Here is a 120,127-nt window from a genome sequence, read left to right as displayed (position 1 = left end):
GAAGACACCAAGACACTACCAGCTTGAGACAGCCACCTGCAGTGAAGACACCAAGAAACTACCAGCTAGATACAACCACCTGCAGTGAAGACACCAAGACACTACCAGCTAGAGACAGATAGGGACAGCCACCTGCAGTGAAGACATAAGACACTACCAGCTAGAGACAGATAGGGACAGCCACCTGCAGTGAAGACACCAAGACACTACCAGCTAGAGACAGATAGGGACAACCACCTGCAGTGAAGACACCAAGACACTACCAGCTAGAGACAGATAGGGACAGCCACCTGCAGTGAAGACACCAAGACACTACCAACTAGAGACAGCCACCTGCAGTGAAGACACCAAGACACTACCAACTAGAGACAGCCACCTGCAGTGAAGACACCAAGACACTATCAGCTAGAGACAGATAGGGACAGCCACCTGCAGTGAAGACACCAAGACACTACCAGCTAGAGACAGATAGGGACAGCCACCTGCAGTGAAGACACCAAGACACTACCAGCTAGAGACAGATCGGGACAACCACCTGCAGTGAAGACACCAAGGCACTTGTATACACATATGAAAATGCATAAAACTGGTCAATTTATTTTAAGTTTGCCGTAGTGTCACTGGTAATTAATAAAAAAATAAAAACTAAAAACAAAGCAATGCAACACAAATGTCTTATCTAGTGTATTTTCAAAAAGATGGAAATTCACATTTACATGCCAAGTGATTCAATATCAAATAACCTGAAAAAGAGAAACATTTTGAATATTTATTTTAAAAAATTCCACCCAAAATCATTTTTTGAAAATCTGCATGAATGTCATGGTACAAAATGACCAGGGTTTGAACAGTGAGCCAACAGACTTGAGCAATGCGATGAAGAGAACATCTCAAAACATCTATAATTTGCGTAAAGAATGTTTTCTTCCACTACAGGGAAACACCAACAAAACTTGGGGCATCACAGACTTTAAAGTTTAAAGGTTTAATATTGCTGAAAAATTGCATACAACAGGAGTCATCATCTCTCCTTGTTAAACAATGATAAAAAAATCCTTTCGGAGCTTTTATTGTTACAATGACATAGGAAGGTCTGTGAAACTTCAACAAGATGAAAAATGGATTTACAAAATGATATTGAGTTAGTTTGTGGAATGTCGGGAAAGTTTTAAAAACTTTGCTTCAGAGTAATGGTACCAGGGTTAAAACAAATTTTTTAGCCTTATATCCAGATGAAAAAGAATTCACAGACTTTGAAGATCTTGAATTCTATATAATTTCAAGTTCAGTTACTGTGATAGCAAAGATACTGGTAATAATGTATAAAAAGATTACAGTTCAAAAGTTCACAACAAAGCAACAGGACCTGTTAAGCACTGAGAAATGTTGCATGTGAACCAGAAAAAAATACAGTGTCTTTATTCATATTTAAGAAGACAAAAAAAAAAAAAAAAAAAACATGATATGTACTTTGATGTAATTCTCAACCATACATTTGAACATTAAAAAATCAACTGTCCATAATCCCCATATAGTCTTTATCACAACAGTATAGCTTTCAATAACAACCAGGAAGTGATTTGACAAATACAACAGATTTCACTCCTAACAGATTTATGTGTAGTTGTTACCCTGGACTGGGTTGTAAATACACTATTATATAAAAATCAGGTGATACACAATACTCTGTTGATTATAAAAAAAGTTCAATATTGGAAAATTATTTATACTATCAATAAACAAGAGGCCTATATGAAGGTTTATATCTATTTCCTCTATCCTCCCCTGGGTAAGACTTACCATTATATGTACATAACTAAATCCCATTCACCTATAGATGCTTCTGACTAAATTTGATAAAAATTCTTTCACCCAATGCTGTCTAATTGACCCAACTCTTGAGGTCAAAGTACAGTTGGACAAAATTGAGTTCCATTCCACATAAGATGTGTCTTAACCAAATTTGGTAAAAATACTTTTGTGCTCATACAACAGCGTGATAAAAAAATTATCTGTTTATCCTCTTAGGCCCTGTATCCTGAAAGTATCCCATGAAATATTGATTTTCTCTTGAATTGCATTGGTCTAAATATGGACAAAACCTTATCATTCCCATGGAAGGAATTTGCTATATTTTCCTTTTTTGGCCCCACCCACTAGACATACCATTTATACAAAATTAGTTTCCGTCACCCAAGGATGCTTCAGACAAAATTTTGACATTATCCTGCTATTCTTTCAGCAGAAAGCTTTTAAAGAATTCACTTCAGATTTTGAATCTGCACTACCTAAGACTGCTACTAGTCTAGTCTGAGTGATATTCATGGCTAATTCTAAAGAAGTTGCTTTAACCATATGTATCCAAATGACCCTGTTTGCCAACCTCCTTTCAAGCCCAAACTCTGCCTTTTGGGTCTGTCCCTCGGCCCATCGGTGATCAGTCACACCATTTGTACAATTTTGAAATCCACCATTCAGGGATGCTTCAAGTAAAATCAAGCTAAATTCTAATCTGCAGTGAAAAAGTTCCTTCACGAAATGGTTGACATAAAGACAACAGATGACACGCCACGTTACAGCATGGTCCTTGGTCCTTTGGATCAGATGAGGTATTACACATATACATCTAAGATAACTCATTGATAGTGATCACAAATATCTGTTAATTAAAGATATAATTCACTTTGTAGAATAATCGAATATTGCATACAAAACTGAAAACCAGCAAAAAGTGTGCCATTTTTTGAAAAAAAATTATATATATGATTGAGTAAGACCTAGTAACAATGAATAAAGGAATTTTATGATAAATTACCAATGCAACAATGACATTTTAATAATGATAGCTAAAAAATAACACACCAATGAAATTCTAATGATGAAAAAACAACCATTAATGAAACAATGGGATTTTAATGGCAATACCAGGTAACCACCCATTAAATCAATGTAGCAATGAAATTTCAATGGTGAAAAAACAACAATGTTTTCATTAAATTTTACGTGTGATAACCATCCATTGATAAACCAATGAGATTTTAATGGTGATAACCAACCATTATCAATATATTAGTGAGATTTTTAATTGATCAACAAGCATTAACGAAACAATGAAATTTTAATGGTGATACCAGGAAACCACCAATCAAATCAATGTCGCAATGAAATTTTAATGGTGAAAAAACAACAAATCAATGTTTCCATTAAATTTTACTTGTGATAACCAACCATTATCAATGTATTAATGAGATTTTTAAATGATCAACTAGCATTAATGAACAACGGGATTTTTCCCAGTCTAAAATCATGTATTGATCAGCTAGACCTCTGTTTTATCAATGATGTGATTTTTTTGCATCATTTGATCAAAGCAATTTCAAATCTTAATTTGTTGGAGAAAAAAATGCTTAAGATTGTGTAAAAAAGCAGGCTTAGTAACTTACAAATAAACAAAAAAATTGATAATGCTGTTGATGACTGGTTGATGGGTCACAGCGTATCGCTGGAGATATAAAAATGATGTACCAATAATGAGTGAGCCACTAGCTTCGTATAAAAATCATGTAAAATGTGAAAAAGTTTTTCCAACCTCTTGCATCATCCATATACAAAAATGTACAAAAATATAAACCATTTGAATGTGAAAACATGATCCTTCATTTCGTCTCTTGTAAATCTCAGCCCTAATACATTCACTGAGAAATGTTATATGTATAATGTATAAAAGTTCTGATCATACCAGGATATTTTAACTGTTGAAAACTTATATCAATGGCTTATCAGGGGACATATTCATAGACAGGGTGAGACTGAAATTCCCTGTCCCCTCCTATCAGGATGAGACAGATTCCCTGCCCCCCTCCTATCAGGGTGTGACTGAGATTCCCTGCTCCCTCCCATCACGAATGAGACTGAGATTCCTTGCCCCCTCCTATCAGGGTGAGACTGAGATTCCCTGTCCCCTCCTATCAGGGTGAGACTGAGATTCCTTGTCCCCTCCTATCAGGGTGAGACTGAGATTCCTTGTCCCCTCCCATCACGAATGAGACTGAGATTCCTTGCCCCCTCCTATCAGGGTGAGACTGAGATTCCCAGTCCCCTCCTATCTGAGTGAGACTGAGATTCCCTGTCCTCTCCTATCAGGGTGAGACTGAGATTCCCTGCCCCCCTCCTATCAGGGTAAGACTGAGATTCCCTGTCCCCTCCTATCAGGGTGTGACTGAGATTCCCTGCCCCCTCCTATCAGGGTGTGACTGAGATTCCCTGTCCCCTCCTATCAGGGTGAGACTGAGATTCCCTGCCCCCTCCTATCAGGGTGAGACTGAGATTCCCTGTCCCCTCCTATCAGGGTGAGACTGAGATTCCCTGTCCCCTCCTATCAGGGTGAGACTGAGATTCCCAGACACCTCCTATCAGAGTGAGACTGAGATTCCCTGTCCCCTCCTATCTGAGTGAGACTGAGATTCCCTGTCCCCTCCTATCAGGGTGAGACTGAGATTCCCTGCCCCCTCCTATCAGGGTGAGACTGAGATTCCCTGCCCCCTCCTATCAGAGTGAGACTGAGATTCCCTGTCCCCTCCTATCAGAGTGAGACTGAGATTCCCTGTCCCCTCCTATCAGAGTGAGACTGAGATTCCCTGCCCCCTCCTATCAGGGTGAGACTGAGATTCCCAGCCCCCTCCTATCAGAGTGTGACTGAGATTTCCTGCCCTCTTCTATCAGGGTAAGACTGAGATTCCCAGCCCCCTCCTATCAGGGTGAGACTGAGATTCCCTGTCCCCTCCTATCAGGGTGAGACTGAGATTCCCTGCCCCCTCCTATCAGGGTGAGACTGAGATTCCCTGCCCCCTCCTATCAGGGTGTGACTGAGATTCCCTGTCCCCTCCTATCAGGGTGAAACTGAGATTCCCTGCCCCCCTCCTATCAGGGTGAGACTGAGATTCCCTGTCCCCTCCTATCAGGGTGAGACTGAGATTCCCTGTCCCCTCCTATCAGGGTGAGACTGAGATTCCCTGTCCCCTCCTATCAGGGTGTGACTGAGATTCCCTGCCCCCTCCTATCAGGGTGAGACTGAGATTCCCTGCCCTCTCCTATCAGAGTGTGACTGAGATTCCCTGCCCTCTCCTATCAGGGTGAGACTGAGATTCCCTGCCCCCTCCTATCAGGGTGAGACTGAGATTCCTTGCCCCCTCCTATCAGGGTGAGACTGAGATTCCCTGTCCCCTCCTATCAGGGTGAGACTGAGATTCCCTGCCCCCCTCCTATCAGAGTGAGACTGAGATTCCCTGTCCCCTCCTATCAGAGTGAGACTGAGATTCCCTGCCCCCTCCTATCAGGGTGTGACTGAGATTCCCTGCCCCCTCCTATCAGGGTGAGACTGAGATTCCCTGCCCCCTCCTATCAGGGTGTGACTGAGATTCCCTGCCCTCTCCTATCAGGGTGAGACTGAGATTCCCTGCCCCCTCCTATCAGGGTGAAACTGAGATTCCCTGCCCCCTCCTATCAGGGTGAAACTGAGATTCCCTGTCCCCTCCTATCAGGGTGAGACTGGGATTCCCTGCCCCCTCCTATCAGGGTGAGACTGAGATTCCCTGCCCCCTCCTATCAGAGTGTGACTGAGATTCCCTGCCCCCTCCTATCAGGGTGAGACTGAGATTCCCTGCCCTCTCCTATCAGAGTGTGACTGAGATTCCCTGTCCCCTCCTATCAGGGTGAGACTGAGATTCCCTGTCCCCCTCCTATCTGAGTGAGACTGAGATTCCCTTCCCCCTCCTATCAGAGTGAAACTGAGATTCCTTGCCCCCTCCTATCAGGGTGAGACTGAGATTCCCTGTCCCCTCCTATCAGGGTGTGACTGAGATTCCCTGTCCCCTCCTATCAGGGTGAGACTGAGATTCCCTGCCCCCCTCCTATCAGGGTGATCTAGGCTCAGTATGAACAACTAGAGTATGGTGGGACAAACAATTCCTCATATAATTACAAATTCATTATTGTAATGGAATCAGTTGAAAGCTTTGTTACTGGATCTCCAGACAAGATAAAAAAGACAAAAAGAGAGGAAAACAACTCTTCCAAACCTTGTCAAGTCTTTTATGTAATGAGGATACAAAGTCTGTACTGTTAGATGAGAAAGTTTTAAAGAAAAATAGGAAAACAAATATAACTCAGTAAATGATGAATAAAACTGCCCTACAGAAAACTTTTATTTCATACTCACTAGTTTCATTGAATTTGAGTTTGGATTATGATTATGGTGACTTGTTGGTAGTTTCTTGTTGTTTTCATACAAAATGGTGAAAAATGAACAAGATATCTTGATAGGTTAAAAAGCTGAAATAAACAAACAACAAAAACTCATCCAAGAATCGGTGAATGGAAATGCCATTCAGGAAAACACATAATTTTCATGTCACCGTTGTAAAGCCTTTTGAATGGGAAAGATATCTGTTGAAAACTGAGGTACTGAAGGAGGACTCTAGATGAGATTAAAATGCTGAAAGAAACAATGGGCCTAACCTCCTTCATAATTCGTTGATCACAATGCTGTTCAGGAAAGCACAATTTTATGTCACAACAACATCTACCAAGTATGAAGAAAAGATCAATATTAAAACAGAGACAGAAAATTTTTAGATTTTGAGAACAAAGGGCAGTAACTCTTCCAAAAACTATTAAACTGTCGTTCAGGAAAAGAAAATGTCATTGAAAGTAAGCTTACAGCAGTAACTCAATCAGACCAAACCGTTGTTCAGGAAAAGAACATTGAGAGTAAGCTTACCAAACCTAAAAAAAAATTGATTGTAAACTTAATCAATAGATCTTCAGACACTATTTAATAAGATTATGAAAAGGAAAAAGGTTATAGACTTTTAACTAAACAGTATAATCAATGTTCATAACTTCATGTCATAGAGACTGAGCTAAATATGCAACACCATAATACTCCTGTCAAAGTTTTTGATAATTTGGCAGAGCTTATGAAAACTTCACAGGACAACTTTTGTAAATAGTTATTAGATTCAATAAAATTTCATTTCAAGAATAAGAACTAGTATTAAAAATGTATTAATTAAAAACCAGTTATGATATTGTATATATACAAGGTAACAATAAACAGCCTTTGTACATGCTAGTGATTGAGGAAGACTTTTTAGATTTCTCAGGAATATAAAAGCATAGCATCAAAAAATGTTGACACATCAGGGAGAAACAGGGTTTATTTAACATGGTATTAAAAATTTGGTTTTTCGGAATGCAACTTGAAGAAATCACAACATCACAAAATATCTTGTGTAAATACATAGGCCATACTAACGATATATAAACAACAGGTTTGTGATTCAACAAATTATATAAGTAAAACTATCTACATTATAAAATGAACCACTTTTCAGAACAGATCTTGGGTAAATTATGTTGGAATGATCCACATTTATACATTTTAAATTGTCTCCCCTGGTTGATGAAGAAACACCTTGTCAAATAAAAAACCTCACCAAACTCTCATTTGAGTAAACTTTACATAAAAACCCAGCCAAATCTTGTTTTGTCAGTCTGTAAGCAACTTTAAATAGACCTGTTCAGAGACCATCTTTCTTTAGATACTTCTTTGTAAGAGGCCACCTCTGACTAGAGACCACCTTTGTTAAGAGGCCACCTCTGATTAGAGACCACCTTTGTTAAGAGGCCACCTCTGATTAGAGACCACCTTTGTTAAGAGGCCACCTCTGATTAGAGACCACCTCTGATTTGAGACCACCTTTGTTAAGAGGCCACCTCTGATTATAGACCACCTTTGTTAAGATACCACATCTGTTTTCAGAATACATCTGTTAATTTTCATCAAGCTAGTACTTTTGAAATCAGTTTTAAAAGGAATCAAACACAAATATGAACACAAGCGATCCCACCATTGTGTAATGTTGTTTGGCCCCAGCTTTTCTCTAATTGGTTCCAATAACATCTAAGAATCATTGAGAACCTACATATGAAATCTGGTCTGGTAATGATAAACTTTGTGGTGATGGCTGGCCATTTTCAATTTCCATTCAGTCCCAAAATTGACAAAGCACAACTAGGAACTAAGGGATACTATTCCAGAACCTTTCCAGAAGTAGGGGTAACAAAAAATGTTTACAGATGACCAAGAGACCGTGCATGAAGGGTGATTTGAACAGCTCACCATGGTAGGCTAAATGAAAGATGAAAGAAGAATGAAACAAACACCCAAACATTTACTTGTCACCAACAGATGAGAGGATGCATGTGTAAAACATTTACTTGTCACCAACAGATGAGAGGATGCATGTGTAAAACATTTACTTGTCACCAACAGATGAGAGGATGCATGTGTAAAAAAAATTATGATTATTTTAAGAAAAGCAACAATTTGAAGATGAACACAGTCGTGATTAAATGAAAGTATCAATCACAAATTGATCAGATCACAAGCCAGTCGTTCTAACAATCTCTCACACAAATATAAAACTATTCAAATCTACAGTAGAAAATGTTAACAAGCTGGAATGTAGAAGTGGGACCCAATCAGTTACTGGGAACAATGGGAACAAGTAGATTAACAGTTTAAATTATTGTCAAGGTGAACAAACATTACCAAAACCATGATTCAATTTAGTGAACAACCTGTGAACGTAACCAACAAGTCAATTTAGTGAACAACAAGTTACATCAACCAACAAGTCAATTTAGTGAACAACCAGTTACCGTAACCAACATGTCAATTTAGTGAACAACCAGTTACATCAACCAACAAGTCAATTTAGTGAACAACCAGTTACATCAACCAACAAGTCAATTTAGTGAACAACCAGTTACATCAACCAACAAGTCAATTTAGTGAACAACCAGTTACATCAACCAACAAGTCAATTTAGTGAACAACAAGTTACATCAACCAACAAGTCAATCTAGTGAACAACCTGTTACATCAACCAACAAGTCAATTTAGTGAACAACCAGTTACATCATCCAACATGTCAATTTAGTGAACAACCAATTACATCAACCAACAAGTCAATTTAGTGAACAACCAGTTACATCAACCAACAAGTCAATTTAGTGAACAACCAGTTACATCAACCAACAAGTCAATTTAGTGAACAACCAGTTACATCAGCCAACAAGTCAATTTAGTGAACAACCAGTTACATCAACCAAAAAGTCTATTTAGTGAACAACCAGTTACATCAACCAACAAGTCAATTTAGTGAACAACCAGTTACATCAACCAACAAGTCAATTTAGTGAACAACCAGTTACATCAACCAAAAAGTCAATTTAGTGAACAACCTGTTACATCAACCAACATGTTAATTTAGTGAACAACCTGTTACATCAACCAACAGGTCAATTTAGTGAACAACCAGTTACATCAACCAACATGTCAATTTAGTGAACAACCAGCTACATCAACCAACAAGTCAATTTAGTGAACAACCAGGGTGAATGCGAGTAATTAGTTACACTGAACAACATGCTACTATAACCATTTACTGGAAACAGCCAGTAGCATTGAACCATAAGTTACATTGAACAACTAGTTACCTTGAACAACTAGTTACCTTGAACAACTAGTTACCTTGAATAACTAGTTACCTTGAACAATTAGTTACCTTGAACAACTAGTTAAATACAAAATGAATAACTCATTTCCATGAATGAAAGTGATTAAAGTTCCCACAGTGTTTCTAATTATATAAACATCAGAAATACATAATATTCCAAGCCAAATTATGATAATTTCTGGTGACATACTCATGACAAAACATTATGTACAAAGCTTTTATCAATCATAATGGTGAGATTTGAAGTGAAAGACACTCCTCCGTTGGAATTTTGGTTTCCAGCATTTTCAGTTCAACGTTGTCAGAATCGGTAGCATCTTGGCGGCGTAATGTAGGTCTTTTAGTCCTCGAGTCAGCAAGTGGTTTTTTTGATGGCACAAATTCACCACGGAAAATTTCTGTGTTTGAATTCTGGGAGGATATAGAATAGAATGCGCTGGAGGAAGCCTGCACAGGACCATTACTGGGATGGCCACCATTAGTCAGGTGACTAGTTGGTACTCGCACGTTGTTATTTTCCTCATGTCTACTTGCTGCATGTACACCATTTGTCACAGATGTATTAGAGGTGACATTTCTATTCATTAATGATACCTCGCCTTGGTCAGACGCAGAATCAGCCGAGGACACACTGACACTGTCGATACTTGGAATTTGGAGGTGTGCTAGTGCTACTCTCTGGGTGGTAATGTGACCTTTTGCTGCCAAATTTTTGCCGTCCAGTGGTGGCAGGATGTCAAAGCCAGGATGGAAATTCATTTGTGAAGATTTGGTCATAAGGTTGGTGAACTCATCATTATTGAATAGGTTGCCATGGAGACCAGACATGTCAACATGATAGCCTCTGTTTACCTGACCACCTTTAGAAGCAGGACCAGTTATCACAATTTTTGGTTTGTCTTCTTGCATAATGTCCAGAACAGTCACCACAAAGGAATAACAAAACACATACTCTACCTGTAAAATTGAAAAAAGGCACCATATGAGAGATGTTCAGGTCTGATATTAAAGAAAGTCACATTGTACTCCTAAGTATTCACTAGAATGTTTTAATAAATTATTTGGACTAATGGACTGGAAGTGCCAAAAGCGAATGTATTTCTGGGGTTGTGCTGATGTAAAGATCACCCCCCCCCCCCCCCCCAAATTGGTGGGACATCAAAAACTAAATCCAGCAAGTTAATTCCTTGAGAAGTAGGATCACACATCAGACTTAACTAATATATATACATACATTATACTGTTGAGATTGCTCACATGAAAATCAGTCAAATTTCTAATGAGCTCCGACAATGTATGTTACAAATAATTAAGTCCAATTTTCTTACCACTGATGGAACATGTCACAACGAATTTCTCAATTACATTTGAAATTCAAAACTTCAACAACAAATTTTGCCATATCTAGATAATTTTCAGACTATAATTACTTCAAAGCATTTGTTCATTGAAAAATCAATATAAAGGGAGTGTGCTGGTATGAGACTATAGTAGATATGATGTATGTTACATTTATCAATCCTGTCTGTTTCTCTGGTATAATGGTAGATATGATGTATGTTACATTTATCAATACTGTCTGTTTCTCTGGTATGTAGAGATATGATGTATGTTACATTTATCAATCAATGATCCTGTCTGTTTCTCTGGTATAATGGTAGATATGATGTATGTTACATTTATCAATCCTGTCTGTTTCTCTGGTATGATAGTAGATATGATGGTATGTTACATTTATCAATCCTGTCTGTTTCTCTGGTATGATGGTAGATATGATGTATGTTACATTTATCAATCCTGTCTGTTTCTCTGGTATGAGACAGTAGTAGATATGATGTATGTTACATTTATCAATCCTGTCTGTTTCTCTGGTATGATGGATATGATGTATGTTACATTTATCAATGTATGTTACATTTATCAATCCTGTCTGTTTCTCTGGTATGAGACAGTAGTAGATATGATGTATGTTACATTTATCAATCCTGTCTGTTTCTCTGGTATGATAGTAGATATGATGTATGTTACATTTATCAATCCTGTCTGTTTCTCTGGTATGATAGTAGATATGATGTATGTTACATTTATCAATCCTGTCTGTTTCTCTGGTATGAGACAGTAGTAGATATGATGTATGTTACATTTATCAATCCTGTCTGTTTCTCTGGTATGAGACAGTAGTAGATATGATGGTATGTTACATTTATCAATCCTGTCTGTTTCTCTGGTATGATGGTAGATATGATGTATGTTACATTTATCAATCCTGTCTGTTTCTCTGGTATGATGGTAGATATGATGTATGTTACATTTATCAATCCTGTCTGTTTCTCTGGTATGATAGTAGATATGATGTATGTTACATTTATCAATCCTGTCTGTTTCTCTGGTATGAGACAGTAGTAGATATGATGTATGTTACATTTATCAATCCTGTCTGTTTCTCTGGTATGAGACAGTAGTAGATATGATGTATGTTACATTTATCAATCCTGTCTGTTTCTCTGGTATGATAGTAGTAGATATGATGTATGTTACATTTATCAATCCTGTCTGTTTCTCTGGTATGAGACAGTAGTAGATATGATGTATGTTACATTTATCAATCCTGTCTGTTTCTCTGGTATGATGGTAGATATGATGTATGTTACATTTATCAATCCTGTCTGTTTCTCTGGTATGATGGTAGATATGATGTATGTTACATTTATCAATCCTGTCTGTTTCTCTGGTATGATGGTAGATATGATATATGTTACATTTATCAATCCTGTCTGTTTCTCTGGTATGATAGTAGATATGATATATGTTACATTTATCAATCCTGTCTGTTTCTCTGGTATGATAGTAGATATGATGTATGTTACATTTATCAATCCTGTCTGTTTCTCTGGTATGATGGTAGATATGATGTATGTTACATTTATCAATCCTGTCTGTTTCTCTGGTATGAGACAGTAGTAGATATGATATATGTTACATTTATCAATCCTGTCTGTTTCTCTGGTATGAGACAGTAGTAGATATGATATATGTTACATTTATCAATCCTGTCTGTTTCTCTGGTATGAGACAGTAGTAGATATGATATATGTTACATTTATCAATCCTGTCTGTTTCTCTGGTATGATGGTAGATATGATGTATGTTACATTTATCAATCCTGTCTGTTTCTCTGGTATGATAGTAGATATGATGTATGTTACATTTATCAATCCTGTCTGTTTCTCTGGTATGATGGTAGATATGATGTATGTTGCATTTATCAATCCTGTCTGTTTCTCTGGTATGATGGTAGATATGATGTATGTTACATTTATCAATCCTGTCTGTTTCTCTGGTATGAGACAGTAGTAGATATGATGTATGTTACATTTATCAATCCTGTCTGTTTCTCTGGTATGATGGTAGATATGATATATGTTACATTTATCAATCCTGTCTGTTTCTCTGGTATGATGGTAGATATGATATATGTTACATTTATCAATCCTGTCTGTTTCTCTGGTATGAGACAGTAGTAGATATGATGTATGTTACATTTATCAATCCTGTCTGTTTCTCTGGTATGATAGTAGATATGATGTATGTTACATTTATCAATCCTGTCTGTTTCTCTGGTATGATGGTAGATATGATGTATGTTACATTTATCAATCCTGTCTGTTTCTCTGGTATGATGGTAGATATGATATATGTTACATTTATCAATCCTGTCTGTTTCTCTGGTATGATAGTAGATATGATGTATGTTACATTTATCAATCCTGTCTGTTTCTCTGGTATGAGACAGTAGTAGATATGATGGTATGTTACATTTATCAATCCTGTCTGTTTCTCTGGTATGATGGTAGATATGATGTATGTTACATTTATCAATCCTGTCTGTTTCTCTCAAGTTTAATCTATTGTGTGTGACCTATTTAATCAACATCGATTGAGATCCAACAGTCATGAGGTTAAGCAAGACTTTAGAACTTGCAAACTGCTGTCTAGCACATGAACAACTCCATAGCAAAGATTATTTATTCTGGGCATTTATAGACCTGTAATGTGGATTTAACAAACAGGTCTTTAATTGTCTTCTTAAAGCCATTATTATCAGTGTTCTTAAGAGTCAGCAATAGACTCGTCTTGATAAAGAAAAGTGAGTGGGGAAGGGTAACATTTATGAACCCAAATTTGATCAAAATTTGGATCTCCTTTCTCTTAGGAGCATAATAGATATTGGACCAGGTCTGGTTTTCATCTGTGTATTGGTTATTATACACAAGTGAAAAGTGAACATAGAAGCCTTGTGTACAGTAGACAGATGGAAGACATCCTGACCTAAAAACACAATTTGCATTATACTTACAACATTTGGCACCAAGTCTGGACGATTTTTTTTGACAATTCGCACAGCACCAAACACATCAACTTCACTCTCGGCCTTCAGCTGGTCCAGGCAGATATTGGTCACACAGTATACACCACATCGTGTGTATCCGTCCCTAATAAGTATAAACAACACATGTACCTCTCCCTAATAAGTATAAACAACACATGTAACTCTCCCTAATAAGTATAAACAACACAGGTACATCTCCCTAATAAGTATAAACAACACAGGTACCTCTCCCTAATAAGTATAAACAACACATGTACCTCTCCCTAATAAGTATAAACAACACAGGTACCTCTCCCTAATAAGTATAAACAACACAGGTACCTCTCCCTAATAAGCATAAACAACACATGTACCTCTCCCTAATAAGTATAAACAACACAGGTACCTCTCCCTAATAAGTAACTCTCTCCCTAATAAGTATAAACAACACATGTAACTCTCCCTAATAAGTATAAACAACACATGTACCTCTCCCTAATAAGTATAAACAACACAGGTACCTCTCCCTAATAAGTATAAACAACACAGGTACCTCTCCCTAATAAGTATAAACAACACAGGTACCTCTCCCTAATAAGTATAAACAACACAGGTACCTCTCCCTAATAAGCATAAACAACACATGTAACTCTCCCTAATAAGTATAAACAACACAGGTACCTCTCCCTAATAAGTATAAACAACACAGGTACCTCTCCCTAATAAGTATAAACAACACATGTACCTCTCCCTAATAAGTATAAACAACACAGGTACCTCTCCCTAATAAGCATAAACAACACATGTACCTCTCCCTAATAAGTATAAACAACACATGTACCTCTCCCTAATAAGTATAAACAACACATGTACCTGTCCCTAATAAGTATAAACAACACAGGTACCTCTCCCTAATAAGTATAAACAACACAGGTACCTCTCCCTAATAAGTATAAACAACACAGGTACCTGTCCCTAATAAGTATAAACAACACATGTACCTCTCCCTAATAAGTATAAACAACACATGTACCTGTCCCTAATAAGTATAAACAACACATGTAACTCTCCCTAATAAGTATAAGCAACACATGTACCTGTCCCTAATAAGTATAAACAACACAGGTACCTCTCCCTAATAAGTATAAACAACACATGTACCTTTTCTAATAAGTATAAACAACACACTTACCTCTCCCTAATAAGTATAAACAACACATGTACCCTTTCCTTATAAGTGTAAATTAACACATTTTTCCATCCCAAGTAATTACAAAAATGTACCCCCGTCTTAACAAGATGTGTTTATGAAAGAGTATGCCAAGGTGGTAACAAAATTTTTGAGTAGGACATTAAAACTGTTAATGCATACTTTGATAAACACTTTTGTCTCTATTATGGTAATAATTTAATTCAAATGTAGGTCAAAGGTCACAGTCAAGGTCACATGGTAAAAATGGTTGGTACTCACTTAGACATGATACAGAGGGGACTCAGAGGGTTGGTACTCACTTAGACATGATACAGAGGGGACTCAGAGGGTTGGTACTCACTTAGACATGATACAGAGGGGACTCAGAGGGTTGGTACTCACTTAGACATGATACAGACAGAACTCAGAGGATTGGTACTCACTTAGACATGATACAGAGGGGACTCAGAGGGTTGGTACTCACTTAGACATGATACAGAGGGGACTCAGAGGGTTGACTCAGTTAGACATGATACAGAGGGGACTCAGAGGGTTGGTACTCACTTAGACATGATACAGAGGGGACTCAGAGGGTTGGTACTCACTTAGACATGATACAGAGGGGACTCAGAGGGTTGGTACTCACTTAGACATGATACAGACAGGGCTCAGAGAGTTGGTACTCACTTAGATATGATACAGAGGGGACTCAGAGATACAGAGGGGACTCAGAGGGTTGATACTCACTTAGACATGATACAGAGGGGACTCAGAGGGTTGGTACTCACTTAGACATGATACAGAGGGGACTCAGAGGGTTGGTACTCACTTAGAAATGATACAGAGGGGACTCAGATGGTTGACTCAGTTAGACATGATACAGAGGGGACTCAGAGGGTTGGTACTCACTTAGACATGATACAGAGGGGACTCAGAGGGTTGGTACTCACTTAGACATGATACAGAGGGGACTCAGAGGGTTGGTACTCACTTAGACATGATACAGAGGGGACTCAGAGGGTCGGTACTCACTTAGACATGATACAGACAGGGCTCAGAGAGTTGGTACTCACTTAGACATGATACAGAGGGGACTCAGAGGGTTGGTACTCACTTAGACATGATACAGAGGGGACTCAGAGGGTTGGTACTCACTTAGACATGATACAGAGGGGACTCAGAGGGTTGGTACTCACTTAGACATGATACAGAGGGGACTCAGAGGGTTGACTCACTTAGACATGATACAGACAGGGCTCAGAGAGTTGGTACTCACTTAGACATGATACATAGGGGACTCAGAGGGTTGGTACTCACTTAGACATGATACAGACTGGGCTCAATGGGTTGGTACGCTGTTGCCATTCCTCCACACAACCCATCAGATAGATCATAGACTTTGAGGTATGTGGGGTCTTCTCTTTGGCAGGCCAGCAGGTCAGATGGAAAGTTTTCACCACAGTATATTCAGCCAAGATGTCAGACATACAGGTGAGATTCTGTAATGATCAGACACATGATTCAACCTCTGTCTCCATGTGTCAAATATTACATTGCAATACAGCAATACAACTTTTCCCTAACAGGCTATAGAAAGGATTATAATTAGGTCATCTTCACCTGTATAACACTGCTCACTATTAATGTTCAGCAATATTCAAACATCATTAAATAATCTTCATCTTCAAAATTCTAGTAAGAAATTTAATTAAACTTTTCTTTAGAAAACAGTCTAAATGAGTGGATCATAAAAATCCTCTTACCTTCCTCACAGCGAAAGCTCTGATAACAATGTTTGGAAATTTCTGACAGCCAAGATATCGAACTCCAATCGGGCCATACTTATGCTCCACATCCAGGTCAGAGGGCCAGAAGCAAGGATGACTCTGAGAAAACGATAGGGACATGTCAGCAGATAAATAGAATACTAGAGGTTAGTGGGTTAGTATAAATAACCGATACCAGAGGTTAGTGGGATAACATAAATACACTGACACTAGAGGTTAGTGGGATAACATAAATACACTGACACTAGAGGTTGGTGGGTTAGTATAAATAACCGATACCAGAGGTTAGTGGGTTAACATAAATCACTGATACGAGATGTTAGTGGGTTAGCATAAATAACTGATACTAGAGGTTAGTGGGTTAACATAAATTACTGATACTAGATGTTAGTGGGTTAGTATAAATAACCGATACCAGAGGTTAGTGGGTTAGTATAAATTACTGATACTAGAGGTTAGTGGGTTAGCATAAATTACTGATACTGGAGGTTAGTGGGTTAGCATAAATTACTGATACTAGATGTTAGTGGGATAGTATAAATAACCGATACCAGAGGTTAGTGGGTTAGTATGAATTACTGATACTAGAGGTTAGTGGGTTAGCATAAATTACTGATACTAGATGTTAGTGGATTAGTATAAATAACCGATACCAGAGGTTAGTGGGTTAACATAAATTACTGACACTAGAGGTTAGTGGGTTAGCATAAATTACTGATACTGGAGGTTAGTGGGTTAGCATAAATTACTGATAATGATGTTTAGTGGGTTATCATAGAAATTTGAAACTAAGGGTGAGTGGGTTAGCATACATAACTGATACTAAAGGTTTGTGAGTATGAATATCTCTGATACTATGGACAGATAATATAAGATCACCAACTCTTGTAACCAGGTAGGCCAATAGTATGCATACCTGGGTTTAGGAGTTTCATATTTTAGTTATTTACTACTCTTAAGAGACCTTTGTATACAACTCCACATACTTATAAAGTAAGCAGGATGTGCATGGGTTCTTTGGAAATTTCTCCAACTGGAGACTTTCTTGTCTGCTTTGATACTAAGGGCTAACGGGTGAACAGAATATCTCTAACACCAGGGGTTAGTAGATACCATATATTTCCCTAATACCAGGGGTTAGTAGATACCATATATTTCCCTTAAACCAGGGGTTAGTAGATACCATATATTTCCCTTAAACCAGGGGTTAGTAGATACCATATATTTCCCTTATACCAGGGGTTAGTAGATACCATATATTTCCCTAATACCAGGGGTTAGTAGATACCATATATTTCCCTTAAACCAGGGGTTAGTAGATACCATATATTTCCCTTAAACTAGGGGTTAGTAGATACCATATATTTCCCTTAAACCAGGGGTTAGTAGATACCATATATTTCCCTTAAACTAGGGGTTAGTAGATACCATATATTTCCCTTAAACCAGGGGTTAGTAGATACCATATATTTCCCTTAAACCAGGGGTTAGTAGATACCATATATTTCCCTTAAACCAGGGGTTAGTAGATACCATATATTTCCCTTAAACTAGGGGTTAGTAGATACCATATATTTCCCTTAAACCAGGGGTTAGTAGATACCATATATTTCCCTTAAACCAGGGGTTAGTAGATACCATATATTTCCCTTAAACCAGGGGTTAGTAGATATATTTCCCTTAAACCAGGGGTTAGTAGATACCATATATTTCCCTTAAACCAGGGGTTAGTAGATACCATATATTTCCCTTAAACCAGGGGTTAGTAGATACCATATATTTCCCTTAAACTAGGGGTTAGTTGGTTAGCTTTAATGCATCACATTAGAGGTTGGTATGTTTACAGATTTAATATGTATAACTGTGAACCTGAGGTTAGTGGTGATATTATTACTTACCACACTTTCACTGTTAAATAGTAAAGAAAATGTCTTACCCGGGAATATTTGATGTCGTTGAGAACCACTAGGGACATGATCTTGTAGTCGTAAATTAGACGCCATATGTCGTTGATTGTATTTTGCAAAGGCCACTGTGTGACTAGGAAGTTATTCTCCTGATAGTAACCCTATAAAGGTAAAAAAGTTACAAAAATAGTTACAGACTGACCAATCACAGTTGTCAGGGTAACAGGTACAGATAAAGACTGACCAATCACAGTGGGCAGGTTTACAAGTACAGATTCAGACTGACCAATCACAGTGGGCAGGGTAACAGGTACAGATACAGACTGACCAATCACAGTGGGCAGGGTAACAGGTACAGATAAAGACTGACCAATCACAGTGGGCAGGGTAACAGGTACAGATTCAGACTGAACAATCACAGTAGGCAGGGTAACAGACTGACCAATCACAGTGTCAGGGTAATTGGTACAGATACAGACTGACCAATCACAGTGGGCAGGGTAACAGACTGACCAATCACAGTGGGCAGGGTTATAGGTACAGATATAGACTGACCAATCACAGTGGGCAGGGTAACAGGTACAGATACAGACTGACCAATCACAGTGGGCAGGGTAACAGGTACAGATTCAGACTGAACAATCATAGTAGGCAGGGTAACAGACTGACCAATCACAGTGGGCAGGGTAACAGGTACAGATAAAGACTGACCAATCACAGTGGGCAGGGTATCAGGTACAGATACAGACCGACCAATCACAGTGGGCAGGGTAACAGGTACAGATACAGACTGACCAATCACAGTGGGAAGTCTAACAGGTACAGATTCAGACTGACCAATCACAGTGAGCAGGGCAAGAGAAACAGATTCTGACCAATCACAGTGGCCAATACAACAATGCATATCCTTCAAACATCAAGTGCAAATGTATGCATAATCACCAAACAAACCAGCAGAATTAAAGTTATTGTATAGAAAAGGATGACCAATAAATATGTACTGCACAAACACCTGGCCACTTATGTATATATAATGAATACCTTTCTTCGAAGACCAACTCTACATCACAGATACCTGTCTATAAAGGCCACTATTACAAAAAGTATCAGCTTGAAGACCAACACATTTAAACAAATACCTGTTTATAAAGGCCACATCTATTTAAAAAAACAATCTGTTTTGATGACCAACACTATGAAACAAATACCTGTTTATAAAGGCCACCTCTATTTCAAAAAAAGACCAAGGCTATTTAACAAATACCTGTTTATAAAGGCCACCTCTATTTCAAAAAAAGACCAAGGCTATTTAACAAATACCTGTCTATACAGGCCACCTCTATTTAAAAAAAACCAATGCTATTAAACAAATACCTGTCTATACAGGCCACATCTATTAAAAAAAAAACCAAGGCTATTTAACAAATGACTGTTTATAAAGGCCACTAATACAAAAAATACCTGTTCTGAAGACCAATGCTATTTAACAAATACCTGTTTATATGGGCTACTTCTAAATATCAACTCCTCTAAACTATTCAAGACTTTGAAACATCAATTATTCTACCAGTAAAAGTTAAAACATGTATTCAGTGTGAAGGTAATATACATGCAATATCTAATCAAGGAACCAAGGCTCCACTATCACTGAGCATGATACACATTTTTAATACTTACATCAATGAACACAGCATTTATGAAGTCTGTGCCGTTATCACTTGACTCTGATGTCAGTAGATACGGCCTTGCTCGTTCAGCTGAAACAATAAAAACACACCTCTGTTGTAATTGAATTTTATTAAAAGTTTGCTGACATGGCATCAGATCTGACTGTTTGTTCATTAAATGCTTACAGATCAGTTTGGTGGAATTTGACTAAATTTGGAGCCAATTGTAAAACAATGCCATCATGGAGGAGAGAAGGATACTGAGAAAGGATCTTGTACAACAACATACTACTAATACTGCCTATTCCCACTTTCAGATCTGCTCATCTGCAGCTGTATACCACTTTATACTGCTTTCTCCCCTGTAAAGACCCCCTCAACTACAGGCCTATAACACATATACAGGTTAACGACATCCACTGACCTTTAACCTTGACCGATGACCACCATACTCTATGCATGTGTACACTACTTCATATTGTGTTATAAGGTGTGGCTATGAACTAAGCCTGTCTTGAGCTTATGAGATATCTTGTACACAATCTTCGCAAGCAAAACAGGACACATGCACAGACCCACAGACCTATAGGGCCTGTATCACTCACCAGGTTTCAAAAACAGTTCACTGAAATTGATCTATTTTATCTAAAGGAAAAGTATATAAAATATTTGTATCTATTAACTTGTAAATGGCTTGAATCTCCTCCAAAATGGGGTTAGATGCAGCTAAATTTTCTTCACCAAGAATGTCGTCAGTTCCAGCATAATAAAGACTCTATTTCATTGATCCACTTTTCTGAAACATGTCTCACACCAAAATGGGACAGAATCCAGGCACTCCTACTGAAGAAGAATAATCTTGAAGAATTTGCCTAGTCCATCTGTTGGGCCCCATTACCCCTGTCATACCAGGCTGAGATTCACCGTTTACACAAAATTGACTCCTCTTCACCCAAGCATGCATTAGGCCAAATTGGGACAACATCCAAAAATTCACTCTCTTTCTTCTTTTGGGCTGCCCATATGCCCCATAGGGCAGAAACCAGAAGTTTATACAAAATTCATCATCTTCATCAAAGACCAAATATGGGCAAAATCCATTCATTTCTACAGGAGTGGGATTTTAAGGAATTGACTCTAATTCCCCTATTGGGCATTGACCCTCTGACCCCAGTGGTTTGAGACCCTTGGTTTATACAAAACCGATTTCCTTTCACTCAAACATGCTTCAGACCAATTTTGGACAATATCCTGCAATTCCTAGATAGATTTAAATGAAATTGATAGATTTTTACTATTGGGCCCTGCTCCCTTTGGCTCTAGGGGGCTGTTTATACCAAATTGATTTTCCTTTCACCCACGCAAGCTTCAGACCCTATTTGGACAATATGCTGCAATTCTTAAAGAACCAGATAGATTTTACAGAAATTGATTGATTCTCCCTATTGGGCCCCATCCCTCTGACCCCAGGGGGACCTAGACCTACCATTTTCACAAAATTGGTTCCCATTCACAAAGGATGCTTCAGAACAAATTTGATTAACATCTGCTCAGTTGTTCATGACTAGTTACAATTTATAGGATAAGCTGATGGATGACTGATCAAGTGGTATCCTTAGAACTCATTTGGCCTTTCGGGCCAGGTAAGCTAACAAGTCAATCCCTCCCCTTAACTAAATGGGGATATAATGATGTGGTCCTGATTTTATAGATAATCCAAGTGCTGTGTTTTATACAGATGTAGATGTTTATACAGATGTTTATACAGATGTTTATACAGATGTAGATGTTAATACAGATGTTTATACAGATGTTTATACAGATGTAGATGTTTATACAGATGTTTATACAGATGTTTATACAGATGTAGATGTTTATACAGATGTTTATACAGATGTAGATGTTTATACAGATGTTTATAGATGTTTATATCAGATGTAGATGTTTATACAGATGTAGATGTTTATACAGATGTTTATACAGATGTTTATACAGATGTTTATACAGATGTTTATACAGATGTTTATACAGATGTTTATACAGATGTTTATACAGATGTTTATACAGATGTTTATACAGATTGTAGATGTTTATATCAGATGTAGATGTTTATACAGATGTTTATACAGATGTAGATGTTTATATCAGATGTAGATGTTTATACAGATGTTTATACAGATGTTTATACAGATGTTTATACAGATGTAGATGTTTATACAGATGTTTATACAGATGTTTATACAGATGTAGATGTTTATACAGATGTTTATACAGATGTAGATGTTTATACAGATGTTTATACAGATGTAGATGTTTATACAGATGTTTATACAGATGTTTATACAGATGTAGATGTTTATACAGATGTTTATACAGATGTTTATACAAATGTAGATGTTTATACAGATGTTTATACAGATGTTTATACAGATGTAGATGTTTATACAGATGTTTATACAGATGTAGATGTTTATACAGATGTTTATACAGATGTAGATGTTTATACAGATGTAGATGTTTATACAGATGTTTATACAGATGTAGATGTTTATACAGATGTAGATGTTTATACAGATGTTTATACAGATGTTTATACAGATGTAGATGTAGATGTTTATACAATTGTAGATGTTTATATCAGATGTAGATGTTTATACAGATGTTTATACAGATGTAGATGTTTATACAGATGTAGATGTTTATACAGATGTTTATACAGATGTAGATGTAAGGCTAAATCTGATGAAACTTACGAGGAAGTAACATTATATCACGACTTTTTGTTCGATTTTCTGATCGATGACCTCCAGCACAGTCTCCTATACTCAGCCGTGTTGCAATGTTTTTAATTATCTGAAAAACAGAATCATTTTATGACTTTCTCTATTATATCATAGGTGATAGTGTAAAATATAAAGGGACAAATTAGCTGTAAGTGAATCTGACTCAAAATATTTATTATCAGATTTCACTCGCTGAACATATTGTCAGTACTTCAGTTTTTATCACATGATTTCCGTGATAAATCTTCATTGAGAATAAGGAATTAAGTTAGCACTCTTACAAATGAGAATCACTTCCTTTTACTTAATCCAGTTTTTTATCCACTCACACTCAAACAATTATACCTTATTGTGACATCTCCACCCTGTTGTCCACCCACACCCACTCAATTATACCTTATTGTGACATCTCCACCCTGTTGTCCACCCACACCCACTCAATTATACCTTATTGTGACATCTCCACCCTGTTGTCCACCCACACCCACTCAATTATACCTTATTGTGACATCTCCACCCTGTTGTCCACCCACACCCACTCAATTATACCTTATTGTGACATCTCCACCCTGTTGTCCACCCACACCCACTCAATTATACCTTATTGTGATATCTCCTCCCTGTTGTCCACCCACACCTATTCAATCATTTCCGACTGTGACAACACCACCTTGTTGTCAGCCCACACCCACTTAAATACACCCTACTTTGACACTCTTAATGCACTTACTTGGTGTTCTTTTTCAAATCCATGCAACCGTGTGCGAGGATCCTTTAGTGCGAGGCGTTGGACCATGGCTGGGAGTTGTGCAGATGGTACCACAGTAGTTCCACATTGGATATGCATAGCTGCAGCTTCATAGATAAGGCGATACTGGTACTACAAGGAACACAGTAAACTGGCCTGAGCATATAAAGACGAAAATGTCAATCAGCCCCTGAAAGTTACTTTTACAAGATCTGACTATTTCTGATACAGTAGTAATTGAAGTTTACAGTTACAGGGAGACTATCAAGATGTTAATACAAAATGCCAAAAGCCCTGTTGACAACCAAAGAAATGTATCAAACTTTTAATGTTGCAGATATTTTACGAGGAATGCAATGTATTCCTGTCTTTAGCAGACTATGTTGACTGTAACTGATGACTGTGGTTCACTAGGTGCATACAATATAGCTACATACTAAATTAGACACTGTCAAAGCAAGAAGTATGCCCCACAAGTCACCGGGGACAAGTTTGGAACTTTCTGTTTGTGTCCTGCTTACAGAATCCATATATGAAATTGATAAAGATCCATCAAGTACTTCTTAAGAAACAAGATTCCATTGTCAATATATAAGATGGCCACCTTTCAACAAATTTTGTTTTCCTGGCCGATGGACGTAGGGCAATTTGAATAGGTCAGTATCTGATCATGCAATGACGGACTGAACAGAAATATTAATGGTGACGAAAAAAAAGGATTCAGAACAAAAACATTCATTCCCGGATGGCTCCCTCATGGAGTATTAAATGTATAAGATTTCAGTGAAATTGGCCAAAGAGTTGTCAGGACAACAAATTATGCAATATTTCAACAAACAGGCACCAATCCAGGTGTGCAGCTACCTTTATGTAAACACCCAGTAAATATCATCACATAGTGTTTAACTATTCTAATTTCTTTAATTAGTTGTTTTCCTTCTCCACGAATTCTCCCATTGCTGTGTATCATCTCAAAGACAAACATCACACTTCTGTTGATATATTGAATCTCTTTCAATGCTTTTTGGGGGCTTTTTTCAACCTCAACCCTCCTTCAGCCGAATTGCAGAATGGATTGGGAACAACAACAAATTATGCTTACCAGTGTACGGACCATATTTTTCCTAAACTTTCGCAAATGAAGGACTGTGCTGTATATATCGATACATCCTTCTTTTTGCAGCTGTTTGAGGCAGCAGTCCAGGGCAATAAATACAGCAGTCTTACCTCCTCCACACCTGACAAAATAACACAGTTACCTGTAACATGTCTGATATACCTACACACTGACAAAATAACACAGCTACCTGTAACATGTCTGAAATACCTACACACTGACAAAATAACACAGCTACCTGTAACAGGTCTGAAATACCTACACACTGACAAAATAACACAGCTACCTGTAACATGTCTGAAATAGCTACACACTGACAAAATAACACAGCTACCTGTAACAGGTCTGAAATAGCTACACACTGACAAAATAACACAGCTACCTGTAACATGTCTGAAATACCTACACACTGACAAAATAACACAGCTACCTGTAACAGGTCTGAAATACCTACACACTGACAAAATAACACAGCTACCTGTAACATGTCTGAAATACCTACACACTGACAAAATAACACAGCTACCTGTAACAGGTCTGAAATACCTACACACTGACAAAATAACACAGCTACCTGTAACATGTCTGAAATACCTACACACTGACAAAATAACACAGCTACCTGTAACAGGTCTGAAATACCTACACACTGACAAAATAACACAGCTACCTGTAACAGGTCTGAAATACCTACACACTGACAAAATAACACAGCTACATGTAACAGGTCTGAAATAGCTACAAACTGACAAAATAACACAGCTACATGTAACAGGTCTGAAATACCTACACACTGACAAAATAACACAGCTACCTGTAACAGGTCTGAAATACCTACACACTGACAAAATAACACAGCTACCTGTAACATGACAGTGACAAACATCAAAAGGACAAGAGCAAAGACACAAATATTTCATTTCAGATCAATTAAGGTCTACATCAAACAGAACCATCCTTACAATGAAAGCAATAAGACACCAATCCAGTGACAGGATCTCCTTACCATTTCTCACCTGCAGTGGATAAGAATGGGCCCAGTGACAGGATCTCCTAACCATCACTCACCTGCAGTGGACAAGAATGGGCCCAGTGACCCCAAGCATATATGTGTTTACACGGCGGACACAGTCTAGGAGAAATCCAGGGTCAGTAGCCTCATCGTTAAATCCAATCATTTCAAAATGTTTGATACTTCTTTCTTCTGTTGCACCATCCTGTAACCAATTTAAAATATGTAAACATACATCTGGTCATGTCATAACTGTAGCATGTCTACATGTGTCTGACCATGTCATAACTGTAGCATGTCAACATGTGTCTGGTCATGTCATAACTGTAGCATGTCAACATGTGTCTGACCATGTCATAACTGTAGCATGTCTACATGTGTCTGACCATGTCATAACTGTAGCATGTCAACATGTGTCTGGTCATGTCATAACTGTAGCATGTCTACATGTGTCTGGTCATGTCATAACTGTAGCATGTCAACATGTGTCTGACCATGTCATAACTGTAGCATGTCTACATGTGTCTGGTCATGTCATAACTGTAGCATGTCTACATGTGTCTGGTCATGTCATTACTGTAGCATGTCTACATGTGTCTGGTCATGTCATATTCTACATGTGTCTGGTCATGTCATAACTGTAGCATGTCTACATGTGTCTGGTCATGTCATAACTGTAGCATGTCAACATGTGTCTGGTCATGTCATAACTGTAGCATGTCTACATGTGTCTGGTCATGTCATAACTGTAGCATGTCTACATGTGTCTGGTCATGTCATTACTGTAGCATGTCTACATGTGTCTGACCATGTCATTACTGTAGCATGTCTACATGTGTCTGACCATGTCATTACTGTAGCATGTCTACACATGTCTGGTCATGTCATAACTGTATCATGTCAACATGTGTCTGGTCATGTCATTACTGTAGCATGTCTACATGTGTCTGACCATGTCATTACTGTAGCATGTCTACACATGTCTGGTCATGTCATAACTGTATCATGTCAACATGTGTCTGGTCATGTCATTACTGTAGCATGTCTACATGTGTCTGGTCATGTCATAACTGTAGCATGTCTACATGTGTCTGGTCATGTCATAACTGTAGCATGTCTACATGTGTCTGGTCATGTCATAACTGTAGCATGTCTACATGTGTCTGACCATGTCATTACTGTAGCATGTCTACATGTGTCTGGTCATGTCATAACTGTAGCATGTCTACATGTGTCTGGTCATGTCATAACTGTAGCATGTCTACATGTGTCTGGTCATGTCATAACTGTAGCATGTCTACATGTGTCTGGTCATGTCATAACTGTAGCATGTCAACATGTGTCTGGTCATGTCATTACTGTAGCATGTCTACATGTGTCTGGTCATGTCATTACTGTAGCATGTCTACATGTGTCTGGTCATGTCATAACTGTAGCATGTCAACATGTGTCTGGTCATGTCATTACTGTAGCATGTCTACATGTGTCTGGTCATGTCATTACTGTAGCATGTCTACATGTGTCTGACCATGTCATATTCTACATGTGTCTGACCATGTCATTACTGTAGCATGTCAACATGTGTCTGACCATGTCATTACTGTAGCATGTCTACATGTGTCTGACCATGTCATAACTGTAGCATGTCTACATGTGTCTGGTCATGTCATTACTGTAGCATGTCTACATGTGTCTGACCATGTCATAACTGTAGCATGTCTACATGTGTCTGGTCATGTCATTACTGTAGCATGTCTACATGTGTCTGACCATGTCATAACTGTAGCATGTCTACATGTGTCTGGTCATGTCATTACTGTAGCATGTCAACATGTGTCTGGTCATGTCATATTCTACATGTGTCTGGTCATGTCATTACTGTAGCATGTCTACATGTGTCTGACCATGTCATAACTGTAGCATGTCAACATGTGTCTGGTCATGTCATTACTGTAGCATGTCTACATGTGTCTGACCATGTCATAACTGTAGCATGTCTACATGTGTCTGACCATGTCATAACTGTAGCATGTCTACATGTGTCTGGTCATGTCATTACTGTAGCATGTCTACATGTGTCTGACCATGTCATATTCTACATGTGTCTGGTCATGTCATTACTGTAGCATGTCTACATGTGTCTGACCATGTCATAACTGTATCATGTCAACATGTGTCTGGTCATGTCATTACTGTAGCATGTCTACATGTGTCTGGTCATGTCATAACTGTAGCATGTCAACATGTGTCTGGTCATGTCATAACTGTAGCATGTCTACATGTGTCTGACCATGTCATAACTGTAGCATGTCTACATGTGTCTGACCATGTCATAACTGTAGCATGTCTACATGTGTCTGACCATGTCATAACTGTAGCATGTCTACATGTGTCTGACCATGTCATAACTGTAGCATGTCTACATGTGTCTGACCATGTCATAACTGTAGCATGTCTACATGTGTCTGACCATGTCATAACTGTAGCATGTCTACATGTGTCTGACCATGTCATAACTGTATCATGTCAACATGTGTCTGACCATGTCATAACTGTAGCATGTCTACATGTGTCTGGTCATGTCATAACTGTAGCATGTCTACATGTGTCTGACCATGTCATATTCTACATGTGTCTGACCATGTCATAACTGTATCATGTCAACATGTGTCTGGTCATGTCATTACTGTAGCATGTCTACATGTGTCTGACCATGTCATTACTGTAGCATGTCTACACATGTCTGGTCATGTCATAACTGTATCATGTCAACATGTGTCTGGTCATGTCATTACTGTAGCATGTCTACATGTGTCTGGTCATGTCATAACTGTAGCATGTCTACATGTGTCTGGTCATGTCATAACTGTAGCATGTCTACATGTGTCTGGTCATGTCATAACTGTAGCATGTCTACATGTGTCTGACCATGTCATTACTGTAGCATGTCTACATGTGTCTGGTCATGTCATAACTGTAGCATGTCTACATGTGTCTGGTCATGTCATAACTGTAGCATGTCTACATGTGTCTGGTCATGTCATAACTGTAGCATGTCTACATGTGTCTGGTCATGTCATAACTGTAGCATGTCAACATGTGTCTGGTCATGTCATTACTGTAGCATGTCTACATGTGTCTGGTCATGTCATTACTGTAGCATGTCTACATGTGTCTGGTCATGTCATAACTGTAGCATGTCAACATGTGTCTGGTCATGTCATTACTGTAGCATGTCTACATGTGTCTGGTCATGTCATTACTGTAGCATGTCTACATGTGTCTGACCATGTCATATTCTACATGTGTCTGGTCATGTCATTACTGTAGCATGTCTACATGTGTCTGACCATGTCATATTCTACATGTGTCTGGTCATGTCATTACTGTAGCATGTCTACATGTGTCTGACCATGTCATAACTGTATCATGTCAACATGTGTCTGGTCATGTCATTACTGTAGCATGTCTACATGTGTCTGGTCATGTCATAACTGTAGCATGTCAACATGTGTCTGGTCATGTCATAACTGTAGCATGTCTACATGTGTCTGACCATGTCATAACTGTAGCATGTCTACATGTGTCTGACCATGTCATAACTGTAGCATGTCTACATGTGTCTGACCATGTCATAACTGTAGCATGTCTACATGTGTCTGACCATGTCATAACTGTAGCATGTCTACATGTGTCTGACCATGTCATAACTGTAGCATGTCTACATGTGTCTGACCATGTCATAACTGTAGCATGTCTACATGTGTCTGACCATGTCATAACTGTATCATGTCAACATGTGTCTGACCATGTCATAACTGTAGCATGTCTACATGTGTCTGGTCATGTCATAACTGTAGCATGTCTACATGTGTCTGACCATGTCATATTCTACATGTGTCTGACCATGTCATAACTGTATCATGTCAACATGTGTCTGGTCATGTCATTACTGTAGCATGTCTACATGTGTCTGACCATGTCATTACTGTAGCATGTCTACACATGTCTGGTCATGTCATAACTGTATCATGTCAACATGTGTCTGGTCATGTCATTACTGTAGCATGTCTACATGTGTCTGGTCATGTCATAACTGTAGCATGTCTACATGTGTCTGGTCATGTCATAACTGTAGCATGTCTACATGTGTCTGGTCATGTCATAACTGTAGCATGTCTACATGTGTCTGACCATGTCATTACTGTAGCATGTCTACATGTGTCTGGTCATGTCATAACTGTAGCATGTCTACATGTGTCTGGTCATGTCATAACTGTAGCATGTCTACATGTGTCTGGTCATGTCATAACTGTAGCATGTCTACATGTGTGTCTGGTCATGTCATAACTGTAGCATGTCAACATGTGTCTGGTCATGTCATTACTGTAGCATGTCTACATGTGTCTGGTCATGTCATTACTGTAGCATGTCTACATGTGTCTGATCATGTCATAACTGTAGCATGTCAACATGTGTCTGGTCATGTCATTACTGTAGCATGTCTACATGTGTCTGGTCATGTCATTACTGTAGCATGTCTACATGTGTCTGACCATGTCATATTCTACATGTGTCTGACCATGTCATTACTGTAGCATGTCAACATGTGTCTGACCATGTCATTACTGTAGCATGTCTACATGTGTCTGACCATGTCATAACTGTAGCATGTCTACATGTGTCTGGTCATGTCATTACTGTAGCATGTCTACATGTGTCTGACCATGTCATAACTGTAGCATGTCTACATGTGTCTGGTCATGTCATTACTGTAGCATGTCTACATGTGTCTGACCATGTCATAACTGTAGCATGTCTACATGTGTCTGGTCATGTCATTACTGTAGCATGTCAACATGTGTCTGGTCATGTCATATTCTACATGTGTCTGGTCATGTCATTACTGTAGCATGTCTACATGTGTCTGACCATGTCATAACTGTATCATGTCAACATGTGTCTGGTCATGTCATTACTGTAGCATGTCTACATGTGTCTGACCATGTCATAACTGTAGCATGTCTACATGTGTCTGACCATGTCATAACTGTAGCATGTCTACATGTGTCTGGTCATGTCATTACTGTAGCATGTCTACATGTGTCTGACCATGTCATATTCTACATGTGTCTGGTCATGTCATTACTGTAGCATGTCTACATGTGTCTGACCATGTCATAACTGTATCATGTCAACATGTGTCTGGTCATGTCATTACTGTAGCATGTCTACATGTGTCTGGTCATGTCATAACTGTAGCATGTCAACATGTGTCTGGTCATGTCATAACTGTAGCATGTCTACATGTGTCTGACCATGTCATAACTGTAGCATGTCTACATGTGTCTGACCATGTCATAACTGTAGCATGTCTACATGTGTCTGACCATGTCATAACTGTAGCATGTCTACATGTGTCTGACCATGTCATAACTGTAGCATGTCTACATGTGTCTGACCATGTCATAACTGTAGCATGTCTACATGTGTCTGACCATGTCATAACTGTAGCATGTCTACATGTGTCTGACCATGTCATAACTGTATCATGTCAACATGTGTCTGACCATGTCATAACTGTAGCATGTCTACATGTGTCTGGTCATGTCATAACTGTAGCATGTCTACATGTGTCTGACCATGTCATATTCTACATGTGTCTGACCATGTCATAACTGTATCATGTCAACATGTGTCTGGTCATGTCATTACTGTAGCATGTCAACATGTGTCTGGTCATGTCATAACTGTAGCATGTCTACATGTGTCTGGTCATGTCATAACTGTAGCATGTCTACATGTGTCTGGTCATGTCATAACTGTAGCATGTCTACATGTGTCTGGTCATGTCATTACTGTAGCATGTCTACATGTGTCTGGTCATGTCATTACTGTAGCATGTCAACATGTGTCTGGTCATGTCATTACTGTAGCATGTCTACATGTGTCTGGTCATGTCATTACTGTAGCATGTCTACATGTGTCTGACCATGTCATTACTGTAGCATGTCTACATGTGTCTGGTCATGTCATTACTGTAGCATGTCTACATGTGTCTGACCATGTCATAACTGTATCATGTCAACATGTGTCTGGTCATGTCATTACTGTAGCATGTCAACATGTGTCTGGTCATGTCATTACTGTAGCATGTCTACATGTGTCTGGTCATGTCATAACTGTAGCATGTCTACATGTGTCTGACCATGTCATAACTGTAGCATGTCTACATGTGTTTGACCATGTCATAACTGTAGCATGTCTACATGTGTCTGGTCATGTCATAACTGTAGCATGTCTACACATGTCTGGTCATGTCATAACTGTAGCATGTCTACATGTGTCTGGTCATGTCATTACTGTAGCATGTCTACATGTGTCTGACCATGTCATATTCTACATGTGTCTGGTCATGTCATAACTGTAGCATGTCTACATGTGTCTGACCATGTCATAACTGTAGCATGTCTACATGTGTCTGACCATGTCATATTCTACATGTGTCTGGTCATGTCATAACTGTAGCATGTCTACATGTGTCTGACCATGTCATAACTGTAGCATGTCTACATGTGTCTGACCATGTCATAACTGTATCATGTCAACATGTGTCTGGTCATGTCATAACTGTAGCATGTCTACATGTGTCTGACCATGTCATTACTGTAGCATGTCTACACATGTCTGGTCATGTCATAACTGTAGCATGTCAACATGTGTCTGGTCATGTCATTACTGTAGCATGTCTACACATGTCTGGTCATGTCATAACTGTAGCATGTCTACATGTGTCTGGTCATGTCATAATTGTAGCATGTCTATATGTGTCTGGTCATGTCATAATTGTAGCAAAACAAATCTTAACCTGCAAAATCCAAGATGGTGCTGTAAGAGAGATGTATATCAAGATTTTGTAAATCTTACCCGTTTTATTCGAAAGTTGCGTATAGTCAATTGAGCGATCTCCATAGTTGAGTCAAGCCAGATGTGTATGTCACCATGACGAACATATTTCTGCATGCTAAACACATCGCCCCAGTACTTGTCGCATTGTTGCTGTAATAGAAAGAAATGAATCATCAATCCACCATTTCTCATGACCGGTCAGTCTCACAAATACGAAGGAATATAATCTCATTCAAATCATCCATATCTCATGACCGGTCAGTCTCACAAATACGAAGGAATATCATCTCATTCAAATCATCCATATCTCATGATGAGACGTTTAAATCTCGGGATATGTAATCACATTTCACTTAAATCATCCATATCTCATGATGAGTCAATTAAATCTCACAATATGTAATCTTATCTTATTCAAATCATCCATATCTCATGATGAGACGTTTAAATCTCACGATAAGTAATCTTATCTCATTCGAAACATCCATATCTCATGATGAGCTGATTAAATCTCATTGGTAATATGTATATTGATGACTGAAAATGAAAGGGATTATGTAATGTACCAATTATCTGAGATATAAACCTGCCCAGGAGTGATGAGGAGGAGGAATTGTGTAGAAATACAACATAGCAATAACTCTAATTCTTCAAACATTTAACATCACAAGCCCTGTCTGATACTAATCATGCTTTACAGAGGAGGCCCAAAGGATGACTGTGACCTGAGATCTATATATAAAAGACAGTCACTTTGGTTGTGTGACCTAAGATCTATATATAAAAGACAGTCACTTTGGTTGTGTGACCTAAGATCTATATATAAAAGACAGTCACTTTGGTTGTGTGACCTAAGATCTATATATAAAAGACAGTCACTTTGGTTGTGTTACCTAAGATCTATATACAAAAGACAGTCACTTTGGTTGTGTTACCTAAGACCTATATACAAAAGACAGTCACTTTGGTTGTGTGACCTAAGATCTATATATAAAAGACAGTCACTTTGGTTGTGTGACCTAAGATCTATATACAAAAGACAGTCACTTTGGTTGTGTTGTGACACAGAAATCAGAAACAAGTAAGGTTAAACGTGAACTTTCCTTAGGGTTAGAATGCTATAGTTCACAATTTTCGTTCCTGAGTATTTCTTCAAATTTTCCTCAAAATTGCATGGTTAAATGTATTTTGAGAAGACACGGTACATCCAAACATAACTCGTAGCATGCCAAGCACAGACTGATGAGGCTATTTCCAGTATATAATAGCAGTTTGTGTGCTTGTTCCATCATAAGATCAAGGTATATATAGCTGATAATGTGACAATCTTAACCAATATGATTGCCATTAGACTGGTGTTTAGTGTCACAATTTTAAGATAGTTTATAGACTATAACTTACTTGATGATCAGAAGATTCTATAAAATATTTTTGTAATACTGTTTATACTGTAAGAGTATATATATGTTGTTGCCATGGTAGCTGTTTTTGATACGTTAGTTGTTGCCATGGTAGCTGTTTTTGAACCGTTAGTTGTAGCCATGGTAGCTATCTTTGATACGTTAGTTGTTGCCATGGTAGCTGTTTTTGATACGTTAGTTGTTGCCATGGTAGCTGTCTTTGATACGTTAGTTGTTGCCATGGTAGCTGTTTTTGATACGTTAGTTGTTGCCATGGTAGCTGTTTTTGATACGTTAGTTGTTGCCATGGTAGCTGTGTTTGATACGTTAGTTGTTGCCATGGTAGCTGTTTTTGATACGTTAGTTGTTGCCGTGGTAGCTGTTTTTGATATGTTAGTTGTTGCCATGGTAGCTGTTTTTGATATGTTAGTTGTAGCCATGGTAGCTGTTTTGGGTATGTTAGTTGTTGCCATGGTAACTGTTTTTGATACGTTAGTTGTTGCCATGGTAGCTGTTTTGGCTATGTTAGTTGTTGCCATGGTAACTGTTTTTGATACGTTAGTTGTTGCCATGGTAGCTGTTTTGGGTATGTTAGTTGTTGCCATGGTAGCTGTTTTGAACCGTTAGTTGTAGCCATGGTAGCTATCTTTGATACGTTAGTTGTTGCCATGGTAGCTGTTTTTGATACGTTAGTTGTTGCCATGGTAGCTGTCTTTGATACGTAAGTTGTTGCCATGGTAGCTGTTTTTGATACGTTAGTTGTTGCCATGGTAGCTGTTTTTGATACGTTAGTTGTTGCCATGGTAGCTGTGTTTGATACGTTAGTTGTTGCCATGGTAGCTGTTTTTGATACGTTAGTTGTTGCCGTGGTAGCTGTTTTTGATATGTTAGTTGTTGCCATGGTAGCTGTTTTTGATATGTTAGTTGTAGCCATGGTAGCTGTTTTGGGTATGTTAGTTGTTGCCATGGTAACTGTTTTTGATACGTTAGTTGTTGCCATGGTAGCTGTTTTGGCTATGTTAGTTGTTGCCATGGTAACTGTTTTTGATACGTTAGTTGTTGCCATGGTAGCTGTTTTGGGTATGTTAGTTGTTGCCATGGTAGCTGTTTTGAATATGTCTGTTGTTGTTTCACTGTGATCTGTGGTAACTGCCTTGTCTAATACAACTATTACCCAGCAATTCAATTTTGTTTAAGATTTCATGCAAAAACATTGTCCTAGACAAAAAAGAATAAAACAATGATTTTCGTCCAATTCTTTGATTTGATTTCTCCTTTACCAGTTTATTTTGTTAATGTTGTGTTAGCTTGTAAACGTCGGACACTTTAATAGCATCGGTGTGATCCATTAACAGAGTTTTTGATACCACTCAATGGTGTGATTGAGCCTGAATAATCTGTACATGTGTTCTAAATGTAAGACACAACAACAACCAGGACAACAAAAACAACAACAAACAATATCAACTACATTTATGATAAAGAGTGCAGAATATAGTTAGCACGTCCTTTTTAATTTCAAACTTGACAAAGGCCAGTTACATGCTCTATGTAGTAATGATAACTTGGATCATTACACTTTCTTACATGGTTCATCTTGCCTGAAGATGTTGAATTTTACTTGACTTGAAATATTGTTTACATCCAATTATCAATATAGTAGGTAACATGTGTTTTATTGGATGTTTATCTATCGTCTCTGAATCATCCTTATATATAACAGATCCAAAATGGCTACCAGCAGTCCTGGAGAAATGGCAATGACAACCAATTATTAACAGATGGACCACCAATATCATGCCATGTAAATAAAGCTACTTCAAAAGCTGGACATCTGATGATGGTGGGATAGCACTCTTATGTTTAGATAGGGTATCTTTACTACAGTCAGTAGGGTATACAGTCAGTAGGGTATCTTTACTACAGTCAGTAGGGTATCTTTACTACAGTCAGTAGGGTATCTTTACTATAGTCAGTAGGGTATCTTTACTACAGTCAGTAGGGTATCTTTACTACAGTCAGTAGGGTATACAGTCAGTAGGTAGGGTATCTTTACTACAGTCAGTAGGGTATACAGTCAGTAGGATATCTTTACTACAGTCAGTAGGGTATCTTTACTACAGTCAGTAGGATATCTTTACTACAGTCAGTAGGGTATACAGTCAGTAGGTAGGGTATCTTTACTACAGTCAGTAGGGTATACAGTCAGTAGGTAGGGTATCTTTACTACAGTCAGTAGGGTATCTTTACTACAGTCAGTAGGGTATACAGTCAGTAGGATATCTTTACTACAGTCAGTAGGGTACAGTCAGTAGGGTATCTTTACTACAGTCAGTAGGGTATACAGTCAGTAGGTAGGGTATCTTTACTACAGTCAGTAGGGTATACAGTTTACTACTACAGTCAGTAGGGTATACAGTCAGTAGGATATCTTTACTACAGTCAGTAGGGTATCTTTACTACAGTCAGTAGGATATCTTTACTACAGTCAGTAGGGTATACAGTCAGTAGGTAGGGTATCTTTACTACAGTCAGTAGGGTATACAGTCAGTAGGATATCTTTACTACAGTCAGTAGGGTATCTTTACTACAGTCAGTAGGATATCTTTACTACAGTCAGTAGGGTATCTTTACTACAGTCAGCAGGGTATACAGTCAGTAGGATATCTTTACTACAGTCAGTAGGGTATCTTTACTACAGTCAGTAGGATATCTTTACTACAGTCAGTAGGGTATCTTTACTACAGTCAGCAGGGTATACAGTCAGTAGGATATCTTTACTACAGTCAGTAGGATATCTTTACTACAGTCAGTAGGGTATACAGTCAGTAGGTAGGGTATCTTTACTACAGTCAGTAGGGTATACAGTCAGTAGGATATCTTTACTACAGTCAGTAGGGTATCTTTACTACAGTCAGTAGGATATCTTTACTACAGTCAGTAGGGTATACAGTCAGTAGGTAGGGTATCTTTACTACAGTCAGTAGGGTATACAGTCAGTAGGATATCTTTACTACAGTCAGTAGGGTATCTTTACTACAGTCAGTAGGATATCTTTACTACAGTCAGTAGGGTATACAGTCAGTAGGTAGGGTATCTTTACTACAGTCAGTAGGGTATACAGTCAGTAGGATATCTTTACTACAGTCAGTAGGGTATTTTTACTACAGTCAGTAGGGTATCTTTACTACAGTCAGTAGGGTATACAGTCAGTAGGATATCTTTACTACAGTCAGTAGGGTATCTTTACTACAGTCAGTAGGGTATACAGTCAGTAGGATATCTTTACTACAGTCAGTAGGGTATACAGTCAGTAGGGTATACAGTCAGTAGGATGTCTTTACTACAATCAGTAGGGTATCTTTACTACAATACCAGTTTTTCTTGAAAATCTTATACTGTACAAATTGTAGAAAGTACCAAATTCTCTACACATCTGGTGTGAATGTAGATAATTACATTAAAACCAGGTTTACAACAATGTTTTCTATCAATTTTTGTTATAAACCTTGGGTATAAATAAACAGCTGACCTATGGTAAATGTCGACACTAATATTCTGTTGTTCATGCTTCATCATTTAATCAATATTAAAATATTGATTATTAAATTTCCTACCAAATGTTGTGTGAAGTATGTACTGCCATATGCTGCAGATCAGGAAATTAATGCTTAAAATTCTCAAACATTCTAACACAGAATAGTTATTTATATAAGGTACATCCTAGATATTTAGTATCAATCAAATTTTCAAAGTAGACAAACTCTCTTGGAATCATAATTTTTTAACAATCATCGAAAGCAGTGATAAAAGATAAAGATGTGTTAGGAGGTTGCCAGCTGAATTAGAAAATTATCAATTTTAGAAGGTTGAATGTTTGATGGGGTACAAATTACCAAGAGACTGACTCAGCTGATGGTATACTAGATTGTAATTATGTTAAATTTGCCCTGAAATGATAAAAAAATGGAATACATTTACAACGTACGAGACAAAAGTTTCCCTACTACTGAACTTAGTATCTTGATGAAAAAAGAGAAAATAAGACAACTTCTGTAGGTAACCATAGGACAAAACAGGGAAGTTACACTGGGCAAATCCTAGCAAAGGACATCAGGGGGATACAGTGGGCAAATCCTAGCCAAGGACATCAGGGGGATACACTGGGCAAATCCTAGCCAAGGACATCAGGGCGATACACTGGGCAAATACTAGCCAAGGACATCAGGGGGATACACTGGGCAAATCCTAGCCAAGGACATCAGGGGGATACACTGGGCAAATCCTAGCCAAGGACATCAGGGGGATACAGTGGGCAAATCCTAGCCAAGGACATCAGGGGGATACACTGGGCAAATCCTAGCCAAGGACATCAGGAGGATACACTGGGCAAATACTAGCCAAGGACATCAGGGGGATACACTGGGCAAATACTAGCCAAGGACATCAGGGGGATACACTGGGCAAATCCTAGCCAAGGACATCAGGGGGATACACTGGGCAAATCCTAGCCAAGGACATCAGGGGGATACACTGGGCAAATCCTAGCCAAGGACATCAGGGGGATACACTGGGCAAATCCTAGCCAAGGACATCAGGGGGATACACTGGGCAAATCCTAGCCAAGGACATCAGGGGGATACACTGGGCAAATCCTAGCCAAGGACATCAGGGGGATACACTGGGCAAATCCTAGCCAAGGACATCAGGGGGATACACTGGGCAAATCCTAGCCAAGGACATCAGGGGGATACACTGGGCAAATCCTAGCCAAGGACATCAAGGACATCAGGGGGATACACTGGGCAAATCCTAGCCAAGGACATCAAATCCTAGGGACATACACTGGGCAAATCCTAGCCAAGGACATCAGGGGGGCAAATAAGGACATCAGGGGATACTGGGCAAATCCTAGCCAAGGACATCAGGGGGATAGCAAATCAAAGGACATCAGGGGGATCACTGGGCAAATCCTAGCCAAGGACATCAGGGGGATACACTGGGCAAATCCTAGCCAAGGACATCAGGGGGATACACTGGGCAAATCCTAGCCAAGGACATCAGGGGGATACACTGGGCAAATCCTAGCCAAGGACATCAGGGGGATACACTGGGCAAATCCTAGCCAAGGACATCAGGGGGATACACTGGGCAAATCCTAGCCAAGGACATCAGGGGGATACACTGGGCAAATCCTAGCCAAGGACATCAGGGGGATACACTGGGCAAATCCTAGCCAAGGACATCAGGGGGATACACTGGGCAAATCCTAGCCAAGGACATCAGGGGGATACACTGGGCAAATCCTAGCCAAGGACATCAGGGGGATACACTGGGCAAATCCTAGCCAAGGACATCAGGGGGATACACTGGGCAAATCCTAGCCAAAGACATCAGGGGGATACACTGGGCAAATCCTAGCCAACGACATCAGGGGGGATACACTGGGCAAATCCTAGCCAAAGACATCAGGGCGATACAGTGGGCAAATCCTAGCCAACGACATCAGGGGGATACACTGGGCAAATCCTAGCCAAGGACATCAGGGGGATACACTGGGCAAATCCTAGCCAAGGACATCAGGGGGATACACTGGGCAAATCCTAGCCAAGGACATCAGGGGGATACACTGGGCAAATCCTAGCCAAGGACATCAGGGGGATACACTGGGCAAATACTAGCCAAGGACATCAGGGGGATACACTGGGCAAATCCTAGCCAAGGACATCAGGGGGATACACTGGGCAAATCCTAGCCAAGGACATCAGGGAGATACACTGGGCAAATCCTAGCCAAGGACATCAGGGGGATACACTGGGCAAATCCTAGCCAAGGACATCAGGGGGATACACTGGGCAAATACAGCCAAGGACATCAGGAGGGCATAATGGGCAAATCTAGCCAAGGACATCAGGGGGATACACTGGGCAAATCCTAGCCAAGGACATCAGGGGGATACACTGGGCAAATCCTAGCCAAGGACATCAGGGGGATACACTGGGCAAATCCTAGCCAAGGACATCAGGGGGATACACTGGGCAAATCCTAGCCAAGGACATCAGGGGGATACACTGGGCAAATCCTAGCCAAGGACATCAGGGGGATACACTGGGCAAATCCTAGCCAAGGATATCAGGGGGATACACTGGGCAAATCCTAGCCAAGGACATCAGGGGGATACACTGGGCAAATCCTAGCCAAGGACATCAGGGGGATACACTGGGCAAGGATACACTGGGCAAATCCTAGCCAAGGACATCAGGGGGATACACTGGGCAAATCCTAGCCAAGGACATCAGGGGGATACACTGGGCAAATCCTAGCCAAGGACATCAGGGGGATACACTGGGCAAATCCTAGCCAAGGACATCAGGGGGATACACTGGGCAAATCCTAGCCAAGGACATCAGGGGGATACACTGGGCAAATCCTAGCCAAGGACATCAGGGGGATACACTGGGCAAATCCTAGCCAAGGACATCAGGGGGATACACTGGGCAAATCCTAGCCAAGGACATCAGGGGGATACACTGGGCAAATCCTAGCCAAGGACATCAGGGGGTTACACTGGGCAAATCCTAGCCAAGGACATCAGGGAGATACAATGGGCAAATCCTAGCCAAGGACATCAGGGGGATACACTGGGCAAATCCTAGCCAAGGACATCAGGGGGATACACTGGGCAAATCCTAGCCAAGGACATCAGGGACATCAGGATACACTGGGCAAATCCTAGCCAAGGACATCAGGGGGATACACTGGGCAAATCCTAGCCAAGGACATCAGGGGGATACACTGGGCAAATCCTAGCCAAGGACATCAGGGGGATACACTGGGCAAATCCTAGCCAAGGACATCAGGGCGATACAGTGGGCAAATCCTAGCCAACGACATCAGGGGGATACACTGGGCAAATCCTAGCCAAGGACATCAGGGGGATACAGTGGGCAAATCCTAGCCAAGGACATCAGGGCGATACAGTGGGCAAATCCTAGCCAAGGACATCAGGGCGATACAGTGGGCAAATCCTAGCCAACGACATCAGGGGGATACACTGTGCAAATCCTAGCCAACGACATAAGGGGGATACACTGGGCAAATCCTAGCCAAGGACATCAGGGGGATACACTGGGCAAATCCTAGCCAAGGACACAAGGGGGATAAACTAAGGAAGTCCTATTCCGGGGCATCAGGGGATTGACCTGGGAAAATCCTCAACAGGGCATTACAGGTACTGATATCCCCTTGTATCTACAGATGATAGACACCAGTACTGTCATCCCTTGTATCTACAGATGATAGACAACAGTACTGACATCCTCTAGTATCTACAGACGATAGACACCCGTACTGACATCCCTTGTGTATACAGATGATAGACACCAGTACTGACATCCCTTGTATCTACAGATGATAGACACCAGTACTGACATCCCTTGTATCTACAGATGATAGACACCAGTACTGACATCCCTTGTATCTACAGATGATAGACACCAGTGCTGACATCCCTTGTATCTACAGATGATAGACACCAGTACTGACATCCCCTTATATCTACAGATGATAGGCATCAGTACTGACAACCCCTTGTATCTACAGATGATATACACCAGTACTGTCATCCCTTGTATCTACAGATGATAGACACCAGTACTGACATCCCTTGTATCTACAGATGATAGACACCAGTACTGACATCCCTTATATCTACAGATGATAGACACCAGTACTGACATCCCCTTGTATCTACAGATGATAGACACCAGTACTGACATCCCTTGTATCTACAGATGATAGACACCAGTACTGACATCCCTTGTGTCTACAGATGATAGACACCAGTACTGACATCCCTTGTGTCTACAGATGATAGACACCAGTACTGACATCCCTTGTGTCTACAGATGATAGACACCAGTACTGACATCCCTTGTATCTACAGATGACATCCCTTGTATCTACAGATGATAGACACCAGTACTGACATCCCTTGTGTCTACAGATGATAGACACCAGTACTGACATCCCTTGTGTCTACAGATGATAGACACCAGTACTGACATCCCTTGTGTCTACAGATGATAGACACCAGTACTGACATCCCCTTGTGTCTACAGATGATAGACACCAGTACTGACATCCCTTGTATCTACAGATGATAGACATCAGTACTGACACCCCCTTGTGTCTACAGATGATAGACACCAGTACTGACACCCCTTATGTCTACAGATGATAGACACCAGTACTGACATCCCTTGTGTCTACAGATGATAGACACCAGTACTGACATCCCTTGTGTCTACAGATGATAGACACCAGTACTGACATCCCCTTGTGTCTACAGATGATAGACACCAGTACTGACATCCCTTGTATCTACAGATGATAGACATCAGTACTGACACCCCCTTGTGTCTACAGATGATAGACACCAGTACTGACATCCCCTTGTATCTACAGATGATAGACACCAGTACTGACATCCCTTGTATCTACAGATGATAGACACCAGTACTGACACCCCCTATGTCTACGGATGTTAGACACCAGTACTGACACCCCCTATGTCTACAGATGATAGACACCAGTACTGACACCCCTTGTGTCTACAGATGATAGACACCAGTACTGACACCCCTTGTGTCTACAGATGATAGACACCAGTACTGACACCCCCTATGTCTACCGATGTTAGATACTTTAATATTGATATCCTATATTTAACAACATAACAACATAATTGACAAGTTTATCTTTTGGAAAATGATAAGGCATTTTGTTCACGAGATATGTATTATCTATATCATTTCTAATGATTTGAACAAAGAGCAGGAAAGGAAGTGCAGACTGAGTGTGGTCTAACAAACTTTACCTAGATATCAATTACAGGTGCGTGCAGGTGAAACAGGTAAACAAACACACTTTCATCGCCCAGGTAAATAAGACGGCACTCAAATACAGAGCTAAACATTCAAATACATTTTTACCCAATTGCAGGTGAAGTTCTGGGAGAAAATATTTAAAATTCAATATTTATTATATTTAATACTCAGAATTCATATTTAAGATGGATACAACACAGTTTATTTTCTGTTTTTTTTGTCGAAAATAGAATAATGAAAATAACAAATGACATAATTGTCTAAATTGTTTGTATTGTCCCAAGCTTTAACTTGGGGTTTATAAAGTCTATAGATAAAAAGAAACAAAAAGAAAACAAAAAGGATAGCTAATTTTCATCTTGAAAGAATTGATTCACATTTCCATGTTTTGTAAAGATGATCTTCACTGTTCAAAGTGGCATGTTGATAAAAAAGAAGACACAGAAAATTGTCCAACACACTGTAGTACATTGATATGTATAGATACATAATTATAATATTCAAGCATAATATGTAAATATATCTTTCCTTATTTTTCTGGTAAACTGTCCACAGAAAACACTATAGCAAAAACAAATTAACCGCACACACAACTAAATGCATATCAGTCCCAGAGGAGGGTACACAGCTATGTGTGTTTGAAGGGGGCAGGGCAAGATAAGGCCACCGACAAGTAGGCATATCCAATTCAGGCCAATATAAAAACAATGCAAGCAAAGAAAAAAGACAAGACCAACATACTGCAATGCAAAAAACAGGATACAGACATGATAAGGTAGATAACCAGGTCAGGATACAGAATACAGACATGATGGTGGGGGGGGGGGATAACCAGGTCTGGATAAAGGATACAGACATGATGGGGGAAGAAAACCAGGTCAGGATACAGGATAAAGATATGACTGGGGGGAGGGGGGGAGATAACCAGGTCAGGATACATACATGATGGGAGGGGGGAGATATCCAGGTCAGGATACAAAATACAGATATGACTGGGAGGGGGAGATAACCAGGTCAGGATACAGACATGATGAAGGAGATACCCAGGTCAGGATACAGGATACAGAGATGATGGGGAGAGATATCCAGGTCAGGATATAGGATACAGATATGACTGGGGGGGAGATAACCAGGTCAGGATACATACATGATGGGGGGGAGATATCCAGGTCAGGATACAAAATACAGATATGACTGGGAGGGGGAGATAACCAGGTCAGGATACAGAAATACAGACATGATGGGGAGATGACCAGGTCAGGATACAGGATACAGACATGATGGGGAGAGATATCCAGGTCAGGATACAGACATGATGGGGGGAGATATCCAGGTCAGGATACAGAAATACAGACATGATGGGGAGAGAAAATCAGGTCAGGATACAGGATATAGACATGATTGTGGATATAACCAGGTCAGGATGCAGACATGATTGTGGAGATAACCAGGTCAGGATACAGGATATAGACATGATTGTGGATATAACCAGGTCAGGATGCAGACATGATTGTGGAGATAACCAGGTCAGGATACAGGATACAGACATGATTGGGGAGGAAATAACCAGGTCAGGATACAGGATACAGATATGACTGGGGGGTGGGGGGATAACCAGGTCAGGATACAGACATGATGGGGGAGATAACCAGGACAGGATACAGGATACAGACATGATGGGGGAGAGATAACCAGGACAGGATACAGACATGATGGGGGGAGATAACCAGGTCAGGATACAGACATGATGGGGAATGATAACCAGGTCAGGATATAGGATACAGACATGATGGGGAGATGATAACCAGGTCAGGATACAGGATACAGACATGATGGGGAGATGATAACCAGGTCAGGATACAGGATACAGACATGATGGGGAGATGATAACCAGGTCAGGATACAGGATACAGACATGATGGGGAGATGACCAGGTCAGGATACAGGATACAGACATGATGGGGAGAGATAACCAGGTCAGGATACAGAAATACAGACATGATGGGGAGAGATAACCAGGTCAGGATACAGAAATACAGACATGATGGGGAGAGATAACCAGGTCAGGATACAGAAATACAGACATGATGGGGAGAGATAACCAGGTCAGGTTAAAGAAATACAGACATGATGGGGAGAGATAACCAGGTCAGGATACAGAAATACAGACATGATGGGGAGAGATAACCAGGTCAGGTTAAAGAAATACAGACATGATGGGGAGAGATAACCAGGTCAGGATACAGAAATACAGACATGATGGGGAGAGATAACCAGGTCAGGATACAGAAATACAGACATGATGGGGAGAGATAACCAGGTCAGGTTAAAGAAATACAGACATGATGGGGAGAGATAACCAGGTCAGGTTAAAGAAATACAGACATGATGGGGAGAGATAACCAGGTCAGGATACAGAAATACAGACATGATGGGGAGAGATAACCAGGTCAGGTTAAAGAAATACAGACATGATGGGGAGAGATAACCAGGTCAGGTTAAAGAAATACAGACATGATGGGGAGAGATAACCAGGTCAGGTTAAAGAAATACAGACATGATGGGGAGAGATAACCAGGTCAGGATACAGAAATACAGACATGATGGGGAGAGATAACCAGGTCAGGATACAGAAATACAGACATGATGGGGAGAGATAACCAGGTCAGGATACAGAAATACAGACATGATGGGGAGAGATAACCAGGTCAGGATACAGAAATACAGACATCAGGGAAAAAGGGAACATCTGAAAATATTAGTAGCTCTCATCTCACCATACAAATTATAACAGCTTATATCTCACTTTACAAAATACCACAAAACATGTTATTTTGCTGGTATTTTTGTGTAAGGAGATTTGATAGGTCTCTGAAGGCTTCAAAAGGAAATCTGAACAATAGAGCTTAGATTTGGGGGAAGACAATTAATCTTTGTTCGGAATATGTTGATTATCTTTTAATAATGGAATATATTCCAATCATATGGATTTTAATTTATCAGAGGAAAAAATCCATATATCCCTGACAAAAATATATAATTCAATTCCATTTTTTTATGTATGGCGATAAGTGAGTGTGCTAAGATATATTTAATTCCAGCATCACATCAAAGCTGTGTACGTGATGATTTTCAATGGAAATCTGTAGGCTAGCCTCCAATACATTGCTGTCTCATCAGTCAAACCTCAACACAACGTGGATACCTTTTCAATTAGGTCGTCTAGTCAAAGTCTCCAGTAATCATTATTGGCTAAGGGTAACCAACAACAGTAAAAATCACACTCACTTTTCACCAACTCAACTGGACTAGGATTTCACAACAAAGAATTACCGGTATAAATAAAATCAATATTCTTTTCAAATCCTTAAAATATGAGATTTTCAAAAGACCATAATTATACATAGCCCTTCCAACAATCTTTATACAATATTCTATACTCACATTCTGTTTACATATACAGAAAATTAAAACAGCTGTGATTTCTTGAAAACATTTCATTTGTGCTATAATGGTTTACTAACAAACAAATTTCAGGACCAAAGGTCATTTTCTTCATGGGAAAATTTAAATTTATAGAAATTTCTGAAAAAAACTCAGTATTGCATAAATGCTGCCATTCAGAGTTTATATCTTTCAATTACCCACATAAAGATGAACTTATAAATCAATATATGAAGAAGTTATCAAATGAAAAGTTAAATTGCCACATGACCTGATAAGACTGTTTTTAACAACAACCCCCTCCCCTAGATAGGACAGCTGTAGTCATTGCTACCAGTAATGATATGAACTTGAATGAAGTTGTTTATCATGTTGCTGATATATTCGTTTTATGTCTCCATAACATTTAAATGATGCTCACAAATGATTCACGCTAATCATATGGAGAACATATTTTAACCTCCATATCAACACATGCATGCAGATCCAAGTTTAAATCAATATTTGTCATGACATCACAGATAGCTTGGCTACCTTTGTAACTAAATATAAAAAAGATGTATTCCTTATGATAAAGAAAATGTAAAACAAACTAAGAGACATTATTATTTAAATTTCTCACTAAAGGCACACAAGTAAACATGTGAGCTTTGAATCAGCTATCAACAAAAAGAGGCCTCATGGGTCTGTATCGCTCACCGTGTCATCAGTCACACACATGTCATCAGTCACATGTCATCAGTCACATACATGTCATCAGTCACATACATGTCATCAGTCACACACGTCATCAGTCACACACATGTCATCAGTCACACACATGTCATCAGTCATATACATGTCATCAGTCACATACATGTCATCAGTCACATACATGTCATCAGTCACACACATTTTATCAGTCACACATGTCATCAGTCATATACATGTAATCAGTCACATACATGCATCAGTCACATACATGCATCAGTTATATACAGGTCATCAGTCACACACATGTCATCAGTAACACACATGTCATCAGTAACACACATGTCATCAGTCACATACATGTCATCAGTAACACACATGTCATCAGTCACATACATGTCATCAGTCACATACATGTCATCAGTCACACACATGTCATCAGTCACATGCATGTAATTAGCCACACACATGTCATCAGTCACACACATGTCATCAGTCATATACATGTCATAGTCACATATATGTAATCAGTCAAACATGTCATCAGTCACACACATGTCATCAGTCACATACATGTCATCAGTCACATACATGTCATCAGTCACATACATGTCATCAGTCACACACATCATCAGTCACATACATGTCATCAGTCACACACATGTCATCAGTCACATGTCATCCGTCATATACATGCCATCAGTCACATACATGCATCAGTCACACACATATCATCAGTCACACACATGTCATCAGTCACACACATGTAATTAGCCACACACATGTCATCAGTCACACACATGTCATCAGTCACACGCATGTAATTGGTCACACACATGTCATCAGTCACACACGTCATCAGTCATATACATGTCATCAGTCAACATGTCATCAGTCACACACCTGTCATCAGTCACATACATGTCATCAGTCACATACATGTCATCAGTCACACACATCATCAGTCACATACATGTCATCAGTCACACACATGTCATCAGTCACATGTCATCAGTCATATACATGCCATCAGTCACATACATGCATTAGTTACATACATGTCATCAGTCACATACATGTCATCAGTCACACATGTCATCAGTCACATACATGTCATCAGTCACACACATGTAATTAGCCACACACATGTCATCAGTCACACACGTCATCAGTCATATAGATGTCATAGTCACATACATGTAATCAGTCACATACATGTCATCAGTCACACATGTCATCAGTCATATACATGCCATCAGTCACATACATGCATTAGTTACATACATGTCATCTGTCACATACATGTCATCAGTCACACATGTCATCAGTCACATATATGTCATCAGTCACACACATGTAATTAGCCACATACATGTCATCAGTCACACACATGTAATTAGCCACACACATGTCATCAGTCACACACGTCATCAGTCATATAGATGTCATAGTCACATACATGTAATCAGTCACACACACATCATCAGTCAAACATGTCATCAGTCACACACATGTCATCAGTCACACACATGTCATCAGTCACATACATGTCATCAGTCACATACATGTCATCAGTCACACACATGTCATCAGTCACATACATGTCATCAGTCACACACATGTCATCAGTCACACACATACCGTCAGTAACATACATTTGTCATCAGTCACATACATGTCAGCAGAATGTCTCAGGGTCTCTTTTCCACACTAAAAAAATCATCTTTACTTTCAGAACAGCACAAAAGTCCCTGTCTTTGAGTTTATAACAGACAACGTAAGGGATCCATTTCTGACAGTGTATTTACCTAAAGTACACTGCTCATTACAATACTTAGTATCTAGCCAGATAAAAACAATGTGATGGTTATGATAGCTAGGACCCAAGCATGCTAAAAGCGCACTGCCATGCAATTCTACAAGCAACAGATTGTCTTGAAAAGTGAACATTTTAAACCAGAATATTATGAAAACATTTTAGTGTGAACAATAACCAGAAATGTTTATAGGGTTTAATCATCAAAATATTTTACTAAGCACCAAACACAGATACTTACACTGGCATTTTCAAAAAGGCCTGTTACCATTACAATGCAATGAACACCCTCTTGCCAAACCATATGCCAAAATGCTGGAACTGTTTTCTGTTTTGGACCTGGTTTTTTTTAAAAGAAAACCATAATCATGATTTTATGTATATATCAATATTTTTTATTTCATTTTCTAAAGGATGAGTATTTATTAAAATTTTTATTTCACTACTCTGCAATAAGGAGTTAGACAGCCATAACTTAACATATGTACAGGTTGTAAATCTAACCTTTGTCCTACCTTGTGAAATTGTCCTCTGATCTTAAAGTTGTGAATTTGACCGCTGAAATACATTGATAATTTAATCCCTGACCTATCTCATAAATCTAATCTTGTATATTTAACCTTAAAAAATTGACTTACTTTGTGAATTCAACTCCTAACCTGCCCTGTAAATTGAACCCCTGACCTACTTTGCGAAGTTCACCTCTGACCAACTTTGTGAGTTTTGACGTACCTTGTGAAGCAATGTATTCTTTTTCCTGACTGTAACCCTGGAATATACAAAGCAAACACATTGAATTAACATTACAATTTAATGTACCCCTTCCAATGCGGAGCAGGACCACATCCTACAGTTTGTTAAGACTTATAAAGAGATTGTTAAATCACAAGACACATAACACTAGTGTGATGAAGTTCAGATCTTCCCTTACACAAAATCAATTCTCATTTACATGTGGAGACTTTAGATCAAATTTGGCGAAAATCCTGCAATTCGAATAGAAGACTATTTGATACATTGTATCTCCCCTACTGGACCATACCTGTCTGGCCCCATGGGATTCAGATCAAAGAAATTAAAAACAGAGGATCTATTTGCAACAAAATCAAAACTAATACTGCAATATCCATATTGAAGTCCGAATGATTTCAGAAAGTTAACCTCTATTTCTCCTATTGGTCTCACCGTCTGCTGCCTCAGTGATGAAAACGGGGTTGGGGGTTGGAGAAGGGTTTATATTAAATGGTGGTCATTCCATGAATGCTTTCAGCCCTATTGAGCCAAAATTCCTTTATTAAATCATAAAAGTTTCTTATTAAATGCTTGTGTACCATAAATAGACCTTGCTTCTCTGATCTGATGGAAAAAACTTAATTTTACAAATGTTGGATTATTCTGTTTCCTTCTGCTTCTAACATATTAAAGACTCATGTTCCCCATTAACATATTAAAGGCTCATGTTCCCCATTAACATATTACAGGCTCATGTTCTGCAAAAGCCTATTAAAGGCTCATGTTCCTCATCAATATTTTAAAAAGCTCATGTTCCCCATTAACATATTAAAGGCTCATGTTCCCCATTAACATATTAAAGGCTCATGTTCCCCATTAACATATTACAGGCTCATGTTCCCCATTAACATATTACAGGCTCATGTTCCCCATTAACATATTAAAGGCTCATGTTCCCCATTAACATATTACAGGCTCATGTTCCCCATTAACATATTACAGGCTCATGTTCCCCATTAACATATTACAGGCTCATGTTCCCCATTAACATATTACAGGCTCATGTTCCCCATTAACATATTAAAGGCTCATGTTCCCCATTAACATACTACAGGCTCATGTTCCCCATTAACATATTACAGGCTCCCCATTAACATATTAAAGGCTCATGTTCCCCATTAACATATAACAGGCTCATGTTCCTCATTAACATATTACAGGCTCATGTTCCCCATTAACATATTACAGACTCATTCTCCCCATTAACATATTAAATGCTCATGTTCCCCACTAACATATTACAGGCTCATGTTCCTCATTAACATATTACAGGCTCATGTTCCCCATTAACATATTACAGGCTCATGTTCCCCATTAACATATTACAGGTTCATGTTCCCCATTAACATATTAAAGGCTCATGTTCCCCATTAACATATTACAGGCTCATGTTCCCTATTAACATATTACAGGCTCATGTTCCCTATTAACATATTACAGGCTCATGTTCCCCATTAACATATTAAAGGCTCATGTTCCCCATTAACATATTACAGGCTCATGTTCCTCATTAACATATTACAGGCTCATGTTCCCCATTAACATATTACAGGCTCATGTTCCCCATTAACATATTAAAGGCTCATGTTCCCCATTAACATATTACAGGCTCATGTTCCTCATTAACATATTACAGGCTCATGTTCCCCATTAAAATATTAAAGGCTCATGTTCCCCATTAACATATTACAGGCTCATGTTCCCCATTAACATATTAAAGAATTATTTAGAACTGTCAATAATAAGAGTCTCAAAGTTTAAACAATCAATTATTTTTTAAGTTTTCAATCACTTTATTCATAATTTTGTTGAAAAATGTATCTGAAGCAAGCTATTGACTAATTGGCTGAATACTTCATATTTTGTTTTTCTCAATCCTCTAAACAAAAGACCTAAGAGGGTTATATGAAATTTATCCCTGTTGACCCTACTGATAAGACTTCATTCCAAAATGCTAAAATGTCAAATACTTTAAACATACAGTGAATGTTTTTTCTAAATGAAGTTGCTAAGCAATACAAAATTGAAGGAAAATTTCGACAAATGTCAGATGAAAGATAGAAACTGTGCCACGTATTAAGTCACATGCCTTTTAAGCTGTTCGGCTAAATGTTAAAACCGACCTAGAGGAATTAAAGTGTTAAAGTGATTTTAGTGCATTTGTCAGACCAGGGTGATACAGTCGCTGTTTGGGACATTGTCCATGCTCTTTACTGATGAATATACTACCCTGGAGATCAATACACTTGTGTTTCCAAACTCTACATATTGACTTTTTTATTGTTTTACATGAAGAAATAAATAAATGAGACAAAATGGAAATCACACAACATTGTGGCAAAACCAAACCTCAAGTCACCAACCTATCACACACTGGTCCTTCTTACCAACCTATCACACACTGGTCCTTCTTGCCAAACTATCTCTCACTGGTCCTTCTCACAAACATATCTCTCACTGGTCCCTCTTACCAACCTATCTCTCACTGCTCCTTCTTACCAACCTATCACACACTGGTCCTTTTCACTAACCTATCACACACTGGTCCTTCTTACCAACCTATTACACACTGGTCCTTCTTGCCAAACTATCTCTCACTGGTCCTTCTCACAAACATATCTCTCACTGGTCCCTCTTACCAACCTATCTCTCACTGGTCCTTCTTACCAACCTATCACACACTGGTCCTTTTCACTAACCTATCACACACTGGTCCTTCTTACCAACCTATTACACACTGGTCCTTCTTGCCAAACTATCTCTCACTGGTCCTTCTCACAAACATATCTCTCACTGGTCCTTCTTACCAACCTATCACACACTGGTCCTTTTCACTAACCTATCACACACTGGTCCTTCTTACCAACCTATTACACACTGGTCCTTCTTGCCAAACTATCTCTCACTGGTCCTTCTCACAAACATATCTCTCACTGGTCCTTCTCACCAACCTATCTCTCACTGGTCCTTCTCACCAACCTATCACACACTGGTCCTTCTTGTACAACCTACATCTTGTAGCATGATAGGTTTGTAAGGTCTACAACCTACATCTTGTAGCATCATAGGTTTGTAAGGTCAACCTATCACACACTGGTCCTTCTCACCAACCTATCTCTCACTGGTCCTTCTCACCAACCTATCTCTCACTGGTCCTTCTCACCAACCTATCACACACTGGTCCTTCTCACCAACCTATCTCTCACTGGTCCTTCTCACCAACCTATCTCTCACTGGTCCTTCTTACCAACCTATCTCTCACTCATCCTTCTCACCGACCTATATCACACTAGTCCTTCATAGGTTTGTTAGGTCTACTACCTACACCTTGTAGCATCATAGGTTTATAACGTCTACAACCTACATCTTGTAGCATCATAGGTTTGTAAGGCCTACATCTTGTAGCATGAAAGGTTTGTAAGGTCTACAACCTACATCTTGTAGCATCATAGGTTTGTAAGGTCTACAACCTACATCTTGTAGCATGAAAGGTTTGTAAGGTCTATAACCTACATCTTGTAGCATGAAAGGTTTGTAAGGTCTACAACCTACATCTTGTAGCATCATAGGTTTGTAAGGTCTACAACCTACATCTTGTAGCATCATAGGTTTGTAAGGTCTACAACCTACATCTTGTAGCATCATAGGTTTGTAAGGTCTACAACCTACATCTTGTAGCATGAAAGGTTTGTAAGGTCTACAACCTACATCTTGTAGCATGAAAGGTTTGTAAGGTCTACAACCTACATCTTGTAGCATGAAAGGTTTGTAAGGTCTACAACCTACATCTTGTAGCATCATAGGTTTGTAAGGTCTACAACCTACATCTTGTAGCATGAAAGGTTTGTAAGGTCTACAACCTACATCTTGTAGCCTTAATAGGATTGTCAGGTCTACAACCTACATCTTGTAGCCTTAATAGGATGGTCAGGTCTACAACCCACATCTCGTAGTGTCACAGGTTTGTTTGGGACCAATAACCCACATCTTGTAGAGTTACAGGAAAAACATTTCCATCTGTACCTGGCAGCTGGTGATCATGGCTATTTGATCCCGAGTATTTGAAGGTTAGAGAAAATGATGTTAGTAGGTTTGCGATGTTTCTTCACAGCCTGATCATATGTGTTATACTCTCTATAGATCTGAACTTAATCAAATCAATTGGTCACTAATCTAATTGTGATGCTGGAAAGCCTGAACAAAGGAGGTGTGGCTATTTCCCTTGTGACCCTGACCGCTCAGAGAGAATCAACCAATTAGATGTTAGCACCTGTAACAGCAGTACTGACACTGTTCCAGTAAACTTCACACCACTTATTTATCTAGCACTGATTTTCTTTATGAATGTTTGGTTTGGTGTTTTAGTCTAGGTCTTTTCCACTCAAACACAAATTATCAACCTTCAAGAAGTGTAAACACTTTCATAGAAAATTTAATCAATTATCATATATAACTACAGTAATAAATAACTTTTGAATATTGCTATGTCACCATTACAATACTGTGTCACCATTACAATACTGTGTCACCATTAGTCACCATTACAATACTGTGTCACCATTACAATACTGTGTCACCATTAGTCACCATTACAATACTGTGTCACCATTAGTCACCATTACAATACTGTGTCACCATTACAATACTGTGTCACCATTAGTCACCATTACAATACTGTGTCACCATTACAATACTGTGTCACCATTAGTCACCATTACAATACTGTGTCACCATTAGTCACCATTACAATACTGTGTCACCATTACAATACTGTGTCACCATTAGTCACCATTATAATACTATGTCACCATCGCAATACTGTGTCACCATTACAATACTGTGTCACCATTAGTCACCATTACAATACTGTGTCACCATTACAATACTGTGTCACCATTAGTCACCATTACAATACTATGTCACCATCACAATACAGTGTCACCATTACAATACTGTGTCACCATTAGTCACCATTACAATACTGTGTCACCATTACAATACTGTGTCACCATTAGTCACCATTACAATACTATGTCACCATCACAATACTGTGTCACCATTACAATACTGTGTCACCATCACAATACTGTGTCACCATTACAATACTGTGTCACCATTACAATACTGTGTCACCATTACAATACTGTGTCACCATTACAATACTGTGTCACCATTACAATACTGTGTCACCATTACAATACTGTGTGTCACCATTACAATACTGTGTCATCATTACAATACTGTGTCACCATTACAATACTGTGTCACCATTACAATACTGTGTGTCACCATTACAATACTGTGTCATCATTACAATACTACTAAAGCCTGTGACTGAAATAAGTGTAGGTTCTTCAGAAATAAATGTAAAGTGAAAAAATAAACACACACAGAACAGACAGACAACACCTCAGAAAATGACTTTGCTAGAGGGAGTGGGTGTTTCAGGTTGTAAGACCTAGACTGAATGTAGGGCTAATCCAAAACTGTCTGCAATTGTCATAGTGTTTCTAAATATATACTTAAACAACAAACCAACGGTTCTATCTGTAAAAGGTACTGTCAGACTGAAAAATAATACTGCCTGACAATCGATAATCATTACGAATAATAAATGTACTTGGCTATCAAATTATATACATATATGATACAGTACAAGGCTACAGGTGTCAAACTGTAAAATATTATCACCACAAAATCATTTATCTAGTGACACAGAAACCATTATGGGACGGTGACAAGATTCCAATAAAAAGCAGCCATTTTATACTGAAGGAGGTCAGCTGGTACATGTACGTGTCACATAACTGGCCTGATAGCAATGTGGTAAATGATTACTATGGCTTTGTATTGTTGACAAAGTGAAGAGTATACCCACTGACCATTTCATAAAGAAATAGGAGTATATTTCAAGCTTTACAGGTTCCCTCAAAACTTCATCAACATCAGTAATGGATGAATGTGTGGACTGTTAAAATGTCAAATGACTGCTGAATGGTGATATAATTTGTGGTATAGAAACTGACATTTCGGATTGACAATAAATATATGATATCTATTGACAGAAACACCATTGTAGACATGTTGATTTCAAGATCTTGTTTAAAAACCTAAAACCAGCTTCCTTTATTGTGTTAACGCAGAGCCATCACTACCTTGTCAGAAATCCCAAAAGGAAGTTTAAATACATATTGTAGCAGAACTCTGATACAATGAACTGTATGGAAAATGTTTCATGAGGAAAATAAAACATAATATCATCAATCAAATAAAATTTCACCAAAACCTTAAAATATCTAAACAAAAGGACATAAAAATGGTAGCTATATACACCAACAACTATATAAAAGACTTCACCATATATAGATAGGTAATACTTACATCTATATAACTGGCTGTACTAGATAGGTAATACTTACATCTATATAACTGGCTGTACTAGATAGGTAATACTTACATCTATATAACTGTCTGTAATAGATAGGTAATACTTACATCTATATAACTGGCTGTACTAGATAGGTAATACTTACATCTATATAACTGGCTGTACTAGATAGGTAATACTTACATCTATGTAACTGGCTGTACTAGATAGGTAATACTTACATCTATATAACTGGCTGTACTAGATAGGTAATACTTACATCTATATAACTGTCTGTAATAGATAGGTAATACTTACATCTATATAACTGGCTGTACTAGATAGGTAATACTTACATCTATATAACAGTCTGTAATAGATAGGTAATACTTACATCTATATAACTGTCTGTACTAGATAGGTAATACTTACATCTATATAACTGGCTGTACTAGATAGGTAATACTTACATCTATATAACTGGCTGTACTAGATAGGTAATACTTACATCTATATAACTGGCTGTACTAGATAGGTAATACTTACATCTATATAACTGGCTGTACTAGATAGGTAATACTTACATCTATATAACTGGCTGTACTAGATAGGTAATACTTACATCTATGTAACTGGCATTGACATAATCATTCTCTCCATGTGGAGCATCTTGCAGTATAACACGGGCATGATCATCTGGAAATCAGCAAAACAACAGTTTGATAATAAAAGACAAAAGACAACAGACATGGCCTGACCATCAATATAATACAATAATATAATAACAGAAATTATCATAAAGTACATTACACAGGATGCAGAAATTGATTTGAAGATCAATAATCAAGGAAACTTTTGCTGACATTTTAACAGGTCCCCACATATTTCAGGTTCTTCAACCTCAGATAGGACATGTATAACAGGATCCACTTTCCCCAACAAAGATCAATCAAAATTCAGTTTCCCTGACACAGATATCTCTGGATCTAGTTCCCTGACACAGATATATCTGGATCTAGTTCCCTGACACAGATATCTCTGGATCTAGTACCCTGACACAGATATCTCTGGATCACAGATATCTCTGGCTCTAGTTCCCTGACACAGATATCTCTGGATCTAGTTCCCTGACACAGATATATCTGGATCCAGTTCACTGACACAGATATCTCTGGATCTAGTACCCTGACACAGATATATCTGGATCTAGTTCCCTGACACAGATATCTCTGGATCTAGTTCCCTGACACAGATATCTCTGGATCTAGTTCCCTGACACAGATATCTGACACAGATATCTCTGGATCTAGTTCCCTGACACAGATATCTCTGGATCTAGTACCCTGACACAGATATATCTGAATCTAGTTCCCTGACACAGATATATCTGGATCCAGTTCCCTGACACAGATATCTCTGGATCTAGTTCCCTGACACAGATATATCTGGATCCAGTTCCCTGACACAGATATATCTGGATCCAGTTCCCTGACACAGATATCTCTGGATCTAGTTCCCTGACACAGATATCTCTGGATCTAGTTCCCTGACACAGATATCTCTGGATCTAGTTCCCTGACACAGATATCTCTGGATCTAGTTCCCTGACACAGATATCTCTGGATCTAGTTCCCTGACACAGATATCTCTGGATCTAGTTCCCTGACACAGATATCTCTGGATCTAGTTCCCTGACACAACACAGATATCTCTGGATCTAGTTCCCTGACACAGATATCTCTGGATCTAGTACCCTGACACAGATATATCTGGATCTAGTTCCCTGACACAGATATCTCTGGATCTAGTTCCCTGACACAGATATATCTGGATCCCGTTCCCCGACTCAGATATCTCTGGATCTAGTTCCCTGATACAGATATATCTGGATCTAGTTCCCTGACACAATATATGTGGATCTAGTTCCCTGACACAGATATCTCTGGATCTAGTTCCCTGACACAGATATATCTGGATCTAGTTCCCTGACACAGATATCTCTTGATCTAGTTCCCTGACACTGATATCTCTGGATCTAGTTCCCTGACACAGATATCTCTTGATCTAGTTCCCTGACACAGATATATCTGGATCTAGTTCCCTGACACAGATATATCTGGATCTAGTTCCCTGACACAGATATCTCTGGATCTAGTTCCCTGACACAGATATATCTGGATCCAGTTCCCCGACTCAGATATCTCTGGATCTAGTTCCCTGACACAGATATATCTGGATCTAGTTCCCTGACACTGATATATCTGGATCTAGTTCCCTGACACAGATATATCTGGATCTAGTTCCTTGATATGTTAGGTTCTAGTTACATAATGTTGATGTCCAGAGGAATATATTGGTTAGTGACCAACATGGCTGCTTTATTTGTTACTATGATGATAAGTGAGGTAAGACAGTATTTGTTTCACCAGAACAAAGCTAGACTAAACAGACACCCTAGAGGAACATTAATGTCTAACAATGTTTATATCAGAAAGGGAGTATTCCTATAGGTATACACTCCCTACATCAATATGTTACCCTGTGTCTTTTGATATAAATTGAAAGCAATTTGAGTTGAAAAGAATACTCCAATATCATATTAAATGACAACAAGAATTAATTGCCATCCTGAGGATAACTTATCTCCCCATCCTATGCTCAAACAGATGAAAAGAGTTTATAAATCAATGGTTTTTTGCTTCATGTATGACGTAAAATTTGCCTAGTCCCTTCCCCAGGACATGCCCCATCTCCTTACTATAGATTATAAAGGCTATGGGGCATTACACAAATGCTTATGTATAGTGAATTGTTTACCATGGCAACCAAAATAATAAAAAAAAAATTCGAAAAAAACTGAACTTCATATGGTCAATAATGTGTCTATATCACTTCACTGAAATTGATAAAGTTGTTGTGAAGCATGGACAAGAACCCTCTAATTTCATTACATCATCCAAGCTGGACAAGTTAACATTTAAGACAGTCTTAGATTTCAGATAGTTTACCAACTATTACACAAAAATCTGTATACCTGGTTACCACGGCATCAAAAATATCTGCTGAAGAAAAAAAGAACTGCCTGCACACTTACACATACCTTGTGCCTTTAAGTTACTGAGGTGGACAAATGATTGGACATAAGACTGCCTTAAATACCAGACACAGTTGATTTAAGCAATCAACCATTATCAAATCACACACACAAACTGATATTTATAAAACATTTTGGATGGACACTCCTTGTAGTTTTGACAAACGTATTGTGTGGAAAAGAAAACAAGAGGCCCATGGGCTTTAACGGTCATCTGACATAAAATACAAGATTTCAAATTTTGAACTTGAAAAGAAGTCGAAAATGTGTTTTCAAGATGGCAGTCATGTTGGATTTCGGACCAACCCGAAATTAACAAACTTTGGTCAGGATCATTTCACTATCATTTAGGTAAGTTTCAGCTCAATGAGACATGTACAACTTGAGAAAAAGTTGAAAATGTTTATGACGGACTTAGTATGACGTACGCTGGATGACGCCGGACAAAAGGCGATCGCAATAGGTCATCAGACCCTTCGGTCAGGTGACCTAAAAAAGGAGAGAACTATCTAAATTTTATAGTACAGAACAGATTGTATACATAGGGGTAGTAAATATTCACAGTGATCTACTGCTGCTAAACAAGGCCCTACAGTCCCTCATTAAACTGTCAAACCATGTCTACCTGGAAATATTCTATAAATAAATATACTCAAATGATTATCAAATTTCTGTCAAAATATGTTAAGTTACAGAAAATTACATCAATGGAGATCAATTTATATATTAAAAATAAATGTACTCAAGAATCGGCCCGACATTTTATATGTAGACGAGCCGTTAAGATTGGAATAATAATACTCAAGAAATCATAATTTTCACCCAAAAACATTTTTTTAGTAACTGATTTAACCAAAAAATAAACAAACATCCCATGTGAAAATTTTCAAATTGTATCAGAATGTGATTGTAATCCAATTTAAAACCAAAGTATCAGAAAATGGCTGTGTGCAGCAGCTGTGAAGACAAGGTTAGTAAGTGTTGAAGTTTTATGGATCGAGGAAGCTGTGTGATAACGTTACAGTAAAAAAAATGGCAAGCACATCTGATAAACCATACAAACTTAGAATGAAACTAAAATATCTTTGTCAATATTCGGGAGAACTTGCTGTCTATATATACTACATGTAACTGCTCCAGACATGAACAGCTACCATCAACCCCCCATACCATTCCCTTCCTGAGTACGTAATTAATCTTTAATTGTGTCTTCGTTGCTTTTAGATGAATTGATTCCAGGCCAGGTTCACCAATATAGCCGCACCTGAACCATACACAACAAGAACCAAGTGTGGGCATGCCGATACAGCTGTCAGCCCAAGTTTACATCACAAAGTGTCAACCCATTTGTATTATATACAAATACAACTCTACTGTCAACTTATATCAATGATACAGGATCGGTACTGAGGTAGAACATTCTATTTCCATAGTCAGTAAATAGTAGATTTCTATTTTTAAGCATTAGTGACCTTGACCTTTATGTTGGACAGCTGACACATTACCTTACTGATGTAAAAGTTCAGATATGTCATTATTATAGCTCTGTATATAGTAACTGAAATCACAACAGGAAGGGGAAAACTGATTTTTAACAACAGCGACTTTGATGCTGAAGAGTTCTTTGAAGCTGAACACATCCGAGATATTTTGGTATCAAACCCCAGTTGAAGTGTCATTAAAGTCAGATAAGATATTTTTATGAAGTATTAATGAACTAGAGAACATAAGGACACTGACATTAAATATTCTGTCCACATTAATATCAATGCACTTTACCGAGGGGATTTTACAGAAGTGTTTTCTGTAACATCCTGTTTGCTGTTTAACACTGTCAGTATCAAAATGTAAACTTACAGGGGACAACATCTTGGTTGACGTTCTTCAGAACATTTGCTGGCGTCATGGACACGGAATATGGATAGTCATCCTGATTACGAACAATGGCCTGAAACAACAAGAATAGCTCAGTGAAAAGGATTGAAATTGATAACTAGGAATAATTTAACATGTAGCTTATTGAAATGCAATTCGCAAATAAACAACAACATAACAAAACAACAAATGTTTGTTTTTGCTTTTTTTTTGATAGCCAAGAGTGTGCAAGAATGAAATGAAAATTTCTGAAGGAGATGTTTCCTTTACTGAATGGTAAAATGATGTCAGCTTTGAGTGTGCGTGATACATAGACTATGCTGACAATCAGATGAGAGCACGGAACTGTCTACAAAGCTAGTTCAATTCATCAAACTAATTGATCTGTGTGCATTGTTTCACCTACAGCAATAGCATGCTCTCAGATTCTTTTATGAACATTTCAAAAATAAATTTTTCAAAGAAAACGCTTACACATGAAATTTGACCATAATCATGTAAAAATGTTCACCTATTTCCCGATTACATCAAACTCCACACAAGTTATAAGTTTTCATATGAAATCTTGTTTACAATAAACTGTCTAATTATCTAATTAATGGTATAAAGTTACCCAAGGGATCAAGGAATTTTCCAAAACAGTAAGTTCATTGAAGTAACATTAAAATCTTTAAGCAATACAGAGAAAGTTAGAATGTGATAAAATCAATTAATGATAAAGTGAAAACAAGAGGCCTAATGGGCTTGCATCACTGACCTTTTCACAATACAAATTAATGCAAATCAATAACATTCAAAGTGGGTTGAAATGCTCTAAACCAATTTCAACAAGAGGTCCATGGTCCTTAACAGCCCTCTGACTGTAAAGACAGATATATAATACACTGAAACCAGTAGTAGTGACGAGACAGATATATAATACACTGAAACCAGTAGTAGTGACGAGACAGATATATAATACACTGGAACCAGTAGTAGTGATGAGACAGATATATAATACACTGGAACCAGTAGTAGTGACGAGACAGATATATAATACACTGGAACCAGTAGTAGTGATGAGACAGATATATAATACACTGGAACCAGTAGTAGTGACGAGACAGATATATAATACACTGAAACCAGTAGTAGTGACGAGACAGATATATAATACACTGGAACCAGTAGTAGTGACGAGACAGATATATAATACACTGGAACCAGTAGTAGTGACGAGACAGATATATAATACACTGGAACCAGTAGTAGTGATGAGACAGATATATAATACACTGGAACCAGTAGTAGTGACGAGACAGATATATAATACACTGGAACCAGTAGTAGTGACGAGACAGATATATAATACACTGGAACCAGTAGTAGTGACGAGACAGATATATAATACACTACACTATATAATACACTGGAACCAGTAGTAGTAGTGACGAGACAGATATATAATACACTGGAACCAGTAGTAGTGACGAGAGATATATAATACAGATATATATATAATACACTGGAACCAGTAGTAGTGACGAGACAGATATATAATACACTGGAACCAGTAGTAGTGACGAGACAGATATATAATACACTGGAACCAGTAGTAGTGACGAGACAGATATATAATACACTGGAACCACTAGTAGTGACGAGACAGATATATAATACACTGGAACCACTAGTAGTGACGAGACAGATATATAATACACTGGAACCAGTAGTAGTGACGAGACAGATATATAATACACTGGAACCAGTAGTAGTGACGAGACAGATATATAATACACTGGAACCAGTAGTAGTGACGAGACAGATATATAATACACTGGAACCAGTAGTAGTGACGAGAACCAAACAAGGTAGTCCATATCTTCAGACTTAATGAGATAAATCTCAATTAAATGACTTATTTTAAGCATTCATAGGAATATTTTTCATTTTAATGCTGATATAAAAGAAAAAAGGTTTTGAAACCTGAATGAATGCACATAGCACGTTCATGATACACTTACAGAATGAGACTGAACAATAGTCCTATCAATGCTCACAACTTATTTCTTAGATAGGTTTCAAGAACAAAAACAACACAAAAATTTGTAAATGTGATAACTGAATGACAGATTATTTCCTATAAAACATCACCGTGACTGACGCCTGACACGATGCGACATCAATGACAGCTAATTCTGGCCATTTTCAGTCATTCAAGATTAAAAAATGTGTGGGCCTGTTACATTTCACACAGAAATGTGTAAAAGTATGAAATAACATGTTTTTCCCTGATAAATCTGTTATTTATTCATTGTCTATGTACCATGTAAGTTATTTTAATATTTCTTGTCCAGTTTTTAGTTTACGTCATTGAATGCCAGTGATCCACACACCAGGTGAATGGAAACAGATATTCCATTTACTAACAACAGCATCAATGACACTGACGAATGCTCCCCAAATGATTTTATTGGATATGTAACTAAGCGCAATACTTGTATAATTAAGGGGTTTCAGGCCCTGAATTTGGTACAATGTACATCCTCTTAGTATGATCAATGTATCCACAAAGTATCATCATTCTAGTTTAAATGAAAGTTATGCTATCAACATGAAATTTTAACAAAGGGCAATAACTCTGTAATTAAGGAGTTGCAGGCCCTGAAATGGATGTACTTCACATCCTCCTAGTATGATGAATGTATAAATCATGTTTCATCATCCTAGATCAAATGCCAGCCAAGTTAAGCTCCAGACACAAAAATTTAACAAATCGGTAAAGATCTACAAACTCTGTAATAAGGGTTTGAGGCCCGACCATTGGTGTACTGCACATTGTCTTTGTACGTTCAATGAATCCACCAAGTTTCATTATCTTTCCTTAAATGAAAGCAAAGTTATGGCATGGACAAAAATTTTAACAAAGAACGATAACCCTGTAATTGACAAGTTATGGGCCCTGAATCAGATAAACTGCGCATCTTCCTAGTATGGCCAATGTATACACCATGTTTCATTATTCTAGTTTAAAAGTAAGCAATTTAAAGTTGTTTACTGGAAATTTTAACAAGGGCAATAACTCTGTGATTAAAGAGTTGCATGCCATGAATTTAATACACTACATGTTGTCTTAGTATGATCAATGTATATACCAAGTTTCATATTATGGATGTGAAATTGGTAAAGATCCACAATCAAGTAGAAGTTAAAATAAGATAATCATCTACTTTGTCAATTTCTATGAAGACTCTGACATCAATACAATAAAATAAACAAACAAAACAAACAGCGATCAGTTATTATGTAACTCCAAAGCAATACCATACAAACATTTCTACCCGTCAATGCATCTGTCTGTATTATAATACAATAACTTATTACTCATTTACATCTTCAGATTTTTTATAATAGATCAGTCATACGCTCTTTGGAGTTCTTTCAGATCCACATACTATTAATTTCACCTCTTGAGTAAATAGTATTACAATAAGAATGTAACCCAGATTTGATAGTACTTAGATTGGTGGTCGTAATTTTGAGGTGGTCGTTAGGTGAGGTTTCACTGTACTTAGATTGGTGGTCGTAATTTTGAGGTGGTCGTTAGGTGAGGTTTCACCGGACTTAAATTGGTGGTCGTAATTTTGAGGTGGTCGTTAGGTGAGGTTTCACTGCACTTAGATTGGTGGTCGTAATTTTGAGGTGGTCGTTAGGTGAGGTTTCACTGCACTTAGATTGGTGGTCGTAATTTTGAGGTGGTCGTTAGGTGAGGTTTCAAGGTGAGGTTTCACTGCACTTAGATTGGTGGTCGTAATTGGTGGTCGTAATTTTGAGGTGGTCGTTAGGTGAGGTTTCACTGCACTTAGATTGGTGGTCGTAATTTTGAGGTGGTCGTTAGGTGAGGTTTCACTGCACTTAGATTGGTGGTCGTAATTTTGAGGTGGTCGTTAGGTGAGGTTTCACTGAACTTAGATTAGTGGTCGTAATTTTGAGGTGGTTGTTAGGTGAGATTTCACTGTACTGAGATTGGTGGTCGTAATTTTGAGGTGGTCGTTAGGTGAGGTTTCACTGCACTTAGATTGGTGGTCGTAATTTTGAGGTGGTCGTTAGGTGAGGTTTCACTGAACTTAGATTAGTGGTTGTAATTTTGAGGTGGTTGTTAGGTGAGATTTCACTGTACTGAGATTGGTGGTCGTAATTTTGAGGTGGTCGTTAGGTGAGGTTTCACTGTACTTAGATTGGTGGTCGTAATTTTGAGGTGGTCGTTAGGTGAGGTTTCACCGGACTTAAATTGGTGGTTAGTAGTTTTGACAAATGCTTGTTTGAATAGCAAGATGAGCCAACAAGAAAACATTGTTACTATGGATTTTTTTTGTGAAGTTTAGGAATCCAATATAAATGAAGGATGTCTGTATCCTTATCATTAATAGGCAATCTAAACAATTGTAATACCAAAGCATGATTAGCCAGTATTTCACCTTAGAAAGATTGCATAATGTATGGTGAGGTTTCTTTTGTTAGCCAGGAAGCCTTGTTCTTTTTGTATACAGGAAATGTAATAATGTCTGCAGTGAAGGATCATGTTATTGACTGCCTTATCTGCAACACAATAACATACCTGTCATGTAAACCTTGAAGTGTGAATTATCATCAGGGTCTTGGAAAGGTGATCTGTGTTTTGTTTTCATTTTAGATTTCAAGCTGCATGTTGGACTGAATGGACTTAACCCACTCAGAAAGTTTATCCAGTGCAACATGGTTTTGCCTAAATCACATGTAAATGAGCACAAGAACTATGGATTCATGTCATAAGGGCCATGAGTCACACCTGGACACATGACGATCGTCACTGCCTTATTGACCAACTTTTTACATCTCATGAAATTGGCTAGTGCAATCAAACTATTAAAATTGGTTTTAAATCCTTTGTCACTTATTGGTTAGGTCCTTGTGTGAGTGAACGCCATGCCACAAAGTTTTCCAATAAACTGCTGAAACTTCCTGAAAGTAAGTCTTTTGTAAGCATACCAGGATCAATTACTCAGATTGTTTTCCAAAAGATACGATGAGGAAATAAGCAAACATGGACGGGAACTGACAATAAATTGCGTTTGTTTTCTTTCTTTTTAAGAATGACCCATGTGACAACAAACTGTAGCAGGTGAATGGTGTCATTACAAATGTCGCCATCTTTAAAATTTACGAAAATACATTTCCAATACAAAGCTTAAAATGCTAAAAATAACTGGTTTGAACTTAAAGTTTCCTAAAATGAAGTATAGATTAACTGAATAAAACAAATATCATACGTGCCCTGTTCAGTGGCTGCTGCTCATACGGGATGAAGATTGAAAGTTAATTTCATGATATCAGAATGTCACCTTTCTTATCTTTCTTAAAATCATTTATTACTTCAATTATCACAGGCACTGGTAAAGTGACAGTTAAATGCTCTCAAAATGGGTTTTTACCTATGCTAGGTTTCACGACCTCTGATTGGCCAGTAAAAATGACCAATATAACAGACAATAACCAAATGCTTAATGAAACCAAATTTCTTAACACATTGTATTAAAGTTGCAGGCCTTAATTATATGATGCTCCACTATGAAGTCTATACAGTAATGGATGGATGCATCATACAACATATAATATCAGCTGAAGCCTATACAGTAATGGATGGATGCATCATACAACATATAATATCAGCTGAAGCCTATACAGTAATGGATGGATGCATCATACAACATATAATATCAGCTGAAGTCTATACAGTAATGGATGGATGCATCATACAAAATATAATATCAGCTGAAGTCTATACAGTAATGGATGGATGCATCATACAACATATAATATCAGCTGAAGTCTATACAGTAATGGATGGATGCATCATACAACATATCAGCTGAAGATATGTAGGGTCACATGTCTGACCATGTGTAAACTCTGACACAATCAATAATGATAATTTATAATTTCAGGTTAGATATTTAAAAATGAATAAACACAAGTTAAGGAAAATCACTCTGTTTATGGGAAAAACAAAATTATATCTTTTTGTCTTTAACCAATTTCTGTGAGAAACTGTTAGTTAAGTGCATCAGAAAGTTTAGATTCAAAGGTTAAGGTGTTTGAAAAATAAGTCAACTGTTAATGTAATGTTCTGCTTATTATCACATTTTCCCCTGACAATTGGAACATGATATTAAGCGGTTTCCACTGTATTATGTTAAGGTAATCATATTAAAATTCTGGTGAACTTAGCAGCTATGAAACAGCCGAGAATAATAGCTCTATACACTCATCACTACAGTAAACTTAGCTCTCATTTGATACTGCATACAACTCCTATTGACTATTTAGTCAACACTGAGCCAAAATGGTCGTTACATGACAGATAAATCTTTGAACACAGTTGGAATCTAGTTTTAGGCACTAATTTACCAAGCCTGATTAACATATTACTAAGTTTTGCGGCCTTCAAATCCCAATTAGGTTTCAATAATTTAGCTCCAAATCCCTTGGCTCTGTGGGATAGTAATTACCTTGAGATATATAGTTTGACTAGTAGTTTCTGGTGAACCTCTTCGTTATTCACTTTAGTTGTAACTATGTAACTACATTCTGTATTCTTTTTCTCCTTTCAGAGAAATCAGGAATACACAGGTCATACTGAAACCTCTCATCAACTACATGGAAAATCAATGTGTTACACGGTAAGCTGAAATGTCTTTAAAATTGCTAGGAAATGGGACTGGTTCTGTCAAAATGTCACAAAAATAAACAGCTAAAAGTCTAAACATCAGGAAAAATGTTTGGCTCCTGCTAAAAAAGTTATTACTCAGAATACTCTGCTCATATCAAAGTGTCTAAATATATCTCCAGAAAGATTCGGACCATGTAACAAGAGGCCCATGGGCCTTAACAATCATCTGACTACAAACACTTTCACCAGGGAGAAGGGTTCTTTTTTCTACTTTGAATGAAATTATACTTAGAACCTGTTTTCCATGATGCAGATGGTAGTTTTGGTGAGGAGTAGGTAACTGTAACAAGTGTTATCTATTTTCTGACAGTGAAGTTGGAGCTCAATCCAACTGGTGAAACTTGAAAAGAAGTTTGAAATAGGTGTTGCACAGGAAAACCATGATTGTGCAATCATGTTACAAAATGGCCTCCCTGGTTTCGACAAGGTAAAAAAAATTATTAACAGTTCTACAGAAAAATTGTTACATTTGTACAAATAAATTGTTACAGTTCTACAGATAAATTGTTACAACTGTACAGATAAGTTGCTATATTTGTACAGATAAATTGTTACATTTGTACATATAAGTTGTTACAATTGTACAGATAAGTTGCTATATTTGTACAGATAAATTGTTACATTTGTACATATAAGTTGTTACAATTGTACAGATAAGTTGCTATATTTGTACAGATAAATTGTTACATTTGTACAGATAAATTGTTACAATTGTACATATAAGTTGTTACATTTGTACAGATAAATTGTTACATTTGTACAGATAAATTGTTACAATTGTACATATAAGTTGTTACAATTGTACAGATACGTTGCTATATTTGTACATATAAGTTGTTACAATTGTACAGATGAATTGTTACAATTGTACATATAAGTTGTTACATTTGTACAGATAAATTGTTACATTTGTACAGATAAATTGTTACAATTGTACATATAAGTTGTTACAATTGTTCAGATACATTGAAGGATGAATGTTACTGAGACAGATTATACAGGCCCACAAGACAGTTGATAATGCTATATAAAGATTCAGAAGACCATCTCACCTTCCTTGTCATGTATATCTTGTTTAATGTATTAATTACATCAAAAATTGATGCAGATTTCTTTGTCGATGCTGAAAATGGCATTGAAGAGTTGCCAGCCTGACTAAAATTAGTATCAGGCGTGTGATTGCTGCTGACTGGGTCTATATCATGTAAATTATAAATAAGGTTTTCAGGGGGCCTGCATATCTCTCTAATATGGGACAGTTGGGAAAATGGATATGTTGTTCATTATGTGGAAAAAAGAATATTGTTTATCAATGTAAGAAAGAAATGTAGGCATTTTTTATCAATGTGGAGAAAAAATATAGTTGTTGCTTAAGAATGTGGAAAAGGAATGTTGTATAACAGTCTACACAGGTGGTATACTACTGTATAATGTTGTATAACAACCTACACAGGTGGTATACTACTGTCTGTATAATGTTGTATAACAGCCTACACAGGTGGTATACTACTGTCTGTATAATGCTGTATAACAGCCTACACAGGTGGTATACTACTGTATAATGTTGTATAACAGTCTACACAGGTGGTATACTACTGTATAATGTTGTATAACAGCCTACACAGGTGGTATACTACTGTATAATGTTGTATAACAGCCTACACAGGTGGTATACTACTGTCTGTATAATGTTGTATAACAGCCTACACAGGTGGTATACTACTGTCTGTATAATGTTATATAACAGCCTACACAGGTGGTATACTACTGTCTGTATAATGTTGTATAACAGCCTACACAGGTGGTATACTACTGTCTGTATAATGTTTTATAACAGTCTACACAGGTGGTATACTACTGTATAATGTTGTATAACAGTCTACACAGGTGGTATACTACTGTATAATGTTGTATAACAGTCTACACATGTGGTATACTACTGTATAATGTTGTATAACAGCCTACACAGGTGGTATAATGTTGTATAACAGCCTACACAGGTGTATACTACTGTTAATGTTATATAACAGCCTACACAGGTGGTATACTACTGTCTGTATAATGTTGTATAACAGCCTACACAGGTGGTATACTACTGTATAATGTTGTATAACACAGGTGGTATACTACTGTCTGTATAATGTTGTATAACAGCCTACACAGGTGGTATACTACTGTATGTATAATGTTGTATAACAGCCTACACAGGTGGTATACTACTGTCTGTATAATGTTGTATAACAGTCTACACAGGTGGTATACTACTGTATAATGTTGTATAACAGCCTACACAGGTGGTATACTACTGTATAATGTTGTATAACAGCCTACACAGGTGGTATACTACTGTATAATGTTGTATAACAGCCTACACAGGTGGTATACTACTGTATAATGTTGTATAACAGTCTACACAGGTGGTATACTACTGTATAATGTTGTATAACAGTCTACACAGGTGGTATACTACTGTATAATGTTGTATAACAGTCTACACAGGTGGTATACTACTGTATAATGTTGTATAACAGCCTACACAGGTGGTATAACAGCCTACTGTGGTATACTGTATAATGTTGTATAACAGCCTACACAGGTGGTATACTACTGTATAATGTTGTATAACAGCCTACACAGGTGGTATACTACTGTATAATGTTGTATAACAGTCTACACAGGTGGTATACTACTGTATAATGTTGTATAACAGCCTACACAGGTGGTATACTACTGTATAATGTTGTATAACAGCCTACACATGTGGTATACTACTGTATAATGTTGTATAACAGCCTACACAGGTGGTATACTACTGTATAATGTTGTATAACAGTCTACACAGGTGGTATACTACTGTATAATGTTGTATAACAGTCTACACAGGTGGTATACTACTGTATAATGTTGTATAACAGCCTACACATGTGGTATACTACTGTATAATGTTGTATAACAGCCTACACAGGTGGTATACTACTGTCTGTATAATGTTGTATAACAGTCTACACAGGTGGTATACTACTGTATAATGTTGTATAACAGTTTACACAGGTGGTATACTACTGTCTGTATAATGTTGTATAACAGCCTACACAGGTGGTATACTACTGTATGTATAATGTTGTATAACAGCCTACACAGGTGGTATACTACTGTCTGTATAATGCTGTATAACAGCCTACACAGGTGGTATACTACTGTATAATGTTGTATAACAGTCTACACAGGTGGTATACTACTGTATAATGTTGTATAACAGCCTACACAGGTGGTATACTACTGTATAATGTTGTATAACAGCCTACACATGTGGTATACTACTGTATAATGTTGTATAACAGCCTACACAGGTGGTATACTACTGTCTGTATAATGTTGTATAACAGTCTACACAGGTGGTATACTACTGTATAATGTTGTATAACAGTTTACACAGGTGGTATACTACTGTCTGTATAATGTTGTATAACAGCCTACACAGGTGGTATACTACTGTATGTATAATGTTGTATAACAGCCTACACAGGTGGTATACTACTGTCTGTATAATGCTGTATAACAGTCTACACAGGTGGTATACTACTGTATAATGTTGTATAACAGTTTACACAGGTGGTATACTACTGTATAATGTTGTATAACAGTCTACACAGGTGGTATACTACTGTATAATGTTGTTTAACAGTCTACACAGGTGGTATACTACTGTCTGTGTAATGATATTTACTTCCTACAATGTGTCATCCTCTCCATTGTGTAGCTGCATTCTCTGCTGTACCAGGTGAACTTGACTAGTAGTATTGACTGGTATCTTTAGTCATCAACACAGAGCTGCTGGGATCAAGTTTAATGCTAACACAAAAATAGAAGTCTGCATAAAAAAGTGAATATTTCACAGGTCTAGTCTTCTAAGATGTGATGTACACAGTCGTTTAGTCTCACCCTTTATCTATTCATGGGAAAAGTGAGCAAGTGTGACAGTTTCATTTCTTATATCTCAGTCTGGAAGTGGTAGATGGAAGATGATAGGGACACTCTAAGATTGGTAGTGATGTTATCAGTAAATGATAGAGAGATTGCTTAGTTTGGTAATGGTGGACAGGAAGTGACATAGGGACTCCTTAGTTGGGTAATAGTGGACAAGAAGTGACATTGGTACTTCTGAGTTTGGTAATGGTGGACAGGAAGTGACACAGGTACTCCTTAGTTTGGTAATGGTGGACAGGAAGTGACATAGGTACTCCTGAATTTGATAATGGTGGACAGGAAGTGACACAGGTACTCCTTAGTTTGGTAATGGTGGACAGGAAGTGATAATGGAGTTTGGTAATGGTGGACAGGAAGTGATACAGGTACTCCTTAGTTTGGTAATGGTGGACAGGAAGTGACATAGGTACTCATGAGTTTGGTAATGGTGGACAGGAAGTGACATAGGTACTCCTTAGTTTGGTAATGGTGGGCAGGAAGTGACATAGGTACTCATGAGTTTGGTAATGGTGGACAGGAAGTGATACAGGTACTCCTTAGTTTGGTAATGGTGGACAGGAAGTGACATAGGTACTCATGAGTTTGGTAATGGTGGACAGGAAGTGACATAGGTACTCCTTAGTTTGGTAATGGTGGGCAGGAAGTGACATAGGTACTCATGAGTTTGGTAATGGTGGACAGGAAGTGACATAGGTTCCAGAATCAAACATGCACAAGAGACCAAAGGGAACCTACATGTCAGTTTTGTAAATAATCAATACTTTACTTGTAAACATCATCCACAATGCTTTTCCAATCAGTCCATAAATACACAATGAACAGCTAGGGGTCAAAGGTTACATACACATGAAATTTGAGGTAAACAATCCTGTGTTTGTCAAGAAAAAGGGATTACTATATATTGTATTTCCTGGATTAAAAGACGCACCTTTGTTTCTCGCTAGTCAGGCATGCGGCTTTTATGTAGACGAAAAAAGTTGGCAGAATGAAAAGAAAAAAAACTCGGGAAGCATACCAGTACACCAGTTAGAGACAGTATACTCCTTTAACATTAGAGGCCACCTGTCGACCATTTTATTGTCTGTCATTATTGTGCCGAATGCGACAACACGGCACCTGTCATAACTTTCTTGCCATGTAAAACTGATTTTACAAGTACCTATCTGTCAATGTTTTGTGACTGAAACAGGACGTTTAGAACCACCATTTGCAATCGTACACAGGATGATTTGAAAACTCTTGTGGATTTATTTAATCATAACCCTAACACTTTTAAAGGTATGTTCTTCCCAAGTAAGGATTTTATAAGATGTTTTTTGAGAAATTTGTACAAAAGCATCTACTTGTGTTCTTATGAAAATCGCACAATTGTATTTCCCACAAAAATCAACTGTCACAATTTATTGGAGGTTATTCCATTTACATTTTCCATTTAATGTCACAATAGGTTTGCACCTGTGTAATACATGGTAAACAAATGAAAAGGTTGACTCCCAGGGAGACACTTTAACAAATTTGACGGGGACAATGTCTTTTACTGATATACCTACCGTCTCACGGCTGCTTAAATCTGACATCAGTTTTGTTTTGCAGCTTTGCTTTCAAAATGATCTGGTAATGAATGCGCCATATTAACACATTCTAATTTCACACTGGTCAGGGGGGGTTTGCATTAATTTCACCTGTCTGATGGGATCACAGGAAGGATATTTCAATGCTTATAATAATTGAATAGTCATAAGAGATACATTAAAAATGAATCGAGCAACAAAATATCTATGCAAGTCCCCCTAAAGAAATGGTAAAAAGAATTAAGGACAGAGGAACAGAGATATAAGACTATCTTAACATCCCAGGACAGTGGGCTGTAAGGTGATAATTCCTTCATCCAAACAAAAGATAAAGAGGTTTACTCCCTCACTATTGGACTAATAGAACCCATCCCTTTCCCTCTCTGAAGGGGACTATTTTGGACTAATAGAACCTAACCCTTTTGCCTCTATGAAGGGAACTATTTTGGACTAATAGAACCTAACCCTTTTGCCTCTATGAAGGGAACTATTTTGGACTAATAGAACCTAACCCTTTGCCTCTATGAAGGGGACTATTTTGGACTAATGGCACCTAGCCCCTCTACCTTCAAGGATGACCCCTGGTTTACATCAAACTGAATCCTGTCTACCCACTGTGATGATTCACAGCCCAATTTTGGACAAAGTCATCCATACAGAAGAATTTTAAAGGACTCCATCCTTCAGGCTCGAGGCCAAGACTAATCATTTACACACAATTCTTTTGGCATCCAGATTGATATTTCTGACCTAATCTGATCTAAATATTATCATCCCAAAAGAAAGAGGTCAAAATAGATAATGTCCCGTCATGTTCACATAAGTATATGGATTTTAAGGCTGTTCCTCTATTTCCTAGTGCAGGACTTCTTCCTTCACCACTGAGATCCACACAGCTAACTACAGATTTATAGGGATAATTTACTGTTGCACACCTCGAAAACTTTTTAACATATAAAAACATGCCAAAACTGTATAAAACTTGTGATGTAGAATGTTGATCTAATATTGCAATGACACTGTGAAGAAAAGTAATCAAGATGAGGTTTTGATTTTGGTGATTGGGCAGCAAGCCTTATTTGGTAACCAATTGATTAACACTTGACAGCTGTGTGGATGCAGAGATATTTCTAATTTTATTCAGAGTACTGGTTTTTGCGGTCACTGGCCATGAAGAACCAATAACACCAGATGTTCCAAACATCAGACACATGCCAGAAAAAACACTCTCCAGGGTTAACAGGGTCTTTAGTCGGGATGAGTTGACGCACGAGACTCGCCGTCCAGCAGACTGTCGTCAACCTGTATTTATGGTTTCACATAGAAATATATATAATAATACTGTTGATGAAATAAGTAGTGTCAGACTTGGGTGTCCCCTCTCAGACATAAGGTCCTAACAACCACTTAAAGCATGGCCCTTTTTACTGACATTTGTCTCCACTGTCCACATTAGGTGACAGCATGGACATAATATACATGTAAATCCATTTTGGAATGATTTACTGGGTTTCACAACCATGATAATTTTGTTTTAGCAATAATGTGATGGCCCGTCTGCTTAAGAATCAGACAAAGAGCTTGGAGGCAAGTATGATATCACCTAACGACAAAAACCATTTTGGGAACAGACAAAACTGGCGAGAATTGGGGGGGGGAGACAAGTGAGTTAATGCAGTATAGCACCTAACCAGGTTACTTATTAACTACACAATACACAATGGATTACAAGCTCTACCTTACAGAGATACAGCTATATCTAGCTACACATATTATTATAATAATCTTAACTTTAACAATATTAGCATTGATTGAAAAATCCTGGAGTACTTTTGAAAGAATTCATAATCATTGGTTTCAATTCAAAATCTCCGGAAGAGGTTGTGTGATTTTTCACTCCCCTAACCCCCCAACCCCTACTGAGACATGACCTAGCCTCACATAAGTTTCTGGGAATTTTACCTTGTATATGATGAAAAGTACATATATCAAGTTACAAAACATCTTTCAAACCAAATCCGAGTCTGAGAGAGCCTGAAGGCCAACACTGAATCATAGAATTATTTGTCATCTTAAACTTTCTACAGAGAGGAAAATATCTTTTTAACCATCAGCATACAAACAGCTTCTACAGAGAGGAAAATATCTTTTTAACCATCAGCATACAAACAGCTTCTACAGAGAGGAAAATATCTTTTTAACCATCAGCATACAAACAGCTTCTACAGAGAGGAAAATATCTTTTTAACCATCAGCATACAAACAGCTTCTACAGAGAGGAAAATATCTTTTTAACCATCAGCATACAAACAGCTTCTACAGAGAGGAAAATATCTTTTTAACCATTAGCATACACACAGCTTCCAAACAAATCTATATGCTTAAATGATTTTATTTTTCTATTAAATCTTGATCATTTTAAAATGTTCAACAAAATGTTCCCTGACTGTGTTACAAACAAAATGATCCCTGACTGTGTTACAAACAAAATGATCCCTGACTGTGTTACCCTGACTGTGTTACAAACAAAATGATCCCTGACTGTGTTACAAACAAAATGATCCCTTACTGTGTTACAAACAAAATGTTCCCTGACTGTGTTACAAACAAAATGTTCCCTGACTGTGTTACAAACAAAATGATCCCTGACTGTGTTACAAACAAAATGATCCCTGACTGTGTTACAAACAAAATGATCGCTGACTGTGTTACAAACAAAATGATCCCTGACTGTGTTACCCTGACTGTGTTACAAACAAAATGATCCCTGACTGTGTTACCCTGACTGTGTTACAAACAAAATGATCCCTGACTGTGTTACAAACAAAATGATCGCTGACTGTGTTACAAACAAAATGATCCCTGACTGTGTTACCCTGACTGTGAAAAAAACAAAATGATCTCTGACTGTGTTACCCTGACTGTGTTACAAACAAAATGTTCCCTGACTGTGTTACCCTGACTGTGTTACAAACAAAATGTTCCCTGACTGTGTTACCCTGACTGTGTTACAAACAAAATGATCCCTGACTGTGTTACCCTGACTGTGTTACAAACAAAATGATCCCTGACTGTGTTACAAACAAAATGATCCCTGACTGTGTTACCCTGACTGTGTTACAAACAAAATGATCCCTGACTGTGTTACCCTGACTGTGTTACAAACAAAATGATCCCTGACTGTGTTACAAACAAAATGATCGATGACTGTGTTACAAACAAAATGATCCCTGACTGTGTTACCCTGACTGTGTTACAAACAAAATGATCCCTGACTGTGTTACAAACAAAATGATCCCTGACTGTGTTACAAACAAAATGATCGCTGACTGTGTTACAAACAAAATGATCCCTGACTGTGTTACCCTGACTGTGTTACAAACAAAATGATCGCTGACTGTGTTACAAACAAAATGATCCCTGACTGTGTTACCCTGACTGTGTTACAAACAAAATGATCCCTGACTGTGTTACAAACAAAATGATCCCTGACTGTGTTACCCTGACTGTGTTACAAACAAAATGATCGCTGACTGTGTTACCCTGACTGTGTTACAAACAAAATGATCCCTGACTGTGTTACCCTGACTGTGTTACAAACAAAATGATCCCTGACTGTGTTACCCTGACTGTGTTACAAACAAAATGATCCCTGACTGTGTTACAAACAAAATGATCGCTGACTGTGTTACCCTGACTGTGTTACAAACAAAATGATCCCTGACTGTGTTACCCTGACTGTGTTACAAACAAAATGATCCCTGACTGTGTTACCCTGACTGTGTTACAAACAAAATGATCCCTGACTGTGTTACCCTGACTGTGTTACAAACAAAATGATCCCTGACTGTGTTACCCTGACTGTGTTACAAACAAAATGATCCCTGACTGTGTTACAAACAAAATGATCGCTGACTGTGTTACAAACAAAATGATCCCTGACTGTTACCCTGACTGTGTTACAAACAAAATGATCCCTGACTGTGTTACAAACAAAATGATCCCTGACTGTGTTACCCTGACTGTGTTACAAACAAAATGATCCCTGACTGTGTTACAAACAAAATGATCCCTGACTGTGTTACCCTGACTGTGTTACAAACAAAATGATCCCTGACTGTGTTACAAACAAAATGATCGCTGACTGTGTTACAAACAAAATGATCCCTGACTGTGTTACAAACAAAATGATCCCTGACTGTGTTACAAACAAATTACATACAAAGCAAGACAGCAACACTTGAGCAGTAGGTAACTGGCATCGGAATTTGTAGATCTTAGTTTTTGTATGTGACGCAAGAAATAACAATAGATGTGAAAGTGTTTTGTAATCTTTTACAAGAATTCCCTAATGTGTTCAGAAATAAAATCAAACCTTAGATATAGCTTTGATGCAAAAACTATAGACACTTTATAGAATGAACTAAAAAAATTCCATATAAGGAAAATTAATTGAGAGTGTGCAACATCTACAGCGTCAATATCTATGTTGTATGCTGTTATTTTGGTCTTTTTAGTCCTATAACTATTGTTTTTGTTGTGTAAAATAGATTTATGTGAGATTTGGTCGGGGATGTTGTAATACTCACATTATCATCTCACACTGTGGGAATGACACCTACTGACAGATTCAGAGGCTGGAAACTGATGTTATAGGAAAATGACAAGTTATTCAGGGAGCTGAGTTAGGATCTTACCCAAGCATTCCCCTGTCTGACTTCTAATGAAAAACTGTAAATTTTCATAAAAGACCCATCTCATTTTGACATTTGAATATGATTATAGAATATTGGGTCTTTGTCTAAAAGATTAAGATTTGAATCCAAAATACTGAGGTAAAACCTGTGGAATTAAGTGAGTGCCATTTCTCTTCATCATTGATTTTACAATGCAGAGTTTTGGAATTTCACTGGGACTAAAACAGGATGCTTGTATGATCATAAAACTTACATTTTGGCTAGTCTGATGGGAGATGAGAGCACCAAGATTCTAATCGATATGAATATATTCATGATTCTGTCAAATGTGAAGCCTTCAATTTCACAAATTTCAAATAGGAAGTCCATTTTACATGTGAAACTTAAGCACTTTATACTGTCTGAAATCCACACAGATGGTCTACACCCACTCAGCTGTCTAGTCAATATCTCCACCACTGAAAACCTGTAAGTCCTCTAGTCAAAGAGCACTAACTTATTGTGAAGGGAGCTGCTCTTAAACAAATCACTAAAATGAGGATAAAGATTTTAAGTTATTCTGCGAAAGCATTCAACAAGATTACTTTTTCTAATGTGACAAAGAAGCAATCTAACATCTTGTCTAAGCTGACCACTAAGTATTCTGACAACCTGTCTAATCTGACCACTAAGTATTCTGACAGCATCTTGTCTAAGCTGACCACTAAGTATTCTGACAACAACCTGTCTAATCCGACCACTAAGTATTCTGACAACCCCTCTAATCTGACCACAAAGTATTCTGACAACCTGTCTAATCTGACCACTAAGTATTCTGACAACCCCTCTAATCTGACCACAAAGTATTCTGCCAACCTGTCCAATCTGACCACAAAGCATTCTGACAACCTGTCTAATCTGAACACAAAGTATTCTGACAACCTGTCTAATCTGAACACAAAGTATTCTGACAACCTGTCTAATCTGACCACAAAGTATTCTGACAACATCTTGTCTAAGCTGACCACTAAGTATTCTGACAACCTGTCTAATCCGACCACTAAGTATTCTGACAGCATCTTGTCTAAGCTGACCACTAAGTATTCTGACAACAACCTGTCTAATCCGACCACTAAGTATTCTGACAACCTGTCTAATCTGACCACAAAGCATTCTGACAACCTGTCTAATCTGACCACAAAGTATTCTGACAACCTGTCTAATCTGACCACTAAGTATTCTGACAACCTGTCTAATCTGACCACTAAGTATTCTGACAACATCTTGTCTAAGCTGACCACTAAGTATTCTGACAACCTGTCTAATCCAACCACAAAGTATTCTGACAACCTGTCTAATCTGACCACTCAGTATTCTGACAACCTGTCTTATTTGACCACAAAGTATTCTGACAACCTGTCTAATCTGACCACTCAGTATTCTGACAACCTGTCTAATTTGACCACAAAGTATTCTGACAACCTGTTTAATCTGACCACTAAGTATTCTGACAACAACCTGTTTAATCTGACCACTAAGTACTGTTATAACATCCTGTCTAATCTGACCACTAAGTATACTAACAACCTGTCTAATCTAACCACAAAGTATTTTGACAACCTGTCTAATCTGACCACTAACTATTCTGATAACCTGTATAATCTGACACTTGTACAATCTGACATCATGTATTATTATCAATGTTCAACACTGATGCTTATGGAGAACTGGAAGTTGAATTTCCAGACAAGGTTTAATTATTACATTCACTGATCACTACATACTACTGACAGAATTTTTATCACCATGTAGGTTAATGACCAGAACTTCATATGTTTGAAATTTCAAGGCCTTTGATCTTGCAGAACTTGATAACAAAATTTTCAAAGTTTGTGATCCAAAAAAGCAATTTTCAAATTAAACCCCTACCAAAAACCAGAAGTTGAATTTTCAGAGAAGGTTTGATCATTACATTCAACAGCAATTGATCACAGTATGCTAAAAACAAAATTTCTTCATCATCTGCCTCTGGCATTGTGAAAAATGACATAACTGACCACTGTGACCTTAAAATTGGGCCAAAGTCATTGATATTTACTAACTTGAGTGACAATGTTGTAAACATCTTGAGAATAAAATATCTTGCCTCAGGCCTTGTAGAATTAGAGAAGAAAGTTTTGAAAGATTGTTTCAGAAAATTACAAATTTGAACTTTGACTACTAATGATAAACCAGAAGTGGACATTTTACAAAAAATGTATCCTGAGACATGTTATTTATTTATTATTTTACAGAATATATCCAAAGATAAACACAATATATTCAGCCATTAATGAGTTATAGCAATTAAGGCAAAATCAGATATTACCTCATAGCACCATTTTGTTTTTCTGATGAAGTCAAAATATCACTAAATATTAGAGAAAAACTGGGGAACTTTCCCAATAACAAGTAAACGTAGCAGAAGTAATTGAAAATAAGTTTGATCAATATGCCAGTATTTTAAAGATAAAAGGAAATTTTCAAAAGTTATTATCATGACATTTTAACGACCAAAACACATAAAAGGTCATTAGAGCCATCAACCAGTAAAACACACAGCAATCCAAAAGAAAATAACGACAAACAAACTAAAACGTAAAAGACAAATATTAAAAATCTTCATTGTGTATATTATCACAAAAGATCAAAATGGTTCGTCATAGTCTATTATATAGACCAACATCTTTCAGGTAACCTAGAATTTTACAAATCTCAACAGTTTCAAAAAGGGTCTTTGGACTCACAACGTTATGATAAAAAAAATTTCTTGTTGTAGGTGAAGTCTTAAAAGCTCCGAAAGCGAGTCTCAGAACCTGGTGATGAACAGCGTCTAATAATTTGAGATATGAAGGTCTAGCAGATCCATACACAATGGAACCATAGTCTAATTTTGATCTGATAAGAGCTGTATAAATTCTTAGCTAAATTTTTCTTTTTTTTTTGGTTTGCTCAACAACCGGAATGGGTACACCACAAAGAGAGAGATTTGGATAGTTGTGTTGTTTCCAAATTTGACAAAAAAGCATACAAACTGTTTTTGATTGTGAAAATTTAAATCCATTTTCATCTGCCAAAATTTGTAGTCGATTCAAACATTGCTGTAGTTGTCTTTCGACGGTATTCATATGCTTAGATCGATAGCATATAATGAAATCATCAAAATAAAGAGTGTCCTCCATTGAAGGGGAGAATGTTTTGACAATACTGTTCATCTAAAGTCCAAAAAATGTAACCAAGAGAATGCTGCCTTGTGGTACACCCATTTCCTGCTAATGAACATCAGAAAGGGTCATTCCATTCTGGACTTGAAATACTCTATCTGATGGCATCGAACATTAACAGTAAATGCTTCAAAAAATCTTCAAAACTACATTCTGCATCCAATGGTGACAGAAGTTCTCAAAAGAAACAACAAAAGAAGGGAAAAGTTATTTGTTACTTTTGACCTAAAGCAGGCTTTATCTGACATATTTTGTATTAACATGTTATGAAAAAAGATAGATATGGAAATTATCTACAAATAATATAATTGCACAAACATTGTGCAAAAAAATTTGTACAATCAAGGATTTAATATGACATCATGGAGGCAATATTGGATTTATGACCTATTTAAAAATGTTACAATTTCAGATATATACATACAACATAATAAATTGACTATAAACAGATGTCGTACAGGTCAAAAATGAAAAGTCCATAAATTTCAGAAGAAAAATGATAAGAAGAAGAAACAATAGGTCTTTGCACCAGTTGGTGGAAAGCCCAAAAAAGTAACACAAAAAGAAAACAATGATAAAATGCTTTACTAATAAAATTGTTTCTTCTTTTTATTGCATAAGCTGTCAAATGAAACATTTGACTGTGAAACCTTGACCACTGACCACCATAGTATGGTAAGGTACTATCTAGTTTACAGGTTATCACAGTATATTACTACTTCCATGCTATGGACAGTGGGTGTATGCTTCCATAAAGATGTAGAGGTATGAACGAGAAAAAAAAGGTGAGAAATGAGATTTGGCATACTTACTCTGACTTCAATGTTGAGGTATTTGTCCGATTTTTTCTGTTTGAGTCTTTGAAGAAAATTCTCAGCCATGATAGGGTCTCTTTTGACGGCAGTCACAGCTTTCTCCTCCCGATCTGAATTGGAAACATCGAACCCTAGTGCGGATCTGAGATTGTTTATACGTCGGGTTAACGCCACCAATAGCTGTTTACCCATGTCCCCTGCTTCACTCATTAAGCTTCACATTGAAACATAAAGGTTAAAAAAATACCTCACTGAAATTTCAGCAAAATACCCCTGAATAATCAAGAAAGTATTTGAGAGACTGTGTTTACGGACAGCCACGTGATTGTAGGGAGCTGCGACTCCCTCCACGACACAGCCATGGTTTATACAAAATTTTCTATTTATAGAACAGTTTGAAAACCAAAATCTAAATGTTGTCACATGATTTCTGTATAATATCATATCTTATAGCTGTCTATACTGTGTAACCGAACTGTTACACATGGACACATTGTGCTCCAGTCAGGTGTCACTAAATTTCTGTCTTGTCAGTACAATAATCGACAGCTGTTATCACATAATACTATTAGTTACGGTACATGACCCTCTGTCTTGTTGTGATGCACAATGGTAACCTGCTCTCACTGATAATCCATTCCTGAATCACAATTCCTGAGTGAAGTACTACCTTCACTATTAATAGTTGGTACGTTAAAACATGTACATAGATGTGGTGATGAAACTGCTGTGCTGGCTACAGTAGGTCCCTGAGATCACGTAATTACACTGGGACATCAGACATGTGACACAGGAAAGTCAACATGGATATAGGGTGAATTTTCTGGAGCTGACAATTGATTGTGGAGTGTAGGTAGCACACTGACGGGATAACTGGCCACCGATATTGATGTTACAGTAACAATAGACCACCGTGACATTTATATATAGCTCAGCTCCCATCCGATACCACCACAAATCAATCATTCATGCTCATTAGTATAACTATTCCATGGTACATATATACAATGATATATGGCAGTATTTAAAGGCAGTTGCATGTAGACTTACCAGGTGTTACTATAGAGGTACAGGGTGTTACTGTAGAGGTACAGGGTGTTACTGTAGAGGTAAAGGGTGTTACTATATATGTACAGGGTGTTACTATATATGTACAGGGTGTTTCTATAGAGGTACAGGGTGTTACTATATATGTACAGGTGTTACTGTAGAGGTACAAGGTGTTACATGTAGAGGTACAGGTTGTAACGGTAGAGGTACAGGGTGTTACATGTAGAGGTACAGGGTGTTACAGTAGAGGTACAGGGTGTTACTAAATATGTACAGGGTGTTACTATATATGTATAGGGTGTTACTAAAGAGGTACAGGTGGTATTATAGAGGTACAGAGTGTTACTAAAGAGTTACAAGGTGTTACTATAGAGGCACAGGATGTTACAGTAGAGGTACAAGGTGTTACTGTAGAGGTACAGGGTGTTACAGTAGAGGTACAGGGTGTTACTATAGAGTAACAGGGTGTTACTATAGAGGTACAGGGTGTAACTGTAGAGGTATATGGTGTTACTGTAGAGATAAAGGGTGTTACCTGTATAGGTACAGGGTGTTACCTGTAAATGTACAGGGTGTTACTGTAGAGGTACAGGGTGTTACAGTAGAGGTACAGGGTGTTACTATAGAGTTACGGGGTGTAACTATAGAGATACATGGTGTTACAGTAGACGTACAGGGTGTTACAGTAGAGGTACAGGGTGTTACTATAGAGTTTTAAGGATGTTACCTGTAGAGGTACAGGGTGTTACCTGTAAATGTACAGGGTGTTAGGGTAGACGTACAGGGTGTTACTGTAGATGTACAGGGTGTTACTGTAGAGGTACAGGGTGTTACAGTAGAGGTACAAGGTGTTACAGTAGAGGTACAGGGTGTTACTGTAGAGGTACAAGGTGTTACAGTAGAAGTACAGGGTGTTACTGTAGATGTACAGGGTGTTACTGTAGAGGTACAGGGTGTTGCTATAGATGCACAGGATGTTACAGTAAAAGTACAAGGTGTTACTGTAGAGGTACTGGGTGTTACAGTAGGGAGGTATTTACAGGGAGTTAACTACAGACTAAAACATGGTTTAGTAGGGGGTATTAACAGGGAGTTAACTACAGACTAAAAAATGAGATAGTAGGGGGTATTTACAGGGAGTTAACTACAGACTAAAACATGGGATAGTAGGGGGTATTTACAGGGAGTTAACTACAGACTAAAACATGGGATAGTAGGGGGTATTTACAGGGAGTTAACTACAGACTAAAACATGGGATAGTAGGGGGTATTTACAGGGAGTTAACTACAGACTAAAACATGGGATAGTAGGGGGTATTTACAGGGAGTTAACTACAGACTAAAACATGGGATAGTAGGGGGTATTTACAGGGAGTTAACTACAGACTAAAACATGGGATAGTAGGGGGTATTTACAGGGAGTTAACTACAGACTAAAACATGGGATAGTAGGGGGGTATTTACAGGGAGTTAACTACAGACTAAAACATGGGATAGTAGGGGGGTATTTACAGGGAGTTAACTACAGACTAAAACATGGGATAGTAGGGGGTATTTACAGGGAGTTAACTACAGACTAAAACATGGGATAGTAGGGGGTATTTACAGGGAGTTAACTACAGACTAAAACATGGGATAGTAGGGGGTATTTACAGGGAGTTTACAGGGAGTTAACTACAGACTAAAACATGGGATAGTAGGGGGTATTTACAGGGAGTTAACTACAGACTAAAACATGGGATAGTAGGGGGTATTTACAGGGAGTTAACTACAGACTAAAACATGGGATAGTAGGGGGTATTTACAGGGAGTTAACTACAGACTAAAACATGGGATAGTAGGGGGTATTTACAGGGAGTTAACTACAGACTAAAACATGGGATAGTAGGGGGTATTTACAGGGAGTTAACTACAGACTAAAACATGGGATAGTAGGGGGGTATTTACAGGGAGTTAACTACAGACTAAAACATGGGATAGTAGGGGGTATTTACAGGGAGTTAACTACAGACTAAAACATGGGATAGTAGGGGGTATTTACAGGGAGTTAACTACAGACTAAAACATGGGATAGTAGGGGGTATTTACAGGGAGTTAACTACAGACTAAAACATGGGATAGTAGGGGGTATTTACAGGGAGTTAACTACAGACTAAAACATGGGATAGTAGGGGTTATTTACAGGGAGTTAACTACAGACTAAAACATGGGATAGTAGGGGGTATTTACAGGGAGTTAACTACAGACTAAAACATGGGATAGTAGGGGGTATTTACAGGGAGTTAACTACAGACTAAAACATGGGATAGTAGGGGGTATTTACAGGGAGTTAACTACAGACTAAAACATGGGATAGTAGGGGGTATTTACAGGGAGTTAACTACAGACTAAAACATGGGATAGTAGGGGGTATTTACAGGGAGTTAACTACAGACTAAAACATGGGATAGTAGGGGGTATTTACAGGGAGTTAACTACAGACTAAAACATGGGATAGTAGGGGGTATTTACAGGGAGTTAACTACAGACTAAAACATGGGATAGTAGGGGGTATTTACAGGGAGTTAACTACAGACTAAAACATGGGATAGTAGGGGGTATTTACAGGGAGTTAACTACAGACTAAAACATGGGATAGTAGGGGGTATTTACAGGGAGTTAACTACAGACTACAGACTAAAACATGGGATAGTAGGGGGTATTTACAGGGAGTTAACTACAGACTAAAACATGGGATAGTAGGGGGTATTTACAGGGAGTTAACTACAGACTAAAACATGGGATAGTAGGGGGTATTTACAGGGAGTTAACTACAGACTAAAACATGGGATAGTAGGGGGTATTTACAAGGAGTTAACTACAGACTAAAACATGGGATAGTAGGGGGTATTTACAGGGAGTTAACTACAGACTAAAACATGGGATAGTAGGGGGTATTTACAGGGAGTTAACTACAGACTAAAACATGGGATAGTAGGGGGTATTTACAGGGAGTTAACTACAGACTAAAACATGGGATAGTAGGGGGTATTTACAGGGAGTTAACTACAGACTAAAACATGGGATAGTAGGGGGGATATTTTACAGGGAGTTAACTACAGACTAAAACATGGGATAGTAGGGGGTATTTACAGGGAGTTAACTACAGACTAAAACATGGGATAGTAGGGGGTATTTACAGGGAGTTAACTACAGACTAAAACATGGGATAGTAGGGGGTATTTACAGGGAGTTAACTACAGACTAAAACATGGGATAGTAGGGGGTATTTACAGGGAGTTAACTACAGACTAAAACATGGGATAGTAGGGGGTATTTACAGGGAGTTAACTACAGACTAAAACATGGGATAGTAGGGGGTATTTACAGGGAGTTAACTACAGACTAAAACATGGGATAGTAGGGGGTATTTACAGGGGGTATTTACAGGGAGTTAACTACAGACTAAAACATGGGATAGTAGGGGGTATTTACAGGGAGTTAACTACAGACTAAAACATGGGATAGTAGGGGGTATTTACAGGGAGTTAACTACAGACTAAAACATGGGATAGTAGGGGGTATTTACAGGGAGTTAACTACAGACTAAAACATGGGATAGTAGGGGGTATTTACAGGGAGTTAACTACAGACTAAAACATGGGACAGACTAAAACATGGGATAGTAGGGGGTATTTACAGGGAGTTAACTACAGACTAAAACATGGGATAGTAGGGGGTATTTACAGGGAGTTAACTACAGACTAAAACATGGGATAGTAGGGGGTATTTACAGGGAGTTAACTACAGACGAAAACATGGGATAGTAGGGGGTATTTACAGGGAGTTAACTACAGACTAAAACATGGGATAGTAGGGGGTATTTACAGGGAGTTAACTACAGACTAAAACATGGGATAGTAGGGGGTATTTACAGGGAGTTAACTACAGACTAAAACATGGGATAGTAGGGGGTATTTACAGGGAGTTAACTACAGACTAAAACATGGGATAGTAGGGGGTATTTACAGGGAGTTAACTACAGACTAAAACATGGGATAGTAGGGGGTATTTACAGGGAGTTAACTACAGACTAAAACATGGGATAGTAGAGGGGTATTAACAGGGAGTTAACTACAGACTAAAACATGGGATAGTAGGGGGTATTTACAGGGAGTTAACTACAGACTAAAACATGGGATAGTAGGGGGTATTTACAGGGAGTTAACTACAGACTAAAACATGGGATAGTAGGGGGTATTTACAGGGAGTTAACTACAGACTAAAACATGGGATAGTAGGGGGTATTTACAGGGAGTTAACTACAGACTAAAACATGGGATAGTAGGGGGTATTTACAGGGAGTTAACTACAGACTAAAACATGGGATAGTAGGGGGTATTTACAGGGAGTTAACTACAGACTAAAACATGGGATAGTAGGGGGTATTTACAGGGAGTTAACTACAGACTAAAACATGGGATAGTAGGGGGTATTTACAGGGAGTTAACTACAGACTAAAACATGGGATAGTAGGGGGTATTTACAGGGAGTTAATTACAGACTAAAACATGGGATAGTAGGGGGTATTTACAGGGAGTTAATTACAGACTAAAACATGGGATAGTAGGGGGTATTTACAGGGAGTTAACTACAGACTAAAACACATGCGAGTAGGGAAAACAATTCCTGTATTCTTAGGCTGTAGACATTTTGGCTGTAACAAATAATTTATTTCAAAATTGTTTCGTTTTTAAACATAATCTTGTTTTAAATCAGAACTAGGTTTATTTGATAGCCTGGGGAGTATGTTAGGCATTTTAAACAACAGGACTACAGAATTATATAAGGTGTCCTTAGTTTTATTACCTGTTGATTACAACAATATTGATGTTACAATACATGTCCCTAGGAGTAACCATTAGTTGTCATTGTGATGTCGAGAACTAACAGCTAACTAGAGTTACTGATACCCAAGGCTAACACAAACACTGATATACATCTCAATTACCTTAAATCCACAATCCAACACAAAATCAATGTCAATCTCGTTAACATATCTAATCAACTTGTTGGTATAGATGGACCTGATGGTCAGACCTAGTCCACATTCATTTATTGTCCATGCTACATAAATTGATTGGTCAGTATCTTCTATTTGTTACTGGTCATTAGGAGACTCATTAAACATTTAAGACCACTTCGATTTTAGTCACACAATAAAACCAAACAAAAGGCCCATGCGGCCTGCATCACTCACCTGCATAATCCAGCTATTCAAGTCATTTAACAAAGAATTTCAAGTACGACAAAATACTTCTAAAATAATTTACGTATTGGATTCTGGCTTAGAGGTCAAACAGAAGTCAGATTCACTACTCATAAAAATTGCTGAAGACCAAACTTGGACAATACCTTTGTACAGAAGGAGTACTTTTAAGAACATACATTTGGGCCCCATTTGACCCCACACTTATGATGTCAGACTCCTGGTTTCTACAAAATTGGGTTCCTTACAATGAGGTTGGCTTCAGACCAAATCAGGTCAGAATCATGGCATGCCCACTAAAGAGGGATCCTTTCTTTATTTCCACTATTCGACCTTGCCCCAGAGGTCTGAGACCCACCATTTAAACAAATTAGGACACAGAATTTTCTCTATCTAGCCAATTTGACCCCATCCCCCTCCACCCCTGGAGTCTCAGACCAACTGTTCAAACAGTTGGTTTCCATTCAGCCAAGCATGTTTCAGACCAACATCCAACAACATGGGGACAACATCCAAGCATTTCTACAGAAGTAAAATGTTTTAAAAATTTACGATATTTCCCTTCAGGCCCTTTTGGTCACAGGGGGCCCTTAACCTAACAATGTTTCAGAACAAAATGGGACAATCCAATCATCCCTGGATGGATATAAGGAATGTTCCCTATTTCCCCAACTGGGCCCTGTCTCTCCAGCCTCAGGGAGCTTGGATCAATTGCTTATATAAAATTGATGCCCATTCATGTTTCGGACTAAATTTGATCAATTTATAGAAATCACAAAACTTTTTTCTTTTTGGGGCCTCTGGGGGCTGAGAATCGATATTTCTGCAAACTTGGATCCCTCTTCCTCCAAGGATGTTTCTGACCAAATTTGAGCGAAAAACTTTCAACAATAGCAGGGCTTTGAAGAATTTGCTCTTTTTCCCTGTTTGGCCCTGTCCCTCCCACCAAAGGAGGCCACGACCAACCATGTATACAAAATTAAATATGTTACAGTTGATGATGATTGGAGTCTGACACATCCCAGAATATATCACAGTAGGTGATGATTGGAGTCTGACATGTCCCAGAATATATTACAGTAGGTGATTGGAGTCTGACATGTCCCAGAATATATTACAGTAGGTGATGATTGGAGTCTGACATGTCCCAGAATATATTACAGTAGATGATTGGAGTCTGACATGTCCCAGAATATATTACAGTAGGTGATTGGAGTCTGACATGTCCCAGAATATATTACAGTAGATGATTTGAGTCTGACACGTCCCAGAATATATTACATTAGGTGATGATTGGAGTCTGACATGTCCCAGAATATATTACAGTAGATGATTGGAGTCTGACATGTCCCAGAATATATTACAGTAGATGATTGGAGTCTGACACGTCCCAGAATATATTACAGTAGATGATTGGATTGACATGTCCCAGAATATATTACAGTAGGTGATTGGAGTCTGACATGTCCCAGAATATATTACAGTAGATGATTGGAGTCTGACACGTCCCAGAATATATTACAGTAGGTGATGATTGGAGTCTGACACGTCCCAGAATATATTACAGTAGATGATTGGAGTCTGACACGTCCCAGAATATATTACAGTCGATGATTGGAGTCTGACACGTCCCAGAATATATCACAGTAGGTGATGATTGGAGTCTGACATGTCCCAGAATATATTACAGTAGGTGATTGGAGTCTGACATGTCCCAGAATATATTACAGTAGGTGATGATTGGAGTCTGACACGTCCCAGAATATATTACAGTAGGTGATTGGAGTCTGACATGTCCCAGAATATATTACAGTAGATGATTGGAGTCTGACATGTCCCAGAATATATTACAGTAGATGATTGGAGTCTGACATGTCCCAGAATATATCAATATATTATATTACAGTAGATGATTGGAGTCTGACACGTCCCAGAATATATTACAGTAGGTGATGATTGGAGTCTGACATGTCCCAGAATATATTACAGTAGATGATTGGAGTCTGACATGTCCCAGAATATATCACAGTAGGTGATTGGAGTCTAACATGTCCCAGAATATATTACAGTAGATGATTGGAGACTGACACGTTCCAGAATATATTACAGTAGGTGATTGGAGTCTGACATGTCCCAGAATATATCACAGTAGATGATTGGAGTCTGACACGTCCCAGAATATATCACAGTAGATGATTGGAGTCTGACATGTCCCAGAATATATCACAGTAGATGATTGGAGTCTGACATGTCCCAGAATATATTACAGTAGATGATGATTGGAGTCTGACACGTCCCAGAATATATTACAGTTGATGATTGGAGTCTGACACATCCCAGAATATATTACAGTCGATGATTGGAGTCTGACACGTCCCAGAATATATTACAGTAAATGATTGGAGTCTGACATGTCCCAGAATATATTACAGTAGGTGATTGGAGTCTGACATGTCCCAGAATATATTACAGTAGGTGATGATTGGAGTCTGACATGTCCCAGAATATATTACAGTAGATGATTGGAGCCTGACACGTCCCAGAATATATTACAGTAGGTGATGATTGACATGTCCCAGAATATATTACAGTAGATGATTGGAGTCTGACATGTCCCAGAATATATCACAGTAGATGATTGGAGTCTGACATGTCCCAGAATATATTACAGTAGGTGATTGGAGTCTGACATGTCCCAGAATATATTACAGTAGATGACTGGAGTCTGACACGTCCCAGAATATATTACAGTAGGTGATTGGAGTCTGACACGTCCCAGAATATATCACAGTAGATGATTGGAGTCTGACATGTCCCAGAATATATTACAGTAGGTGATTGGAGTCTGACATGTCCCAGAATATATTACAGTAGATGATTTGAGTCTGACACGTCCCAGAATATATTACAGTAGGTGATGATTGGAGTCTGACATGTCCCAGAATATATTACAGTAGATGATTGGAGTCTGACACGTCCCAGAATATATTACAGTAGGTGATGATTGGAGTCTGACATGTCCCAGAATATATTACAGTAGATGATTGGAGTCTGACATGTCCCAGAATATATTACAGTAGATGATTGGAGTCTGACACGTCCCAGAATATATTACAGTAGATGATTGGAGTCTGACATGTCCCAGAATATATTACAGTAGGTGATTGGAGCCTGACATGTCCCAGAATATATTACAGTAGGTGATGATTGGAGTCTGACATGTCCCAGAATATATTACAGTAGATGATTGGAGTCTGACATGTCCCAGAATATATTACAGTAGATGATTGGAGTCTGACATGTCCCAGAATATATTACAGTAGATGATTGGAGTCTGACATGTCCCAGAATATATTACAGTAGATGATTGGAGTCTGACATGTCCCAGAATATATTACAGTAGATGATTGGAGTCTGACACGTCCCAGAATATATCACAGTAGGTGATGATTGGAAGTAAGCCGTATATAACGTCAGGGATTATTTCTGTGCGTTGACAAACTTTAAAGGCATCCAACCCATACAAGTCTGATATCATATGTTTTTGAAACAAGTAAATGAAATAAATGACTTTCTGTGTATAATTCATTTGCAAAATTGCCTTCCATTTTCTGTTATATCAACAACCTTTGATTTACATAATGGTTACAAAATCGAAAGAAAGGGTATGGCTTATACTATGGTGTGTCTTGTATGTGGATCAAATTGAAAAAATAGAAACCAGCCCTACAACATATTCTTGGATGCCATTTATTGGGGAGAAAATACAGTAATTAAAGATAAGAAGAAATGGTTTAGGTACACACAAATGGACAGGCAGCTGGGGGATTGGAGGATGGACTAACAGATGGGAGGAAGGACAACCAGAGACAGAAATGGTGATTATTTATGCCAGCCTTATAACTAGAACTGTCATCCTGTGGAAAATTAATACCTGCTTTAGAGGCAAGCACTTCCATATACCAATTTTGTGCAAACTCAATGAAAACAAGAAGCCCATGGGCCTTAACGGTCATCTGACATAAAATACAAGATTTCAAATTTTGAACTTGAGAAGAAGTCGAAAATGTGTTTTCAAGATGGCGGCCATGGTGGCCATGTTGGATTTCGGACCAACCCAAAAATAACAAACTTTGGTCAGGATCATGTCACGATCATTTCAGGTAAGTTTCAGCTCAATGAGACATGTAGAACTTGAGAAGAAGTTGGAAATGTTTGCGACGGACGATGCCGGACAAAATGTGTCATACTACAGTATCTAATTAGCTATTCCATTTGACCACAGTTAAATAATAAAATCCGAAGAATAATCCAGGAGTAATGACCATTTATAGTAAAATCAGTTTACAGTTACCATGGCAACAAAAATGCAGAAAAACCAAGGGGAAAAAATATTTTTATTTTCATAAAAGGGGTATAACTCTCTGCAAAAGGGGAGATATTTAAAGTCACTCGAGAAGGGCACATTTCCAAATTGTACTGGCAATTCCAACAAAATTTCACAAGGACCCATCATAAACAGAGCACATGCATATCCAGACAAACATCGACTTCGAAGATGACGGACAAGGTGATTCCAGTTTAGGGAATTCCAGTGCAAAGTTATAATGACAAATTCTTAACTACTTATCTAGTGATATATACTTAAACAAACTTTGACTACTAAAAGACAGATAGACAAACCAGAAGATGACAGACAAGGTGATTCCAGTTTAGGGAATTCCAGTCTTCTATATTTAATAAAGAAGCCATGAAAGTTTAATTACAGATATATGTTACTATCAACTCATCAGAAAAAGGTAAAAATTCCCTGTTACTTTATCTATAATTATTGGCTGTTACTTTATCTATAATTATTGGCTGTTACTTTATCTATAATTATTGGCTGTTACTTTATTGGCTGTTACTTTATCTATAATTATTGGCTGTTACTTTATCTATAATTATTGGCTGTTACTTTATCTATAATTATTGATGTTACTTTATCTATAATTATTGACTGTTACTTTATCTATAATTATTGGCTGTTACTTTATCTATAATTATTGGCTGTTATTATTGGCTGTTACTTTATAATTATTGGCTATAATTATTGGCTGTTACTTTATCTATAATTATTGGCTGTTACTTTATCTATAATTATTGAACTTTATCTATAATTATTGACTGTTACTTTATCTATAATTATTGGCTGTTATTATTGGCTGTTACTTAATTATTGGCTGTTACTTTATCTATAATTATTGATTGTATCTATAATTATTGGCTGTTACTTAATTATTGGCTATTTATTGGCTAATCTATAATTATTGGCTGTTACTTTATCTATAATTATTGACTGTTACTTTATCTATAATTATTGGCTGTTACTTTATCTATAATTATTGGCTGTTACTTTATCTATAATTATTGGCTGTTACTTTATCTATAATTATTGATTGTTACTTTATCTATAATTATTGACTGTTACTTTATCTATAATTATTGGCTGTTACTTTATCTATAATTATTGGCTGTATAATTATTGGCTGTTACTTTATCTATAATTATTGGCTGTTACTTTATCTATAATTATTGGCTGTTACTTTATCTATAATTATTGACTGTTACTTTATCTATAATTATTGGCTGTTACTTTATCTATAATTATTGGCTGTATAATTATTGGCTGTTACTTTATCTATAATTATTGGCTGTTACTTTATCTATAATTATTGGCTGTTACTTTATCTATAATTATTGGCTGTTACTTTATCTATAATTATTGGCTGTTACTTTATCTATAATTGTTATTGGCTGTTACTTTATCTATAATTATTGGCTGTTACTTTATCTATAATTATTGGCTGTTACTTTATTTATCTATAATTATTGGCTGTTATCTATAATTATTGGCTGTTACTTTATTAATTATTGGCTATTTAATTATTGGCTGTTACTTTATCTATAATTATTGGCTGTTACTTTATCTATAATTATTGGCTGTACTAATAATTATTGACTGTTACTTTATCTATAATTATTGGCTGTTACTTTATCTATAATTATTGGCTGTTACTTTATCTATAATTATTGGCTGTTACTTTATCTATAATTATTGGCTGTTACTTTATCTATAATTATTGGCTGTTACTTTATCTATAATTATTGGCTGTTACTTTATCTATAATTATTGGCTGTTACTTTATTGGCTGTTACTTTATCTATAATTATTGGCTGTTACTTTATCTATAATTATTGGCTGTTACTTTATTATTATTACTTTATCTATAATTATTGGCTGTTACTTTATCTTAATTATTGGCTGTTACTTTATCTAGAATTATTGGCTGTTACTTTATTATTTTATCTATAATTATTGGCTGTTACTTTATCTATAATTATTGGCTGTTACTTTATTGGCTGTTACTAAAGATGCTATAATTATTGGCTGTTACTTTATCTATAATTATTATGCATGTTACTTTATTATAATTATGTCTAACAATATACATATAATTACCATTACTTCACCTATAGTTATTGACTGTTACATCTACTACTTTATTGGCTGTTACTTTATCTATAATTATTGGCTGTTAAAATTTATTGGCTGTTACTTTATCTAAATTATAGCTAAATAACTTTATCATATAATTATCTGTTACTTTATTGGCTGATTTAATTAACCTACCCCTCACATCTACTAGCTAAATAACCCCTACCTACCCCTCACATCTAAAGTAGCTAAATAACACCCACCTACCCCTCAATCTACTAACAGATTTATAATAACCCCTTAATATAAGTACATCTACTAGCACATAACTACTATGCTAAATAACCCCTAAATAACCCCTACTACCTACCCCTCACATCTACTAGCTAAATAACCCCACCTACCCCTCACATCTACTAGCTAAATAACCCCTACCTACCCCTCACATCTACTAGCTAAATAACCCCTACCTACCCCTCACATCTACTAGCTAAATAACCCCTACCTACCCCTCACATCTACTAGCTAAATAACCCCTACCTACCCCTCACATCTACTAGCTAAATAACCCCTACCTACCCCTCACATCTACTAGCTAAATAACCCCTACCTACCCCTCACATCTACTAGCTAAATAACCCCTACCTACCCCTCACATCTACTAGCTAAATAACCCCTACCTACCCCTCACATCTACTAGCTAAATAACCCCTACCAACCACTCACATCTACTAGCTAAATAACCCCTACCTACTATCATACTAATAACTAGCTAAATACCTACCCCTCACATCTACTAGCTAAATAACCTACCCCTCACATCTACTAGCTAAATAACCCCTACCTACCCCTCACATCTAGCTACTAGCTAATAACCCCTACCTACCCCTCACATCTACTAGCTAAATAACCCCTACCTACCCCTCACATCTACTAGCTAAATAACCCCTACCTACCCCACATCCTAAATAACCCCTACCTACCCCTCACATCTACTAGCTAAATAACCCCTACCTACCCCTCACATCTACTAGCTAAATAACCCCTACCTACCCCTCACATCTACTAGCTAAATAACCCCTACCTACCCCTCACATCTACTAGCTAAATAACCCCTACCTACCCCTCACATCTACTAGCTAAATAACCCCTACCTACCCCTCACATCTACTAGCTAAATAACCCCTACCTACCCCTCACATCTACTAGCTAAATAACCCCTACCTACCCCTCACATCTACTAGCTAAATAACCCCTACCTACCCCTCACATCTACTAGCTAAATAACCCCTACCTACCCCTCACATCTACTAGCTAAATAACCCCTACCTACCCCTCACATCTACTAGCTAAATAACCCCTACCTACCCCTCACATCTACTAGCTAAATAACCCCTACCTACCCCTCACATCTACTAGCTAAATAACCCCTACCTACCCCTAACATCAAATAGCTCAATAACCTCTACCTACCCCTCACATCTACTAGCTAAATAACCCCTACCTACCCCTCACATCTACTAGCTAAATAACCCCTACCTACCCCTCACATCTACTAGCTAAATAACCCCTACCTACCCCTCACATCTACTAGCTAAATAACCCCTACCTACCCCTCACATCTACTAGCTAAATAACCCCTACCTACCCCTCACATCTACTAGCTAAATAACCCCTACCTACCCCTCACATCTACTAGCTAAATAACCCCTACCTACCCCTCACATCTACTAGCTAAATAACCCCTACCTACCCCTCACATCTACTAGCTAAATAACCCCTACCTACCCCTCACATCTACTAGCTAAATAACCCCTACCTACCCCTCACAAATAACTACTACCCTAACATAACCCCTACCTACCCCTCACATCTACTAGCTAAATAACCCCTACCTACCCCTCACATCTACTAGCTAAATAACCCCTACCTACCCCTCACATCTACTAGCTAAATAACCCCTACCTACCCCTCACATCTACTAGCTAAATAACCCCTACCTACCCCTCACATCTACTAGCTAAATAACCCCTACCTACCCCTCACATCTACTAGCTAAATAACCCCTACCTAACCCCTCACATCTCATACATCAATAACCCCTACCTACCCCTCACATCTACTAGCTAAATAACCCCCTAAATACACTCTACTAGCTAAATAACCCCTACCTACCCCTCACATCTACTAGCTAAATAACCCCTACCTACCCCTCACATCTACTAGCTAAATAACCCCTACCTACCCCTCACATCTACTAGCTAAATAACCCCTACCTACCCCTCACATCTACTAGCTAAATAACCCCTACCTACCCCTCACATCTACTAGCTAAATAACCCCTACCTACCCCTCACATCTACTAGCTAAATAACCCCTACCTACCCCTCACATCTACTAGCTAAATAACCCCTACCTACCCCTCACATCTACTAGCTAAATAACCCCTACCTACCCCTCACATCTACTAGCTACAATCACATCTACTAGCTAAATAACCCCTACTACTAGCTAAATAACCCCTACCTACCCCTCACATCTACTAGCTAAATAACCCTACCTACCCCTCACATCTACTAGCTAAATAACCCCTACCTACCCCTCACATCTACTACCTACCCCTCACAATAAATAACCCCTACCTACCCCTCACATCTACTAGCTAAATAACCCCTACCTACCCCTCACATCTACTAGCTAAATAACCCCTACCTACCCCTCACATCTACTAGCTAAATAACCCCTACCTACCCCTCACATCTACTAGCTAAATAACCCCTACCTACCCCTCACAATTACTAGCTAAATAACCCCTACCTACCCCTCACATCTACTAGCTAAATAACCCCTACCTACCCCTCACATCTACTAGCTAAATAACCCCTACCTACCCCTCACATCTACTAGCTAAATAACCCCTACCTACCCCTCACATCTACTAGCTAAATAACCCCTACCTACCCCTCACATCTACTAGCTAAATAACCCCTACCTACCCCTCACATCTACTAGCTAAATAACCCCTACCTACCCCTCACAATTACTAGCTAAATAACCCTTACCTAACCCCTCGCATCTCATACATCAATAACTCCAACCTACCCCTCACATCTACTAGCTAAATAACCCCTACCTACCCCTCACAATTACTAGCTAAATAACTCACATCTCATACATCAATAACCCCTACCTACCCTTCACATCTACTAGCTAAATAACCCATACCTACCCCTCACATCTACTAGCTAAATAACCCCTACCTACCCCTCACAATTACTAGCTAAATAACCCTTACCTAACCCCTCACATCTCATACATCAATAACCCCTACCTATCTCCTCACATCTGATACATCAATAACCCCTACCTACCCCTCACATCTCATACATCAATAACCCTTACCTACCCCTCACATCTCATACATCAATCACCCATACCTACCCATCACATCTACTAGCTAAATAACCCCTACCTACCCCTCACAATTACTAGCTAAATAACCCTTACCTAACCCCTCACATCTCATACATCAATAACCCCTACCTATCTCCTCACATCTGATACATCAATAACCCCTACCTACCCCTCACATCTCATACATCAATAACCCTTACCTACCCCTCACATCTCATTCATCAATTACCCCTACCTACCCCTCACATCTGATACACCAATAACCCATACCTACCCATCACATCTCATACATCAATAACCCCTACCTACCCCTCACATCTCATACATCAATAACCCATACCTACCCATCACATCTCATACATCAATAACCCCTACCTACCCCTCACATCTCATACATCAATCTTCAGGCAACAACTACAGTGTAATCTAAACCTTTATGTAACATCTCTGGAGGCAACAAATCACAGGCTTCAGACTTAATGGCTGTTACACACACATGGGACAAGGAATGCCCTGACAGTTAATTAAATAAGGTTTAGAATCTGAACCACCTGAATCACTGAAAATCACTACCACTGAAAAAAAACATGTAACCTAGAGACAGGTGCCGTCTAAAGACTAAATGTTTAATGAATCACCAACACATGTAAAAGGATGGCTAAGCTAAAGATGTTTTGTGTTGAAACCATTGTTATGGTAACAAAAGTACTAATATGTGTTAGACTTTGATTATAACAGACCCATATACAAGGGTCTGCATCACCTGCCTTTCCTAACAAAGCATTGCTATTCACAATTACACTGTAGATACATATACATCCCATTTTGGGCCCTGCCCAACTGCCCCAACATTTACAAAAGACTGAAAACACCTTCAACCACGGATATTTTTTTATGTAACTACTATTGAATAAGACTGATTTTTAAGTTTTACAGTTTATCTAAGGACTGATGGTAGAAAATTACCTTTAGTATGATAATCATAGGTAAATATACATGTAGACAAAATTCAATAATTCTGATTTAGTTGTTACAGTGATCAGGTAAGGCAAAATGGCAATCATTTGAGGGGAGATAACTCCTACAATGCTCTTGCATCAAAGAGAAGAAAATATCCTGTACTTAGTGAAAGTTATTTCCCTTCCACTACATCCCACACATCTAAACAGACCATTCCGCACATCTAACCAGACCATCCCACACATCTAACCAGACCATCCACACATCTAACCAGACCATCCCACACATCTAACCAGACCAGACCATCCCACACATCTAACCAGACCAGACCACACATCTAACCAGAACCTAAACTTTGTAACCAGACGAGAACTGCCCACTATCATCACTATACTATGTTAGTCCTGTCCATCATTATAGTCTATGGTCCATCACTATAGTCTATGTTAGTCCTGTCCATCATTATAGTCTATGTTAGTCCTGTCCATAATTACAGTCTATGTTAGTCCTGTCCATCATTACAGTCTATGTTAGTCCTGTCCATCATTATAGTGATGTCCTGTCCATCATTATAGTCTATGTTAGTCCTGTCCATCATTATAGTCTATGTTAGTCCTGTCCATCATTATAGCCTATGTTAGTCCTGTCCATCATTATAGTCTATGTTAGTCCTGTCCATCATTATAGTCTATGTTAGTCCTGTCCATCATTAGAGTCTATGTTAGTCCTGTCCATCATTATAGTCTATGTTAGTCCTGTCCATAATTACAGTCTATGTTAGTCCTGTCCATCATTACAGTCTATGTTAGTCCTGTCCATCATTATAGTCTATGTTAGTCCTGTCCATAATTACAGTCTATGTTAGTCCTGTCCATCATTACAGTCTATGTTAGTCCTGTCCATCATTATAGTCTATGTTAGTCCTGTCCATAATTACAGTCTATGTTAGTCCTGTCCATCATTACAGTCTATGTTAGTCCTGTCCATCATTATAGTCTATGTTAGTCCTGTCCATCATTACAGTCTATGTTAGTCCTGTCCATCATTACAGTCTATGTTAGTCCTGTCCATCATTACAGTCTATGTTAGTCCTGTCCATCATTACAGTCTATGTTAGTCCTGTCCATCATTATAGTCTATGTTAGTCCTGTCCATCATTACAGTCTATGTTAGTCCTGTCCATCATTACAGTCTATGTTAGTCCTGTCCATCATTATAGTCTATGTTAGTCCTGTCCATCATTATAGTCTATGTTAGTCCTGCCCATCATTACAGTCTATGTTAGTCCTGTCCATCATTATAGTCTATGTTAGTCCTGTCCACTATCATCATTATAGCCTATGTTAGTCCTGTCCATCATTATAGTCTATGTTAGTCCTGTCCATCATTACAGTCTATGTTAGTCCTGTCCATCATTACAGTCTATGTTAGTCCTGTCCATCATTATAGTCTATGTTAGTCCTGTCCATCATTATAGTCTATGTTAGTCCTGTCCATCATTATAGTCTATGTTAGTCCTGTCCATCATTATAGTCTATGTTAGTCCTGTCCATCATTATAGTCTATGTTAGTCCTGTCCATCATTATAGTCTATGTTAGTCCTGTCCATCATTATAGTCTATGTTAGTCCTGTCCATCATTATAGTCTATGTTAGTCCTGTCCATCATTATAGTCTATGTTAGTCCTGTCCACCATTATAGTCTATGTTAGTCCTGTCCATCATTATAGTCTATGTTAGTCCTGTCCACCATCATCATTATAGTCTATGTTAGTCCTGTCCATAATTACAGTCTATGTTAGTCCTGTCCATCATTATAGCCTATGTTAGTCCTGTCCATCATTATAGTCTATGTTAGTCCTGTCCATCATTATAGTCTATGTTAGTCCTGTCCATCATTATAGTCTATGTTAGTCCTGTCCATAATTACAGTCTATGTTAGTCCTGTCCATCATTACAGTCTATGTTAGTCCTGTCCATCATTATAGTCTATGTTAGTCCTGTCCATCATTATAGTCTATGTTAGTCCTGTCCATCACTATAGTCTATGTTAGTCCTGTCCATAATTACAGTCTATGTTAGTCCTGTCCATCATTACAGTCTATGTTAGTCCTGTCCATCATTATAGTCTATGTTAGTCCTGTCCATCATTACAGTCTATGTTAGTCCTGTCCATCATTATAGTCTATGTTAGTCCTGTCCATCATTATAGTCTATGTTAGTCCTGTCCATCATTATAGTCTATGTTAGTCCTGTCCATCATTACAGTCTATGTTAGTCCTGTCCATCATTACAGTCTATGTTAGTCCTGTCCATCATTATAGTCTATGTTAGTCCTGTCCATCATTATAGTCTATGTTAGTCCTGTCCATCACTATAGTCTATGTTAGTCCTGTCCATAATTACAGTCTATGTTAGTCCTGTCCATCATTACAGTCTATGTTAGTCCTGTCCATCATTATAGTCTATGTTAGTCCTGTCCATCATTACAGTCTATGTTAGTCCTGTCCATCATTATAGTCTATGTTAGTCCTGTCCATCATTATAGTCTATGTTAGTCCTGTCCATCATTACAGTCTATGTTAGTCCTGTCCATCATTATAGTCTATGTTAGTCCTGTCCATCATTACAGTCTATGTTAGTCCTGTCCATCATTATAGTCTATGTTAGTCCTGTCCATCACTATAGTCTATGTTAGTCCTGTCCATAATTACAGTCTATGTTAGTCCTGTCCATCATTATAGTCTATGTTAGTCCTGTCCATCATTACAGTCTATGTTAGTCCTGTCCATCATTACAGTCTATGTTAGTCCTGTCCATCATTATAGTCTATGTTAGTCCTGTCCATCATTATAGTCTATGTTAGTCCTGTCCATCATTATAGTCTATGTTAGTCCTGTCCATCATTATAGTCTATGTTAGACCTGTCCATCATTATAGTCTATGTTAGTCCTGCCCATCATTACAGTCTATGTTAGTCCTGTCCATCATTATAGTCTATGTTAGTCCTGTCCATCATTATAGTCTATGTTAGTCCTGTCCACTATCATCATTATAGTCTATGTTAGCCCTGTCCATCATTATAGTCTATGTTAGTCCTGTCCATCATTACAGTCTATGTTAGTCCTGTCCATCATTATAGTCTATGTTAGTCCTGTCCATCATTATAGTCTATGTTAGTCCTGTCCATCATTATAGTCTATGTTAGTCCTGTCCATCACTATAGTCTATGTTAGTCCTGTCCATCATTAAAGTCTATGTTAGTCCTGTCCATCATTACAGTCTATGTTAGTCCTGTCCATCATTATAGTCTATGTTAGTCCTGTCCATCATTATAGTCTATGTTAGTCCTGTCCATCATTATAGTCTATGTTAGTCCTGTCCATCATTATAGTCTATGTTAGTCCTGTCCACCATCATCATTATAGTCTATGTTAGTCCTGTCCATCATTATAGTCTATGTTAGTCCTGTCCATCATTATAGTCTATGTTAGTCCTGTCTATCATTATAGTCTATGTTAGTCCTGTCCATCACTATAGTCTATGTTAGTCCTGTCCATCATTAAAGTCTATGTTAGTCCTGTCCATCATTATAGCCTATGTTAGTCCTGTCCATCATTACAGTCTATGTTAGTCCTGTCCACCATCATCATTATAGTCTATGTTAGTCCTGTCCATCATTATAGTCTATGTTAGTCCTGTCCATCATTATAGTCTATGTCAGTCCTGTCCATCATTACAGTGTATGTTAGTCCTGTCCATCATTATAGTCTATGTTAGTCCTGTCCATCATTATAGTCTATGTTAGTCCTGTCCACCATCATCATTATAGTCTATGTTAGTCCTGTCTATCATTATAGTCTATGTTAGTCCTGTCCATCATTATAGTCTATGTTAGTCCTGTCCATCATTATAGTCTATGTTAGTCCTGTCCATCATTATAGTCTATGTCAGTCCTGTCCATCATTACAGTGTATGTTAGTCCTGTCCATCATTATAGTCTATGTTAGTCCTGTCCATCATTATAGTCTATGTTAGTCCTGTCCATCATTATAGTCTATGTTAGTCCTGTCCATCATTATAGTCTATGTTAGTCCTGTCCATCATTATAGTCTATGTTAGTCCTGTCCACTATCATCATTATAGCCTATGTTAGTCCTGTCCATCATTATAGTCTATGTTAGTCCTGTCCACCATCATCATTATAGTCTATGTTAGTCCTGTCCATCATTATAGTCTATGTTAGTCCTGTCCATCATTATAGTCTATGTTAGTCCTGTCTATCATTATAGTCTATGTTAGTCCTGTCCATCATTATAGTCTATGTTAGTCCTGTCCATCATTATAGTCTATGTTAGTCCTGTCCATCATTATAGTCTATGTTAGTCCTGTCTATCATTATAGTCTATGTTAGTCCTGTCCATCATTATAGTCTATGTTAGTCCTGTCTATCATTATAGTCTATGTTAGTCCTGTCCATCATTATAGTCTATGTTAGTCCTGTCCACCATCATCATTATAGTCTATGTTAGTCCTGTCCATCATTATAGTCTATGTTAGTCCTGTCCATCATTATAGTCTATGTTAGTCCTGTCCATAATTATAGTCTATGTTAGTCCTGTCCATCATTATAGTCTATGTTAGTCCTGTCCATCATTATAGTCTATGTTAGTCCTGTCCATCATTATAGTCTATGTTAGTCCTGTCCATCATTATAGTCTATGTTAGTCCTGTCCATCATTACAGTCTATGTTAGTCCTGTCCATCATTATAGTCTATGTTAGTCCTGTCCATCATTATAGTCTATGTTAGTCCTGTCCATCATTATAGTCTATGTTAGTCCTGTCCATCATTATAGTCTATGTTAGTCCTGTCCACCATCATCATTATAGTCTATGTTAGTCCTGTCCATCATTATAGTCTATGTTAGTCCTGTCCACCATTATAGTCTATGTTAGTCCTGTCCATCATTACAGTCTATGTTAGTCCTGTCCATCATTATAGTCTATGTTAGTCCTGTCCATCATTACAGTCTATGTTAGTCCTGTCCATCATTATAGTCTATGTTAGTCCTGTCTATCATTATAGTCTATGTTAGTCCTGTCCATCATTATAGTCTATGTCAGTCCTGTCCATCATTATAGTCTATGTTAGTCCTGTCTATCATTATAGTCTATGTTAGTCCTGTCCATCATTATAGTCTATGTTAGTCCTGTCTATCATTATAGTCTATGTTAGTCCTGTCCATCATTATAGTCTATGTTAGTCCTGTCCACCATCATCATTATAGTCTATGTTAGTCCTGTCCATCATTATAGTCTATGTCAGTCCTGTCCATCATTATAGTCTATGTTAGTCCTGTCTATCATTATAGTCTATGTTAGTCCTGTCTATCATTATAGTCTATGTTAGTCCTGTCCATCATTATAGTCTATGTTAGTCCTGTCCACCATCATCATTATAGCCTATGTTAGTCCTGTCCATCATTATAGTCTATGTTAGTCCTGTCCACCATCATCATTATAGTCTATGTTAGTCCTGTCCATCATTATAGTCTATGTTAGTCCTGTCCATCATTATAGTCTATGTTAGTCCTGTCCATCATTATAGTCTATGTTAGTCCTGTCTATCATTATAGTCTATGTTAGTCCTGTCCATCATTATAGTCTATGTTAGTCCTGTCCATCATTATAGTCTATGTTAGTCCTGTCCATCATTATAGTCTATGTTAGTCCTGTCCATCATTATAGTCTATGTTAGACCTGTCCATCATTATAGTCTATGTTAGTCCTGTCCATCATTACAGTCTATGTTAGTCCTGTCCATCATTATAGTCTATGTTAGTCCTGTCCACTATCATCATTATAGCCTCTATGTTAGTTAGTCCTGTCCATCATTACAGTCTATGTTAGTCCTGTCCATCATTATAGTCTATGTTAGTCCTGTCCATCATTATAGTCTATGTTAGTCCTGTCCATCATTATAGTCTATGTTAGTCCTGTCCACCATCATCAGTCCTGTCCATCATTATAGTCTATGTTAGTCCTGTCCACCATCATCATTATAGTCTATGTTAGTCCTGTCCATCATTATAGTCTATGTTAGTCCTGTCCATCATTATAGTCTATGTTAGTCCTGTCTATCATTATAGTCTATGTTAGTCCTGTCCATCATTATAGTCTATGTTAGTCCTGTCCATCATTATAGTCTATGTTATTTGTAAATTTAGCTATTTTGTTGAGCTGTTTTTTTTTTTTTTTTGCATTTACAATTTACACTGATCGATAAGAATTCCAAAGGGCTGTTTTTCAGCCATTTTGTTTCTCCAACCAGTCAAGAATTTCACCATAACTATCCTACATAAAAGATCTGAGGAATATCCATCTTGTTGTAACAGTCTGATCACATTTGAGCAGACTGATTGCTTCCCTGTTTCAAGTAAGTGATTATCATATGACTGTTAGCTAACTTTCACCTGATCAATCATTACTTTTGATGTCATCTTTCAATCCTGTAATGATTATTTGATAGATTCAACTTGTCCCCTAGTGATGAGCATGTGATTGTCACTGCTTTCACCTTCCAGAGCAATTATCATTATATGCCAGTTTTAACATTTCACCCCAGTGTCTATCATATGACAACTTCAGTCATTCATCCTTTTGTGATCTCCATGTAACAGTTTTAAATTCCAACCCATTATGTGACAGTTTTAACCTTTCACCCCAGTGACCATCAGGGCAGTAATAACATATTTCACCCCAGTGACCATCATGTGACATTTAATCTTTCAACCCAGTAATCATCATAACAGTTGTAACATTTACTCCAGCACTATTCACCAAATATCCCTTTTCCTACCTTTTTTCTCTACTTCTGATCGCTTCTTTCGTTTCAGCTTGTTTTCTGGTTTCTCATACTGGTCTCTGTTGAAAATCATAAAACAAAACGCATACTTCATTAGCAGGACAAACAAATAAAACAATACATCGTAATTTCAACAAATCCATTTCTATTTATAGATAATCTCAATCATTGTGAATATCAAATTTATCTGGTTAACCTAGTATGAACAAGAGGACTTTTTAACTCATGGCTACATCAGTTCTGATCATTTTTTTTTTCTTATATATGATGGGCTAAATGGTTGCTAGTCAACCATTTTGCTTTCCTAATAAATCCAAGAATCAAAACAACTCAACCATGGAGTATGTGGAACCTATGTATGAAATCTGAAAAATATCTATCCAGTATTTCATTAAGAAATATTTATATAAACATTCAGTGTCAAAATCCAAGATGGCCGCATGTCAGCCATTTGTTTTTTGGATCAGTCCCAAAATCAAATTGGCACAACAAGAGACCATGTAAGTTTGCAAGGGAAAATTACATAAAAAATTTGATAAAGGCCTAAACCTCATATGAAATAGTGATAATAAGAATTGGTTAAATGCTGAAAGTTGAAATAAAAAAACCAATACTGACAAAATAATTCTAGTGACTTTCTTACATGTCCCCTACCCACAGATAATTCTAGTGACTTTCTCACATGTCCCCTACCCACAGATAATTCTAGTGACTTTCTCACATGTCCCCTACCCACAGATAATTCTAGTGACTTTCTCACATATCCCCTACCTACAGATAATTCTAGTGACTTTCTCACATGTCCCCCCACCCACAGATGATTCTAGTGACTTTCTCACATGTCCCCCTACCCACAGATAATTCTAGTGACTTTCTCACATGTCCCCTACCTACAGATAATTCTAGTGACTTTCTCAAATGTCCCCCCAACCACAGATAATTCTAGTGACTTTCTCACATGTCCCCTACCCACAGATAATTCTAGTGACTTTCTCACATGTCCCCTCCCCACAGATAATTCTAGTGACTTTCTCACATGTCCCCTACCCACAGATAATTCTAGTGACTTTCTCACATGTCCTCCTACCCACAGATAATTCTAGTGACTTTCTCACATGTCCCCCCACCCACAGATAATTCTAGTGACTTTCTCACATGTCCCCTCCCCACAGATAATTCTAGTGACTTTCTCACATGTCCCCCCACCCACAGATAATTCTAGTGACTTTCTCACATGTCCTCTTACCCACAGATAATTCTAGTGACTTTCTCACATGTCTCCCTACCTACAGATAATTCTAGTGACTTTCTCACATGTCCCCTACCCACAGATAATTCTAGTGACTTTCTCACATGTCCTCCTACCCACAGATAATTCTAGTGACTTTCTCACATGTAATTTTTGCTGACCTGTCATGTATGGCAGGTATGAAATTTGTTGTTTAAAGAGTGTAAACCAATCAAAATCGGCTGTATCACATTTCCAGGTCATGTCATCCCTTTTAATCTCTATAAAGCCTTGGTCAATATTTTACAAAAGTTTCCATGGTGATAAGATAGAATTTCTCATCATCCTCTTCAGCTGTAAAGTAGAAGAGTATAGACCACTTCTGTTCCAACTATTACAATCTCAGATTCAAACATGAAAACAGGAAGTAATTGAGGATCAAACAGGCTATTCTAAGTACCATGAAATGTGTCACCAGAGACAAGACCTTGTCAGAGAATACCTCTGCATGTCCAATCATAATAAACTATAGAAAGATGATAAAAACTGTATTAACACAATAACAGAGCAGCTGATCAGTAAGGCCGTAACACTATTACCCTGAATATCTGTTAGTACCCTGATTTACCTGTATAATTACTGGTCAGTACCCTGTCTTACCCATATAATTACTGGTCAGTACCCTGTTTTACCTGTATAATTACTGGTCAGTACCCTGTCTTACCTGTAGAATTACTGGTCAGTACCCTGTTTTACCTGTATAATTACTGGTCAGTACCCTGACTTACCTGTATAATTACTGGTCAGTACCCTGTCTTACCTGTATAATTACTGGTCAGCACCCTGACTTACCTGTATGAGTACTGGTCAGTACCCTGACTTACCTGTATAATTACTAGTCAGTACCCTGACTTACCTGTATAATTACTGGTCAGTACCCTGATTTACCTGTATAATTACTGGTCAGTACCCTGTCTTACCGGTATAATTACTAGTCAGTACCCTGTCTTACCTGTATAATTACAGGTCAGTACCCTGACTTACCTGTATAATTACTAGTCAGTACCCTGTCTTACCTGTATAATTACTGGTCAGTACCCTGACTTACCTGTATAATTACTGGTCAGTACCCTGACTTACCTGTATGAGTACTGGTCAGTACCCTGACTTACCTGTATAATTACTGGTCAGTACCCTGATTTACCTGTATAATTACTGGTCAGTACCCTGTCTTACCTGTATAATTACTGGTCAGTACCCTGTCTTACCTGTATAATTACTGGTCAGTACCCTGTCTTACCTGTATAATTACAGGTCAGTACCCTGTCTTACCTGTATAATTACTGGTCAGTACCCTGTCTTACCTGTATAATTACTGGTCAGTACCCTGTCTTACCTGTATAATTACTGGTCAGTACCCTGTCTTACCTGTATAATTACTGGTCAGTACCCTGTCTTACCTGTATAATTACAGGTCAGTACCCTGACTTACCTGCATAATTACAGGTCAGTACCCTGACTTACCTGTATAATTACTGGTCAGTACCCTGTCTTACCTGTATAATTACCTGTCAGTACCCTGTCTTACCTGTATAATTACAGTCAGTACCCTGACTTACCTGTATAATTACTAGTCAGTACCCTGTCTTACCTGTATAATTACTGGTCAGTACCCTGACTTACCTGTATAATTACTGGTCAGCACCCTGACTTACCTGTATGAGTACTGGTCAGTACCCTGACTTACCTGTATAATTACTGGTCAGTACCCTGATTTACCTGTATAATTACTGGTCAGTACCCTGTCTTACCTGTATAATTACTAGTCAGTACCCTGACTTACCTGTATAATTACAGGTCAGTACCCTGACTTACCTGTATAATTACTAGTCAGTACCCTGTCTTACCTGTATAATTACTGGTCAGTACCCTGACTTACCTGTATAATTACAGGTCAGTACCCTGACTTACCTGCATAATTACAGGTCAGTACCCTGACTTACCTGTATAATTACTGGTCAGTACCCTGTCTTACCTGTATAATTACTGGTCAGTACCCTGTCTTACCTGTATAATTACAGGTCAGTACCCTGACTTACCTGTATAATTACTAGTCAGTACCCTGTCTTACCTGTATAATTACTGGTCAGTACCCTGACTTACCTGTATAATTACTGGTCAGCACCCTGACTTACCTGTATGAGTACTGGTCAGTACCCTGACTTACCTGTATAATTACTGGTCAGTACCCTGATTTACCTGTATAATTACTGGTCAGTACCCTGTCTTACCTGTATAATTACTAGTCAGTACCCTGACTTACCTGTATAATTACTAGTCATTACCCTGTCTTACCTGTATAATTACAGGTCAGTACCCTGACTTACCTGTATAATTACTAGTCAGTACCCTGTCTTACCTGTATAATTACAGGTCAGTACCCTGACTTACCTGTATAGTTACTGGTCAGTACCCTGACTTACACATGCAAATACCCATCTGTACTATGATGTACCCATGTTTTTATCTCTGTAACCTTGACTTACCTATGTAAATACCAGTTTGTATGCCAACTCACCTGTATAAATTTCTCAATGTCCTCTGACTTACCTGAAGAACTTACAGGTGGCAAGTCCTAGACCAAACACTGTGATACATGCACAAACCAAGCTCCATACAACAATATTGGTGGAATCTCCTGATTTAGGATGGGGTCCAACCACTTTATAAAAAAAAGAATTTGGATCCATGATCAAAAAGTTGAAGAGACAAACCATTAAACTAAAAACAGAATTAATATAGAACAATGAACAAGAAGGTATGTGAGCAAACCAACAAAGAAATTTCATTTTTCAAAAAAACATTTGAAACATTTCTAGTATTATTCACAATTTGTTAAAAGGTGTTGGTAAATTTCCACTGTAGTTTGCCAGGGCTTTCCAATATTGGTCATACAATTTTTGTGAAAAGTGTTATTCAAATTTCTGAAAGTTTAAAAAGGCCAAAACTCCGAACCAAATCAGCACTTATCCTGTATATTACTATACAACTACAGTATTTTCCCGCTTGTAAGAAGTGACTTTTTCCCTTGTGAGACAGATTGCGGCTTATATGCCAATGCAGCTAATACGTGGACGAAACCAAAAATTAAAAAAATCGGCAGAATGGGGAAAAAATTGAGCACCAGTACAAGACATCATAAACTGGTTTTAATGAATACAACGTGTTTGTGACTAAATCATGTAGAACCAATTAAAATTGTATACTAAATGATTTGAAAATTGCAATCAAACATCATTTGATCAAGTTTGAATAAATCCATGAAAGGGCTAAGGATTAGTATGACACTTTATATGCATGTGTATAGTGACCTCCTTACAATGGCAAGCCAAATTTATGCTAGATAGCTGCATGCACATTTGCACATCTATACTTAAGTCACTAACATCCCTGTATAGTTTCATTGAACATAGGGAGAAGTCTGGGAAAGATCTGTTTGATCATGGGTCACATGTGGTTACCATAGCAACCAAATGACATTGCCTTCCCTCTAAACCGTTCAGCAGAATCAGACATTATCTCAATTTCTACCAAACAGAAGCCTTCATCATAATCCATAGTAACGGTTCCGGAAACACCTTGCTGATGTGTCAAATTACATGCATTGATAAGATGACCCATTACACCAGGCTTCAATGAAATTGATTGAAGAATTGATGAGTTTCTGCCATTAGATAAAAACCTGTGACCTGATCACCATGGCAACCTAAATTTCAGCTAAAATAAACTGCATGCACATCTAAACATGGTCCTTAAAATTCTTGTATAGTTTCACTAAAAACAATTTTCAGGTTTAAGATAAGTTTTTCCATAAAAAGCTGCATACAGTGACCTGGTTACCATGGCACAGTGGCCAACCATCCTGGACAGATGGATGGATGGATGGATGGATGGATGGATGGACGAACAGACAGACAGACAGTGAACCTGACCACAGCAACGGTGAACCTGACCACAACAACAGTGAATTTGATTTTATAAATAGTGAATCTGACCACAGCAACAGTGAACCTGACCACAACAACACAGAACCTGACCACAACAACAGTTAACCTGACCACAACAACAGTGAACCTGACCACAGCAACAGTGAACCTGGTCACAGCAACAGTGAACCTGACCACAACAACATAGAACCTGACCACAGCAACAGTGAACCTGATCACAACAACAGTGAACCTGACCTCAGCAACAGTGAACCTGACCGGAGCAGCAGTGAACCTGACCACAGCGACAGTGAACCTGACCTCAGCAACACTGAACCTGGTCACAGCAACATTGAACCTGACCACAGCAACAGTGAACTGACCACAACAACAGTGAACCTGACCTCAGCAACAGTGAACCTGACCACAGCAACAGTGAACCTGACCACAACAACAGTGAACCTGGTTACAGCAACAGTGAACCTGGTTACAGCAACAGTGAACTGACCACAGTAACAGTGAACCTGACCACAACAACAGTGAACCTGACCACAGCAACTGTGAACCTGATCTCAGCAACAGTGAACTTGGTCACAACAACAGTGAACCTGACCACAGCAACAGTGAACCTGACCACAACAACAGTGAACCTGACCTCAGCAACAGTGAACCTGACCACAACAACAGTGAACCTGACTACAACAACAGTGAACCTGACCTCAGCAACAGTGAACCTGGTTACAGCAACAGTGAACCTGACCACAGCAACAGTGAACCTGACCACAGCAACAGTGAACCTGACCACAACAACAGTGAACCTGACCACAGCAACTGTGAACCTGATCTCAGCAACAGTGAACTTGGTCACAACAACAGTGAACCTGACCACAGCAACAGTGAACCTGACCACAACAACAGTGAACCTGACCTCAGCAACAGTGAACCTGACCACAACAACAGTGAACCTGACTACAACAACAGTGAACCTGACCTCAGCAACAGTGAACCTGGTTACAGCAACAGTGAACCTGACCACAGCAACAGTGAACCTGACCTCAGCAACAGTTAACCTGGTTACAGCAACAGTAAACCTGACCACAACAACATTGAATTTGACCTTGGCAACAGTGAACCTGACCACAGCAACAGTGAACCTGACCACAACAACAGTGAACCTGGTTACAGCAACAGTGAACCTGACCACAGCAACAGTGAACCTGACCACAGCAACAGTGAACCTGACCACAGCAACAGTGAACCTGACCACAGCAACAGTGAACCTGACCACAACAACATTGAACCTGACCACAGCAACATTGAACCTGACCACAGCAACAGTGAACCTGACCTCAACAACAGTGAACCTGACCTCAACAACAGTGAACCTGACCACAGCAGCAGTGAACCTGACCACAGCAACAGTGAACCTGACCTCAGCAACAGTGAACCTGACCACAGCAACAGTGAACCTGACCACAACATCAGTGAATTTGACCTCAGCAACAGTGAACCTGACCACAGCAACAGTAAACCTGACCACAACAACAGTGAACCTGACCTCAGCAACAGTGAACCTGACCACAGCAACAGTGAACCTGACCACAACAACAGTGAATTTGACCTCGGCAACAGTGAAACTGATCTCAGCAACAGTGAACCTGACCACAACAACAGTGAACCTGACTACAGTAACAGTGAACCTGATCTCAGCAATAGTGAACCTTGATTCTTGCAATTATTAAATTGACCTAAGTGAACTTTATTCTGGTGTTCCTGGTGTGGACAAAGAAAATTAATCTGTGAGGAATGATTAGGAAGAAAATGATGAGTGTTTGAAAGCGAATCTTTGTAATGAAATTCACATGGATTTCCTTCATCAGACGACACATTTCAGTGTTTCTTCAGCATCAATTTATAATGAAACCCTCCTGAGACAAGGAATGCTGAGGCCTTGTTCGCAATTATAGCCACCTTTCAAAAACACTTAGTTGTGAAATGACCTTTAATTGTCCCCTAAGGAGTTTGACAATTAAATCACACTTAATCGTTATAAAATTTGTTCTCCATCTGGAAAAAGTGCACTTGCTTCAAATCTGACTTCTTGTTCCATAAAAGAGAATCAGAAAAAAAAAAGTAAAAAAAATCCTCAAGAATAACAAAAGGCCCATAGGGCACTCACCACTCACCTGTATATTTCAACACTCAATTCAAAATATTTCGGATGAATTTTACAGTTAGGAATTTCCAAAAGAAAACAAATTTGAAATGCTTTTTAGAGGCGCTGTGTCTTTTGTTTTTTTCTTGTTTTTCAATCCTAAAAACAACTAAAGAAAAAGAATCCAAAGTATTTTTTCATTTTTTCTATCTGACTCTGCACATGGGAGCTATATCAATGATTCTCCATTTCTACAAAACTGATTTCTTTTCATGCAAGGATGCTCTAGACCAAATTTGATCAAATATTTCATCCCGGCATAAGAAGCAGTTTTTACAATTACTTCTATTTCTTCCATGGATTGTCAAATGCAAATGTTTGTACGTCAGCCCTGGATGTTGTGTATGTCTTTGGTCATTTTTTTATCACAGATCAGAGAGGGGAGAGACACTTCATCATGGTCATGGTAAAGTGAAGCATTACACTATTTTCTTACTAATAAACTTTTTTTCACAATTTTTTTGCTATTCAATCATATAAACACATTAATAATAAAAACAAGAGATCCCAGTGGGATCTTGGCACCCACCATTTGAGGATCTGTTTTCAGTTCTTGAAGATTTGTTTATTTTTTTTGTTTTTGTTTCAGGTGTTGTAAATGTTCATGAACTGGTCTTGAATGTACTCAATGATGGCACAAGATATTTTTATAGGGATATAGTGATAAAATGAACACCATTTATTAAGTTGTATACTTATTAAATTCATGGTGATGGTGATGATGATGATGATGATGATGATGATGATGATAATGATGATGATGATGGTGATGATGGTGATGATGGTGATGATGATGATGGTGATGATGATGATGATGATGATGATGATGATGATGATGATGATGATGATGATGATGATGATGATGATGATGATGATGATGATGATGAAATGATGCACATGTACAAGAGCGCAACAAGTATAATAAAAGTTCAAAGTTTTTTAAAACTATTTTTTTTTTTTTTTTTTTGATTTTGAATTTTAGAGTTGATTACATTAATGTTTTTGTAACACGAACACTTAAATATTAGGAAATATTGACATTTTTAATAAATCAATTCTTCTATTACTTCTCATGTTTCAACCCATATGCCATTAACTCAATTCATTGCATGGTTTAGTATACATACCCTAAACAGTGTATTTATCAATGTTTACTTCATTTAGAAAATCTGATACTTGAGAATGACTGATCATGTAGGTAAGAAATAGCCATAAATCAATCACTCGCTGTTCAAATCCAAGATGGAGAGCCATAGGCCATTTTGTTTTTCAGATCATTTTAAATATGGGACAATGCTTAACTAGGTACCAAGAGGAAGCTAACTATGAAATTTGAGAAGGATCCTGTCACAGCCATAACAAACTACTGTATTACTGTTGACATCCAAGATGGCTGCCTGTGGGCCACCTTAATTTCAAATCAGTCCAAAAAAGGTACAATGCACATCTAGGGACCAAGGGAAACCAATACATATGAAATATCAGAAGGATCCATCCAGTACTTCCTCAGAAATAGCGGTAACAAGATTTAACTCTCAAAATCCAAGATGGCTGCCTGTCAGCCATCTTGATTTCGCATCAGTCCAAAAAAGGTACACTGCACAATTAGGGACCAAGGGGAAGCTCCATATGAAATTTGACAAAGATCCATCCAGTACTTTCTCAGAAATAGCGGTAACAAACTTTTATTTTCAAAATAAAAGATGGCCGACAAGCAGCCATCTTGAATTCAAATCAGTCTAAAAAAGGTACAATGCACAACTAGGGATCAAGGGAACCTGCATATGAAATTTGAGAAAGATCCAGCCAGTACTTTCCCAGAAATAGTGGTAACAAGAATTGTTTACGGACGGACGGACCACGGACCACGGACGCAGGGCGATTTAAATACCCCACCATCTGATGATGGTGGGCTAAAAAAGGTCTGCGTTGGGGAAATTTAGGATGGGGCAGGGGGGCTTCACTTCATCATGGCCATGGTAAAGTGAAGCATTACACTATTTTTCACTAATTAACTTTATTTTCACCAATTTTTTTTTCTCATCGCCATGATTCAATCATATTAACACATAAATAACATGAAATAAGTCTGAGGCGGGGAACTTTAGGGTTTGGACAATTAAGTGCTGAAAGTATTTTTCATCGATAGAATCTTTATTTGTGCATGATTTGTTAAGTCTAGTGCTTGTATGATGTTTTCTACCACAGGTAAAAGCATGTCTCTTTTGCCATATGTTTATTTAATCAGAGTATAATCGTAATAATACGATCTGCAGCTTCATACATCGTTTTTAGTAGTTTATCAAAAGCAAGTTTTATTTCATTAAATATTATATCTAATAAAATTGTGTTTTGGTCAGTAAGGGTATTTATTGTACTTGTGTGCGGGGCGAAATGAAGTGAATGTAAATGTGGTTGATTTGTTACATGTTTTGATGAAGTAACGATAAAAGGAGAAAGTAGCAATTTATCTTTATTTACTGCAATTTCAGATTAAATCTGTTTGTACCACTATGTACTATGCTATAATAACCCGTATTTCCTTAAGTTGAAATATTTTCCACAGTCCCTTGAATTTGGAGATAACAAGTTTCAACTGTACATGTATTTATTGGCACCACATGGTGCAAGTCTGACAATACCTTCCGTGTTAAACACAGCTCCTCCCCACAAAGGGATAGGGTGAGCATCTCGTCTAGGTACATGTAGTGTCAAACACCTGAAGACAAGTCATCTCCAGGGTATAATGACAGGGAATAGATGTTTAATCATAACAAGTTAATATACAGTCATTGCCAACATTTACACTGTAACAAACTGATTGTCAACAGTTTTCAACCATGCAAACGAACCTACTTTTTTGGTTGTGCTCTTCATGCAAAATAATTATAGTTTATCTTTTTTTATCGAGTCTTGAACGAGCTTTGCCCTACCGGCACACTACGTTTTGAAGGATTCATAACCTTTGTAACGGAAACATCCCAACAAGACTTATCATACATAAAAAACCCAAATAGAAGTACTGCTTATTTACAATCATGACCATTTGCATTTATAATAATTAACTGTGTGATAGACTTAATATGAGATTGAGATTTGACAAAATTTCTTGATTGGATTTTTAATAAAAACAAGCTTGGATGCCTGTGTATTTTACAGCAGAAGTTTTACTGTCAATTCATCACCAAAATATGTTTCTACATGGTAAACATTTCAAATAAAATTGATGAATATCATATATGGTTTTTTTTTAAAGGAATATCACTTTGCTCTCTAAAACTCTATTTCACTCTAAATCTTCTGTAGAAGTTGTCAGGATATCAGAGTATTAAATGTTCCTGATGAAGTTGAATAATAACAAGAGGCCCATGGGACTTAACGGTCATCTGATATAAAATACAAGATTTCAAATTTTGAATTCGAGAATGTGTTTTCAAGATGACGGCCATGTTGGATTTCGGACCAACCCAAAGTTAACAAACTTTGGTCAGGATCATGTCACGATCATTTCAGGTAAGTTTCAGCTCAATGAGATATGTAAAACTTGAGAAGAAGTTGAAAATGTTTACGCCGGACGACATATGACGGACGCCGGACGACACCGGACGACGCCGGACAAAAGGCAATCGCAATAGGTCATCAGACCTTTCGGTCAGATGACTTAATAATTTGAAAAGAAATTACAACAAAACTTTTTTTTATCAAGTTGTATCAATGTTAGCTAATCATAAATATTGAAATTGTTAGAACTGTAAATAATGCTGCTGAAACTGCTTATGCATGTTCTCTGGTATTTGTGAAATTGTTGATGTCTGGAATTAACACCAGGTCACTTCCGTAATGTTAAATGTAAATACAATTATGCACATTTCACATTTTCCCAGCAACATCTGCTGAATCAAGAGCAGTAACAGCTCACTTGAGGCTGAACCATTGACCAGATAATAAAAAACTTACTCCTATAACTATTCTCTTTGTTGTATCTTCTGTAAACATGTTAACACAGTCACTGTGCTATTTTGTGTCAGCTTTTACTGTTATCTAAAGGTATCAGTGGTCTTATTGATTTAGTGATGCAGCTAATGTTTTAATGATATGGAATTGAACTGGCGTTCTGGCTTATACAACAGTGGAAACCGTTGACAGAAGATCCAATGTTACGTTACATACTCACCAGCCTCGTTATCGCTAATGTTTTAATGATATGGAATTGAACTGGCGTTCTGGCTTATACAACAGTGGAAACCGTCAACAGTAGATCCAATGTTACGTTACATACTCACCAGCCTCGTTATCGCTAATGTTTTAATGATATGGAATTGAACTGGCGTTCTGGCTTATACAACAGTGGAAACCGTCGACAGTAGATCCAATGTTACGTTACATACTCACCAGCCTCGTTATCGCTAATGTTTTAATGATATGGAATTGAACTGGCGTTCTGGCTTATACAACAGTGGAAACCGTCGACAGTAGATCCAATGTTACGTTACATACTCATCAGCCTCGTTATCGCTAATGTTTTAATGATATGGAATTGAACTGGCGTTCTGGCTTATACAACAGTGGAAACCGTCGACAGAAGATCCAATGTTACGTTACATACTCATCAGCCTCGTTATCACTAATGTTTTAATGATATGGAATTGAACTGGCGTTCTGGCTTATACAACAGTGGAAACCGTTGACAGAAGATCCAATGTTACGTTACATACTCATCAGCCTCGTTATCGCTCTCAAAATATTAAGTGATCGAGTGACATGATCTATATTTAAGTTCATCTTTGTTGATAAGAAAAACGATAATGTACAGACAAGGTATAATACAGTTGTGGGTTCGCAGAACGTTACACGATGTTTGCACGATGTATGCACAACAGCAAAATTGGACAAAATAAGCTATCACACATTTGTGTGCAGGTTTTTTCGGTTCTATAGCACAAATGTGCCAATCTATTGTGGTTGATATAAATTTAGGAATGAATTATAAATAAGTGTGGGACAGGGTTTATTTATTTTCTAAATGTATAAGAATATAACTAAGTATATTTCCTAATTTAGCCATTAATATATAGGTGTGACATTTGTAGATATATCAGATACACACTTAGTAGTTAGATCAGTCGTAATTTTAAGTGTTTGTTTACAAAAAGCCACACGTGACCAGCCTGAATGTACGGACACACACTATATATACATTATATATTATTAAACATTAAATGAATGTCTCTTCATGTCATACCGTCAGAAAAGAAATTTTATTTTCATTACTTCTGTATTACTTTAATTATTCAGTCACTTTGTAAACAAAAAAGATATGCTCTGGTAAATCTTAAGTGTTATGTTAGTTACATGGGGGACCCAGCCAATACAGATCCGGAAATGTCATATTTATACCCATGTACAGGTAAACGTTTTGTTGCCCGGGACACCACTACTCGCCACCTTCTGAGGTGTGAAACTATAAACGATAAGACTAATTAATGCAGGTCCAGTGTTAGTTCGAAAACTGTCAAATTAAAAATGACTTTTATAATCACCGATCAATTTTAATGTTCATGTGATCGCTATTTAGTGATAACTTCACGAATTTTCCGTTTAATTTTCAATTTGTAAAATCAGCCAAACCTTTTTACCAAACTGAAGAAAATGTGTGATTTCATCGCACAATTGTGATACTGTATCGTGCATGTGTGCACACGATCTGCAAACGATCTGCGCACAATATGTGCTAAAGTTTTTAGTGTGTTGTGCGTTACCACAACTGTATATATTGGGACGTATACTACATACTGTTGTACCCCCATGGCTATATATAGCTGCATCATGCCCTACACTGATGTCTATCAGATTTTCATGAGTCGGACCCTAAGCCTGACAGACAAAACCTTTCCAATACAGAACCTACATGTCTATTCTCAAACTGTTATTTCTTTATCAACATTCTTATATATTTCTCTTACTAATAATTTGTTTAAATGACTTGCACAATTAATGACTAGGAGATTTTGGGACATTTTAAGATGGAGTTCATAATATACGTGATAAGTGTAGATTATGACTTCTATCATTACCATGTGGTTGGATACAACACCGTGATACAGGCAACTTTTAGAATTATCAGCTATTTGTAATGCATTATTTGAAACCAACTATTTGTTAATAAAGGAATACATGAACA

At 38.0% G+C, this 120,127-nt stretch overlaps 2 protein-coding genes across 2 annotated transcripts; one reads left to right on the top strand and one right to left on the bottom strand.

The window, feature by feature from the left end:
• Positions 1 to 9,809: 9,809 nt before the first annotated feature.
• LOC132549961 (receptor-type tyrosine-protein phosphatase kappa-like) lies at positions 9,810 to 82,711 on the bottom strand. The gene is made up of 16 exons (XM_060213946.1): positions 82,499 to 82,711; positions 61,424 to 61,514; positions 57,095 to 57,168; positions 50,046 to 50,082; positions 49,555 to 49,652; positions 33,094 to 33,225; positions 26,223 to 26,371; positions 25,140 to 25,275; positions 24,020 to 24,169; positions 23,260 to 23,359; positions 20,517 to 20,596; positions 18,869 to 19,000; positions 16,909 to 17,031; positions 16,463 to 16,644; positions 13,942 to 14,077; positions 9,810 to 10,541 (listed from the first exon to the last, which is right to left on the bottom strand). The coding sequence occupies exons 1-16, from the start codon at positions 82,709 to 82,711 to the stop codon at positions 9,810 to 9,812; spliced, it is 2,565 nt and encodes an 854-aa protein (XP_060069929.1).
• Positions 82,712 to 106,793: 24,082 nt separating this feature from the next.
• LOC132549931 (uncharacterized) lies at positions 106,794 to 113,473 on the top strand. Its single transcript, XM_060213916.1, has 2 exons — positions 106,794 to 106,873; positions 112,126 to 113,473. Exons 1-2 carry the CDS (start codon positions 106,794 to 106,796, stop codon positions 113,471 to 113,473), a joined length of 1,428 nt encoding a protein of 475 aa, XP_060069899.1.
• Positions 113,474 to 120,127: the final 6,654 nt, after the last annotated feature.

This window comes from Ylistrum balloti, unplaced genomic scaffold (assembly GCF_031769215.1).
Source record: "Ylistrum balloti isolate Yb309-2 unplaced genomic scaffold, AGI_CSIRO_Ybal_v1 Utg370092, whole genome shotgun sequence".
In the NCBI taxonomy this organism is placed as follows: Eukaryota; Metazoa; Mollusca; class Bivalvia; order Pectinida; family Pectinidae; genus Ylistrum; species Ylistrum balloti.
Note: the sequence above shows the minus strand (reverse complement) of the source record. Positions and strands in the feature narration are given on the sequence as shown.

Coding starts and splice junctions, on each gene's coding strand:
- LOC132549961 (XM_060213946.1), bottom strand. CDS start 82,711: ATGAGTGAAGCAGGGGACATGGGTAAACAGCTATTGGTGGCGTTAACC. Junction 17,032..18,868: donor ACGACATCAAATATTCCCGG/GTAAGACATTTT, acceptor TCGTTTTCTCAG/AGTCATCCTTGCTTCTGGCC. Junction 10,542..13,941: donor CAGACTTGGTGCCAAATGTT/GTAAGTATAATG, acceptor TCAATTTTACAG/GTAGAGTATGTGTTTTGTTA.
- LOC132549931 (XM_060213916.1), top strand. CDS start 106,794: ATGGTTGCTAGTCAACCATTTTGCTTTCCTAATAAATCCAAGAATCAA. Junction 106,874..112,125: donor ATGGAGTATGTGGAACCTAT/GTATGAAATCTG, acceptor CCACAACAACAG/TGAACCTGACCTCAGCAACA.